The 103,258-nt window shown below is 36.5% G+C and overlaps 4 protein-coding genes and 3 pseudogenes across 4 annotated transcripts; 4 read left to right on the top strand and 3 right to left on the bottom strand.

Annotated features, from left to right (window-relative positions):
• The first annotated feature begins 222 nt into the window (after positions 1 to 222).
• LOC111628658 lies at positions 223 to 3,979 on the top strand. The gene is made up of 2 exons (XM_023372485.1): positions 223 to 298; positions 3,402 to 3,979. Exons 1-2 carry the CDS (start codon positions 223 to 225, stop codon positions 3,977 to 3,979), a joined length of 654 nt encoding a protein of 217 aa, XP_023228253.1.
• Positions 3,980 to 13,229: 9,250 nt separating this feature from the next.
• LOC111628657 lies at positions 13,230 to 13,865 on the top strand. Its single transcript, XM_023372484.1, has one exon. It carries the CDS (start codon positions 13,230 to 13,232, stop codon positions 13,863 to 13,865), a length of 636 nt encoding a protein of 211 aa, XP_023228252.1.
• A 9,707-nt stretch (positions 13,866 to 23,572) lies between these two features.
• LOC111628656 lies at positions 23,573 to 63,654 on the bottom strand. The gene is made up of 5 exons (XM_023372483.1): positions 62,757 to 63,654; positions 29,573 to 29,768; positions 29,385 to 29,473; positions 27,349 to 27,957; positions 23,573 to 23,968 (listed from the first exon to the last, which is right to left on the bottom strand). Exons 1-5 carry the CDS (start codon positions 63,600 to 63,602, stop codon positions 23,609 to 23,611), a joined length of 2,100 nt encoding a protein of 699 aa, XP_023228251.1. The 5' UTR covers positions 63,603 to 63,654; the 3' UTR covers positions 23,573 to 23,608.
• On the bottom strand, positions 26,297 to 28,564 carry LOC111628667 (annotated as a pseudogene).
• Positions 55,056 to 55,802, top strand: LOC111628668. Its single transcript, XM_023372494.1, has one exon. The coding sequence runs from the start codon at positions 55,147 to 55,149 to the stop codon at positions 55,696 to 55,698; it is 552 nt and encodes a 183-aa protein (XP_023228262.1). The 5' UTR covers positions 55,056 to 55,146; the 3' UTR covers positions 55,699 to 55,802.
• A 12,085-nt stretch (positions 63,655 to 75,739) lies between the features above and the next one.
• Positions 75,740 to 82,378, bottom strand: LOC111628655 (annotated as a pseudogene).
• Positions 82,379 to 88,730: 6,352 nt separating this feature from the next.
• LOC111628654 lies at positions 88,731 to 92,044 on the top strand (annotated as a pseudogene).
• Positions 92,045 to 103,258: the final 11,214 nt, after the last annotated feature.

Here is a 103,258-nt window from a genome sequence, read left to right as displayed (position 1 = left end):
AGGAATGCTACATTTATTTCCGAATTTTGTCATTGTCTTAACCTCTAGAACGGAATTATATGAAATCCGAGACAGGAGACCCCAATTAACTATATATGATCTTCCGATTCAAACCGAAAGTCTCGTTTTTTTCAATTCAAAACGTCAGTTAACGGAAAAGTGTGATGTACAGGGGCAAGCCACTACTAGCTTGAGATATTTTGAATTAAATGATTTCAAAATATGATTAAGGAGTACCACAATAGAGACCTCGTTGATAAGGAGTGGGATAATATTGCGACAAGACTTAATATAGGCAGTAAGTAATTTTGTTTATTATTACTTTTTTATACGAATCATGTACAAATTACGTGTTCGGATTTGATGGGTTTGAGATGTAGAACATTATACATAAAATACTGAAAAATATATTTAAAAGGTAGAAATTTCAGTATACATAAACTGTTACAATAAAATAATTTGTGATAACTAGATCATAATTACATAGAAAGCAGAGGCATGCCGTTATTTGACGATAGGGAATCTGCTTATGTAAGAAGCCGACTTCCAGGCGCATCAGTGATGGTCTAGTCCTCTAGAGTCCCTTCGTATTCGTTTGTTCGATAAGCCGGTAAAAACCGTAGACTTCTCTAAATGTATTTTTAATATTACAATTACATTATGAATCGATAGCCATGATATAAGGGCTAAAATTAAAAATAAAATTATGAAAACTTACTTGGTGAAATAAAATATGTGGTAGATATACATACCTGGTACAAAATATTCTTCAATTGTATGAATATAATTTTAAATAAAATTATAATTAAATATAGCTTTGTAAAGAAACGTACATAAAATAACTAAAAATATTCTTTACTTTTTAAATCTTAAAACAATCCACTTAGTCAAATAGCTCCCTACGAGTGGCTAATGAATGGAATCAGAGACGTCCTGGTAGGTGTGCAGTGCGTGTATGCACACAGGCTGCCAAATCCCGAGGGTGCCGGTGCCGGTCAATGTCAAATGCCTCTTTAGTCGCATCTCTAATATACCTCAAAGGACGCGACAGGTTGTTGTAAATTTCAAACTTTTCTCGCCATAGCTGTAAAATCTAAATATGTTAAACTTAATAAATTGTCCATCGTTTGTTTTCTAACTAATTCGTTTTAGGACCAGGTGGTGTCCACGGAAATTTCCAAAATTTACTTTTCAGTCACTCTCATTGAACTGGAAAAATTTCTATCTTTATTACATCTAACATTACCAAGAAATCAGTCCCCACTGTACTCAGCTAAAGATTGGTACGGTTAAGCTTTTGTTTAAATATTCCGGCTCTAGTGGGGACAAAGTTCGGGCCTTTCTTCAGAACCTGCTTGATTTTCTTCCGGCTCTTTTAGCAGGGTTTTATTTATGTCCTTAATTCTCTAATCTCTTAATTATTTAGTAGAAATAAGTTGAAACAAGTTACTTTGTACTTCAATATTTGTAGTCTTGGGAAAGAAGTGGAAAGAGACTTTTATGACAACGATACATAAATCGTAAATTTAAGGAAAATAAACTCTAGAGCTTTTTCTGTACCTCGTGCATCTCTCTCATTCATTAAATTTAGTTGTAAATGACGCTGTCAAAATAACAGTTAATTTTTTAACATTATACAAGAATTGTACACGTTTTTTTCTACATCCTCTTATCGATGGGACATACGAAATCGTAATATCACTGGTTTAACATTGAAATCCGTAAGTAATATAAGATGGGAGAGCGGAATAAATATTGAGTGTTGAACACAAGATTGTGTTATTAATTAAACAGTTGGCTTTTTACCATCTTTATTCAGTTGATACGGGTACTACTACACGTTTCGGACACTTAACCCCTCATCAGTCAACTAAACAAGAAAGAACATATACAATATCGAATTATCATATTTTGCAAAAAGTAAATTATACAAATTTAATCCAAACACATGTATATTTTTTAAAAACATACCATTAAACACGCAATGTATGCAATGACACTTATACACCACAAGTTTTCATTCTCCCAACTAGAAGGATAAGTTGACTGCATCAACGTTATAAAATCTACGTACTGTACTAAGTCTGATCTAGTGCTGTTTCTTACTGTTAAGTAGACGCAATATATTTTCCATCTTCTTATCAAAGTTGATGAATATACTGTACTTGGCTGACTTTTTTCAAACTTCTACTTTGGCGCATCACAGAATCAGAGAAACTTCTCTTAACCTACTATAGTATATTTTATTTCTTGTCGGTTCATCGCACAATATTGAGCTTGGTTGCTGTTTACGTTAATTTGCATTTTCAACCATTCACGACAGTCGGAATTTACATAAGTTTGGAATAGCTAAAAACAGTCAAATAAATTAAAATTCTTTAAAATATCTTTAAAAAAATTCTTTTAAATTATATTTACAATATTTTCAACCAATCTTTGCTTATTTTTACGCTTAAGTTCCTATTTATACAATAATTGAAGTTTATGATAGTCACACTTTCTTTGAATTTTCTATTATATGTATTCTTTTCTTTATATAAGATTTTTACATTAGCTTTATCTATATTACAATTATTTAGTAGACAATGATCATGAAAGACAGAATTTAATCTATGATATTTCATATCTGCAATATGTTCTTTTAATCTTGTACAGTATTTAGCTTACGTTTAGTTTCACCTATATAGATATTGGCATCTTTACAAGTACAGTACTGTACATGGAATCTCGTAAACTACATTCTTGGTTTCTTCTTTCGTCTCTTTATTTTGTTTTGTAAATTTTTTGTTTTTTATCCCAGATTGCAGGTTTTCTTACTTAGGTGCAAGTTTCATGTTTACTTTCCGCATTTCTTTATTAATTTCTTCATATAAATCTTTTATATACGGGAAACTAATGTACAGTCGACCCCCCTATAACACTGTTGATTATTCTGTTTTATACGAATTCCATGTTGTACGAGTCACTTAATTTCACAAATAAGTGAACCGTTCACAGCCCGGCACACGTATTTGTAAAATCTAACCAATTCTCATGGAAAAGACCAGCTGTCTAAAAGAAATTCCTGTTGAAAGATATCTGTAAAAATAAAGAAGAGTAATTATGTAAAATAGTGTTCTTGAGTTTAGTATATTCGTATTTTCATTTAGTATTCTTTGATTTATTTACATACACATACACAGAGAGATATAAATATTCAGTAAGTAAACAAAGTTTAACAATAAGTCTTACATTGAGCATGTAATCACATCAATTTCATTATTTTCCTGTGCAGTTAATGTAATATGGTATCTATGTTAATGTAATATGTTCAAACATTTTACTGTTTGAAGTGAGGTAACTATTACTACAGTAAGGTTCTTATAATTTAATAATAACTTTACGTTTCCTTTCAATTTCAGAGGAGCTGGCAAAATCAAAGTGGAAAAGCCTTCGCGACAATTTCCGAAAGGAGTTGAAAAAAATTCAAAACACTAGATCAGGAGATGCAGCTCCAGCAAAACGAACAAAGTGGATACATTTTAGTTCACTTGAATTTTTGAGAGAATTCATAAAACCCAGATTTACTAGCAGTAATCTGCTAGTAGATCTGGGTCCCTCAACAAGTGATCCAGAAACTACTGTTGATAATGAAGTTACAAATTACATTGAAGAACCTACAATTTGGAACCTACAAAATGATGAGACAGACAGATGTATTGTAGATATAAATGACAAACTGACTTTGTCATCTGGATCATGCCCGTCTATACCAAACAAAAAACAAAAAAGAAAGACAGATAAACTAGATTTACAAAAAGAAATTCTAGAGATAGAAAAGCTGAAAATTGAATGGTTGAGAAAAGCAGAAACGGAAGATGATGATGATTTGAACTTTTTTAAATCTTTACTACCTTACATGAAACTATTACCACCAATTAAAAAACTAACTGTCAGATCAAAAATTCAAAATTTTGTACTTGACCAGTTAAAAGACTAATAAAATTATTAATTAACTTGTGTATATATATATTGTATAAAATTTATCTTGCTTTATTCATTTATATTTAATTCAATATGACATTTTGAAAATAAAACATTTTTTAAAACTTACTCTATGAAGATTCTTTTTATTTACTGTGCATCTAGTTAGTGATATCATCACCTTTCAAATAAAACAATTTCAACACTATGTTTTCAATAACACTTTTTTAAAAACGGTCGTGAAACTGCCAATTGAAGGAAACTCAGCAATTCTTGTGTCACATTACAGTACCTTCAATTTGATAACTTTTTCTAGGGCTCGAGTGATGCTCGAAGTCACGAAAACGAGAACAAAGTCAAAGAGGATAATTAAAAGAAAAGAAACTCAGTACTTTACCTTAGCGTAACAAAAAGCCTCTCTTCAAGTGATATAGGTTTCTGGAAATTCGTAATAGTCTTCACAATGTAGGGCCGAATACTTTGTAGGACGTAATCGAAAGTTGCAGGTAGCATTCTGTCTATACAATATTCAAAAAACTTCGCTGGATCGTCTTTTATTTCACGATACAAATGATGAAATTCTCCGAACTCGTGACGTTTCTTATAAATATCGTGTGTTTTTTGCCCACAAGACATTTCGGAAACACAATAAGAAAGTGTAGAAGAGCATTGAAGAAAACTTTTCCATGACATTTATTCGACGAAATCGTCTCGCCGCCATATTGTAAACAAAACGCGCTACGCTGGACAGAGGCAAGGTCCTAGAATATATTCTAGGACCTTGGGACAAAGGTCGCTCGCAAGTTGAAAGTGCTAGAGTACCCATTATCAGAGTAGCGACACACGAGTAGCGTTGCCAAATTTGGCTATCCTTTTATCAGTTTGGCGTAAAAAATATCATTTGGCGCATTGGCTACTTGTTGGGCTACAGAAATTTGACTCGGCTGCATTTTTGGATACATATTATTTATAAATATATTAGTCGAATAAAAATGCACTTTAAAATGGTGTTTCGTCGTATTTATTAATTAGAGACCCAAATAAAACAAATATTTGTGTTTTTCAAATAAATTTTTGTTTGTCTCCTTTATAATAAATGAATTTATTTATTTCTAAGTAAAAATTGAAATTGTCTGTAGAAGTAATTTTTTAAAATATCCTTTTTTGTGATAAAGTTTTAATACTTATTACTATAATCTAGACATGCTAATCCTTAAATAATAAAAGTAGAAAAGATAATATTAATTTTCCTACAGTTATTTAATTGAAAATTAACTGAGATTTCTTTATTAAACTAATATCAATACCTTTCATCAATTTGCTTATTGTTTTTTCTGTTTTAAAAGTAGCATGTGTAAAATACTCTCACCACCTCTATCTTTTTTATGTAAGTTAATGTTTTCATTCGCAGTGTGTAGCTTTTATTATAAGCTCATTTTACTATATTAACATTCTGTATTTATCATTGGAATGTGTACAGTATTACGTATCAAATTTTCCGTGATTGGTGAACATTTGAGTCAAATTACTGTGTGACTCAAATGTTCACCAATCACGGAAAATTTGCATGCTATCTTGCCAGGTTTACTAGTAGGACTTCGAACGAATGCCCTACATGCCATATTATTGATGGATCGAAACATTATTTGTTCGACTGCGTTATGTTTGAAAGAGTGAGGCTGGAATTAAGATTAACATTAGAGGAGATTGGGGTGGATTGGCCATGCCGTTTTTCTGACATTATGAGAGACAAGAATTTATATAATGTATTCTTACGATTTGCTAAACAAACCAACTTATTTATAATTAGATTAATTGTATTTATTGCTTCTATTTTGATAATGCACTGTATTTAAAAGTGTGATTTTGCATTTGACAGTTAATTCGGAGGGTTAGCAACTATGACTTTGTCTATTTCTTGATATATTTTATTANATAAATAAATAAATAAATAAATAATCAACAAGGTATATATAAACATAACCTAGATAAATAATTAAATATGTTTATAAATATTATTCACTTTCAAAAAGTTCAATAATTTGTCAAGATTTGGCCTCTGCCCCAAAATCTCTCTCAAACTTGCATTTCCAAAATGCTGTCTATGACTTTGATCAAAAGCTGTGCAGTTGCAAAGCATGTGTTTTACACTTAGAAAGNATATATACATAAATGAATAAATAAATAAATAATCAACAAGGTATATATAAACATAACCTAAATAAATAATTAAATATGTTTATAAATATTATTCACTTTCAAAAAGTTCAATAATTTGTCAAGATTTGGCCTCTGACCCAAATTCTCTCTCAAACTTGCATTTCCAAAATGCTGTCTATGACTTTGATCAAAAGCTGTGCAGTTACAAAGCATGTGTTTTACACTTAGAAAGCTGTTGAAATACTCGCATACTGGCTGGTCTTCACCATTCAAAAAATAATGATGAGTCAACCGAGTATGCCCAATTCTCAAACGAGTAAGAATTACTTCAAATCTCCTGTCATACTGTTTATTATGTGTCCAATTTTCTATATTTGGCTTGATCTCATGTAGTTTATTGTGTACTTGTGCATTCCACACGTTTTGCCATCTCTCTGCTAGTCGTTTTTTAACTACTAGCTTCAAATCGACTCCTTCAATACGCATTCTATGCTGTAAAGGAGTAGCTGACTTTGCAGCTGCGTCAGCTTCTTCATTCCCTTTTATACCTACATGGCCTGAGACCCAACAAAATTTTACAAACAAATTACTCGCAGTAAGATGGCAAAAGAGCTTACAAATTTTAATCACTATACAGTGAGAACTAGGTTCACATAAAATCAAAGCCTGAAGTGAACTAACTGAGTCAGTGTAAATAACACAGGAACAATAACCTTTCCTATTTATATACTTTAAAGCTAAATAAATAGCATGGAACTCTGCAGGAAAGATGGAAGAATTCAATGCAATTTGTTCTGCCACGATTTCATCCTAACAGACAAAGGCTGAGCCAACATAACCATCAGATTTACATCCATCTGTATAAATAGAAATTAAATTCCTGTCATAGTGTTGAATTTCTGCAAATGCTGCCTGTAGACATAATCAGGGGTAGATACTTTTAGAAATTGCTTTAAGCTAAGGTCAACATTTATCACAGGAGTTGACCAAGAAGATATATTACAGACCTCTAGCTGTGAAATGTTGCCTGTGTTCAGATCAATTGTGCTGCTCACATTCTCCATTCTTATGGCAAATGAAGAAAAACTGCTCGGGCGAGCTTCAAATAACCTTTTCAGCTAAGTAACTAATACTGTACAATCAACTGAATATTTAGAGTAAGATTTCTGTTTTAAATAGTAAAATAGAGACAACTGTTCTCTCCTGAGAGATAGTGGAGGCTCATAACCATCCACATACAAACTTTGTACAGGGGAAGTTCGAAAAGCACCAGTGCACAAACGTATTGCTTGATAATGGATTGGATCCAGCATCTGAAAAGTAGATTCTCGCACAGAGCCATAAACAATGCAACCATAGTCCAGCTTAGAGTGGACAAGGGCCCTATAAATCCTGAGCATAGAAACTTTGTCTGCTCCCCAGGATGAGCAACATAATACCTTTAAAAGGTTTAGAGATTTTAAACATCTACTCTTCAGGTTGCGCAAGTGTGGCAAAAATGTCAGTTTTGGGTTGAAATAAACACCCATAAACTTAGCCTCATTCACCATTGAAATTTTATCGCATTTTAGGTGAATTTCAGGATCCAGGTGCAAACCATGCCTTCGGCAGAAGTGGATTCACGATGTCTTCGTTGCATTAAGCGTAAACCCATTGGTCTTGGACCAATGATATATGCAATTTAGGAAAGTTTGAAGTTGTCTCTCAATGAAACTCATATTACTAGACTGACAGGAAATCTGAAAGTCATCTACATACAAAGAGTGTTTCACACTGGAAGGAAGACAGTTAGCTATGCTGTTAATTTTAATTAAAAACAGAGTCACACTCAAAATAGATCCTTGAGGAACACCTTCTTCTTGTGTGAAGAGGCTAGATAAAGCGTTGCCCATCCTAACTTGGAATCTTCAATTCTGTAGGAAGTTTTTTATAAAGATTGGCAAATTACCTCGCAATCCGAATTGGTGTAGATCACGAAGTATCCCGTATCGCCAACAGCAATCATAGGTCTTCTCTATGTCAAAAAACACAGACACAAAGTGCTGTCGTCAAACAAACGCTTTGCGTATAGATGTTACAAGGTTTACCAGGTTATCAGTGGTATTTCTGTTTCTACGAAATCCACTCTGATGTGGTGAAAAGTATTCCTTTTTCTCTAAGAGATATATTACACTCCTGTTTACCATTCTCTCGAAAAGTTTACAGAGACAACTTGTCAGAGAAATTGGTCTGTAATTAGAGGGATTCTTGTGATCTTTACCACGTTTGGGAATAAGAATAATGATAGATAACCTCCAGAAGTTGGGAAAAGTATGTTCTGTCCATATTCTGTTAAACAGATGCAAGAGATTAGAAAAAAAATTGTTTGACAGATTTTTAATCATGCTGTAGTGGATTTTATCCAGGCCTACAGTACTATTCCCCGAGCGAGAGATTGCTGTATGTAATTCAATTCTAGTGAATGGCACATTATATTCCTCATTAGATAAAAAATAAAAGTTTAAACACTGTTTTTCTCTTTGGGCTTTATAAGCCTGAAAACTCCTTGAATACACAATATTGCTGGATAAAGCAGAAAATGTTTCACCCAATAAATCAGCAATACCCTGTATATCGCTGATTATTGTGCCATTATTTTCCAGCATGGACAGAGAGTGGGAAGCATACTTCCCATTGATTTTATAAATTTTATCCCAGACTGCTTTTGAGCTAGTGGATGATGTTATGCTAGAAACATACTTCCTCCAAGAATCCCTTTGGCTTTGTTTCCTTATTCTTCTGGCATTTGCCTTTGCTTTTTGAAAAGCAACCAAATTTTGAGCAGTGAAATATCTTCTGAAAATTCCCCATGCTTTCTTTTGTGCTTTAAATGCTGCCTCGCATTTTTGGTCCCACCATGGTTTAGGATGTTTTGGATATCTAATTGATGTTTTACCCATTGTTTTATCAGCTGCCTGAATAATACTGGAAGTGACAACTTCCACTGCATCATTGATATCAGCAATATTGACCATTTCCTCAGTGATGTTAGCCAAAGAGGAAAATGCAGGCCAATCTGCCGTTTCAAGTTTCCAGCGTGGTGGATGGGCTGTTTCACAGCTTTCTCTGCCTCGATATTTTAAAAATATTGAAAAGTGGTCGCTAGAGAGTGGATTAGATCAACCTCCCATATAAATGCTGAAAACAGGTTTGGACTCGCTTATGATAAATCAATGGCAGTGAAAGTTCTTGTTAAGGCATGGAAGTATGTCACATCTCCAGTATTAAATAAATACATTTGCTGATTGCCTATGAGTCGTTCAATGGCTCTGCCTCGACGATTAATGTCGGGACTGCCCCAACTAGGATTGTGACCATTGAAATCACCCAGTAGAAGGAATGGTGTTGGCAGCTGTTCAACTAAGGTATCCAATTCATCTTCCTTGACTCTGACATCTGGTGGCAAGTATATAGAGCAAACTGTGACAGTTACTCCAATAGAAATTCTGACTGCCACAGTTTGTAAATCAGTGGTTATTTGTACCAGCAGAGATGGGATTCGATTGGAAACCAAAATAGCCACACTGCCATTGGCTCGGTTGTGGCTATCATCATCCTTGCGATAAAGATTGAAACCTTTAAAAGAAATATTTTCGCCAGGTTTTAGATGGGTTTCCTGGAGTGCCACACAGAGAGATGAGGTAGATGATGTCAAGTGTTTAATGTCAGAGAAGTTGTTGCAGAAACCACGACAGTTCCATTGGATTATTTTATAACCCATTATGTGTTTGAGGCAGTATTCTTTGCGAGGATATCCCTCTTTAATTTAACAGGCGGTTTTTCTTTTGGAGATGACTTTCGTTTTGAAACCTCCATATAAGGCTCTTCATCAGATATGTCAGAAAACTCACTCATAGATTGAGCTTCTGATTTTTTTGAGACTTTAGAGAGGACTGCTTTAACTCTTTGTTTGTTAAGTGGGTTCTTACTGGCTTTTTTAGAACCCACATTTCTGGTTGTTACTCCCGTTTTAGTTACAGAGGTTTCAGTCTTTGTGTTCTTCTTTTCTTCTGATTGTGCAGATGGGATCAATAAGCATTTTGCATGGCGAGTAAGAGATTTACTTGAAGATACAGAAATATCTGTTTGAACCCCACATGTCTTAGTGGATTTCAACACACTAGCAAATGTTTTCTGCTGCAATAATGCACTTGGAGTGACCATGCGACAGGCCTCTGGGTATGATACATTTTTTACAGTTTTCACCCGTTAAATCTCCTTTTCTCTTTGCCATGCAGGGCATTTCCTGGAATAGGCAGGATGGGCATCTTTACAGTTCACACAGTGTGGTGTACTTTTACATTCAGTACTGTCGTGACCTTCAGTACCACACTGTGCACATAAGCTTTTGCCTTGGCAGGATGTCTGAGAATGTCCAAATTGCTAGCATTTGAAGCAACGCAGCGAATTTGGAACGTATGGACGGGCAGGGCAGCGCAGATATCCTGCCGTAACAAAAAATGGCAATGTTGGATTGTCGAACGTGAGAATTAGATGTTTTGTGGGTATCAACTTACTGTCTCAACGAATCAAAATGCGTTGGACAGAAGTGACACCTTGGTCGAACAGGCCAATCTGAATATCTGATTCGTCTTCAGATATCAAATAAAACTCAGATATCACACCACGTGATGAGTTCAAACTTCTGTGTAGTGTGACTAATATTCCCACGTCTCCAAAAGTCTTCATTGTTGAAAGCTTTGTTGTTTGTTGAGGAGAGGCTGTTTCCACTAGTAGGTTCCTTGACCTCAATTTTTGGATCTTTTTTAAATGCCCAATGGTTGATTCAAAAAGCTTTTGAATCAAAAAAAAAAAAAAACACTTTGCGAGGGTTTTTCTCCAGTTGCGTGCACTATTAAGTAAGCAGGTTGGCTGGAGGTCTTTTCTTTTGTCGTCGATATTGTCGCTTTGTCAAAATGTTTTCAAGTTTTTGGGTCCATGATTGATATTTAATTATTCAACTCCTAGTGACCCCACCCACCATGGGGCCCAACAAGGGGATGCCGTCACATGCGAAACTCCCATAGACCGTCACACCAGGGTTTCCCAGGAGCTATACCCTCACAATGCAGTAAAAAAGAGCACATCTGAACTGACAAGACAAAACTGTCAAGCAGGGACGCGTCCGCCCGGTCTGCATCGATTGGTTGACTCCAAGCCGAGGTCAAGAATGACTCAACGTCCAGCCGATTGACTCAAATGGAGCCTGATTTGAGCCTCTCGTTTATCCAAAGCAGGGGCCAAAGCAGTGTGTTGGGGACAGTATGTTGCTCCTCAACTACCAGGATCCCCCTTTCTGGCATACGGGACACCATGCACGGCAAACACATTGGTGGGCGGTCAGATCCCAGAAATGGTGAAGAGTTACTAAACCATCTCTGGGAGGTCCCCTCACCACAAACAAGAACCCACATCGAGGGGACATTTAAAGCAACGTAGAGGATTTGGAATGTATGGGCGAACTGGGCAACGGAGATATCCTGCCGCAACAGAAGATGGCAATGTTGGTTTGTTGAAAGTCAATATAAGGTGTTTTGTTGGTATCAACTTGCCATCATGACAGATCGAAATTCGTCAAACAGCAGTGACACCTTGGTCTGAAAGACCAATCTGAATATCTAATTCATCCTCAGACATCAAGTCGTTTTCACATATCACACCATGTAATGAGTTCAAACTTGTGTGTGGTGTGATGGTGACCGTTATTTCTACTACAGACTTCATTTTGAGAAGCTTTGCTGACTGTTGAGGGGAGGCTGCTTCTACGAGTAGATCTCCTGACCTCAGTTTTTGAATTTTTTTAAGATTCCCAATGATCGATTCAAACAATTTTTGAATCAAAACAGGAGAACGTTTAGATAGAGGTGTTTCTTCCATAGCACGAACAATAAGATATGCTAATTGATTAGAAGAAATGACATCCCTTGGTGGTAATGCATCAGTACATGTTTTAGGTTTTAGTGAATCCATATTTAATAATAGTTCAGCTCCTGGTGACCCCACCCACCATGGGGCCAAACAAAAGGATGCTGTCACATGGGAGATTCCCATAGACCATCACACCAGGGTTTCCCAGGAGCTATACCCTCACAATGCAGTCAAGAAGAGCACATCTTGTATGACATGTCCGCCCGGTCTGCATCTATCGGTTGACTCCAAGCCGAGGTCAAGAATGACTCAACGACCAGCCGATTGACTCAAACAGAGCCTGATTTGAGCCTCCCATTTATCCAAAGCAGGGGCCAATGTGTTGGAGACGGTATAGTGCCCCTCAACTACCAGGATCTCCCTTTCCGGCATACGGGACACCACGCACGGCAAACACGTGGGTGGGCGTTCAGATCCCAGGGATGGTAAAGAAGAATTACTAAACCATCTCTGGCAGGTCCCCTCATCACGGACAGGAACCCACATCGAAAGGATGGCAATTCAGTGAGCTTTGCTTTAATGCATATTGGACATTGTAAATCATGTTTACAATTATGCAACTTTATTCCCTCTATTAAGTTTTCTCTTTCCATTTGTTTGTTTCATTGTGTCATAATTTCTGTGACCTAGTCTTTGGTGCCATTTAAGTATGCAATTTTTATTTGTACAATTTTCCATTAATTGAGCACTGTTTACTCGTTCTTGCTTATTTGTTGCAGCAATTAACTTGTAAATACTATCTGTGGCAATGCCTGTAGCAATTAACTCATCATCTTTCTCTATGGTGCATACATTATTTTCAAATTTAACTAAGCAGCCTCTATCAGTTATGGCTTTTACTGTGAGTAAAATTTCCATCTAACTCTGGAACATAAAGTACATTTTCTAAGAAAACTTCTTCATTTCCATGAAGTGTTCTGACCTTTACACATCCTTCACCTATGCCATGTGATTTCAGCTTTGCTCCATTGGCAATGGTGATAGAGTTGCTTTTTTGCTTGTTAAGTTTCTTCAAAAATTTTAAGTTTCCTGTCATATGACACACGGTTAAGTATCTGGGCATCGTGCTCGATCAGAAACTCAACTGGACTGATCATGTCCATTTTGTTTATGAGAAGGCTATCAAAGTCACTCAGGTCATGAAATCCATTAGTAGGAATAAATGGGGCTACGGACCTGCTGCCAGCCGTACCCTATATACAGCGGCTATTGAACCAATTATCTCCTATGGTGCCGAAATTTGGGGCTCTGCAGCTACTAGAGTCCACATAAGAAGGAAACTGCTATCCCTTCAAAGGCTTTTCTCCATTAACATTGCAAAAGCATACAAAACTGCACCCACCGATGCTCTACAGATAATAAACCGTACTCTCCCAATTGACCTGAAGATAAGGGAGATGTATATCAGGCATCATCTCACCAAGCTTGCTGAGAACCAATACACTATGGACCATTTCAACAGCATCGCAGATAAGGAGGATTACCCGGAGGACCTCAAGAAAATTGCTAACCTTATTAAGGACAATGACATCGACAAAAGCAGAGCATATCTGCATGTTCATCCCTCCTTTGCCCCTGAGGTCAACATCAACACTGGTACTTGTGTACATCATAACATCAATATCTACACAGACGGTTCAAAGACTACTGATTATGTAGGTTGTGCTTTTGTGGTCTTCACTAAGGGGCGCTGTGTCTTTCAGCTTTGCAGGACCCTCGCTCAACATTGCACAAATAATCAGGCGGAGTCGTGTCAACCTCATCCTGTGTCTTAACAGTAAAAACATAAACATCACCTTTCAGTGGATTAAGGGCCACTCTGGGACCGCGGGGAATGAGAGGGCTGACCTCCTTGCTCGTACTGCCTCTACAAAAAACTCTAGTGTTTGTTACAGCAAATTTAGTAATAAGCACCTCAAGAAGATCCTACACGAAGTCTACACCAACTCCTGGCAGCTAAGATGGGATGATAGTAGCACGGGAAGGCTAACTCACAGCTTTTTCCCCATTGCAACGGACTGCATGACCCATCCCCTCTTCACCACGTTTCAACTTACACAGCTTTTAACGGGACATGGCAATATGAACTCTTATCTGCACAGGTTCCTCAACAAGACTGATGGGCTGTGTGACTGCAGCCTTAACGAGGAAGAAGACACCTACCACCTGATTTTCCATTGTCCCCACTACACCACGCAACGCCACAATCTTATCCAAGCAGTTTACTCAAATGGCTACCACTGGCCTTGTAAGCTAAGTGATTTCACCAATGACAAAAAGAACTTTATCTCACTAAAAGACTTTGCCATGCATATTCGTAAACTGGACTAGTGCTCTTCATCTGCTCTGTTACGCACTGACTTGTTACCTGTATTTCAATTGTTATACCTGCTCTTCGTGTGTATGTAACCATGTTGTATATAAATTTCTTTCATATTTTGTATCACTTCCATATTATATTATGATTATGTATATGCGTATTTTACTCCTGTTTCCTATTGTACTTATCCTCTTGTAATACCTACCTATTTTGTTTGTTCTGATATTTATGTACATTTTATTCTGTTATTGTCATTTTCATTATATACTCCCAAATATTGTACTTCCTTTTATATAATACTTGTCAATTCAGACTTTATATAACTGTATAACTGTATATATCACCATTATGTTTACCAATCATTGCTACATTATGTAATCAACTTTGTAATCCTTTTTATTTTTGTATTCTGTACTGTTTTGTTTTAATAGATGCTGATGCGGGACGCTCATGGGGTCCCATGACCCCTGGTTGACTACTTTCTTTCTTTCCTATTATACTTTAATTCCCCTTCTCTCTCCCACCTCTTCCAAACAAACTTTAACTCTTCCTCCGTTTCTTAACTACCAGGCTATACCTCTGAGTCAGGCCTTGGTCCTTTTAATCGTGTCATATGACACATTGCACCTGAATCAATGACCCAATCATTGTCAACATAATTTGTTTCATACAATTGTACTTTTCTTTCACCTTGTTTATCCTTTACTAACACAAACCGTGGACTTGTGTTGCTTATCATAATTCTTGTAAATATTTTTATTTGTTCTTTGTCTCTTAAAAGCATCTTCACTTGCCTTATTTTTGTTGTTTAAATGCCAACGTTCACTTTTATAATGATTTTATAATGATTATTTTAGTGGCAGTAAGTGCAAAATTTCTTTTCTTTGTAGTTCCACTTTTCAGCATTTTTGCTTTTAAATGCTAAGGCTTGTCCCGATGAACTTTGTTTACTTTGTAAATGCCTTTCACATTCATCTATCAGTTTACTTGTTATATATCCTCGTGTTAGTTCATCTTCATTCTTATTTTCTAGTGCAGTTATTAAAGTAGAATATGACTCCGGTAAACTACATAGCAGTATAGCACATAAGTGTGACTCTTTCATCTGTTCAACAATGCTTTCCAGGCATTCCTTCAATCCAAAAATATCTTCTATGTCATCCTGCATTTGACTGTTCTCATTAAATTTTATAGAATAAAGTTTTCTAAGTAAAAATAATTTGCTTGTTAGGTTAGCTCGTTCGTGGACACTTTTTAACTTTTGCCATGTTTCCAAAGCAGTCGATTCATGTATTCCATAAGTTATTTGAGAATCTGAAATATTTAAGCATATTATTGCTCTAACAGTACAATCACACTTATAGTATGCATCGTCTGGTTTTTCAGGTTTAATGCCGAATACTGCGTCATATAAATTTTCTTTAATTAATAGCATCTCCATTCGAAACTTCCATATTGAATTTTTATTATTTAATTTTTCAATACTATTATTATCTTCTTTTGAAACTGGTTGGTTGGTTGGTTGGTTAACTTTTATTGGCACAAAAGCCATACAGGCTATACTGCGCCACAACACATGGTGAAATTCGAAGTAGAAAATAAATAGGAAGACATATATATACATGAACGATACATCACAGTTTAACCATTAAACAACCAATGGTAATATAAATATAAAATCTAGAATATAATGAATAAATAAGTAACAACAAAAATAAATAAACAAACAACAACAAAATATATATACAATAATTTATATATGCAACTCAACATAAATAAAACTGTACAATAATTAATTCATCAAATTTCCCTATACATATTAATGACTTTTAGAAAGTCCAGTATATTATCCAGATTTGGCCTCTGGCCCAAAATGTCTCTAAGGCTTGCATTTCCGAAATGCTGTCTACGACTCTGATCAGAAGCAACACAGTTGCAAAATATGTTTTTAACACTTACAGCACAGTTGCAGTGCTGACATACTGGTTCGTCATCTCCCTTCAAAAGGTATTGATGAGTCAGTCAAGTGTGTCNGCTGTCTACGACTCTGATCAAAAGCAACACAGTTGCAAAATATGTGTTTAACACTTACAGCACAGTTGCAGTGCTGACATACTGGTTCGTCATCTCCCTTCAAAAGGTATTGATGAGTCAGTCAAGTGTGTCCAATTCTCAGACGAGTAAGGATAACCTCAGATCTCCTATCATATTGCCTATTATGTGTCCAATTTTCTACCAAAGGTTTGATCTCGTGAAGTTTATTGTAGATTTGTGCATTCCACACATTTTGCCATCTCTCTGCTAGTCGTTTTTTAATGACTAACTTCAAATCACCTCCTTCAATACGCATTGTATGCTGTGAGGGACTTGCTGACTTAGCGGCTGTATCAGCTTCTTCATTACCTCTTATACCCACATGGCCTGGTACCCAACAGAACTTCACAAAAAAATTTCTCGTAGTGAGATGACAAATTAGTTTTTGAATTTTAATAACTATGGAGTGCAACTACGTTCATACGAGATCAAAGCCTGAAGTGCACTAACTGAGTCAGTGTAAATCACGCAGCAACGATGACCTTTCCAATTTAAATGCTTTAAGGCTAAGTAAATAGCCTGCAACTCCGCAGTAAAGATGGAAGAATTCAGTGCTATTTGTTCTGCCACAATTTAATCCTGGCAAACAAAGGCTAAGCCGACATAGTTATCCGACTTAGATCCATCGATGTATATAGGAATTAAATTCCTGTTACAATGCTGAATTTCTGCAAAGTGCTGTCTATAGACGTAGTCTGGCGTGGTTTCTTTAGGGAACTGCTTTAAGCTTAAATCAACATCAATCAGTAAAGATGACCAAGGTGAAATACTATTAACCTCAACATGTGAGATGTTGCTTGTGTCTAGGTCAATCGTGCTGCTTACATTCTCCATTCTTATGTCGAATGTGGGGACACAACTCGTCCGAGCGGCAAATAATCTTTTCAGCTAAGTATCTGGACAATCAGCTGTAAGTTTTTTCTGAGATTTTTGTTTAATGTAATAAAAGAGAGACAACTGTTCTCTCCTGAGAGGTAGTGGAGGCTCATAAGCATCCACATACAAACTTTGAACAGGGGAAGTTCGAAATGCACCGGTGCACAAACGCAAAGCTTGATGGTGGATTGGATCCAGCATCCGAAGAGTAGATTCTCGCGCAGAGCCATAAACAATGCACCCATAGTCCAGCTTAGAGCGAACAAGGGCCCTATAAATCCTGAGCATCGAAACTTTGTCTGCTCCCTAGGATGAGCAGCATACGCTTTGCGTATAAAGGTTTCAAGGTTTACTAATTTATCAGTGGTACTTCTATTCCTACGAAAACCACTCTGATGTGGTGAAAAATTGTTCTTTTCCTCCAGGAGGAACATCAGGTGTCTGTTTACCATTCTCTCAAAGAGTTTACACAGACAACTTGTTAGAGAAATTGGTCTGTAATTTGAGGGATTCTTGTGGTCTTTACCAGGCTTCGGAATGGGAATAATGATCGATAGCCTCCAAGAGTCAGGAAAAGTATGTTCTGTCCATATTCTGTTAAACAGACAAAGAAGATTACAAAGGGAATTGCTTGACAGATTTTTAATCATGCTGTAGTGGATTTTATCCGGGCCTACAGCACTATTCCCCGAGCGAGAGATTGCTGTATGTAGTTCTATGTTAGTGAAAAGCACATTATATTCCTCATTAAATGAAGAATGGAAATTTAAATATTGTTTTTCGCTTTGGGCTTTATAAGCCTGAAAATTTCTTGGATACATAATATTACTGGATGAAGACGAAAATGTTTCTCCCAATAAATCGACAATACCCTGTATATCGCTGACTATTGTGCCATTATTTTCTAGCATGGACAGANAATCTCGTATCTCAATATCAAAGACTGAGTCAAAATTTCATATTAACTTTTAAACATTTCCTGAATATGAAGCTTATTTGTCAATATCAACAATTGCACGAAGAAATTATTAGAGAACTTGATAACGTTGTGGATTGGGACCTTATTTCGAAGCATCAAGAATTATCCGAAAAATTTATGGAAGATTACAAACATAAACTTAATTGGTGTATCGTCATTGCGAATCAGAAACATTTACCAAACAAATTTGTATCGAATAATTATCATTTTACTCTGATTTATGTTTTATCGAAAATATGTGAAAAGTTATAAATTTGTTTTCCTAAAAATAATTTTATCATAATCTTTAAATATTCAAGATCATTTAAATTAGCATCAATATTTTGTACATGTATTAATACAGTAGAACCTCCATTATCCGGACCTCTGTTANATATAAATAACAATAATAAATAAATTGAAAAAATGACTATGAAAAAATAGAATAATGATTATAAGATAAAGTATCTATTCCATTACTTAAAATGTATTTCTTATTGTAAAAAGCGGAAAGTGAAATTTCATTTTGAAATTGAGTCGTGATCATATGATTTTTACTAACAATTTAAGTTTAATTATGGCTAAGTTGATGTTTTTTAAATAGAGTAGTTTTATATAGCTCGTGATGAAACTTTTTACATTGATCTTTATTCAATTCGGGTTTTAAATTAATTTTTTACGCACATTTTGCATACATTTACCATAGAAGCTATTGTTCATTAATTTAAAAAAGTTTTTGTCGAATTGACTATTGCTAAGTTTTCGTTTTTCATTATTAAAAAATANTAGCTATGCTATTAATTTTAATTAGGAACAGAGTCACACTCAAAATAGAGCCTTGAGGAACACCTTCTTGTTGCGTGAAAGGCCTAGATAAAGTGTTGCCCATCCTGACTTGGAATCTTCGATTCTCTAAGAAGTTTTTTATGAAAATTGGCAAATTACCCCAAAATCCGAAATGGTCCAGATCACGGAGTATCCCATATCGCCAACAGCGATCATAGGCCTTCTCTATACCAAAAAACACAGACACTAAGTGCTGTCGTCTAACAAACGCTTCGCGTATACATGTTTCAAGGTTTGCTAAGTTATCAGTGGTACTTCTGTTCCTACGAAAACCACTCTGATGTGGTGAAAAATAGTTCTTTTCGTCCAGGAGGAACATCAGGCGTCTGTTTACCATTCTCTCAAAGAGTTTACACAGACAACTTGTCAGAGAAATTGGTCTGTAATTTGAGGGATTCTTGTGGTCTTTACCAGGCTTGGGAATGAGAATAATGATCGATAGCCTCCAAATGTCAGGAAAAGTATGTTCTGTCCATATTCTATTAAACAGATTTAGAAGATTGCAAAGGGAATTGTTTGACAGATTTTTAATCATGTTGTAGTGGATTTTATCCGGGCCTACAGCACTATTCCCCAAGCGAGAGATCGCTGTATGTAGTTCTATGTTAGTGAATGGCACATTATATTCCTCATTAGATGAAGAATGGAAATTTAAATATTGTTTTTCGCTTTGGGCTTTATAAGCCTGAAAATTTCTTAGATACATAATATTACTGGATGAAAACGAAAATGTTTCTCCCAATAAATCGACAATACCCTGTATATCGCTGACTATTGTGCCATNTTGTATATTTTTTGACTGCGAAGATACTCATTTCTTCGTACAGTACGTAATTGATCATTTCTGCAACGCTGGTACAGTTTTCTAATTTTCTTTGTTTTCTTACGCAACTCTTCTAATTCTTGTGACCACCACGGTACCGATTTTCTAACTGTTGTGCATTTTGGAATAAAATTATTACAAGCTTGTTGTAGTAAATCTATATTTTTATCAATTTGACTAGTAGCAATGTCTTGATCTATAGAGTAGTTGGTAATCCAATTTATTTCAAGATAATCCTTCATTGCAATCCAGTTCGCTTGGTTAAGTTTATCTTTTGTGCGCGCATTAAATGTTTGATTGATGCCAGAGTTGTCAATTATAATTTCAAAGGATATTAGAGCGTGATTAGTAAGGCTGTCCTCTTCTTGAACAATCCAGTTAGTAATTTTGGGGGACATGCTTTCGTTGCAGATGGCAATATCTATCCAACTTTCTAATGGGACAGAGTAAACTCCCAAACTTTCAAGGATGGACACAGGATCTCTGTCACTGGACAACAACCTCCTAAGATTTGGCCGTGGAAAAACCGGCAGAAAAAAAGTATGTCGCCTAAATATACGGCAAATGCGGCCGGTGACATGACCACAAAATGGTATCGCGGGCAAGACTATTGTGGATTCTTTCGAAAGAGGTAGTGTAGTAGCAAGAAAGAGCGATCTTTTTACCTTGTTTAAAATGTAGATAAACGTTGCATTATTGTAGCCCGCCTCATTTACCGCACGGCAAATAATATGAAGTTCGGTATCGACAGCCGCTTGGCTGGAAAATAAAAAAAAGGCCCTTCTTATTAAAAGCAAAATTGCCGCTTGATGTAATGTTGTGGTTGGTATGCTGTAGCCGGGATTAGAGGAGGTACACCACTAAATTTGTGGAACACGGAGTACGTAATGCTATTCCGGGATTTAATAATTTTTAGATCCAAGAATGCAATTTCATTTTCTTTTTCTTTTTCCCAGGTAAAATTAATTGTGGGATAAGTAGTGGCGATACAATCTTTGAATGTAAGAAAATTTTCATGGGTGTCCTGCCAAGCTATTAGAATGTCATCAACGTATCTAAGATATAAGAGGATACGTTATCGTAATGGGAAATTTAAAAATCTTGAATTCAATACTCCTGATAACTAACTCCGCCAAAACCGCTGAAAGTGGTGAGCCCATCGGGACTCCCTGCTGCTGTAGATATATTTGGCCCTTGAATTGGAAATAATTATTTTCGAAAATAAAGAGTAGATCTTCGCGTAGCTCTAAAACCTCTTGCGCTGTAAAACCCTTCCTGATTAGCAGCGCATTAGCAAGCATAACAGCTTCATACTGCGGAATCAAGGGGTAAAGGGCAACTACATCCAACTTGTAGTAACTATACTCCTTTTGTGAAATGTGGTCTAGGACAGAAGATATGTGAGCCTTCGCTGCAACAGATGAAGATGTAACCAAACAAGAACCACCCTGCCTTCCATCTTGAAAAGGCCCTAGCCAGACTATTAAGTGGACTTCTACCTCCTTCCTGTTTGGTTACATCTTCATCCATTGCAGCGAAGGCTCACATATCTTGATTTGCCCTGCAATACCCCCACACTTGATTTTCCCCCTTTGTAGATCAATTTGTATAAGTATCTAAAACAACGTATCTAGCTCCACGATTTCGAGGCGTTTAACACATGCGCATCATAATCACGCATGTTTTGTTTAAAAGTCTTATTATGTTCTATCGTTGCTTGTATTCCAAAACGTTAATTCGTTTGGAACGATTTGTTTTTTGTATTCAAAAAAGGATTTTAAATATTTTATCAACCTGACGAAGACGAAAATAATTATCGTCGAAAGCGCTTGTTGATTTCGCGACATTTTCTTGTAATTTAACGCTTATATGTTAAAAGTTTCTTCTAATAAACGATCGGCGTGGTGTCCATCACTGTATTATAGACAACTTTTAAATTTTTTTAAGATGCCCAATGGTCAATTCAAAAAGTTTCTGAATCAAAAAGGGGGAACGTTTAGAAAGATCAGATAAGATGGTTGATTGGAGGAATTAACCTCCTTTGGCGGCAATGCATTGGCACATGTTTTTTTTTTAATGAATCCATATTTAATAATAACTATTCAGCTCCTAGTGACCCTTCCACCATGGGGCCCAACAACAGGATGCCTTCACATGGGTGATTCTCATAGACTGTCACACCAGGGTTTCCCAGAAGCTATACCCTCACAATACAGTCGAGAAGAGCACATCTTGTCTGAGTGTCCACCCAGTCTTCATCAATCAGTTGACTCCAGGCCGAGGTTAAGAATGACTCAACAACCAGCCGATTGACTCAAACAAAGCCTGATTTGAGCCTCCCGTTTATCCAAAGCAGTGTGTTGGGGACGTTATGCAATTGCCCCTCAACTACCAGGATCCCCCTTTCTGGCATACGGGATACCACGCACGGCAAACACGTGGGTAGGCATTCAGATCCCAGGGATGGTAAAGAAAAGTTACTAAACCATCTCTGGGAGGTCCCCTCACCACGGACAGGATCCCACATCAAGGAGATAAGCAAAAACAACATAAATAAAACTCTAAAATAAAAAAATAAATAAATAAGTAGTCAAATTTTTCTATACATATTATTGACTTTCAAAAAGTCCACTATGTTGTCCAGATTTGTCCTCTGGCCCAAAATCTCTCTCAAACTTCCATTTCCGAAATGCTGTCTACGACTTTGATCGAGAGCAACGCAGTGGCAAAGTATGTGTTTTACACTTAGACAGCAGTTGCAATACTCACATACTGGCTGGTCTTCACCCTTCAAAAGGTATTGATAAGTCAACCGAGTATGCCCAATTCTCAAACGACTAAGAATAACTTCAGATCTCCTGTCATAGAATTTCTTATGTGTCCAATTTTCTATCATAGGTTTGATCTTGTGTAGTTTACTGTGGACTTGTGCATTCCTCATATTTTGCCATCTATCCGCTAGTCATTTTTTAACAACTAGCTTCAAATCACCTCCTTCAATAAACATTGTATTCAGAGGAGGTCTTGCTGACTTTGCAGCTGCGTCAGCTTCTTCATTTCCTCTTATACCTACATGGCCTGGGACCGAACAAAATTTTACGAAAATATTACTCGCACAAAGATGGCAAAACAGTTTATGGATTTTAGTTACTTAGTTAGTTAGTTCAAGTTTTTTGGCACAAGAGCCATGAAGGCTATGCTGCGCCATAACAAAAGGTAACATTACACAAAACTACATATATCTCATAAGAAACTAATAAAACACAAAAACATAATTAGACAAAACAACAAAAAAAAAAACTATAAGTATATAATAAATAAATACCATAAAATATTAAGCAGCAGTGGAGTAGTCAAGCAGGTTTCTTCACCAGGTTGTGGGTCTCAAAGGTCAAAAATTTTAAAACTGATTTTTAAATTAATTTTTCTCGTTAGTTTATCGATATAAAATCTCGTGAACTATTACATCTGGTAGTGTAAAGTGTATTTTAATAGCTACAAAATTTATTTTTCTCTACATTTATTTCTTGTTATATTAATGAAACATAAATAACTGAAAATAAAATAACAAAATATGTATAAATATAAATTAAATAAATAATTATATCTCTTTGCATATATTTATAACTTTCAAAAAGTTCAGGATTTTATCAAGATTTGGCCTCTGGCCCAAAATCTCTCTCAAGCTTGCATTTCCAAAATGCTGTTTACGATTTTGATCGAAAGCAATGCAGTTGCAAAGGATGTGTTTTACACTTAGAAAGCAGTTGCAATACTCACATACTGGCTGGTCTGCACCCTTCAAAAGGTATTGATGAGTCAACCGAGTATGCCCAATTCTCAAACGACAAAGAATAACTTCAGATCTCCTGTCGTACTGTTTGTTACGTGTCCAATTTTCTATCGTAGGTTTGATCTCGTGTAGTTTATTGTGGACTTGTGCATTCCACATGTTTTGCCATCTCTCTGCTAGTCGTTTTTTAACTACTAGCTTTAAATCACCTCCTTCAATACGCATTGTATGCTGTGAAGGACTAGCTGACTTTGCAGCTGTGTCAGCTTCTTCATTTCCTTTTTATACCTACATGGCCTGGGACCCAACAAAATTTTACAAAGAAATTACTCGCAATTAGATGGCAAATCAGTTTTTGAATTTTAATCACTATAGAGTAAGAATTAGGTTTGCTCGAGATCAAAGCCTGAAGTGTACTAACTGAGTCAGTGTAAATCACACAACAACGATGACCTTTCCTATTAATATACTTTAAAGCTAGATAAATGGCATGCAACTCTGCAGAAAAGATTGAAGAATATCGTGAAATTTGTTCTGCCACAATTTCATCCTGGCAGAGAAAGGCTGAGCCAACATAATCATCAGATTTAGATCCATCAGTGTATATATGAATTAAATTCTTGTCACAGTGTTGAATTTCTGCAAAGTGCTGTCTGTAGATGTAGTCTGGGGTAAATTCCTTTCAAAATTGCTTTAAGCTAAGGTCAACATTTAGCACAGGAGTTGACCAAGGTGTTATACTACAGACTTCTAGCTGTGGAATGTTGCATGTGTTCAGATCAATCGTGCTGATCACATTCTCCATTCTTATGGGGAATGTAGGGACACTACTAGGACAAGTTTCAAATAACCTTTTCAGCTGAGTATCTAATACTGTACAATCAACTGAAGGTTTAGTAAAAGATTTTTGTTTTATATAATAAAAGAGAGACAACTGCTCTCTCCTAAGAGATAGTGGAGGCTCATAAGCATCCACATATAGACTTTGTACAAGAGAAGTTCGAAAAGCACTAGTGCACAAACGCAATGCTTGATGGTGGATTGGATCCAGCATCCGAAGAGTAGATTCTCGCGCAGAGCCATAAACAATGCAACCGTAATCCAGCTTTCAGCAAACAAGGGCCCTATAAATCTTGAGCATTGAAACTTTGTCTGCTCCCCAGGATGAGCAGCATAGTACCTTTAAAAGGTTTAGAGTTTTTAAACATCTACTCTTCAGGTTGCGCAAGTGTGGCAAAAATGTCAGTTTTTGGTCAAAAGAAACACCCAAAAACTTAGTCTCATTCACCATTGGGATTTTATCCCCGTTTAAGTAAATTTCCGGATCCAGGTGCAAACCACGCCTTCGGCAAAAGTGGATGCACGAGGAGGTCTCTATGTTGAAACTAAAACCATTAATCTTTGACCAATGTTCTCTGTGATTTAGGGAGGTTTGCAGTTGTCTCTCAATGAAACTCATGTTGCTAGACTGGCAGGAGATCTGAAAGACATCCACATACAAAGAGTGTTTTACACTAGTAGGAAAACAGTTAGCTATGCTATTAATTTTAATTACGAACAGAGTCACACTCAAAATACATCCTTGAGGAACACCTTCTTCTTGGACAAAAGACCTAGATAGTGTGTTGCCCATCCTAACTTGGAATCTTCGATTCTCTAAGAAGTTTTTTATAAAAACTGGCAAATTATACCGCAATCCGAATTCATGTAAATCACGAAGTATTCCATAACGCCAGCAGCGATCATAGGTCTTCTGTATATCAAAGAATACAGACACTAAGTGCTGTCGTCTAACAAACACTTCGCGTATGGATGTTTCAAATTTTACTAAATTGTTCGTGGTACTTCTGTTCCTACAAAAAGCACTCTGATGTAGTGAAAAGAATTCATTTTTCTCTAAGAGATACATCAGACGCCTGTTCACCATCCTCTCAAAGAGTTTACACAGGCAACTTGTCAGAGAGATTGGTCTGTAATTAGAGGGATTCTTGTGGTCTTTACCTGGCTTGGGAATGGGAATAATGATAGATAGCCTCCAAGAGTCAGGAAAAGTATGTTCTGTCCATATTCTGTTAAACAGACACAAAAGATTAGATAGAGAATTGTTTGACAAATTTATCATGCTGTAGTGGATTTTATCCATGCCTACAGCACTATTCCCCGAGTGAGACATCGCTGTATGTAGTTCTATGCTGTTAAATGGCACATTATATTCCTAATTAGATGAGGAGTAAAACTTTAAAAACTGTTTTTCACTTTGGGCTTTATAAGCCTGAAAATTTCTTGAATACATAATATTGCTGGATGAAGTAGAAAACGTTTCACCCAACGTATCAGCAATACCCTGTATATCGCTGATTATTGTGCCATTATTCTCCAGCAAGGACAGAGAGTGAGAAGCATATTTCCCATTGATTTTATGAATTTTATCCCAGGCTGCTTTTGAGCTAGTGGAAGATGTTATGCTAGAAACATACTTCCTCCAAGAATCCCATTGGCTTTGCCTCCTTATTCTTCTGGCATTTGCCTTTGCTTTTTTAAAAGCAATCAAATTTTCAGCAGTGGGGTATGTTTTAAAAATCCCCCATGCTTTCTTTTGTGCTTTAAATGCTGCCTCGCAATTCTGGTTCCACCATGGTTTCGGATGCTTTGGGTATCTTGTTGATGTCTTTCCCATTGTTTTCTCAGCTGCCTGAATAATACTAGAAGTGACAACTTCAACTGCATCATTGATATTAGCAGTATTGACCATTTCCTCAGTGATGTTAGCCAAAAAGGAAAATGGAAGCCAATCTGCTGTTTCCAGTTTCCAGCGTGCTGGACGGGCTGTTTCATAGCTTTCTCTTTCTTGGTATTTTAGAAATATTGGAAAGTTGTCACTAGAGAGTAGGTTACATCCAACCTCCCATGTAAATGCTGAAAACAGGTTTGGGCTTGCTAAGGATAGATCAATGGCAGTGAACGTTCTCGTTGGGGCATGAAAGTATGTCACTTCTTCCGTGTTAAATAAATATAGCTGCTGATTGCCTATAAATCTCTCAATGACTCTGCCACGACGATTAATGTCGGGACTACCCTACATAGGATTGTGGCCATTAAAATCACCAAGTATAAGGAATGATGTTGGCAGCTGTTCAACCAAGACATCTAATTCATCCTCATTGACTCTGACATCTGGTGGCATGTAAATAGAACAAACTGTGACAGTTACTCCAATAGAAATTCTGACTGCCACAGCTTGCAAATCAGTGGTTATTTGTACCGGTAAAGATGGGATGCGGCTTGAGACCAGTACAGCCACACCTCCACTGGCACGGTTGTGGCTATCATCCTCCTTTCGGTAGAGATCGAATCCTTTTAAAGTAATTCTCTCTCCAGTTTTAGATGGGTTTCCTGGAGTGCCACACAGAGAGAAGAGGTAGATGACATCAAGTGTTTAATGTCAGAGAAGTTGTTGCGGAAACCACGACAGTTCCATTGGATTATTTTATGATCCATTATGTGTTTGAGGCAGCATTTTTAGCAAGGTTGTCCCTCTTTAATTTCACAGGGGGTTTTTCTTTTGGAGGTGATGTTGGTGGTGTCACCCCCTTATTATTCTCTTCATCAGAGAAGTCAGAGAACTCGCTCATAGACTGAGTCTCTGATTTTTTAGTTTTAGACAGGGCTGCTTTTATTCTTTGTTTATTAAGTGGGTTCTTACTGGCTTTTTTGGAACCCACTTTCCTAGTTGTTACCCCTGTTTTAGGTATGAGTGGTTTTGCTTTGTTATTCTCTTTTTCTGTTGCTTTGGTAGATAGTATCAGCAGACATTTTTCATGGCGAGTCAGAGATTCATCAAGTGAAACAGAAATGTCTGTTTGAACTCCACATGTCTTTGTGGATTTCAGAGCAGCAGCGAATGTCTTTTGTTTCACTGGTGTATTTAAGGTAATCATACGACGTGCCTCCGAGTAGGATATATTATTAATCGTCTTCAATCCCTGAATTTCTTTCTCTCTCTGCCATGAAGGGCATTTCCGAGAATAGGCAGGATGAGCATCTTTGCAGTTCACACAGCATGGAGAACTTGTGCATTCATTACTCTCATGGTCTTCATTTCCACACTGTGCACATGCTTTTTTTCCTCTGCATGATGTTTGGGAGTGTCCAAACCGCTGACATTTAAAGCAACGTAGCGGGTTTGGGATGTATGGGCGAACTGGGCAACGGAGATATCCTGCCGCAACAGAAGATGGCAATGTTGGTTTGTTAAAAGTCAAAATAAGGTGTTTCGTTGGTATCAACTTGCCATCTCGACGGATTGAAATTCGTCGAACAGCAGTGACACCTTGGTCTGAAAGACCAATCTGAATATCCGATTCATCCTCAGACATCAGATCGATTTAAGATATCACACCACGTGATGAGTTCAAATTTGTGTGTGGTGTGATAGTTACAATTATGTCTCCTAGAGACTTCATTTTCAGAAGCTTTGCTGACTGTTGAGGGGAGGCTGCTTCTACAAGTAGATCTCCTGACCTCAATTTTTGAATTTTTTTCAGATTCCCAACGGTCGATTCAAACAATTTTTGAATCAAAAAAGGGGAGCGTTTAGATAGGGGTGTTTCTCCCATGGCATGAACGATAAGGTAGGCTGGTGGTAATGCATCAGTACATGTTTTAGGTTTTAATAAATCCATATTTAGATTTTAAAATTCAGCTCCTAGTGACCCCACCCACCATGGGGCCCAACAAGGGGATGCCGTCACATGGGAGACTCCCATAGACCGTCACACCAGGGTTTCCCAGGAGCTATACCCTCACAATGCAGTCAAGAAGAGCACATCTTGTCTGACATGTCCGCCCGGTCTGCATCGATCAGTTGACTCCAAGCCGAGGTCAAGAATGACTCAACGACCAGCCGATTGACTCAAACAGAGCCTGATTTGAGCCTCCCGTTTATCCGAAGCAGGGGCCAAAGCAGTGTGTTGGGGACGTTATGTTGCCCCTCAACTACCAGGATCCCCCTTTCCGGCATACGGGATACCACGCACGGCAAACACGTGGGTGGGCGTTCAGATCCCAGGGATGGTAAAGAAGACTTACTAAACCATCTCTGGGAGGTTCCCCTCACCACGGACAGGAACCCATATCGAGGGGTTTATGGATTTTAATCACTACAAAGTGAGAACTAGCTTCACACGAGATCAAAGCCTGAAGTACGCTAACTGAGTCAGTGTGAATGACAGTGCTGATGACCTTTCATGATTACATACTTTAAGGCTATATGAATAGCCTGCAGCTCTGCAGTAAATATAGAAGAATTTGATTCAATTTGTTCTGCTACGATTTCATCTTGGCAAACGAAGGCTGAGCCAACATAATCATCCAATTTAGAACCGTCAGTATAAATAGGAATTAAATTCTTGTCACAATGTTGAATTTCTGCAAAGTACTGTGAGTAGTCCGGGGTAAATTCCTTTAAAAATTGAAGCTAAGGTCAACATTTATCGCAGGAGTTGACCAAGTTGATATACTACAGACTGTGATATACTACAAGCTGTGAAATGTTGCCTGTGGTCAGATCAATCGTGCTGCTCACATTCTCCATTCTTATGTTGAATGTAGGGACACTAATTGGGCAAGCTTCAAATAATCGTTTCAACTGAGTATCTAATACTGTACAATCAACTGAAAATTTAGTAAAAGATTTTTGTTTGATATAATAAAAGAGAGACAACTGTTCTCTCCTAAGGGATAGTGGATGCTCATAAGCATCCACATACAAACTTTGGACAGGAGAAGTTCGAAAAGCACCAGTGCACACACATAATGTTTTATGGTGAATTGGATCCAGCATTTGAAGAGTAGATTCTCGTGCAGAGCCATAAACAATACAACCGTAGTCCAGCTTTGAGCGGACAAGGGCCCTGTAAAGCCTGAGCATAGAACTTTTGTCTGCTCCCAAGGATGTGCAGCATAGTACCTTTAAAAAATTCAGAGATTTTAGACATCTACTCTTAAAATTGCGCAAATGCGGTAAAAACGTCACTTTAGGGTCAAATATAATTCCCAAAAACTTCGTCTCGTTGACCATTGGGATTTTAACCCTATTTAGGTGAATTTCAGGGTAAAAGTGCAAATCACGCCTTCAACAGAAGTGCATGCACAAGGTCTTCTGTATGTTGAAACTACAACCATTGTTCTTGGACCAATTGTCTATGCGATTTAGGGAGGTTTGCAGTTGTCTCTCAATGAAACTCATGTTGCTAGACTTGCAGATCTGAAAGTCATCCACATACAAAGAGTGTTTCACACTAGAAGGAAGACAGTTAGCTATGCTGTTAATTTTGATTAGGAACAGAGTCACACAAAAAATACAACCTTCAGGTATGCATTCTTCTTGGATAAAAGGCCTAGATTGTGTGTTGCCCATCTTAACTTGGAATCTTCGATTCTGTAGGAAGTTTTTTATAAAAATCGGCATATTACCTCGTAATCCGAATAAATGCAAATCACGAAGTATCCCATATCTCTAGCATCGATCGTTAGCCTTCTCTATATCAAAGAATACAGACACTAAGTGCTGTTGTCTAACAAACACTTCGCGTATAGATGTTTCTAGTTTTACTAAATTGTCTGTGGTACTTCTGTTCCTACGAAATCCACTCTGATGTGGTAAAAAGTATTCCTTTTTCTCTAAGAGATACATTAGACGTCTGTTTACCATTCTCTCGAAAAGTTTACAGAGACAACTTGTCAGAGAGATTGTTCTGTAATTAGAGGGATTCTTGTGATCTTTACCTGGCTTGGGAATGGGAATAATGATAGATAGCCTCCAAGTCATAAAAAGTATATTCTGTCTATATTCTGTTAAACAGATTCAGGAGATTAGAAAGAGAATTGTTTGACAGATTTTTAATCATGCTGTAGTGGATTTTAACCGAGCCTACAGCACTATTCCCTGAGCAAGAGATCACTGTATGTAGTTCTACACTGCTAACAGGCACATTATATTCCTCATTACATTAAGAGTAAAAGTTTAAATATTGTTTTTCACTTTGAATTTTATAAGCTTGAAAATTCCTAGTATACACTATATTGCTGGATTAAAAGGAAAACATTTCACCCAACGTATCAGCAATACTCTGTATATCACTGACTATTGTGCCATTATTTTCTAGCATGGACAGGGAGTGAGAAGCATATTTCCCATTGATTTTATGGATTTTATCCCACACTGCTTTTGAGCTAGTGGAAGATGTTATGCTAGAAACATACTTCCTCCAAGAATCTCTTTGGCTTTGCCTTCTTATTCTTCAGGCATTTGCCTTCGCTTTTTGAAAAGCTATCGAATTTCTAGCAGTGCTTTCTTTCCCCATTCTTTTTTTTGTGCTTTAAATTCCTCATGCATTCTTTTGTGCTTTAAATTCCCCATGCATTCATTTGTGCTTTAAATGCTGCCTCGCAATTCTTATTCCACCATGGTTTCGGATGCTCTGGATATCTAGTTGATGTTTTCCCCACTGTTTTTTCCGCTGCCTGAATAATAGTAGAAGTGACAACTTCAACTGCATCATCGATATCAGCAGTATTGACCATTTTTTCAGTGATGTCAGCCAAAGAGGAGAATGCAGGCGAATCTGCCGTTTCAAGTTTCCAGCATGGTGGACGGGTTGTTTCACAGCTTTCTCTGCCTTGATATTTTATAAATATTGGGAAGTGGTCACTAGAAAGTGGATTAGATCCAACCTTCCATGTAAACGCTGAATAGATTCGGAATTGCTAGTGATTGATCAATGGCAGTCAATATTCTTGTTGGGGCATGGAAGTATGTCACTTCCTCTGTATTAAATAAATATAGCTGCTGATTGCCTATAAATCTTTCAATGGTCCTGCCTTGACGGTTAATGTCAGGACTGCCCCACATTGGATTGTGACCATTGTAATCACCTAGTAAAAGAAATGGAGTAGGCAACTGTTTAACTAATGCATTCAATTCATCTTCGTTGACTCTGACATCTGATGGCAAGTATATAGAACAAACTGTGACAGTTACTCGAATAGAAATTCTGACTGCCACTGCTTGCAGCTCTGTTGTTATTTGTACCGGCAAGGATGGGATGTGATTGGAAACCAAAATAGCCACACCACCACTTGCACGGTTGTGGCTATCATCATCCTTGCGGTAGAGATCAAATCGTTTTAAAGTAATTCCCTCTCCAGGTTTCAGATGAGTCTCCTGGAGTGCCACGCAGAGAGATGAGGTAGATGATGTCAAGTGTTTAATGTTAGAGAAGTTGTTGTGGAAACCATGACAGTTCCATTGGATTATTTTATAATCCATTATGTGTTTGAGGCAGCATTGTTAGAAAAAGTGTCCCTCTTTAGTTTAACTGATGATTTTCCTTTTAGAGGCAACGTTGGTTGGGCTACCTACATATTATTGTCTTCATCAGAGATATCAGAGAACTCACTCATTGACTGAGCCTCTGACTTTTTAGGTTTAGAGAGATTTACTTTCACTCTGTTTGTTTAGTGGGTTCTTACTAGCCTTTTTAGAACCCAGGTTTCTTGTAATTATCCTTGTTTTAAGCAGGGATGTTTTTCCTTTTGTTATCTCCTTTTCTGTTGTTTGCGTAGACGGGAGTATTAAACATTTTGCATGGCGAGTAAGAGATTCGCTTGGGGAGACAGAGATATCAGTTTGAACCCCACATGTCTTTGTGGATTTCAACACAGAATCAAATGTTTTCTGTTTTTTCACTGCTGTGCTTTAAGTGACCATTCGCCGAGCCTCCGGGTATGGTATGTTGTTAATGGTTTTTACTCGCTGGATCCCTTTCTCTCTATGCCATGCTAAGCATTTTCGAGAGTAGGCAGAATGGGCATCTTTGCAATTCACACAGCATGGAGTATTGGTACACTCAGTACTCTCGTGACCTTCAGTTCCACACTGTGCGCATATGCTTTTCCCTCGGCACGATGTTTGTGAATGTCCAAATTGTTGGCATTTGAAGCAACACAGCGGGTTGGAACATATGGGCAAACTGGGCAGCACAGATATCCTGCTGTAATAACAAATGGCAAAGTCAGTTTATTAAATGTAAAAATAAGATGTTTAGTGGGAATCAACTTGCCATCTTGACGAATGGAAATGCGTCGAACAGCAGTGACTCCTTGATCTGAAAGGCCAATCTGAATATCTGATCGATCTCAGATATTACCCCACGTGATGAGTTTAGTCTCACATGTGGGGTGACAGTGACTTCCATTTCTCCTAGGGTCTTTGTTTCCAGAAGTTTTGCCGATTGTTGTGAGGAAGCTGTTTCCACCAGTAAATCTCCTGATCTTAATTTTTGTATTTTTTTCAACTGTCCAATGGTCGATTCAAACAATTATTGAATCAAGAAAGGAGAAGCTTCAGCCAAGGGTTTCCGGTCGCGTGCACTACTAAGTACGCTGGATTAGTGGAGATTTTTTCGTTTGTTTTTGTTGTTGATGTACAAGAACGTTTTGAATTTTTTTGAATCAGAATTAAAGAAAAAATATTCAGCTCCTAGTGACCCCACCCACCATGGAGCCCAACAAGGGGATGCCATCACATGGAGTACTTCCATAGACCGTCACACCAGGGTTTCCCAGGAGCTATACCCTCACAATGCAGTCAAGAAGAGCACATCTATATTGACGTGTCCACCCGATCTGCATCGATCAGTTGACTCCAAGCCGACGTCAAGAATGACTCAACGACCAGCCAATTGACTCGAACGGAGCCTGATTTGAGCCTCCCGTTTATCCAAAGCAGGGGCCAAAGCAGTGTGTTGGGGACGTTATGTTGCCCCTCAACTACCAGGATCCCCCTTTCCGGCATACGGGGCACCACGCATGGCAAACACGTGGATGGGCGTTCAGATCCCAAGGATGGTAAAGAAGAGTTTCTAAACCATCTCTGGGAGGTCCCCTCACCACGAACAGGAACCCACATCGAGTGGACTACAATAATGAATTTCGTGGAAACTCAACATTCTGACACACTAAGAGACGTCCGTAAGTACGTACGGAACGTGTTTTTCATCGGCAAGGAGAAAAACGGAAAGCAGTCGTGGGTGCTGACCTTCTCTCCAGAGCTAAGGAGAGCGTTTCGCCAGGCGGGCGACGTTATATTCATGGATTGGTCATTGAGTAAAGTGCACGACTTTTTTATTACAAAAGGTGTAACAATTGTTTTGGTTACAATCACCTAAAACCGCAGTGTCAATCTAAACAAGTATGTCCCTTGTGCAGCAGACCACATGCCTTCATGGATTGCAAGGCAGAGAAGTTGGAATTGAAATGCATAAACTGCATTAAATATAACTCTTCCAGGAAGAATGATAGTGAGCACATTAATATAAACCACACTGCCAGGGATCGTAAGTGCCCTGTTTACCTGTACCACTGCGAGATTAGCCGGGCTAATACTCACCAGTAGAGTAGTATGTAAGTTAAACCTAAGTAGATTAAATTAAATTATACTATACTGGTAAAATGGCTATAAAAATTATACAAATTAATCTAAACAGATCGTCCTCAGCGACAGACCATTTACCGAAACATGTTATCGACCTTGGTATTGATATCGCCTTGCTACAAGAACCTTATGCCACGGACAAGGTTTGCGGGTTTCCAGGTTGTTTTGGGTGTCTCCACTCAGGGACCCAGACAACAATTGTAAATTTCAATCAGGAAATCTCCCTCTGCCTAGCTCCACACCTGTCTAACCACTTTTCTACTACAGTAATAGCTCAATATAAAGACCTAAAATTCTTACTAAATTCCACCTATCTAGCTCCCTCCAGTAACATTGAAAAACAACTCTCAGAATTTTCGAAAATAATCAAATCTTTTAACTTACCCGTCATAATTGGAATAGATGCCAACTCAAGATCCCCGATTTTGTACTACAGGCTGGAGAACCCTCGCAGAGAGAGGTTCACCGAATTTCTTTATGCTAACAGTTTAATTTTACATAATGGGCCGGGCATCCCGTCCTTCTCTAGCCACCAAGGAGAAAGTTACATACACTTAACCCTATCAAAGGGGAACATTGGCAATAAAATTGTGTCCGTGGTCTAGTGCTAATCTGTAAAAAGTTTTATAGACTGGCAGGAAATTTTGTTTATATTAAATACAAAATGTTATTTTATATATAATATAAAAAATTTTTATTTGTTACTATTATTCAAATTGTTTAAAGTTGATTCTAAATCAAAATTTCGTCAAAATTATTACATAATACAGTACTATAACTACAATTACTATAAAAACCATTGTCTGTGTGTGAATTCCTTATAACTCCTGCAATTTTTGTCCAATACAGATGAAATTTCAGTTATATTTGTTTCATGTTTCAACGGAAAGTATAGACTACTTATTTTGCAGAAATATTAGCTATAGAATAAATGTTCTTTTTATGTAGCCTCAAATAAAAGGTCAACTCCATCATAAAATTGTTATTCCCTCAAGAATGTTTGAAAGGACTTAAAGGAAAAAAAACACATTTTGTATGTATTGTTACCTAGGAAATTTTTATAAATTTTGTAAAATTGATTCTAACATGGCTTAATAATTACTTCTTACCTTTTACCTATACAGTCAAGATATCAGAGTATTATTTTTGTGAATTTACATCTCTAATAGACATCCCACAGGGTTCTCTTCGTAGAGATTTATTCTTCATTGCATACATCAACGAACTTCATTTTAATATTTCTGACTCTTTCACAAATGCATATGCAGATGTTATTAAAATAGCCAATTTTTGTCATATACATTACAGAAAGATATAAATCAGTGGTTCCCAAAGTGGGTGCTATTGCCCCTCGGAAATGAGTAAATCTAGAGGAAACAGGCCTACCAGTGGCTAAGTTCTTCGTTCCCTGAACACTGGGAGTTCAGTTGTGGGTTTGCGCCTTGCTCAGATGGCCACGTGGAGTTTTCTGGGTTTTCTCCACATCTGTAATGCCTAAATAGGGGCCAGTTTTCCTTTTAAAAAACCTTCCGGAAGGCATTCCCCTAGGCAGATCATCCAAGTGTTGAGTTGCCATAACTAAACAAACAAAACCAGGAGAAACAAAATGAAGCTAGTGGGCAGCAGGGGGAGCTGGAGGCAGAGTACTGAACAGTAACCATAAGTGAAGGGGTTACTGACAACCTTTCCCTTTCCTCTTTTAAAATGGACAATGAGAAACATTGTGTTTAATAGTTTCCAGATGTGGAGAACAATGTATGATAAGAACACAACATGCGAATTTCATAAAAAAGTTTATCTAAGAATATTTCAAAGCCTCTCACATACAAGGTAAAATGGATTTGGAGATATTGGAGTATGGTTGGGGCATTGGGCATAACTTTATGGATCCAAAAAGGTAGTGGCTCAAAGAAGTTTGGGCATCACTGATATAGATGGACTAAAATTATTTAAATTACTTAATCTTACAATAAACTCAAGTAAAACAAAAATCATGATTTTCAAGCTTGTTAGAACCTCAACCTTTAATAATTTTTTCTAAGTAATCAGCCATTAAAAATTGTGAATAACGTTTGCAACCTTGGTGTTATTTTCAATACCTATACAGAAAATTTTAAAAGATTTCCATCAGATACTAATATTTCCAATGTTACACAAATTTGTCATGGATTTTCCAATTTAACTCAACATATTGAATATTTTGATCACATTTATATCTATAAATAATTTTAATAGCTTACTTCCTTTTAACTATAGTTCCATTCAAATCCCAGATCATATTATATTTATACACCATACCACTGCCTTAATGTAACAATTAAATCATTTTTCTATCATCATCAAGAAACTGTTACTAAAATTGAAGATAAACTATTCCTTGATTTCTCCAAACATAAATCTATCTATATAAAATGATTTATTCTAAAAAATATTTATTGTTTTACTTGTTTTTATCTGTCTTGTTATTGGTATTGTTGCAGTGGGGTTAGACATCACTAGATTTGTTGCAAAAAATACATAATAAAAAATAATGAAAGGAAGCATTCCAGAGTTTCAGCATCATGAATGCCTTAAATTGTTTTGTTTATTGTTTTAAATCTATATCCATCAATTAGAAACCATGCTGTATCTCATTCATCCACTGAAAATAGTTCCTTGTTATTTATAAAATCATTAATAAAATACTAGTCACTTAACAATTTAACAAATATGAAAACTTCGTTTATAATCATTGCTATTTTTAATGAATATTTAATGAAGTACGGATAAACAAATAGTGTTAAATTTGTTTAATTCTCTAACCCAAATGAATCCAGAAGTCTATGTGAATGATATAGTGAAAATGGTAGCAAAGACAACAGGAATATCAGAAAGGAGCATTCACAGAATTCGTAAAGGATATTCTAGTAATGGTAAACTAAAAACGCCTTCAAAAACCTGTAAGCATACTCAACTTGTTGACATGTATGATGAATTCACAAAATGTGCCATTACACAATTTTTATATTTTAAATGAATTACCTACTGTAGATAAAGCATTGCAGGCTGATAATGATGATCCAGATTTACCAGACTACTCGATCCATAATATACAATTTGTTAAAATTACGTAATTTTAAATATGCAAAAACAAAACAGAAATAATAGATTAATTGAAAGAGACACTATCATTTTACGGAAAACACAATATCCACAAAAAATAGGAGAAATGCATTCTTTAGGCCATAAGATTTACTATTTGGACAAAACATGGATTAATGTGGGGCATACCAAGAATAAAGTATGGAAAGATCATTCAATTATGTCATAATGCAAAGCTTTTATGTATGGATGATCTACTGGATTGAAAAATCCATCTGGCAAGAGAAAACAAATAGTTCTTGTTCATATAGGCATCAATACAGGTTTTCTTAATGTCAGTCTATGTGAACTTGAATCAAAGTCAACGAAAGATTACTACAAATAAATGGAGGACTGGACAGCAATAATTTCAAAAAATGGTTTGAAAGAATATCAAACTTAGAAAATAATGCTGTTGTTGTCATGGACAATGTTCCATATCACTCAGCTAAAATTCAGAAGACTCCAAATTGTAGTTGTAAGAAAGCTGATATAAATTTCTTGGTTGCAAAAAAAACATTTGTCATAACAACAAAATGTTGAAAATACAATCTTTAGATATTGTTAAAAAAGTAAAGCATAAATATGATAGATATATTGACAAAATGGCCAAAGGAATAGGTGTCGATGTGTTACTTTTACCCCCATATCACTAATTGAAATCCCATTGAACTGATATGGGCAGATATGAAAAGTTACATCTCACGTCACAACATTCAAACTGTAGAATGTGCAAATTTTAATGAATAAAGCTTTTGAACAAATAACTGAAAAATAATGGAGAAAATGTATGTAACATATAGAAAAAAACAACAAATATGGGAACTTGATGAGATTTCAGAAATGGTCATTGAAAAACTGATTATTCAGTATAACATAAGTAGTGACGAAAGCAATATAAATGATTATTTTTGATTCTAGCTGTGGTCTTATCTGAGTCATCTGTGTTAACTATTCAAAGTCACCTTCAGCTTTAACATTAAAGCCATGGTATTATCTGAGTCATATGTGTCAACTATTCAAAGTTGCCTTCAGCTTTACTTACTTACAGGTTATACTTACGAAGCTGTTCATTATACGCATTAGAAGATATTGGTGTAATTTTCGGTAATGGGCGTGATCCGTAAGGTTGGCATGATTTATATTCGTGCTGCATGTTTCGAATTGCATCAAGTGCCATTGCTCTGTCAATTAACTCTTCGACAGTATTAGAGTTCTGTGTAGCTAAGGCAATCTGCCATTTTTCTTTAGTAATGTCACCAATGATCATTGAAATTCAATCTGGCTGTGGGATAGTAAAAAGAGCTTTTTCCAAGAGAGCGTCTTTGGCATATATGTAATCAACCAAGCTTTCGTTCCTTTTTAGTTTCCGATCAGCTTGATAAGCTAAAAATTCTTGCATAGTAATACGTCTTTTAAATCTTGATGTAAGGGCAACTTTCCATTCTATCCAATTATTGTAACGGTTACCTTGAGTTAATTGCCAATTTCTAGCAGATCCAGCGAGACGTAAGATAGTATTAGTCAATTTGAGTTCATCAGTCCAGTTTGCCAATGTTGAAATTCTTTTGACCTCTTTTAGCCACTCGAGCGCATTATCAATCATATCACCACAAAATATTGGAATGGAATTTGCCGTGTTATTAATTGACGTGATTTGAATAGTACTTGGCGAATTTATTTGTCTCTCAATCAACTGTTTTTGGGATTCCATTAGCATGGTCAGTACTGCGGCAATATTAGGATCCAGTTGCGAAGTAGGTGCAGGAATTTGTAGCATATCGTTGCAATTATTTAGGGTTTCGATTTGTTTTTGTAACAGTTGGATTTGTTTTAATAATTCTGCGCTGTCAGGAATTATTTTAGCGTCGTCATCTTTGTCACTCGATCGCATCCTAAGAATAGCGAGTTCTTCTTGTAGTGCTAGGCACGTGTATTATTTTATTTTTTTTTATTATATACTGCGTGTTGTCACACATTTGTTCAGGTTCTTTGTTTGTTCTTTTCAAAGTTTTGTATCGCGCGCCACCTTATGGTGGATTTTGTCGGTGCCTTGATTGGCTCCTTTGGTGACCACGTGGAGGTGAAGGGAGGAGCTTATAGGAAGTTATAAAAAGGGCGACCTGAGAGGAAAGAGGAGAGGGTTTTGGCTTGCTTCTGTGTGATTTCTGGACGGTGGAAGGGAAGACGAGGGACCAAACAGACGAAGGAGGTCAGGACTCAATCCGGATATGGACAAAAAAACCGGCAATTTAAAGCAGATTAAACTAAGTGAAGGAATCGGGTTACATCAAACTCGGTATGCGTCGGGGAATTATCTGACTAAGGTTGAGTAAAAGAACATCATCAGACTGTTTATCGTGGCCCATTATTTCAGTCCAAGGATTTTTCGTTTCCACGTGGTCGCAGCTCCGTTCGGATGTCCACTCACAAAGGAGACTGCCCTATATGAAATGTCGGGGTGGCGGATCTGCTATGTAATTCGTCTGTAACATTCATTGTGAGCGATTTAATATCAGTACTCGCAAACTTCAAAAGTGAGTGCAATATTAAGGAGACGAAAGTCGTGTGCAATTGTTACAAGCCGATAGCTCATGTTCTATAGTACTTATTGTATCAACGCAAAAAGGAATTTGATATATATAAAAGTTTTTTTTTCTCTATATTTCGTTGTACAGTCCTCATTTATTCTTACCCACATCACGTTCTGGATCGCCTTGATAATCCATCAGAACTACAGTCTAAATTTCCCTGCTGTTTTCTTTTTATATTATCATCCACGATGATAGAAATTAAACAGTCTTTGCTTCCAACAAGAGAAAGATTCCGCAAATGTAAATCGGCTTTCAACTGGGCGACAGTAAAGTGTTTTATATCTTCTGACGTTAAAGAGTTCAACTCGTCGTTTATGGTTGTCATAATTCTGAAGCAAAGTTTTCAACTTTCACCGGGAATGCAAATTTATAACAAATGCTCGTGTCGATAGGCAACCGATCTTGGTGAGATCTATTTAGCGTTCTTAGCGAGAAACGACTGAAGAGTGTCAGGCCTATGTAATGGCGAGCAAATTCCAATGTTAAAATTATTCTTTTTCAATTTATAATTTATGATTTTAGTAATAATCTACTTCTTCAAATTTATAACTTCTATGAATTGATATCTTTTGTTTAATACGTTTGAACAATCTTAACTCTTGATTTTTGCTCGTCGTTAATGGCGACGGATGAAACGAAGTTCTAAAAGTTTAATATTAATCAATTTTGTTAATGCAATGTTCTTTCCACTGTCGGCTGCGCCATATAAGGTTTAGATCGGCGTCGAGTGACAACGTTATGAATTAATAAACGAATATAACGCAACTAATTAATGAATAATTTAATATTTGATGATTACCAACTTTAACTTGCGGCAATAAGAACAAACAATAACAAAACAACATGGCGAACTGCGGCAACAACAGTGCCGCCACTCATTTAAACAAAATGAGACCTTACATTACATTATAGCGAATCTTACCCGCTTTCAAAGAATGCAAGAATTAGGTCCCCCGTTTCCAGACTAATTAGGGAATTTTTATGTCCAGTCAAACGAACTATTTTCAACGTTTCTGGAACGTTTACAATCGTTCTATAATCGAACCAATATTCGAATTTTATGTTCGAATTTAATTCGAACATAAAATTCTATAAAGTTCTATAATCGAACCAATATTCGAATTTTATGTTCGAATTAAATTCGAACAAAACATTCGAAATAGAGAGCCACTTTCAACCACTTTCAGCTACATATCTCTCGCACCCTTATAGCTATCAAGACGCAACCACCCCTATGCACAAATGGAGACTTGGAACTACTACCACATACAAACACCATTCACGTGCAATGTGTAGTTTTGGCGGAAAAGTGAAATATGGGGACATACACGTCCATTTTTATATACATAGATATAGATATAGATATAAATTAACATTGCTTTCAGTAAAACAAAGTGCTTGTATATATATGTATACATGCACTTTGTTTTACTGAAAGCAATATTAACTCAAAAATTCTAACATAGGATATCCCATCAGTCACACATTTTACATAAAACACATGTTTACGTATCATGTTCGTTGTGATTGCTACCCTGTCGCAAGCAAAGATTGAGAAGTAACTGAATAGTTCAAACTACTTCTTGCAAGATGTCAGAGGTCAAGACTTGACATGTTTCATGTGGACACTGAGAATACAAGGATAAAAAATAATTAATGTTATAGTTTGACTATGTTGCGTGGCAGAAGGGTTTACAGTTTATGCATAATTGTGGAAATCGATAGTAGACTTAATCAATTATATACTGTGTTTAATTCAAATAAAAATAAATTGTTTTATAAGTTAAATTTAGGTAATAAATAGAATACGGTATGAAAATAGGTATGTAAAAGTTTTCTATTCTAATGATTAGCATTGATGACAACTGTCAATTAATGAAAGCTGGCAAGGGTTCGAAGTTCTTGAAAATTCCTGACACACGACAGGAGGTTAAAAGGCTCATTAGAAATCAATGATATTATTCAATTACACTAAGATATGAAATTTAAGCAAATTTAATAACAAAAGCATAAAAGTAGTAATTTTTAATGAATTATGACAAAAGTATTCTGACACTGGTTCAAAGTTAAAATTGTATTTGATGCCATCTGTTATGTGTTATTATTAATTAAAAAATAACTTTATATTATCTAAATATATAAAATTGAGTGAGTGAGTCAGTCAGTGACTGACTGACTGACTCACTGACTGACTCATCATCGCCCAGAGCAAACCGCTTAACCTAGAGATGTGAAATTTGGTAGACAGTTAGGGTACGTCATAAAAACGCACACTAAAGGCAGCTATACACGTTAAGTTAATCCTTTGAGGCTGCCTGACCTTGAGTAACTTCAGAATTTCCTATTGCCCACAAACGAAGAAAACATCTCAGCAGAGGGTGGAGCAACTTGCCCGGGCGTCACTTGCAGAGGGGAGCCAAAGGGTTTCCAAGAAAAACAAAATTTGTTTCTGGAGGGGGAGGGGGCGCCAATATAGTGTCGCGGCCCGAGTGCCAGTTATGTTTGCTACGCCATTGTGTTTATTATTAGGCCACTGATGTTTATTGGCAACGAATTCTATTAAAACTCGCGGGAAAAAAGTATGCATAGAAGTGTATGGTGTAAATAGTAGTAGTAGTGGTTTGGGTAGCACTGATCACAAAATTAATTTTTCAAGAGAAATCTTGAGCTATAGATTATATTAAAAAGCATGAATTATCAGCGAAAGACAATTGCAAGTCGATTTTACTACAAAAAAAAAACTCATGGATTGAATTTTATAGACAAATATATATTAATAATTCTCAACCACATTAAATATTAATAGAAATTGTAAACATTATTATTGCAAATTAATTTTATAATTTAATAATTAAAAAGAATTTATTAAACTTTGTCTTATTTTAAGTTGTCATGTTTTAATTTACTTAGATATTAAAACAATAAATTTTTGAAAATGTAAAAGAAAATGATAGAGTACAAAGATGTTTTATGAAACTGATGAAATGAATTGAGAAGTTTTCTAAATATTAAAATTATTTATAATTTTAATTTACTCAAGAAATTTTTGATCCGAAAATAATTTATAACCTGAAAAATTAATTTATTAGGTTATAAATAATAAAAGTTAATAAGGTTATAGAAAATAATTCTTCCAAACATTCACGAGACATTGTTCTCACACACGTTTAGGTCGGCCTGCGCAGTCTGACACTGCGCCGGGAAAATCAAATGGTTTTTCAATTCTACTCCGGTAGTCGGTACAGTTCGCCAAAACTGTTAAATTTCCCTCCACATACTACCACAAATTATAAAGGTCAGGCATGCATGGTTAATCCTATGAGAATTAACCTAACGAGTATGGGCGATTCTACTCAGGTGGTAGGTACAGTTCGCCGAAACTGTTAAATTTCCCCCACACACTTCCAGGAATTGCTCAAAATCAGGCATGCATGGTTACTCCTTTGAAAATTAACCCATTGTGTATAGCCGCCTTTAAGAAGGAATTTTTCGAAATTCCCCCACGGAGGGGGAGAGGTAGCACATTAAGGCTTAACCGGAAAACGGCTTCTACTGTACTATTTTAAATGCAATTTTTTCTTTTTATATGCGTTTTAGTAGGGAATGCCATGAGAATTCACATTAAGAAAGGATTTTTCAAAATTTTCCCGCAAGGGGAAGAGGTAGCACATTAAGGCTTAACCGGAAAACGGCTTCTACTGTACTATTTTAGATGCGATTTTTTCTTTTTATATGTGTTTTAGTGGGGAATGCCATGGAAATTCACATTAAGACAGGATTTTTCAAAATTTCTCCACGAGGGGAGAGGTAGAGCATTAAGGCTTAACCGAAAAACAGCTTCTACTGTACTGTTTTAAATACAAATTTTGTTTTCAACTACATTTAGTGTTCATTGAGTACTTAGGTGTATTAAATTGATAACATTTCAGACATTGTTATAAATATTTTTATCTATTTCGATTGTAATGAAAAATGTTCGATCCGTTTTAAATTCAAATTTGTTATTGCATATTGGTTCGATTATAGAACAATTGTAAACGTTCCAGAAAATTGATCAAATTGAAGATAGTTCGTTTGATTCTTGCAATTCTCTTCAGTGGTAGGTGTTATATGACAATTACTATGGTTATTGAAATATTGAATGTAAATGGGGTTTGCTTGCAAAACCTCCGCGGACAAAGTTGCGGATAACAGCTAGTTAGTTAAAAAAAAACAAAGAAAAAGTGTTTAAGTTTGAAAATAGAAATAAATTTTTAAATATATTCTGAAAGTCAATATTCAATAAAACCTTCCTTAAAAAAAAACATAAGTGAGGGACATACACTGGGCTCTTGGTGCTTTCTTTTCGTCTAAGTTTGCTCTTTTCCTAATTCCAAAATGCCCAAACAAAATAAAATTCGTGATTTATTGCTTATTCTATAAATATAAAAGAAACAATGTTTGTCCATTGACCCATGCGATTTCCTTGTATATTCATAAAAACCCCTCTCCTTGCTTTCATGGCGATAATGCATAATGTATGATGCCTTTTCTCATGGCTTTTGCCCTCCTCTTTTTTGTGGTCTTCAGGCGCAGCTGGTCATGAGTCGTATCTCGAATGAGAACTCGAGATGTTGACAAATGACTCCTCCCTATCTCCCTACCCACTTGAGTTCTGTACTCCAAAATCGAATATCATCAATGCCCGTTATTTTTACCCCATCCTGAGATATTAGACGAAATAGACTACAGCACACACATCACAGAAATTTTTTCCCGTGCTTCTGACTGTTTTGGGTTCGAGGGATTTCAAAATTTTCAGATTTGCGAAATATCAAGACAGTCATATTTCAATTTACAATACTTTTTTGTGTTATTTTATAACAAAGTTAAGAAATTTACAGATGCTTTTTGCACCTTGTTCCACTTGTATATAAAGTCCACTTTATCGTTACGTCATAAAAAATCAGCACAAAGTTTAATGATCGATAATTAATCTTGTAATATATGTCGAACCCGTTACTATTTACTACATTTGTTTTAAGAATAAGAATTTCAAATAGATTTGCACTTTTGTAAAATTTGAAAAATAGATCAAGTAATTTACTCCGATATTTATGTAAAGTACATTTAAATTCTTACGCAGTCAATCAGAATATATTTTTAAATCATAATAATTGAATACTTTAAACAACATTATTGTAATAAACATGTTTTTGTATATACAGTACATTATATAACTTGTGTGAGGGCCGAGGAGAGAGAAATAAAAAAACAACTCAATGAACGATAATATGCGATATGTATCGTCATCGTCTCCCTTGCCGTTTGGATTGCCAAGCGGTAACAATCAACGACATATGGAAGCAGTTAAGTCAGAGATAGATGCTTCGCTCTATCATCAGTCGCTTAAACTCGTCGAATTCCTCTACTTCTACTCCTCTACTACTACTTGATTTGACGGTCCTTCCGAACAAATTCCCGGGCTATCCCAGTAAGTTTAAGTTTTGCAACGGCCAACATTTGTGCTTTCGACCATGCCGCTACTTTGGTGACATCCGTTAATGAATCAAAGAAGTCTGTTACTCTGGGACCTCCAGCCTCACCAGAGAATACAGGTAATAAGGGTATAATTTCACTCAATCCTCCAACGTCAAGGGATTCGGCGCTGAATTTGGATTTGGGTTTCCTGCCCTAGCCGCATCAAGAGCTGTTTCCTCCATTACGTCTATTTTCTAAGGTTCCCTTAAGTGTAAATCTTATATCTAAATAAATCTCAAGTCCCAATAAATCTTAGATGTAAACAATTCTTAGGTCTAAATAATCCCTGCTTCAATTTCAATCAAACACTTTCTCGACTAAAGCATCCTTCGCCTTATCGATTTTCCGAAAAAGTCAAACCCCACTCCTGTAAACCAATTTGTTAGCACCGGGGAAGTTGGAATTTCCTCTCCTTCCGCCCACAGGTCGGTGACCTACATTCTTGTCAACGATGGCGTTACGTTCTGATACATGATATGCGAGTAGAAAAGAATTAAAGGAGTCAACGATAAGACGTTGGCAAAGTCGAGTAACGACACCATTTAAAAACAAAACAAGAGTTTATTAAACTAACTAACTAAAGCAAATTTCCACAAAACTCCTTCAACTTCGCAGAAGAGAGAGAGTGTGTACAATAAGATTTCATACCTCTGTGATAATATCGAACGGCTCCTTCTGCCTTAATGGATCCGAAAAGGGTGCAAGGTCTTCCAATTAAGGTCGTACAGTAGACAAAAGGAAAGATATGGTTCGTCTTCGTCGTAGTTCGTTCGATTAGCAACTCTCCCGATTAAAAAAAAGGAAGGCTTTTATACGTTTTGTGGTGGGAAAATTCGTCAGGTGACCATTTGTTATAGCAGGTGTGAGGTTAAAGGTGGCGATAGAATGACAACAACATGGCGAATTTCGCCCTTAATTGTAAACAATACATGGTTTGATAGTGAGAATGTTTATAATTAAATAGAAAAATTTATACTTTTCTCATACGCCTCAAATTTCGTTTCTGCAGGTGTAACTTCCTCTAGTTAAAGGAATTTATCAAAAATTTAAAGGATTAATTTCTTTTATGAAATTATATGAACTCCGAATTTCACATATAAAATGCTAATTATTGCGTTTTATTGTGTAGTAATAAACTGAGCTAACTTTAGGTTTTATGTAATGTTTTAAAACCTTGTAATGAACTAAGATTCATAGAATAAAAAATTATAATGAATTGAATAATATTTATTTGCAATCTAACAAGTTTCCATTAAATTGATACTTGCAATATTTTAAACATTTATACCAAGCACAAATGATAAGAATTATTTCTATAATTTCGACAAAAATAATATGTAATTTGGAATTTTCTTAATGAATCTTCTTATCAGTTTGTCTTTTATTCATTTATGTATAAATTATTGTTCAGCGGTAAGTTTATCCAAATGAAAGGGCTGTTTGTCAGCCAGCATCTAACAACTGCAATCTTTTTTTCCTTACTAATGGAAGCATGTTGGCAGCTCAAATTTTTCCGTTTTCAAAATATCAAAGTTTTCAAAGTAAAATATACGTTTTCAAAGTAAAAAAAATATCATGGAACATAATAAAGATTTTCTATTAATTTTAAATTTTTATAAAATGCAGTAGTAGTATTTTGCTATTCTGTATTAGTTATGTGTATTTTTAGATATTTTTATGATTTATACACGTAAAGATTTTCTATTAATTTTAAATTTTTATAAAATGCAGTAGTAGTATTTTGCTATTCTGTATTAGTTATGTGTATTTTTAGACTTTTTTACGATTCATACACGCAAACTTAAAAAATTCTTGTAAATTTGTCTTAAATCGAATAAAGATAGAGATTTTTTCGTTATACGGACCAATTTTCTTTTCCGTTTCTGCGTTAGATGTTCCGCTATACACAGATTCCGTTATATCGTTCTTTTTAAAAGTATTAATAGTTTCAGAGATATGCACAATTAGGCATACCAAAACAAAACAATCAATTTATTACATTATTTCGGTTTGTTGTTGTCATCTTCTTGTTGCAGTCTTCAAATTTGGACTTTCGATCAGCAATCTAAATTTCACAATTAAATTAAAATAAGTAAAATCACAATGGTAAGTGAAATCTTTTACTTCACCTGTATAACACATTTTTAATTTCGCAAACTGTTTTAGTAAAAATTCACAATATAACATAAACTTTAAATTTTAATTTTATATCCAAGATAAAAGACAGATTGTAAAAATATAAACATAATATTATAATATATAACAATAATTTATATTATCGTGAATAATTTTCATTTTAGTTTGTGACTAATTATTTATTTTTATTCAATGAATCATTTTAAAAGGAGAGAAGACACAAATGCCCCGAATGCAGAAAAAAATTTATTCGAAAAAGTCACTTGAAAAATCATATGAATATTCATAACGACGAAAAACCGTATAAATGTAATTTTTCCGAAAAAAGCTTTTATCAAAAAGGAAATTTAACATCACACAAGAAAGTGCACTCGAACGAACATCAAATCAAGTGCAATTACTGTAAAGAATGCTTCAAACGAAACAACAATTTGGAACAGCACATATTCTCTCGTCATTACAACAAAGTTTTCTCCGACATAAATAATACTAAAAGTTTCTATATTATTATTCTTACATTCCGATATTTGAAACAAAGAAATTGATTAAATTAACAAAGGAAATATCTAATTGTATCGAATAATATAACATATATAATTAATTTTGCAATCAATAATCAGTGAATCTGCACTGATTTACAGAAACCAGCGTTACATAAAAATTATTTATCACTTATTAAATAATAAGTGATAAATAATTTTTATTAATTATTTTATTTATTTATTAACTTTCAGTGAATATTTTGTCTCTTTTTCCGCTTGGGAAGTTTATTCAAGAATTGTAAATTAAACAAGTTTGCTTGCATTTTTGATTAAAATAATTGTCGAGAATTCCAATGGAAAAACAAATAACTTAAAAACCTTTATGAAATCGGAATTAGTAGAATGAATTCATTAGTGTAATTAACAATTAATGCTGCGAATAATAAAAATACTAATTACGATAAGTTTAAATTATTCGCAGAACCTTTTACGACAATTATTATTTTTATAGTTGATATTTGTATTTAAAAACAAAAAGTATATTTTCTTCTCTAATTAATACTTCCATTTTACAAAGTAAAAACACCAGAACCTGGTTATTTGTTACAAACTGTGTTAGTAGCAGATTGAAATTACAAAATACATTATTAACTTTTGATGGTGAATTCGACTTTGATAAACATCTAATAGTTGTTGTACGACTGTTTTAATTGCAAATGTCAATAACAAAAAGATGTAAGCAAATTGTTATTGCAATTTTACAAAATAATTTCTTTGAAGTTAATTTTTTTTTATTAATATCGAAATGTTTTGTTTGAAATTTCTAAACCATAAATTGTAGAAATTAACGATTCACAAACATTTATTTTCATAAATAAAGCATTTAAACTTAACAAATTATATTTTATGCCAATATGTATTGTAAATTTATAAATCAATTTATAATTAGATCGCGTTCAACGACCCAAAAGTAACAAGCCGTAGATGTTCAATCTGCGCTGAACCTTATTCATCTGGCACTTCTGCAATAATGCATATAGAAATTAATACCGAAAAGCAGCCATTTTCTTGTGATATATGCAAAGAAAAATTCAGATACAAATTTAAATTAAAGAGACACAATCAAAAGTTTCATTGGAGACTATTGACTCCAACTTGTTTCCAGGTAAGTGTGCAAGTATTTTTTACGACTGATCTCTTAACGAATATTGTAAAATTTCGATTCACGGACTATTTCTGGCCTTTTCAAGCAGGTTCGTTATGAAATAAAGTATGTTTGCCGAATTAATAAATTAAGAAATGAACAAATTAATTCGTTCACATTATTTACTGACGTAGATATGTTTTGTAATTAAAATTATGCCTAAGAAGATTAATTGTACGGGAATGTTTCAAATTCACAACAAAAAATAGCAGTTGTGCAAATCTTCAAAACTTGTTTAGGACCCTTTTTAAAATGATTCTGAAACATTTTAAATGTTCTTACGAGTGCTTCGTAACACTTTCAGAACACAATACTAATTTCATAAGTTGACCGATACTAAATTTTAAAGTGACTCCTTGAAACTTTGTATATAAGCGATTCCAATTCTAATGTAAAATAATGTCAGTTAAAATTAGATTTGTAAATTTTATATTAAACTTTCATATTGGGGCGTACGTATCCAGCAGACAATTGGCGGTTTGTAAGGAATTTCTCGAAGCTTAATAACTGTTGTAGTATTTTTCAACTGATATGTTTTAAAGCTATTTGTACAGTAATTTTGAAGATTTTTACCTGTTTTACAAAGAAATTTTACAATAAGCAATACTTTACTACCACCCACTGTAAATTCTCTTGCAGCGTAAAAGCGCTGTACTCTCGATTGTTCAATCAGGGGTGCACAACCTGCGGCCCGCGGGCCACATACGGCCCCTTATCAATGTTTATGCGGCCCGCGGACGGTACAGGCCAAATCCCTTCTTTCGAAGTTTCTAAGTGTGGAACTTTTCCCTTTCACAAAGTCATTAGCACCCAACTGTTTTATAAGTTTCCCTGAAGTGAGAAATGGGGGCTTGTTCTATAAATAAGTCTATTTCTAGCTAACACTTTCTGGTTTAGATATCGAATATTCTAAGTCTAATACATAGTATTATAACAATTTTTTTGAAAAATCAAATAAAATAAAATGATGTTAGAACGACATTTCCGATGTTATCAGGAAGTTTCTATTTTGGTGGAAAATTTTCAATTTTATGCTTCGGAAAACTTGCTTATTCGTCTAAATAGCGTCAAATAACAAAAATAAATGAAAATAGCGCTGAAAAACTATGAAAATAGCGATTTTTTATGATTTGTTTACATTCTAGATTCTGATTGGTATTGTCGAATTTGAATCAATCTTTTCTGAAAAGACGCTTATTGTCAACATAATGTCATTCAAACTAGAAAAAACTAACCAGAGTTCAAAAAGAAATGTACAAAAAGCTATAACAACCAATAATTTACAATAATTATCTCTCCATAGACTGAGAATTGAAAAAAAATTTTTCGCATCAAATTTATTATTATTAAGTTGGACCAAGAAAATTAATACTGTAGTTGGAATAGTCATTATGACTAAAAGGAAGCCGTTTGCACTAAAATATTTTGGATTTAATAATTATTACAAACTGCGTCAAGCCATAAACTTGTCAACAAAGAGGGTTGTAAAATGATTCCGTGTAGCTAGAAAGCTGCGGTTTCTTTTGTTTGAAAGAAAACAGATATATTTAGGTTATTTAAGTAGTAAATTAATTGGAACTTTTTATTTACTTTTATTTTTACATTCTTTTTTTCGTAAATTTAAAATTAAATTATTATTTTTAATTTTTATTTTATTTGAAATTTAACAGTCGTAAACTGTGATATATTTGTGACAGAAAACAAAAAACAGATTGATTCTAGCGCCAATTTGAAACGAGATATCGCAATTTTAATAATTATATTTAAAATATTCAGATTTTCCACTGCACTGTGTTAATCACTTTTGATTCATTTCTGAACACGGGGGTAAAACTGACGGGCCATAAATATAATTTAGGTAAGAATGGTAACCACATTTATGATGGATTAGTGTCCTGCACCTGGCATGTTGACGATCTGACTCACAAATTCTGAGAAATGGTGGAGACGCCCGGACAGGGGTCGAACGAATTAAGACCTGCCTGGCCACGTGTGCGTAATAGTCTTCTGTCCCCGCCTCTTTAGTCTTTGGTCAGAGTGGATACAGAACAAAGCACGTGGTAGTCTAGCTTGCCTTATCTCAAACATGATTTGTTGCGGGCCTCAGAATTTTCGGCACAATGAGACATTGTTTTGCAGAGTGAACAGTATGGCGCCGGGCATTAAACGCAAGGTCAATCGCGAGAATCATCAGTTTCAAGAAGTGGAAGTGTGGACTAACAAGTACTGTTTTGTGCAACAGAACAACAGCATTATTTGCCTTTTGTGCAATGGAACAATAGCAGTGCCAAAAGAATTCAACCTGAAGCGACATCATGAAAGCCAACACAAGGATTTCCTTCTGCAAGGTACGGAACGCAAACGGAAAATCGAATCGTTACGACGATCACTAATCAGCCAACAAAATGTGTTCAAGAAACAATCTGGAGAATTGGATGCGGCTGTTGAAGCCAGCCTAGAAATATCTGCTTTAATAGCCAAGAATGGGAAACCTTTCACAGATGGCGATATGATAAAAAAGTGTCTTATCATCGCAAGTGAGATGTGTCCTGAGAAGACAGTGTTTTCAAACAATCAGTCTTAACCACATGACGATACAACAAAGAATCTCGCAAATTGCATCAGACATTTCTGGCCAACTTAATATTTTAGTTGCAAACTGTGCTTATTTTTCTTTGGCTGTGGAAGAATCCACTGACATATCATCAACAGCACAAGTGATTGTGTTTATTAGAAGTGTTTCACTAGATTTTATTGTGAATGAAGAATTTCTTGGCATGGCATCACTTTCTGGACATACAACTGGTGCTGACTTATTTACTAGTTTATTGAGCGTTTGCAACAAATCAGCACTGGACTTTGACAAGCTATCCAGCATTGCCACCGATGGAGCACCATCTATGGTTGGATGTGAGAATGGCATGGTCACCTTGCTGAAAAACCACCTTGGGGACAGGCAAAAGGAGTTAGTCCAGTATCATTGCATAATTCACCAACAGCAACTTTGTGCAAAGAAGCTGGGATTTGAACGTCTGCTGAAAGATGTATATGATACTGTGAACTTAATCCGCCGTCATGGACTCAACCATCGACTCTTCACATCATTTCTTGAAGAAATAGATGCTGATTATGCTGACCTGCCCACGTATACTGAAGTTCGTTGGCTGAGCAAGGCAACAGTCCTCAAGAGATTTGTGGAGCTATTGGGGCCTATTATCACTTTCCTCAAAGAACGGGGGAACACTACAAGGAATTTGGAGGGACAAAGATGGCAGTGTGATTTAGCTTTCCTTGCTGACATTACTGCTTATCTAAACGACCTTAATTTGAGATTGCAGGGAAAGATGCAACTTGTTTCTCAGTTGACAAGTAACATCAATGCATTTATGACCAAACTATCACTTTTCAAGTCCCACATGCAAACAGAGAACTTTACACACTTTCCACATTGCAAGGCCATGAAAGAGAAATACCCACATATGAAGACGGATTACTCTGACCAAGTTAACACCCTCCTTACATCATTCAATGAGAGGTTTGGTGAATTCCAGAAATACAAGATCTACCTGCAACTTTTTTCAACTTCATTTGATGTGAAAGTGGAAGATGTCCCTCCAGATGTCAACTTGAGTTGATAGACATCCAGTGCAGTGATGAATTGAAATCACAGTTCAAAAATTCTAATCTCCTCACATTCTACAAAGAACTGCCAGATAAATCATTTCCAAAACTGAAAGACAAAGCTCGATTTTGTGCAAGCATGTTTGGCAGTACCTATGTATGCGAACAAGTGTTTTCGCTTATGAATTTAAACAAGTGCAAAACACGGAACAGGTTAACCAAAGAGAATTTGGAAAATCTGGTTGTTTCAACATCTGCCATTACACCAGACATCAAGAAGATTGCTGCCAGCATCCAATCTCAGCCATCGCATTAATCGCTTGGAGGTCCGGCCCCCAGTCAGTAAACTTAACCCTAATTTGGCCCTTCTTCACAAAAGGTTGTGCATCCCTGGTTCAATAAAATAAGAATGTAGTATTTTCCAAACGCGACACTTTCCATTTTTTTCTTTTGGTTTCAATCTATAGTAAATAAGTCATTGCAGCTATTTTTGATAACGTGGTTTCCTCGCAAGGAAATAATCTCTTAGTCATCTGATCCAGTACTGACAGAAAAAGCAATTTGTTCTCCTTTACAGTGGGCAAAGTCTATTACTTTCTGTAAAAAAGTTAGACAAAGCTTCGCTACCCTGCAGTTGAAAAATAATAAAACCTTGTGAAATTTAACAAATCTAAGTTAAAATCTGATAAGTTGACAAATTACAGAAAATATAAATATAAATCTGGTGTTTTTTAAACCAACTAGTATATTTTATACTTCTAGATAATAGAAAAAGTGTAGAAATCAAATATATACTTGTATTCAATCATATATATCTGTAAAATATAAAATTTCTATTCATTTGCATTACGTATATTCTGGAATTCTCTCAATTTAAATTACACGCGATATTCAAAATTGAAATATTTTAAATCAAATATAAAATAATATAATCGAGTTGAGCAGTTCATTAAGTGTTCAGCATTTCATATATATGTTTTCAATATTTTGTAGATAGTCGCATCGTTCATTGTAAACTTATTTGAACACTTATAAATGAAGAATATACAGTCGACCCCCTATAAAACTGTTGATTTTTCCGTTTTATATGGAATCCATGTTGTACGAGTCACTTAGATTTTACAAATACGTGTGCCGGNTAGTTTACGATCGTTATTCTGGAATTCTCTCAATTTAAATTACACGCGATATTCAAAATTGAAATATTTTAAATCAAATATAAATTAATATAAATACAACTATTTTTAAAATATTAAGACTTCTTTTTTTACTAAAATTACCAAATAAAAGAAATTCGGAATTATATGGAGTTTATATATTATTTTTCTATAAAATATTCCGAAATACGACAATCCCATTGCTACTTAAGTACAGTCTTCACCATTTATAATGAAAATATTCGTGGATTCTGAATATATTATTTGCCTAACAAAATGCCTATATGGAGCAAAAAGAAAAGAAATGCAATTGTTTGGCTGGAGGAAGGAGGTAATAATACTCACACCACTAAAACGCGTGGGTTAGCGTTTGTTTGTTTCGCAAAATTAGCAGTGCGGTCATGTCGATGAAGACCGAGACAAATTAAAGAAATTCTGAATTATATGGACTTTATATATTATTTTTCTATAAAGTATTCCAGAATACGACAATCCCATTGCTACTTAAGTACAGTCTTCACCATTAATAATGAAAATATTCGTGGATTCTGAATATATAATTTGCCTAACAAAATACCTATATGGAGCAAAAAGAAAAGAAATGCAATTGTTTGGCTGGAGGAAGGAGGTAATAATACTCACACAAGTAAAACGCGTGGGTTAGCGTTTGTTTGTTTCGCAAAATTAGCAGTGCGGTCATGTCGATGAAGACCGAGACAAATTTTTCGCAGGAAAAGTCTACGAAAATCGTAACCAACGATAACCGAGGTATTACTGTATAAGTGTTGTTTTCTAAACATAAACCATTAAAATTTTGAATTTCATTCAGTTATGTTACCAAACAGACAATATACAGGGTGGACCAAAAAGAATATACGTATTTCAAACTGATATATTTATTAAACTATCGATAGTAGCGGTGTGCTGCGGGTATCGCAGGAACGAGTGCATTGTCTAGTTTGTCCCCCTGATGTCACTTGTGCTTGGTTACAATCACGTATTCACAGTTGTTGTAAAATGGCTACGCCACAGCACAAAAGCTTTTGTATTCTTGAGCTTGCGAAGTGTAATTCCGTGATTACAGTGCAAAGACATTTCCGGTTGAGGTACGAAATTGATCCTCCGAATCAATGGAACATTCGCAAATGGTACCATCAGTTTGTTGACACAGGTTGTGTATGTAAAGGAAAGAGTCCTGACCGACCTCGTGTATCTGAAAAAAATGTTGCACGGATTCAAGCTGCTTACCAACGTAGCCCTTCAAAATCAACACGTCGTGCCAGTCGGGAATTGCAGCTGCCTAAAACAACAGTTTGGCGTGTTTTGAGACGCAGGTTAGTTATAAAGCCGTACAGATTACAGCTGTTACAGGCTCTGAATAATGATGACAAACATAAACGTGTGAAATTTAGTGGCCAGATTCAGGATGTTATTGACAACGATAACAATTTCTCAGAATGGATCTTGTTCAGTGATGATGCATGTTTTCACCTTAGTGGGAAGGTGAACAAACAGAATCTTAGAATTTGGAGCCTACAGAACCCACATGCGCAAAACGATCATTTTTGAAATTCACCTAAAGTGAATGTGTTTTGTGCTATATCCTGCTCATCTGTTTACGGCCCTTTTTTTTCTTTGATGGAAACACGGTTAATCGTTTGCAATATCTTCATATGTTGCAAAACTGTTTGTTTCCGAGGCTAAACAAGGACCACCTCATTTTTCAAGAAGGCACCCCCTCACTGGAGTCGTCAAGTTCGTCAATTTCTGAATGAAACTCTTCCGAACCGTTGGATTGGACGTCAAAGTGCTGACGATTTACCACTTTTCAGCTGGCCTCCACGGTCACCGGATTTGACGCCGTGTGATTTCTTCCTGTGGGGTTTCATCAAGGACACCGTCTATGTTCCTCCACTACCACAGAACCTCGATGAGTTGAAGAACCGGATCCGTACTGCCATTACATCAGTGACACCGGACATGCTTAGTCGAGTATGGCAGGAATTTGAGTATCGGTGTGATATTGTTCGTGTCGCTGGTGGAGGACATATTGAACACCTGTAATCTAAACTAGAGAGTTTCATAAATATGTGTCCCAAGTTCCATAGTTGTATGTCTTACAGTTTATTAAATATATCAGTTTGAAATACGTATATTCTTTTTGGTCCACCCTGTATAAGAAAACAGTAATAGACTCAATGAGTATCCTTGCCAGATTCCTTTTTAAGTTGCGAAATTTGACCTTGCTCCCATTTTGACTCTCCAAAATTGTAACTATTCTCAAACTTGACTACCGAATTGTGTCCATTCTAAAATTTTACGCTTCCTGTTTGTGCCCATTTTCATCACATCACTCCTGATCAACATTTTCTTTCGATCTGTGTCAAATGTGGACGTAAATATACTTTGAATTACGTAAAATTGAGAAGATCTAGAACTAAATCTTCAGCATTTTCAAATCTGGAACACTATCTAAATCCATTAAATGTCTAAGGAATACAAGAAATGTTAATACAGAAAAGAAAAGATGGACAAAAGGAATATTTCTGGAATAATTTGCAATTTTAATCCATTCAGAAACCATTCAAGGAGATATTTCCTCGACTGTATTGGCTTTAAGAATTTAAGAACTTAGATCCAGTCTAATTTTATCGTGTTTTCATGTGAATGTGATTATAATCTTTGTCTGTAAACATTTTGGTTGTCTAATAAATGCTTTTGTTTGATTTCTCGTGCGTTTATTTCAAAATCACAAAAAATTCATGACGTGTTTGCTGTTTTTAAAATTCAAACTAACCTTAATTACGATTCAAATCTGTACATTACGTTATTTTGTCGAATAATCCATGCTATGAAAGTTTTAAATAGTGCGAGATTCTAGAGAAGTGTCAGTTATAGAAGTTATAGACAGCGTGATACTTGCAGTCATAGGTATAATTTAACCTATGCCTAAACTCTCCTGAATGATAGGATGAAAGGATTCTGTCTTGGCAGTATTTTATCTGGTAAGATTTTGCAATGGCCCCTGATTTCGCTTAAGCGTAGGGTGTAGCGTTACGATTCTATAACTTAGGGCCCAGTGGAGTGCCGTGACATTTGATAGAGAATTCGTGTTTCTGTAAAAAGCAGACTTCCAGGGGCAATCAATTAATTGCGCGTCAGCGATGGTCTAGGGTCCATTCATATTCGTTTGTTCAATATTGTTATAATGTATTATTGTACATTTCTATCTGGCAACACTTGAAAAATTGTCAGTCGTCTGAGTTTCGTCTGGTTGCATAGTTGTAAATAAGTTGTGTTAGTTATTAAAGTTAAGTATTAAAAGAATAAAGAAAAAGAAAATATATGCTTTATTTTTTGCCTTTGGTAGGAGAGTGTGGTTGAAAAAAAAAACAAGAAGTGAAAAAAATTAAATAATTTAAGAAAATAAAAAAAAAGCACACGTGGTAATGGCGGTGAGAAACAGTGATATATATATATCAATATTTGAAGGAGCAGATTATAGTAACTGGAAATTACGTATGTTTAAGTTTCTACAGTTCAAAAAGTGTAAAAATGTAGTAATGAGGGCTAAAATTAAGACCGATGATGACGAATGGGACAAATGAGATATCCAGGCGAATAATTATATCTATAGCGGAATAACTAACAAACAGCTAGAATACAACCCTGTAGTGCTGCGTCACTATTGTTCTTGGGATAGGCGCTTGTATTTATATACCTTTGTGCAAGGTTCATTTTTCCGTACCTGTTTTTTTTTTTTTTTGTAATTTGTACCTTTCGTTTTTTTTTTTAAGAAAACCACCTTTTACTTGGGNGGATAGGCGCTTGTATTTATATACCCTTGTGCAAGGTTCATTTTTCCGTACTTGTTTTTTTTGTATAATTTGTAACTTTCGTTTTTTTGTGTAAGAAAACCACCTTTTACTTGGGTGGCACAGCCCCGTTGTGTCGATTGGCTGTGCTGTGTTCACGTGTGGTGACGTGTGCAATGGCAGGACTTATAAATTTTGCCATCCCACGTGTACGAGAGTTCTTTAGCTGGTGAGACAAGGACTGAGACGGACGGGCTGAGGTGCGCCGGAGTGGACGAGTAGTACTAGTGGACTGAAACAAAGGAAGACGGGGATTCACCACGTGCGGAATCCATCTGCATCGACAAAGCCACATGGACGATGCCGATTTTTAGACAACCCCGAAATACAACAGGAGTTTATTGAAGAGATGTGCAGATTAGTTCAACGTAGGAATTATTTCTGTGAAGTGTTTGTATAAAAAACAATTATATATATATTTGTTTCTATTTCTGTGTCCGCGAAGACTAGTTAATTATTGACGCGAGCATTTTGATCCTTTTTTTTGTAATTTTGTATTGATGAACCCTAGTTTATCGAATTTGACATTCATTAAATATTTTCCTACTATTGATACATGTCGTTTGTCTCGTGTAAAAATCCTCGTGTAACCGTAGCCTTTTACCCTACTCTTTGTCCAGAGTAACCTCGGTGCTCCTAGGACACTACATTGGCGTCCGCGACAGGATTTTGTCTGTTACGGGTAAAAAGGGAGAGGTTTGTAAGAGGATTATATTATGCTAGTTTGCATAACTTGTAAACATAATGTATATATATTTATTGGATAAGGATTATAGCATGTAGGCCATAAGTTAAGAATCATTACTGTAATTGGTTAATTTTAGTCATAGATTGTAAGAATTTAGTTATTAGCGTCTGTACGAACATTGTTGGGATGGAAGAACAAGTAACGAGCGGAACACAAGCACGTGTAATGGAGGAACCTGAAGGTGTGCCAATAGTGACGGGATTCATGGGGATGATCCCTTGTTTCTCCCACCTACCAGGTGATACCTTGGACATACACCGATTTCTTCTAACGGTCGAGAATGTAACCTCACTTGCGAAATGGGACGAGAAAGTAAAAATATCCGTAATGCAAGCAAGACTGAAAGGTGAGCCTCTATCTATTTTTTTTATCTGAGAGAGCAAGGCGTAGTTAGCTATAGTGAAATAAAGGAGGCCCTCATAAAGTGTTTTGGCCATAAGGAAAAGGGGCAAAGTCAATTTAGTTTAGTCCTTAAGGTTAGCCAGAAAAGAGGTGAAAGTGTATATGAATATGGAAGCCGCATTAAGACATTGTTTTCCAGAGCCATGACACGAAATCCTAGTCTGGCAACGTTGCGGAATAATTGCGTGAAAGAGTGTTTTATGAAAGGATTAGTCCCGGAGATTCAAAAACGGGTTATGCAAGGACGGCCGGCTACCTTGGACGAAGCTATCTCGAAGGCTGAGGGTGAAGAAGAGATAGAGAACGCTTGCGAAAAAAGGGTAGCCTTAAGCGAGATACGCACGAATTTTGAACAAGGGAGTGAACTAAAGAACGAAAACCCGAAAGTCCATGAGCTAGAGATGCAGATGAAACAATTAACGGAATCCATGAAAGAATTGGGTGATTTCGTCAGAGGGATTAGAACCCCGGTCAATGTTAGGGGTGAGAGACGGAGGTGCTACACATGTGGTAAAATTGGGCACATGGCCAGGAGCTGCGAGCAGTGAAAGGATTTAAACTAAAGAACGGTCATCTGAAGGGTCAGGCTGATGACCGGTTCACACAACTTACTCTTACCAAGGGTATATACTTAACCGAGCATGGTCTACCGATTATTAAAGGGAATTTTTTTGATTGTGAAGTGCAAGGCCTAATTGATACAGGTGCAGAGAGGACCGTGGTAAGAAACGAGATTATGGAACGGATTAATATGAGGAATAGGAAATGCATGGTACGCAATGATTCATATATAAGTGGGATGTCCGGTGCTATCATTCAAAGCGATGAGGCTGTAGCAACTAGATGCATCTTATCCGAGAGCAATGAGATTGAGATCAACATTCCGATCATAAAATTTCCGAGTAGTGCGCCTTATGACTTAATTATTGATATGGATATCATTAGTCACAGCCCCGAACTCCTGGCGGGTTTGCTCCCTGCGATAAGGGGTAGTAAGGTGAAGGGTACCCTTAATTTATCCACAAATATTAATAAGATCGTTGACAATGACCTGTCTGTATGGAAATTGGACCACTTAGATGGCGAGGTCAAGGAGAGGGTATTAAATATATTGGGCGCTCATCATGACGCCATTGCCAGAAAGGTCACTGAGATATCTGGATCCAAGAATTATGTGCACCATGTTAAATTAACTTCCGATCACCCAATCAATACTAAGCAGTATCGCATTCCTTATAGCTATCTACCGCCGTTGAAGGAGAAGATCAGAGAACTGGTAGAGGCGGGTATTTGCGAGGAAAGCTCTTCAGTGTGGAACTCTCCGTTGCACGTTGTTCCGAAAGAGACCGGGGAAATTAGGCTAACATTAGATCTTCGCAAGATAAACGATATCACAGAACCGCAAATATTTCCAATGACCAGGATTGATGACATTCTCTCTCAGCTGGAAGGAAATATCTTCTTCTCCGTTCTGGACCTAAAAGCTGGGTACTTTCAAATCCCCCTTGCCCATGAGATAAGACATGTGTTCGCTTTCTCCACACCGTGGGGAAAGTACCAGTTGTGTAGGATGCCGCAAGGAGGAAAGAATAGCGGGAGGTATTTCCAGTTTGTGATGACGAAGGTCCTGGCTAGATTTATTGGAAACTGTTGCTTCGTTTTTCAGGACGATGTCGTTTTATTTTCAAAAACTTTAGACGATCATTTGGACCTACTTGATAAAGTCATTAATACCCTAAAAGAGGAAGGCCTTAAACTGAATCCTGATAAGTGCCAGATCTTAGCACGACAAGTGAAATATTTGGGGCATGTGATTAGCAAGGGAGGGATAATGCCCGACCCCGTGAATATTGAATCCATGAAAAACATCAAGACCCCTAATAGTGTCAAGGAGGTGCGGAGCTTTTTGGGAGTAGTGGGGTTTTTCCGGAGCTTCATTCCATCCTTTTCTGAGCTTGCTGCACCTTTGACTGAGTTGACAAAAAGAAATAAAAGGTTTAGCTGGAGTGAGAAATGCCAGAATAGTTTCGAGCATTTGAAGAAGGTTATCTCCCGCCCACCAATTCTTGCACATCCTGATTTTAATAAAGACTTTTACTTACATACCGATGCATCAGACCATGCTGCAGCTGCTGTCTTGGAGCAAAGGAATGGCGATAACCTTGTTCCTCTTGGTTATTATAGTAGGAGGTTCCAAGGTGCAGAGCTCCACTACTCCACCATAGAAAAGGAATGTTTAGCTATAGTCATGGCCTTAAGACATTTTAGACACCTGATACTGGGACAGAAGACCATCATATTATCTGATCACAAACCTCTCGTCTTTCTGAGCAACATACAAAATGGGAACCGACGCTTAATAAGATGGGTGATGGAACTAATGGATCATGATATAGAGGTAAATCACGTGAAAGGTGTGGACAATAAGGTAGCTGACTTCCTTTCCCGTAATATAAACGGTATTAACCATATGGATGTCAGGACGATAGATAAGGGGATTCCCAGCAGAGATGAGATAAGCAAGTCGCAAGATAGTGATAGCATTTTTGGTCCAATAAAGAGAGATATGATGAGGAGCAACGACTCAAATGAAAGTTTTAACGAGTATCGGGTTTTTAACGATTGTTTGTATAAAAGATTATTTCAGAGGGGGCGGAACCAGCACGCAGATAAGATGTGTGTAGGAAACGAACTTGCTATGGAACTGGTTACAGCCATTCACGAACAGCAATTGTATGGCCACTGGGGTGTGTTGAAAACAATGAGGAATGTGGAGAAGAATTATTTTGTAAGAGATTTACAGAAAGTGACCGAGGAGGTGGTGAAACAATGCCATAAATGTCAAAGATACAACTTGCATAGAGGCAAGGCTCCAATACAAGAAAATGAAAAGGCAGATGTTCCCTTCCAGAAAATAGCGATTGATATAATTGGTCCCGTAAAGGTGACAAGACGAGAACATAGTTTCATCTTAGTTGTAATCGACGTGTGCACACGTTTTCTCGAAGCCTTTCCACTTAATGACCAGACCGCTTGGAGTGTTAGCAACGTTATCTTTGATGAAGTAACAAGGTCTGTATAAGAAGGTCAGGACACGTGTGACCTACTTATTGAACCACCATTTTGGGGTATTTTGCGTCGCATGTTTTAAGCAAACTTGTACGAGCAGTCTGTTTTATACGACATTAATTAAACGAAAATTGCATAAATCCAGTGATTTTCAGTCGAAAATATAATAATAATTTTGGATGATTACGCAACCCCAATTTTATGTAACTTTTCGATCAAATAGTTTAAAAGAAACAATCATCTATATCATTTTCTGTCGCGATTGAAACTAATTAAATAGGTGCTAAAACTGATGCAATTACGTATATAGACACTTCGTAAAGTGATGCAATAACATCAAAAAAAATTTAAAGTATAATAAAGAATATAATAATATAACAAATTTATAATTATTTTTTAAAAGCANTTTTAATAGGTTTCCCAAATAGTGTGTAAGACATTGTTTGTGATATATCTATATGACCCAAGACACAATAAGCATATATATTAGTCAAAAAGAACCAACAAAGCAAAGACGAACAGGGTTAGTTATTAATAATTTGACTATTGATAGTATTGATGCTATTTGCAAGTTTGGTAAATGCTTTATAAATGTTTTCATCAGTCCAAATATCGGATAGGTTACCTGGCCATATTATGCCTCGTTCCTCCATAAGAAGTCTCAATTCTAATCTTTCTCTAGTAAACATAACACAGTGATAGAGGTAATGTTCCGATCCATCAGTTATGGAACATGTGGGGCATAAGTCATTCCCTCTATTAGTAAATCGTGTCAAATAAGAAGCAAATTTGCCATGATTAGTGAGCACTTGTGTCGTATTGTAGTTTGGGGAGAACCACTTTAAATTATAAAATTGTTTTAAGTTCGGAATAAATTTGTACGTTATATGGGAGTTATTTTCATTCCAATCGTTTTGCCACTTCATAAAAGTTTCCTCCCATATCAAGCGCTTTAGTGTCTTCATACTAAGTTTGTTATATTCAATTGATAGATTCGTGTTTTCCGCAGCTTGCTTCGCTAAGATATCCGCCCTTTCATTACCGGTGACTCCTTGATGTGCTTTAACCCAAAGGATTTTAATAGTACACGTAGAGATTCGTAGTAAGTTTCTAATCTCTTCAACTAAGGGATGTAGTTTGGAGCTAAAAATTATATTATAAGCTGAATAGGAGTCAGTGTACAAATGTATGTAAGCATTATTTTGGGTTTCTTTTATCCATGTAATAGCCATCTTGATTGCATATAGTTCCGCTTGGAATATAGTACAATTTTCATGTAGTCTAAAAACTTTATTATACGCTTCAATGTTATTGATATATACAACATACGAAGATCCTACCATTCCATCATGCTTTGAGCCGTCTGTGAAGATATCCATATCCGTATTGTGAGTTTGTATGTTATTACATTACAGAGGAATGATAGTTGTTTGTTTCTCGAAAACAAAAAGGCCATTCAATGTCATCATGTTAAATATTTATGGAGTCAACTTGAATATTTGTTCCCCATTTAATTTGTTGTAGTTTCCGTTTTTGTCTAATATGTTAGTCTAGGGGAGGTTTCTTGGCAATTACTTGGAGGCAGACGTTACTTACGGTGCGGAATGCTTTGGTTATTATTAATAAAGCCCTTCTTTGCGATGATATTAACCTTCTTTTAGAATGTACTTTTTCCGTGGCCCAACCCCAAGTTCCGCATGCATATGATATTATTGGGAGATATAAACTGTCGTATATGGTAGACATGGCTCCAGTCGAAAGTCCCCAATCTCGTTTGGCTACTTGAGAAAATGAGTTGAGGATAAGGCCCGTTCGATTAGTTATATGTTCAATATGTTTATCCCAATTTAGACGATAGTCTAAAATTACTCCGAGATATTTTAGAGTTTTGTTGACTTTTACAGTATTACCATTCATTTTGATGCTGGGTGGTCGTAGATAAAGATTCGCTCCACCTGGTCTATTAAATACAATTGCCTGGGTCTTTTTCGGATTAAATTCTAACTTATAATTCTGTCCCCATTCAAAAACTTTGCTTAGCATATTATTACTTTTATTTTCCAAATCTGCTCTGGATTGACCACCTGTAAGTAGTATTACGTCATCTGCATACGCAATACAACCCATATAATCAAAGTTTTCTTGTAAAAATGCATCGAACATGATGTTCCATAATATTAAGCAACATACCGATCCTTGTGGACAACCTTTAGTTATGTTCTTAAAGACCTGATGTTGTCCATATTGGAGAATGGCTGTTCGGTTCCTTAGGTAGTCTTGTAGTAGTTTATATATATTATTGGGACATTTTATCTTGCGTAATTGAAACAGTAATAGAGGCCACCAGGCACTATCGAATGCCTTAGAAATGTCAATGATGACCCCTATTACATATTTATATTCATTCAGTAGCTGTTTAACTTTACTAACTGTAGATTCTATAGCGTCTTCTGCAGACATTTGAGGTCGGAAACAGTATTGTTTATTGTTCAGACTATTATTATGTTCCACGTACCAGGAAAGCCTATTGGTTATGATTTTTTCCAGTATTTTCCCCATAACTGATATTAAAGAGATTGGTCTTTCACTGTTAGGTGCAACGAATTTTGGAACTGGTATTATTTTAGCTGTTTTCCATGCTTTTGGAAAGATGGCATTTCTTAAACAGACATTATATAAATTAGTAAGAAGCCGTGAAATAAGAAACCATAGCTTCTTGGCTAATTCTGGTGTTATCTCGTCCATTCCTGGGGCCGTCCCTACTTTTAGATTACTGAATGCTAGCCTGATCTCCATGTCGGCAATGGGAGGCATGTCTTCTGCTTCATATTTATCATTTATTGTTATTCGAATAGCTTTTTGCAATTCATTGTCTGTACTAGGGTCATCTTCAGGGCAATATGTGTCTAGCTGTGAAGACAGTTCTTCTATAAGTGTCCGTGGTTCAGTTCGATTTTCCAATGAGGTAGTCATTATTGTAGTTTTCCGTAACTTATTGCTGCATAATTTTGTAATATATCCCCATGGGTTCTTTGAGGTGATGGTGCAAAAATTCTGCCAACTGTGTGTTTTCTCTTTTTTAATTAGTTCCTTGTATATTTTTTGACTGCGAAGATACTCATTTCTTCGTACAGTACGTAATTGATCATTTCTGCAACGCTGGTACAGTTTTCTAATTTTCCTTGTTTTCTTACGCAACTCTTCTAATTCTTGTGACCACCATGGTACCGATTTCCTAACTGTTGTGCATTTTGGAATAAAATTATTACAAGCTTGTTGTAGTAAATCTATATTTTTATCAATTTGACTAGTAGCAATGTCTTGATCTATAGAGTAGTTGGTAATCCAATTTATTTCAAGGTAATCCTTCATTGCAATCCAGTCCNTTCTTAAAGACCTGATGTTGTCCATATTGGAGAATGGCTGTTCGGTTCCTTAGGTAGTCTTGTAATAGTTTATATATATTATTGGGACATTTTATCTTGCGTAATTGAAACAGTAATAGGGGCCACCAGGCACTATCGAATGCCTTAGAAATGTCAAGGCTGACCCCTATTACGTATTTATATTCATTCAGTAGCTGTTTAACTTTACTAACTGTAGATTCTATAGCGTCTTCTGCAGACATTTGAGGTCGGAAACCGTATTGTTTATTGTTCAGACTATTATTATGTTCCACGTACCAGGAAAGCCTATTGGTTATGATTTTTTCCAGTATTTTCCCCATAACTGATATTAATGAGATTGGTCTTGCACTGTTAGGTGCACCGGGTTTTGGAACTGGTATTATTTTAGCTGTTTTCCATGCTTTTGGAAAGATGGCATTTCTTAAACAGACATTATATAAATTAGTAAGGAGCCGTGGGATAAGAAACCATAGCTTCTTGGCTAATTCCGGTGTTATCTCGTCCATTCCTGGGGCCGTCCCTACTTTTAGATTACTGAATGCTAGCCTGATCTCCATGTCGGCAATGGGAGGCATGTCTTCTGCTTCATATTTATCATTTATTGTTATTCGAATAGCTTTTTGCAATTCATTGTCTGTACTAGGGTCATCTTCAGGGCAATATGTGTCTAGCTGTGAAGACAGTTCTTCTATAAGTGTCCGTGGTTCAGTTCGATTTTCCAATGAGGTAGTCATTATTGTAGTTTTCCGTAACTTATTGCTGCATAATTTTGTAATATATCCCCATGGGTTCTTTGAGGTGATGGTGCAAAAATTCTGCCAACTGTGTGTTTTCTCTTTTTTAATTAGTTCCTTGTATATTTTTTGACTGCGAAGATACTCATTTCTTCGTACAGTACGTAATTGATCATTTCTGCAACGCTGGTACAGTTTTCTAATTTTCTTTGTTTTCTTACGCAACTCTTCTAATTCTTGTGACCACCATGGTACCGATTTTCTAACTGTTGTGCATTTTGGAATAAAATTATTACAAGCTTGTTGTAGTAAATCTATATTTTTATCAATTTGACTAGTAGCAATGTCTTGATCTATAGAGTAGTTGGTAATCCAATTTATTTCAAGGTAATCCTTCATTGCAATCCAGTTTGCTTGGTTAAGTTTATCTTTTGTGCGCGCATTAAATGTTTGATTGATGCCAGAGTTGTCAATTATAATTTCAAAGGATATTAGAGCGTGATTAGTAAGGCTGTCCTCTTCTTGAACAATCCAGTTAGTAATTTTGGGGGACATGCTTTCGTTGCAGATGGCAATATCTATCCAACTTTCTAATGGGACAGAGTAAACTCCCAATCTTTCAAAAATAAACACAGGATCTCTGTCACTGGACAACAACCTCCTTAGATTTGGCCGTGGAGAAACCGGCAGAAAAAAAGGTATGTCGCCTAAATATATGGAAAATGCGGCCAGTGACATGACCACAAAATGGTATCGCGGGCAAGACTATTGTGAATTCTTTCGGAAGATGTAGTGTAGTAGCAAGAAAGAGCGATCTTTTTACCTTGTTTAAAATGTATATAAACGTTGCATTACTGTAGACCGCCTCATTTACCGCACGGCAAATAATATGAAGTTCGGTATCGACAGCCGCTTGGCTGGAAGATAAAAAGAAGGCCCTTCTTATTAAAAGCGAAATTGCCGCTTGATATAATGTTGTGGTTGGTATGCTGTAGCCGGGATTAGTGGAGGTACACCACTAAATTTGTGGAACACAGAGTACGTAATGCTATTCCGGGATTTAATAATTTTTAGATCCAAGAATGCAATTTCATTTTCTTTTTCTTTTTCCCAGGTAAAATTAATTGTGGGNCTTATCTGCAGGAAATCTGAACAATCGAACGTCGGTAGACTTACTTTTACAATTAGGTGCAACAAAATAACCCATTGCTTAACGTTTTAAGTACGTATATAAGTAATAATAGTCGACTCATGCAAGAACCACGTATGGTAAGTTCTATCGATGAGTCCCAAAATGGCCGCTGCCGCATAGAATCACAGGAGCGTGTCCTGACCTTCTTATACAGACCTTGTGAAGTAATATGCAGGTATGGTGTCCCTGAGGTGATAATATCAGACCGTGGGACAAACTTTCTATCATCCTTATTCAGCGACTGTTGTAAGTGGTTAGGAATCAGACGCAATATAACAACTGCTTACCGTCCATGTGCTAACGGCATGTGTGAGCAAGCCAATAAGTCCCTCATTGACATCATTGCCAAGGCATCAAATGAGAAAGATGTCGAATGGGATGACCTCATCCCATCTGTGTGTTTCGCCTACAACAATGCACACCATTCCTCTGTTAATGACTCGCCCGCCTTCCTATTATTTGGTATGGACCCACGCACACCCGACCTTGGTGTCGCACCAACTGCTATGACCTCAGATGAACGTAAATCTTACATTATCACGAAGTTACGCAATCTACGTGAATTGGCTGGTATGCAAGCGGAGTACCGTCACAAAAAAAAATTGTGACTATTATAATAAGGGAAGGAAACTGTTAAAATTCAGCAAAGGGCAAAAGGTTTGGGTAAGGAGAAAGGGAACGAAGAGAGATAAGTTTGCTCCTAACTACTTAGGTCCTTTTCAAATTACTAAGATTGTGAACCCCACTACCTATCGAGTCGAAGGGTGTAGCAAGAGAGATGTTGACACCGTGCATGTGGATCGACTCAAATTATGTTACGGGTGGATAAGGCCCGAAGGTAGGAGAAAACCTCGTGTGAGGAAGGTGAGAGATGCTGAATTGGAGGACGATGAAGAATGTCCTGACCTACATATATTTGGGAAACAAGGTGTTGGGGAGGGGAGTAGAAAAGATAATGATATACCTCATAATCCATCTAACGAAGATATTAGGGTTTCTCATTTCCCGGTCTTTTGCTTGTTCCAGGATCCCGGGATAAAAGTGAACTGTTTCCCGGGATAGAATTAATTCTTTTTAAGGTATACATAATATCTTGAAATCAAATGATATAATTATTTTCCATTTTGTAAAGTAATTTTAAAGTTCTGTAACTTCCAAAATCATATTAATAATGCTGTGTAAGGTCTATAGGCCTATAATAAAAATTACCTTTAAATAACGTAGAAATTTTCACAAATAGAAAAAAATTAATTAAAGTTTGCTGGAAACTGCATACAACAACAACAAAAAAAAATGTTTTGAATTGAGTTAAAAATTAAAAAAAATGAACTTCTAATTTAGAAGGTAATTTTCGTTTTTTAAATAAAATATAATACAAAATAATGCAAACTTTTATAAGATTTTTAAAAGCAAAGATGGCCAATACTCCGATAACTCACTCTAATTCTTATTTTAGTAATGAAAAGTCTTGCCATCAGGAATGCCCTTTCCGATTCAATTGATGTGATTGGAATAGTGTTTAATGCATTTAAGAGAAGACAGATATGTTTTTTTTCACCTGTAGCCTGAAAGATTTCGAGTTCGTTTTCGAGATTGTAGTACTTCTTTCGCTCTCTAGTATTCTTGATTTATCTACCTTGGCTGCTTNGCAACAAATAGTCTGTTATAGCAATGTAAGTAAAAATGTTAAAAAGTTAAAATTTTATAAAATGTTATTATATTCTTCATTAAATTTTACAAAATTTTATTAATATTCCAGAAACAAAGAGGAAACAACGAAGAAAACAATTACAATGTAAGTGAAAATGACCCTTCCTAAAGCGCGTAACTTAGCGACCACACTTGTTTCACGCGGCGTCTCACAGAATCCATTTTTTTTTCTAAAATTGTAAAATTATTGGCTTCGCTTCAAAAATTATTATTACATCTTTGTTTTCGCAATTTTCTCTACTTTCGAACAGTGTAAAATATTTTTATATTGGCACAAATGCTTTATTTGCATCGAATTTAATGTANAGATTTGGCCGTGGAAAAACCGGCAGAAAAAAAGTATGTCGCCTAAATATACGGCAAATGCGGCCGGTGACATGACCACAAAATGGTATCGCGGGCAAGACTATTGTGGATTCTTTCGAAAGAGGTAGTGTAGTAGCAAGAAAGAGCGATCTTTTTACCTTGTTTAAAATGTAGATAAACGTTGCATTATTGTAGCCCGCCTCATTTACCGCACGGCAAATAATATGAAGTTCGGTATCGACAGCCGCTTGGCTGGAAAATAAAAAAAAGGCCCTTCTTATTAAAAGCAAAATTGCCGCTTGATGTAATGTTGTGGTTGGTATGCTGTAGCCGGGATTAGAGGAGGTACACCACTAAATTTGTGGAACACGGAGTACGTAATGCTATTCCGGGATTTAATAATTTTTAGATCCAAGAATGCAATTTCATTTTCTTTTTCTTTTTCCCAGGTAAAATTAATTGTGGGATAAGTAGTGGCGATACAATCTTTGAATGTAAGAAAATTTTCATGGGTGTCCTGCCAAGCTATTAGAATGTCATCAACGTATCTAAGATATAAGAGGATACGTTATCGTAATGGGAAATTTAAAAATCTTGAATTCAATACTCCTGATAACTAACTCCGCCAAAACCGCTGAAAGTGGTGAGCCCATCGGGACTCCCTGCTGCTGTAGATATATTTAGCCCTTGAATTGGAAATAATTATTTTCGAAAATAAAGAGTAGATCTTCGCGTAGCTCTAAAACCTCTTGCGCTGTAAAACCCTTCCTGATTAGCAGCGCATTAGCAAGCATAACAGCTTCAAACTGCGGAATCAAGGGGTAAAGGGCAACTACATCCAACTTGTAGTAACTATACTCCTTTTGTGAAATGTGGTCTAGGACAGAAGATATGTGAGCCTTCGCTGCAACAGATGAAGATGTAACCAAACAAGAACCACCCTGCCTTCCATCTTGAAAAGGCCCTAGCCAGACTATTAAGTGGACTTCTACCTCCTTCCTGTTTGGTTACATCTTCATCCATTGCAGCGAAGGCTCACATATCTTGATTTGCCCTGCAATACCCCCACACTTGATTTTCCCCCTTTGTAGATCAATTTGTATAAGTATCTAAAACAACGTATCTAGCTCCACGATTTCGAGGCGTTTAACACATGCGCATCATAATCACGCATGTTTTGTTTAAAAGTCTTATTAATGTTCTATCGTTGCTTGTATTCCAAAACGTTAATTCGTTTGGAACGATTTGTTTTTTGTATTCAAAAAAGGATTTTAAATATTTTATCAACCTGACGAAGACGAAAATAATTATCGCCGAAAGCGCTTGTTGATTTAGCAACATTTTCTTGTAATTTAACGCTTATATGTTAAAAGTTTCTTCTAATAAACGATCGGCGTGGTGTCCATCACCGTATTATAGACAACTTTTAAATTTTTTTAAGATGCCCAATGGTCGATTCAAAAAGTTTCTGAATCAAAAAGGGGGAACGTTTAGAAATAGGTGTTTCTCCCATAGCATGGACAATGAGATAAGATGGTTGATTGGAGGAATTAACCTCCTTTGGCGGCAATGCATTGGCACATGTTTTTTTTTTAATGAATCCATATTTAATAATAACTATTCAGCTCCTAGTGACCCCCCCACCATGGGGCCCAACAACAGGATGCCTTCACATGGGTGATTCTCATAGACTGTCACACCAGGGTTTCCCAGAAGCTATACCCTCACAATACAGTCGAGAAGAGCACATCTTGTCTGAGTGTCCACCCAGTCTTCATCAATCAGTTGACTCCAGGCCGAGGTTAAGAATGACTCAACAACCAGCCGATTGACTCAAACAAAGCCTGATTTGAGCCTCCCGTTTATCCAAAGCAGTGTGTTGGGGACGTTATGCAATTGCCCCTCAACTACCAGGATCCCCCTTTCTGGCATACGGGATACCACGCACGGCAAACACGTGGGTAGGCATTCAGATCCCAGGGATGATAAAGAAAAGTTACTAAACCATCTCTGGGAGGTCCCCTCACCACGGACAGGAACCCACATCAAGGGGATAAGCAAAAACAACATAAATAAAACTCTAAAATAAAAAAATAAATAAATAAGTAGTCAAATATTTCTATACATATTATTGACTTTCAAAAAGTCCACTATGTTGTCCAGATTTGTCCTCTGGCCCGAAATCACTCTCAAACTTCCATTTCCGAAATGCTGTCTACGACTTTGATCGAGAGCAACGCAGTAGTAAAGTATGTGTTTTACACTTAGAAAGCAGTTGCAATACTCACATACTGCTGGTCTTCACCCTTCAAAAGGTATTGATAAGTCAACCGAGTATGCCCAATTCTTAAACGACTAAGAATAACTTCAGATCTCCTGTCATAGAATTTCTTGTGTCCAATTTTCTATCATAGGTTTGATCTTGTGTAGTTTACTGTGGACTTGTGCATTCCTCATATTTTGCCATCTTTCCGCTAGTCATTTTTTAACAACTAGCTTCAAATCACCTCCTTCAATAAACATTGTATTCAGAGGAGGTCTTGCAGACTTTGCAGCTGCGCAGCTTCTTCATTTCCTCTTATACCTACATGGCCTGGGACCGAACAAAATTTTACGAAAATATTACTCGCACAAAGATGGCAAAACGGTTTATGGATTTTAGTTAGTTAGTTAGTTAGTTCAAGTTTTTTGGCACAAGAGCCATGAAGGCTATGCTGCGCCATAACAAAAGTTAACATTACACAAAACTACATATATCTCATAAGAAACTAATAAAACACAAAAACATAATTAAACAAAACAACAAAAAAATAACTATAAGTATATAATAAATAAATACCATCGACCCCCCTATAACATGCGTTCCTATAACGACAATTCCTATAANTCAAAAAGTTCAGGATTTTATCAAGATTTGACCTCTGGCCCAAAATCTCTCTCAAGCTTGCATTTCCAAAATGCTGTTTACGATTTTGATCGAAAGCAATGCAGTTGCAAAGTATGTGTTTTACACTTAGAAAGCAGTTGCAATACTCACATACTGGCTGGTCTTCACCCTTCAAAAGGTATTGATGAGTCAACCGAGTATGCCCAATTCTCAAACGAGTAAGAATAACTTCAGATCTCCTGTCGTACTGTTTGTTACGTGTCCAATTTTCTATCGTAGGTTTGATCTCGTGTAGTTTATTCTGGACTTGTGCATTCCACATGTTTTGCCATCTCTCTGCTAGTCGTTTTTTAACTACTAGCTTTAAATCACCTCCTTCAATACACATTGTATGCTGTGAAGGACTAGCTGACTTTGCAGCTGTTTCAGCTTCATTTCCTTTTTATACCTACATGGCCTGGGACCCAACAAAATTTTACAAACAAATTACTCGCAATTATATGGCAAATCAGTTTTTGAATTTTAATCACTATAGAGTAAGAATTAGGTTTGCTCGAGATCAAAGCCTGAAGTGCACGAACTGAGTCAGTGTAAATCACACAGCAACGATGACCTTTCCTATTAATATACTTTAAAGCTAGATAAATGGCATGCAACTCTGCAGAAAAGATTGAAGAATATCGTGAAATTTGTTCTGCCACAATTTCATCCTGGCAGAGAAAGGCTGAGCCAACATAATCATCAGATTTAGATCCATCAGTGTATATATGAATTAAATTCTTGTCACGGTGTTGAATTTCTGCAAAGTGCTGTCTGTAGATGTAGTCTGGGTTAAATTCCTTAGGAAATTGCTTTAAGCTAAGGTCAACATTTATCACAGGAGTTGACCAAGGTGTTATACTACAGACTTCTAGCTGTGGAATGTTGCATGTGTTCAGATCAATCGTGCTGATCACATTCTCCATTCTTATGGGGAATGTAGGGACACTACTAGGACGAGTTTCAAATAACCTTTTCAGCTGAGTATCTAATACTGTACAATCAACTGAAGGTTTAGTAAAAGATTTTTGTTTTATATAATAAAAGAGAGACAACTGCTCTCTCCTAAGAGATAGTGGAGGCTCATAAGCATCCACATACAAACTTTGTACAGGAGAAGTTCGAAAAGCACCAGTGCACAAACGCAATGCTTGATGGTGGATTGGATCCAGCATCCGAAGAGTAGATTCTCGTGCAGAGCCATAAACAATGCAACCGTAATCCAGCTTTGAGCAAACAAGAACCCTATAAATCCTGAGCATTGAAACTTTGTCTGCTCCCCAGGATGAGCAGCATAGTACCTTTAATAAGTTTAGAGTTTTTAAACATCTACTCTTCAGGTTGCGCAAGTGTGGCAAAAATGTCAGTTTTTGGTCAAAAGAAACACCCAAAAACTTAGTCTCATTCACCATTGGGATTTTATCCCCGTTTAAGTAAATTTCCGGATCCAGGTGCAAACCACGCCTTCGGCAAAAGTAAATGCACGACAATTTCTCTATGTTGAAACTAAAACCATTAATCTTTGACCAATGTTCTATGTAATTTAAGGAAATTTGCAGTTGTCTCTCGATAAAACTCATGTTGCTAGACTGGCAGAAAATCTGAAAGTCATCCACATACAAAGAGTGTTTCACACTAGAAGGAAGACAGTTAGCTATGCTATTAATTTTAATTAGGAACAGAGTCACACTCAAAATACATCCTTGAGGAACACCTTCTTCTTGGACAAAAGACCTAGATAGTGTGTTGCCCATCCTAACTTGGAATCTTCGATTCTCTAAGAAGTTTTTTATAAAAACTGGCAAATTACCCCGCAATAGATCAATGGCAGTAAACGTTCTCGTTGGGGCATAAAAGTATGTCACTTCTTCCGTGTTAAATAAATATAGCTGCTGATTGCCTATAAATCTCTGAATGACTCTGCCACGACGATTAATGTCGGGACTACCCCACATAGGATTGTGGCCATTAAAATCACCAAGTAAAAGGAATGATGTTGGCAGCTGTTCAACCAAGACATCTAATTCATCCTCATTGACTCTGACATCTGGTGGCATGTAAATAGAACAAACTGTGACAGTTACTCCAATAGAAATTCTGACTGCCACAGCTTGCAAATCAGTGGTTATTTGTATCGGTAAAAATGGGATGTGGTTTGAAACCAGGATAGCCGCAACCCCACTGGCACAGTTGTGGCTATCATCATCCTTGCGATAGAGATTGCATCCTTTTATAAAAATATTTTCTCCAGGTTTTAAATGGGTTTCCTGAAGTGCCACGCAGAGAGATGAAGTAGATGATGTCAAGTGTTTAATGTCAGAGTAGTTGTTGCAGAAACCACGACAGTTCCATTGGATTATTTTATAATCCATTATGTGTTTGAGGCAGCATTCTTTGTGAAGGTATCCCTCTTTAGTTTTACGGCTGATTTGCCTTTTGGAGGTGAAGTTGGTGGAGTCACCTCCTTATTAATCTCCTCATCAGAGAAGTCAGAGAACTCACTCATAGACTGAGCCTCTGATCTCTTAGATTTGGAGATGGCTGCTTTTAATTTTTGATTGTTGAGCAGGTTCTTAGCAGCCTTCTTAAAACCCACGTTTCTTGTTATTACCCCTGTTTTAGGTAGGGGTGTTTTGTTCTTCTNCTTAATACTTATTAATTTTCTTCAAACTTGGTTATTTCTTATTAGTATTAAACACTTTTGGTTAGTTCAGATAATAAAATTTGAAAAATACACTAAATTCTAGATTCACGTCGAGGTGTAGAAAAAAAAAACCAATGTGACAAAATATTATTATATCGATTATTACTTTTTTATGTGTCTGCACTATAAACAGATTATTAATATTATCCAGCATTATGAATTATCAAGTGCTAGATTAATTGACTTTTACTGTATTATATTCTTACTTATTTAATAGGAATCTAATAATAGATACAATTTTTGCTGTGAAATGTGTGATAAAAAATCTCTCTATAAATCAAGATACAAGGAGCATTTACTTACTCATTCTGATGAAAGAAAATTTCAATGTGAATTTTGTAACAAAACCTTTAAACAGTCTAGCAGTTTAAATCGACATATAAAATACGACCATATGGAATTAGTAAGAAATACTGTTAGATAATTAAAATACAGTAGAACCTCAAAAACTTGGTTTTCGATAACCCGGCACTCCGGATAACTCGGTCACACCCTGGCAGGGCAAAAAAATCATTAGTTAAGCTAGGAATGGGGCCCTTACTTGAGTCGCATGGGTCTTACAGACCCAGTGTTTTTAATATGAGATAATTCAATTTTATCTATCGCGTAAAGAAACNTCACGCGCTGAATCTCTTTCTCTCTCTGCCATGCAGGGCATTTTCGGGAGTAGGAAGGATGGGCCTCTTTGCAGTTAACACAGCATGGGGTACAGGTACACTCGGTACTCTCGTGACCTTCCACCCCACACTGTGCACATACATTCTTGCCACGGCAACATGCCTGTGAATGTCCAAACCGCTGGCATTTAAAGCAGCGCAGCGAGTTTGGAATGTATGGTCGAACTGGGCAACGCAGATATCCTGCTGTAATTACAGATGGATTTATCAATAATGGAACCCAGGATAGTCTTAACGCCTATTGAAGAGGAGATGGAGGAAAAACAGATGGAAATAAGTCAAGCAGCAACAAGCGCCTCAGAAGAGACCGAATGCATCTTACTTAACGATGCAAATAGAATATTAGGAATTATTTTAGAGCTTTGTCCGGAGCATACAAATTCTGGAATAAAACAAGAGAAAAGAGTGAAGATTAGAGAAAATATCACTAAGTTATACGGGTATATGCATGAAATGTATGCAATTGTTAAGGAGGTCAGAAAAAACAAAATGCAGCAGACGAATGACTCACAAATCACCAGGCCAACCTATAGCGAAATAACAAAGAGGAATATTAAACCTAGTGTGACAACAAAATCTATATCAAAGTCATTAACAGCAAAAATACAAAATGAGGGCATGGGGGAAATCATGCAGTTTTGATATACCCAAACACAGAGCAAACTGATAAGGATGGTGAACGATTGACAGGAGACGAAATAGCAGCAACAATCATGGAAAGTGTTAAACCCCAGGAGCTGGGGATTAGAGTAAAACACATCAGGAAAATCAAAAACGATGGTATATGCATTCGTGTCCATAACAACAACGACGGGGAAGTTCTTCACAAGGCAATAAAAGAGATTAACGATATAAAGAACAAAATTAAATGTCATGTAAGTGAGGGCCGTAGGCCAAGAATAATTTTGCTTAACGTACCAATCTCAGTGACAGAAAATAACTTAATAGAGACAATATACAGGCAAAATGAAATATTTCACAATATAACTTTAGAGCAATTCCAAAGAGAATGTCGAATAAGCACTATCTTAAATAGAGGAAAAGTGAAAGAAAATTGTCGTAATATAGTCCTTTCTGTCACATCACAAATACGGAACACAACTATTAAATTCAAATATATTTCTATGAACTGGGCCAACGTCCGAGTAGATGATTTTATTCCCATAACACGCTGTTTCAAATGTTGTGGGTTCCATCATATGGCCAAAGATTGCAAAGAAGAAACCAGATGCAGTCATTGCCAAGGGGCACATAAATTCAAAGAATGTGAAAACAGACATAAAATCGCATGCTGTATAAACTGTGATAAATTTAATAGAGGCCAACCAGCTGAAAAACGAATACCAACTAATCATAACGCCTTCCACCAAAATTGTTCTACCTTAAAGAGGATCAAGGTACAAACGATTAAACAAACGGACTATGGCCTGTAACAGTAATGGGAATAATACACAGGGTACAGCAAACACACAGGCCTCCAACTGCCCCATGTCCACGGCTCCAGCAAATGGTAATCAATTCACTCTTAATATCCTCACAATCAACGTACAAAGATCAAAAGCTGCATCTTCTTTTGTCCAAAAGATGGCTGATGACCACGGAGCTGACATTATTCTTTTGCAGGAGTCGTACTTGGTGCATAATACAATAGTAAGGTACGGTAGGTGGAGGATATTCTCTCATTCAGAAAATAATGATACAGTTAAAACTGGAATATTAATATGCAACAAGGAAATCAAGGCTTATTTTTATCCACGGCTCAGCACCAACCATGCGACGACGGTTCAAATCCAATTCTCGGACAATCAGCTTTACATTTCATCCGTATACTGTTCTCCAAATGAAGAAATTCAAGAGCTTCTAGATGACCTTCAAACAATAGGTGGAAATATGGGAAATCAACCGTGGATAATTAGCGGAGATTTCAACTCAAAGTCACCAGTATGGTTCGCGCCGGAGGAAGATCCTCGTGGCTTTAAGGTGGTGGAATTTATGGCAAAGAAGGGGTTAGCCTCTTGCAACAGCAGCCCCCTTCCAACTTATTTCTGCCCAAGGGGCGAGAGTTGGGTAGATCTCTGTCTCGCAAACTACAAAGCACACAAAAACATCTTAAGTTGTATGACAATGGATGAAAATAGCGCAAGTGACCACAGGTACCTAAAGACAATTCTGGAATTCACAAGCCTAAATAATCATGACAAGCATAAATTGGTAAACAAAACTGACTGGAACCATTATCAAGACTTGTTTAAGCACTATTGGGCAGCACCAGATCAGAAAGAACTTCACAATATAACAAATGGAGAGGAACTAGCTGAACACCTGACAACAGCCATTCTAAGATCTTATCAAAACTCTACAAAAACAAGAAAGGTCAAACACATCAACGCACCATGGTGGACACCCGCACTGAACAAGCAAAGGAGGAACGTGAAAAGGCTTTATAAAGAATTCAGGAGGGAAACGGATCAAAACATAAAAGAGATTAAAAAACAGGAGTACATAAAAGAATTTAATGCATATAAAACACAGATAAACAAGGCCAGGACAAGTGCATGGAAGAAGTTTTGCTCAGATATTGGAAATAGGAAGAATTGGAGTGATCCATACCACATAGTGTTGAAACAAAGGAAAGCTATTGTCATACCAGCAAACATCACAAAAGAAGATGGGACATTTACTAGGAATGTGGAAGACACCTATAATTATCTATTAGACGTTAATTTCCCAGAGGATGACCCTCATTTAGACACGGAAAAACAGAAGGAAATAAGGAACAGCACGATTTCTCCTCCAGACACAGCGGACGATATTCCGTTCACATATTATGAAATTCAGGATGCCATCAGAACCTTAAGAAACAAGAAGGCACCAGGGTTTGAGGGTATAAGCCCTAAAATGGTTAAAAAAGCGTTCGAGGCGGTTCCAACGGCTTTTGTGATAGTTTACAACAAATGTCTGGAACAAACTTGTTTCCCAAAATGCTGGAAAAAAGCCGTAATCAAGTTCATTCCTAAACCAGGAACCAATAAAACCAAAAAAGCATCAGACTTTCGACCCATTAGCCTCCTGCCTGTGTTGGGGAAGGTATATGATGGCCTCTTAATTAACAGAATAAACTTTCATATCTATAACAACCAGTTAATGCATAATAACCAATACGGATTTGTCCCAAAAAGGTCGACTTACCATATACTATACAAAACTGCTCAATTCATAAGGAACGCTTGGGACAAGGGGCAGCACGCCCTAATGATATCCATAGATTACAGACGAGCATTTAACTCGCTATGGTGGCCGGCGCTGTTCAGTCGGCTTAAACAGTTCCAGTGCCCATCAAACCTATATAAGACATTGAAGGACTATCTAAATGAAAGAGAGGCTATAGTAGACGACACGGATTATTCAAGAGCTAGAAAGGTAAATCGCGGCTGTCCACAGGGGTCCCGATCGGGACCCGGTCTGTGGAATATAATGTATGATGACTTACTCTGCATCGCTCCCACAGGAATTGGTGTTCAGTGGACACTCCAGGGATTCGCAGATGACACCTTGGCCCTCCTGGCAGGGGTGAACAGCGAGAAATTACAAATGGAGGCGAATAAACTTTTAGACATAATATATAAATGGAGTAGCGAAAACAAACTGGCTATTAATATCGACAAATCAGCATGTATGTTATTGTCAAAAGGTAAACAATTGCAAAAACCCCCATCTGTTAAAATAGATAACAAAAGAATACCTTACACTACTAGCTTAAAATACCTGGGCATAGTATTCGATCAAGGCTTGAAATGGAACAATCAAATAGACTACGCTGGTGAGAAAGCTGCCAAAATGGCGAATCTTCTATGTTATCTAACGGGTAAAAAATGGGGGATGAATAAAGACACCTTGTCGAATATATACAAGCAAGTCATAGAACCCATTCTGCTGTACGGGGCCCCAATATGGGGAGAGGCAGCCACGAAAGCACATAACAAGAGGACACTACAAAAAATTCAGAGGATATGTTTACTGCGGATGACAGGGGCTTACTGCACGGCACCGACATCGGCCCTTCAGGTACTATCTGAACAACCGCCAATACATCTCAGAGCAAAGGAAATTATGGCAACTTGGAGATTAAATAATCTAGAAGTTCATAAAGAAAAAGAAAAGGAGTTAAGAAATTACATAAATATAGGCTTGCTTCCAAACATGGATACACATGACTTCATTCCTAAAAACTCAGGGATAGCGCACAAATGCTTCTTTCATCCGCAGTTACACCCAGCCAAACTGCCCAATATCATAACGGACGGGCAGGTAAGGGGGAGCAGAACGGCACACATACTATACACGGACGGGTCAAAGCAAAACAAAGGAGTGGGTGCAAGCATCGTCCACCTAAATGATAATAGGAATATTTTCATTTGGAAAGAGGGTTTTAGGCTGGAAGACACCAGGACTATATTTGAAGCGGAGCTTTTTGCCATATACAGGGCAATACAGTACGTGAATAATATTAACTATTTAAGAAACAAACATGTGACAATATGCTCGGATAGCAGAGCAGCTTTATTAAGCATAATCAAAAAGAACTCGGACAGCGAAGTACATCGTAAAATTAACAAAGAACTGAGCAATAACAAAGGCAGCATTACGTTAATGTGGACACGTGCCCATGTGGGGGAAAGTGGCAATGAGGAAGCCTACAGGACAGCTAAGGAAGCAGCAACAAGTGATAGTGAGACAATAAATCTGGACATATCATCCAACCAAATTAAAAGGTTGACACATAACACTATGCTTCACATGTGGCAGAGGCAATGGGAGGAGGAAAGGACTGGGAGAGTGACCTTCAGTTTTTTCCCCAGTGTCTTAACAAGAATTCAACTCAAACACATCACCATCAACTACATAAGCACTCAATTACTAACCAACCATGGAAATTTCAGATCGTACCTTTACAGGTTTGGCCACAGCGACACGGAAACATGCGACTGTGATGGTACTTCAACACAAGATACCAATCACCTAATATATGAGTGCGATCAGTTTCAACTACAAAGACACAAATTAATACAAGTGGTAATCCAACAAGGACTAAACTGGCCATGTGACAATAAGGATTTAGTAGAAAATAAGGGTGTCTTTGAAGAGCTGCTAAACTTTGTTAATTCAACTAAGACATTAGAAATTAAAAGCAGCGAGGGAGATTGCAGTAACTAGGACTTTAGGAAGCTCTACAGGAATCAATCATCATCAACTATTACTGGAGAGATAGTATCCAGGGAGGACAGTTCTCCTCCCTTCTCTCATTTATCCACGTGCCAGGTCTAGTCAGGTCTGGCGGGTTGCGTTCTTCGGGCAAGTCTCTATAATGGACTACAAGCTGTAGTACTACTCTTAGCAACCCCCATCGCGCAGGATTCACTTCATTGTAAGCACAAGCGGGTGCATCATTATTTAATGTAAATCAACTTTCAATTTTATTTGTAATTTTATCTCTCTGTATATATTTTTTGGATATAATAAAGTCCCGATGCGAGGCGCCCTGAGATCCCTCCTTCCTCTTCTTACTTCTTTTCCTGTCTATCTTCATCCACTGTCGGCCACTGCCAAAGTTCTATCTCTAATGTCTAACTCTTCTCACTTCTTTTCCGTTCTAGAGGATATACCTATGAGTAATGCCTCCTATCCCAATCAATAGTATGTCTATAGTATGTAATTACAGATGGCAATGTCGGCTTGTTAAATGTCAGAATTAGGTGTTTAGTAGGTATCACCCTTCCATCTCGACGAATAGAGATGCGTCAGACATTAGTGACACCTTGATCCGAAAGGCCCGTCAATAGATCTGATTCGTCTTCTGACATCAAGTCTGACTCAGATATCACACCACGTGAGGAGTTTAGACTTCCATGTGGTGTGACCAGAACTCCCATTTCTCCGAGACTTTTTGTTGCCAAAAGCCTTGCTGATTGTTGAGGTGACGCTGTCTCTATAAGTAAATCCCCAGACCTCAACTTTTGTATTTTTTTCAGGTGCCCAATGGTAGATTCAAATAGCTTTTGAATCAAAAAAGGAGAGCATTTGGACAGTGGTTTATCTCCCGTAGCATGTATTATCAAGTATGCAGGCTCGCTGAAAAGTTTTCCGCCATTTGTTATTTGTTGTTCTGTACTATGTTGGAGTTTTAGATTTTTAGAATCCATATTGTTCAAAAAAGTTCAGCTCCTAGTGACCCCACCCACCATGGGGCCCAACAAGGGAATGCCGTCACATGGGAGACTCCCATAGACTGTCACACCAGGGTTTCCCAGGAGCTATACCCTCACAATGCAGTCAAGAAGAGCACATCTTGTCTGACGTGTCCGCCCGATCTGCATCAATCAGTTGACTCCAAGCCGAGGTCAAGAATGACTCAACGACCAGCCGATTGACTCAAACAGAGCCTGATTTGAGCCTCCCGTTTATCCGAAGCAGGGGCCAAAGCAGTGTGTTGGGGACGTTATGTTGCCCCTCAACTACCAGGATCCCCCTTTCCGGCATACGGGATACCACGCACGGCAAACACGTGGGTGGGCATTCAGATCCCAGGGATGGTAAAGATAAGTTACTAAACCATCTATGGGAGGTCCCCTCACCACGGACAGGAACCCACATCGAGGGGAAATTATCCACAGTCCAAACTTATATAAGTCCTGGAAAGTGAAGCAATCACAATAATTCTCAGATCAACGATCATCACCAGAAGCACGGTGAAGATGAAATCACCATCCATCTTAGAGAAGTCCTGGGTAGTGAAAGCTGTAACATCATCTCTTCGGGGAAGCGATCCAACGTTTGGAAGAGCCGCATTAGTGCCAATATACATAGCACAGAAGCATATAACAAACGATGTAGCACACAGAAGGAAAAAACGGTCTGGTAGTCAGGCTGACAATCCTTTCATAGCACAAGTGTAGTAAGCAAAATACAATACACAAAACGATGCCATGTACATTACGTGGTGTTCACACAAACAAACCATTTTGAAGCATTCGAAGTACATCCAGGTAGTTAACAAAGATAAGTAGACCATGTCGATGCCATAAACAGAACATAGGCACAATAAGTTAAAGTGAACGTTCTCCTATTACCAAAAGGAAGATCCGCAGATAAAGTGAAAATATCATACGATCAGTGAAAGTCTGTGAAATGGGGAATACACAGCGTATATCACAACACAAAATAACAGAAGTATGGAGATGGTAGAAACATACGAAACACTACGACATGTTGATGCCATTAGCAACAACTCCAAAAGGTGACATTAAAATAAAAGTGGATACCCGAATGAACCGAAAAAGAAGAGCCATGTCCTTATTCATAAATGTAAGAGAGTGCACAGCAGTATGTCAAATAAAATCCTACAGAAAATAAGTTTCACCAGACAACAACTCAAAAAAAAAGATGATTCAAGAAATAAAAGTAACATTGAAGAATTTTTCAATTGACAGAAAAAATAAATCATAAGTCTCTTTATCCACTGTGAGGTCAGAAAGTGCACAAGGCCAAGAAATGTTTCTACCATTTAGAAAGGTACGAAGAAAATGCCTTTCAAGCTCAGTAATAAAACATTCATAGATATAGTGAAGACTACCATCAACGATGTTACATACCAGAGAAACATTGTTAGTATGAGAAGTAAAGCGCAATAAATACGAATTAAAGCATCCATGACCAGTGAAAAATTGGACAGAACGGTGAGTGACATCAAGCCAGGTATTCTGCATAAATTTCCTAATGTCAGGGAAGAATTGCTGAGTGATAGAAGAATTGGTACTCCAACCTGTTGCCACTCTGATAACATCTCGTCCCAGAAAACCGACTTAAATGTTTTAGTAGAAATCCAATTATAACTGATGGAAATGTTCAGATCATTAACAGCCTGTTTAGTGAGAAAGTCAGCCCGTTGATTGCCCGCAACCTCGCAATGAGAGCGAGTCCATCTGAAATAATACTTGTTGTCAGAGTCTACAAGTAGACGTTGTATATTAAAACCCAAATGATGAACCGCCTTCCTTCTAAGAGAGTTAAAAGAGGAAGAGAATCCTTGATAATAGCAATTTTTGCATAATTAGCACCACTTTCACACAACTCGATTGCACAAGAAATTGCATATAATTCCATCTGAAAACTACCGCAATGACGTACAATACAAAATAAACAAGAAAAAATTTCAATATTATAGCAATAAGCAACAAAGCTAGCACCAACATGATCATCATATTTCGAGCCGTCAGTAAATATAGTGATCGCACATTCACTAACAGATGATTCAAGAAATCTAATGGAGGCATATGGACTAAGAGAATAGCTAAAAGGAATGGTCTCCTCCCAAGACTCATCAGTAAATAAATTAAATAGTGATACAGGACAATAACTGCACCTGATTTTCCATATTTTCCATAAATGAGATATGCATTTATCAATAGGCGGCATTCTAAAGAGAATCTGCAAACTAGCATTAGGAGTAGTATTATAATCCTTTGTTATCAGCAAAAGAGCTCTACATTGTGCAGATACAAGTATACGTTTTTGGTGGACCTTTACAGCAGCATGACCCGAAATGCCACAGCCATATGTAAGAACTGGAAGAAAAATACTATCATAAATTGATCCCATAGCCGAGCTGAAGACCTCAAGTTGATCTGGCTATCTTGGCAAATGCATGCATAATATGACCAGTGCGATTAGTAATGTAGTGAATATGATTATTCGAGGATAACCGATGATCCAAAATTACACCAAGATATTTTAGTTCCTAAACCACTTTAATACTTTTTCCATTCATTCTAAGAGTCGGGACGCAGGTATAAAGATTTTGTTGTCCAGGCCTATTGAAAACAATAGCCTTGCTTTTGTTAGCATTAAAACATAGCCTATTAAGAGTCACCCATTCGAGTATCATATTAACTGCACGGTTAACCTTAGATTCCAATTCGGCACATGATTTCCCGCCGAAAAGAATGAAAGCATCATCTGCATAGGCCACCAAAGCATCCTGCTCAAAATCCTGACAAAGAAAATCATCAAATAAAATGATCCAAAGTAAGGGTCCTCAGGGCAACCCCTCAGAACGTTTTGATGAAAAGAAAGATGGCCAACAGAGATGGCAGATCTGTTATCTAAATAATCTTTGAAAAGCTGGTACAGATTACCAGCTACGGAAATTTGATTGTCCTGGCAGAGAACCAAAGGCCACCACGCAGAGTCAAAAGCCTTGCTTATATCTAAGCTAATGCCAAGAATATAGGTATTATTCACGAGTGAAGAGTGGATTTCTGATGCCTAAAGCCATATTGAAATTCATTAAGTTTACCTGATGTTTCCAGATGCCAGGAGAGTCAATTAGACATCAGTTTTTCAAGAACTTTACCAAGGATTGGTGAAAGAGAAATTGGTCTAACCTCATAAGAAGAGGGCAATTTGGGAGAGGGACAAGTTGTGCAACCTTACACTGCTCAGGAAAAATGCCAAAGTGTAAACACATATTATAGAGTTTAAATATAATATTAAAAATAATATTCCATAACTTTTAATGATATGAAGCCATGCTTTGCAATTTGTTTCTGCTTCTAACACAATAAAGTGCTATAAATTAAGACACTTGGCGAGTTTTCACATCTTTATTTAGTTTAACCTTGTATTCTCTCCCTGTATGCGCTGTAGTATCTGGTGTAGTTCTACCTTCGTCTTCTTCCAATTTGATGATTTCCGCCGTTTCAATATTATAACTTTTTAACAATATCTACTGTCAGGCCATCTAAAACAGCCGCCCTGCCTTTATTTAAATCACAAAATGCTGAATCCACCTCTTGGTATGTGAAATAAAGTGAGATCTCAGAGAAGAAAAAAACAAATCTGACAATCCGCAAAGATTTATGCCAAGCAGTGTCCTCATCATGAGAATCCTTCACGTAAAAAGTATCAAGTATATTATTAACAGTATCAGATAAAGTAATAGTATTAGATACATCAGTATGCAGAGTCGTGAGGACAGAATGCTTTTTTAATTTTCCAGTGCACAGTTTTGTTAGGTAACCCCAAGGGTTATTAGAAGCACGTGAGCAAAAATCTCTCCAGGATTGCAATTTCGTTTTGAGAATCAGATCTTTGTACTTTCGTTGATGACGTAGGTAATCCTCAGGTAACCCTGCTTGTAATATAAGATTGTGACAGCACTTATACTTGAGTCGCAATTGGACATTAATTTTGCGAGTGGCAGATACCTCATTGTTTCACCAGGGAACCAGCCTGCACCTAGGAGTTGACTTAGGAATATAATTATTACAGGCCCAGTAAATATGTCGAATACATTGGTCAATGACAATACAGGCATCCTCCCTTGAGTGACAATCTGGTATATTAATTACAAAATACAGATGATCGGAAATTTTTGTCCAATTAGCTTTTAAGGGATTAAATCGTGCTCCCCAAGCCAGAGACAGAGTAGAAGCACTTTCCCAAATCTTAAAAGTTATATATGGATGGTCAGAAATGTGAGGCCAGGACCACACACTCCCCCTCGGACAGAAACCGGCTGTCGAGCTAAAGTCAATATATCGGTGACTTATTACGTAAATAGGACCGGTGTGACCAAGGAACAAGGTGCAAGACGATTTAATTGTCGCATTCCAGCCCTAATTGACAGATTCACGGTCGTCAATCGTGAGAACGATCGAGGGATCGACCGTCGGGGAAACTTCGGACAGTCACCTTAAATCGAGTTCAAAGCAGGTCCTGCTGACACTCCTGTGGAGGGGGCGGCGGCTGAGACAGCTTCCACCTCTCCGGGACCGAAAAATAGACATTAGGTGACAATTTACGAGACCGTCATCCGGGAGAGGGCTTGACCCGACTCCGGAGGAGAACGGCCCGGACGGGGGTCAACTCGGCGACCCCTCAGCCCAAATCGCGTCCCTGGCAACAGACCCGGGACCAATAGAAGCGCAGAGGGACCAACATTTGGACCAACCAAAACTTCGGGATTTCGGGAGGAAAAAGTTTATAAAAGCCCGAAGTCCCAAGGACACGAGGAAGTTGGGAGTGAACTGTCGTGCGGATCACCAGACTCAGAAACACGTGAATCGGTACTAAGGATAGAAGATCGTGGGGACCGACCTTCCCAAGATCGAACTTTCTGTCCGAAGGTGCTTCAAGGTATTCTGCCCATCAACGTGGTCTGGAACCAGGAAAATCGTGTGCAGGGTGAGCCCAGCTTCCACTTCCTCCTCCCAGGGATCGTCTCCTGAGCGACGGACGAACTTCAGCTAGTCCTCCATCGAGTGGGATCTACTTCGAGTCAGCCGGATAGTGTACTTCCCGCATCTGTAAGCATGTTTTGTGTACAATAAACGCATTGGCTGTGGCTATATGGTCTCTGTGTGAGTCTTTGCGTCCAGCAAACCGCGACCCCCATACGGAAAAGGCTTTCTCGTGTCATCCTGACAGATCACGGGTAAAGCGAGGGTCATAACCTCTCACCCCAAGGGCTCCCTCCAGCAAGCCTTACAGAAAAATTGTGCTTATTAAGCACCTGCCAGTCGGCAATAGAGGTAAAACAACCACTAGAACAAGTAGTGACATCAATCCAAGAAAAATGTCTGCCATTGTCAAACGTAGGAGGTTAATGAGGATCATTTATAATAAGTAAATTATTTTGTGCCAAGAATTCCTCGAAAGCCTCGCCCCTATCATGCAGCAAGTCTCTACCCCAAGTCGGAGAGTGAGAATTAATACCTCCTGCAATTATAAAATTGGAAAAAGGGTATGACTCAAGTCTGCTTCACAATCATTTTAAATTAGTGGAGAAGGATTAGTTAAGGAATTAGAAAAATTAACTGATAAGCTGTTAGGAGGAAATAAAAAAGTATATAACAAAATTGTCAAAATTCTTGATCTATTATTAAATTCCGGAGAAATAACAGCTGATACAGCAAAAGAATATTATTCAAAATTTTTAACTAAATAAATGAGTAATTATATTAAGGTCAGAATCTATCTAACCAAATCTCAAAAAATAAATTGAAATCAGCCTTTAAGAATGATGAAGAAATATATTTACAAATAGATAAATCTAAACCTCCTAATCACGATATGTTTTTAACAAAAACTCAAATAAAAAATATTAATGAAGGAAAGAGAATAAAAATAAATAGAACACAATTAAAAAAGAATGGAGGCTTCTTACCATTTTTAATTCCTATTCTAACCACTTTGGCTACGGGAGCTTTATCAGGTGCTGCAAGATGGGGAGCTAGAAAAGCTTTAGATAAAGTAACTGGATCCGGATGTAATAAAAAAAAACTGGTGGACTCTTTCTTACCAAAGCCCCTTTAAGTCCAATATGGCCAAATTTCAAATTAGGAAAAAAAGGAGTGATTCAGAATTGGGAATATCCAACAAAATGATAAATCTATATCTATATCTATACTACTATATAGAGACAACATATTTTTCGTTTGCAACCACTAACCGTGAAAAGTACTAAACTAATCGTTACCAAATTTTAACTGCAGCATTTTTATGATCCCCAGAATGTTTACCACTAATCAAACCTACAGATTTTTTATTAATTAAATAAAACTGCAACGGATTTTTTCTGTCCATTTCTCTCTCTCTTCACTAGATGTACAAAATATTCTTCACATGAATTGTACAAAATATTCGAAATTTTACATAATTTAACAACACTTTCCATAATGCCGAGAACTGCGAAAGCACAAATAGGAAGAAAAAGTTCTAGAGCTGTTATTGTTCATAATTATAGACAACGTGAATCTACAGCAGAGCGGTCTGGAAGACTGGAAGAGCAACGATTTCGTTCGGCTGAGAATCAAATGCTTATAGTGGGGAATTTTTTAGGTTTCAAATCAGCTTTTGATTATCATCCTAAAAATGACTACTTGGATATGAAAGAGGTTCAAATAGGTAAAATGATCAAAATATGTGACCATTGTTTTGCCAAAAAATGGTATGATGAAACTCCTGGACTTTGCTGTGCTGCAGGTAAAATCGTCCTTGAACAACTTGAAGATTACATTAAAAATTTGATTATAGGGACAGATCCTCTTTCCATACATTTCTTAGACAATTCTAGACAATACAAAATTCTATTACAAATGACATCATTTGGAGCCAAAGTAATAAGAGAAGGGAATTTCATGCCTAGTTTTAAAATCCAGGGTCAAGTTTATCATTTGATTGGCAGTTTACTTCCTGATCCAGAAGACACGCCTAAATTTTTACAGATCTACTTCGTGTCTGAATCTGACCAGATATTAGCCTGATTGAATATAAACCCAACTTTGAAAACGGAACTCATTGAAAGATTGCAGAAAATCTTGCAAGATAACCATAATCTTATTCGAAGTTTCAAATATAATCTTGAGTCAAGACCTTTTCATGAATTGCACAATTTAAAATTAATCATCCATGCTGACAAAATTCCCGCAGGTAAACACAGAGGCCGATATAATGCACCTACACTTAATGAAGTAGCTGTATTATTAGTTGACGAAGACAAAGGTCCAAGAGACATTGTGTTACATGGTCGCGATTGTTGATTACAACGGGTTTCTGAGCTTCATCTATCGTACGATCCACTGCATTATCCTCTGATGTTTACTAGAGGAGAAGATGGATATCATATCAATATTAAACAGCATAATAACCAGGTAAAAACTGTTTCTTGCATGCAATTCTATGCCTACCGCTTCATGGTCAGACAAAATAGCCTTAACCATCTGCATCTTTATAGACAATTATTTAATCAATATTGTGTTGATATGATGGCCAAAACAATTTCTGAAAGGTTGAATTTTATACGCGTTAATCAAAAAAAGTTGCGCGCCGAACATTACATACATCTGCGAGATGCAGTTAATGCCAACGGTAATGTGACAGCTGCAAATTTAGGTCAACAAGTTATTCTTCCTGCAACATTCAAAGGCTCACCACGTTATATGCACGAAAAAACTCAAGATGCTCTTACATATGTTCGTATAAAAAGTCGTTCTGATTTGTTTTATTACATTCACCTGTAACTCCGCTTGGCCTGAGATAAAATGTGAATTAACAGGGAATCGGAAGTCATTCGATCAACATGACATAATTTCCAGTTTAGTTTTTCATCTCAAACTCAAAAAATTCATAGATCTGTTGATAAAACATGCAATCTTTGGTAAAGTTGCATGTTACATGTACAGTGTCAAGTGGCAGAAACGAGGTTTGCCACACAGTCACATTCTCTTATGGTTAGAAGTAAAAATTCAACCAGATGAAATTGATACAATTATTTCTGCTGAATTGCCAAACAAAAATTCCAATCCTTTGCTTTTTGACATTGTGTGCAAAAATATGATTCATGGCCCTTGCGGAGAGTTCAATATGGCATCACCCTGCATGAACAATGGTAGGTGTACAAAAAAATATCAACACAATTTCGTAAAAGAAACACAAACTGGGAATGATAGTTATCCAACTTATCGTCATAGATCTCCTGAAGATGGGGGATACACCACTTCTTTGAATATTCATGGTAAAACAGTACAATTAGATAATCATTGGATTGTATCATATTGCCCTTCATTATCAAGATGTTTTGGTGCACACATAAATGTCGAATACTGCCATTCGATTCAAGCAATCAAGTATATCTGCAAATATGTGAATAAAGGCTCTGATCAAGCCACTTTTTCTGTTCAAAATGAGAATGATAAAATAAGCAGCTATATCAACGGTCGTTACATATCTTCTTCAGAAGCATTTTGGAGATTCTTTGATTTTTCTATTCATGAACGATTTCCAGCTGTGATCCATTTAGCTGTATATCTTAAAAATAATCAAAGAGTTTACTTCACTGAGGATAATATTCACCAAGTAATCGATAATCCACGGAAAACAACAATGACCGCTTTTTTCAATTTATGTTCATCAGACTATTTTGCTAGAACACTTTTATATCACGAAGTTCCAGGGTATTATACTTGGTCAAATAATAAATTTTCTCAAAGGAAACGAGGACTAGATGTTGAACGCTATCCTGGAATCAAAAAAGATACAGCACTTGGTAGAGTTTCATCCTAATCAAGGCAAATGTTTTCATCTGAGGATGTTATTACATCACATTCGAGGTCCAACTTCATTCGAGAGTTTAAAGACCGTCAATCCTACTTTCAAAGCCGCATGTAATGCACTGGGCCTGTTAGAGAATGATAATCATTGGAAAGACTCTCTTTGATGCCTCCATATCAAAAAGTGTTTCGAAAATGAGAAATTTACTTGCTATTATTTTAGTTTTCTGTCAACCATCTGAACCTTTAATTCTATGGGAAACATTTCGAATGAATTTCTGCCAAGATATTCTTCATCGAGAACAAAATCAATTAAACAACTATGAATTGACGTTCTATGAAGAAATTTTTATTCAAGGTTTGATTGAAATAGAGGATAAGGTGGTCTTTTTTTCCCCAAAAAATATTTACATGATTTTAGTTTGGCTTCTCCTATCAAGAATAATCAAAATTATAATGATCCTTACAACTCTCTTTTCAGGCGTCCTTATGACATACACGAATCACATAATTTTGTAGCAGTTAATCTACCAAAATTAGTCGATGATCAGAGATACGCATTCAATGTTATTATTGACAGTGTGATCAATAATTGAGGCAAAGTATTTTTTGTGGATGCTCCCGATGGAACTGAGAAAACCTTTTTGATTAATTTACTGTTGGTTTAAGTGAGATCAGCCGAAGGTACAGCACTGGCTGTAGCATCCTCAGGAATCGCAGCGACACTTCTCAATGGAGGTAGGACTGCTCACTCGCCTTTCAAATTACCATTAAATGTATTTTGTGATGGAGAGTCCGTTTGTCCGATCCGTAGAAACAGTCCACTTGGAAAAATTCTCCAAGAAACATTATTTATAGTCTGAGATGAGTATACGATGAGTCATAGGGCTCATATTGAAGCTGTTGATCGATCTTTACAAGATCTTAGATCGAATAATAAACTAATGGGCAGTATAACCTTTGTTTTTGCCGGAGATTTTCGACAGACTTTACCTGTGATTCAAAAAGGTGCGAGAGCTGATACAATAAAAGCATGCTTAAAGTCTTCACGTATTTGAAACAGTATCGAAAAACTCTATTTTCGTACAAATATGAGAGCTCATCTTGTAAGAGGTGACCCTGCATTTCCAAAACAGTTACTGAAAATTGGTGATGGAACAGTAGACAACAAAAATGGCTACATCACTGTCAGTGAAAACATAGGTGAGATAGTGAATACACTCAATGATTTGATTTCTGAAATTTATCCCAATATTTCAGATTTATTGAATAAACCGTAACTTTGGTTGTGTGAAAGGGCCATAATTTCACCTAGAAATATAACAGCAGAAGAAATAAATACCATTATTTTTGAAAAAGTCAATGGTAACAGCCAAAAATACCTATCCATTGATACAGTTTTAAGCACTGATGATGCAGTCCATTATGTAATTTGTATTGTATTAAAATGTTAAAATGTAAAATATTAGTGAGTCCGCCAGGTGGCGATCGTTGCTGATGCATCACGGGAACAGTACCTGAGCGCTCACTTTGGTTGTAACCTCGAGACAATAAACATAACACATTATCCACAGAAGTTTCTTAATGGTCTCAGCCCATCTGGATTCCCACCACATAGATTAAAATTAAAAACTGGTTCTCCAATTATGTTGTTACGCAGTGTTCAACCTCCCAATCTCTGTAATAGTACCAGGTTACAAATTACAGCTATGCGTGACAATATCATTGAAGCTATAATTCCCACTAGACCAGCGACTAGGGGAAATTGCATTTATTCCTAGAATCCCAATGATTCCTACCGGTCTACCATTTCAATTTAAACATTTACAATTTCCAATTAAACTTTCTTTTGCTATTACAATTAACAAATTGAAGGCCAAACATTCCAACACGTTGGAGTGGATTTTCGTACGAACAGTTTCTCCCATGGCCAATTGTATGTAGGGCTTTCCAGAACTGGAAATCATAACAATGAAATAATTTTGATACCAACAAATGACAAAACTCGAAATATAACTTATTCAGAAGTTTTGTGACTTTATCTTTTATATTTTGAGATACTCGAATGCAATACTACACATTGATCACCCAAAAATAATGAATGAACAATTAGTTCAACTTTTCAAACTTCTATATGGATATAAGAGCAGACAAGGCTGCCACCGAGCATGCTAGTGATAATATAAAAAATGGAAAAGGTTTTAGGTGTGTGTTTACGGTTGATCTATTACCGAAAACAATTCGAAAATTTGAAAATGGTATAATTAATTTAGATATTTCAACTAGAGATGGCACACACTGGGTTTGTTATTATAATGACCCTAAATATCCCTTTGTTGAATTCATTGATCCTTTTGGTGAATATAAGTTAAAAAATGTAAGATTGAAATGAGAGATCATTCCAAAAGAAATCATAAAATATTTAAGAACATCTAAAAAAAAAATAAGATATAACTCTAGTTTTCTTCAGAATCCTACATTTGTTACATGTGGTTACTATTGCATGAAATACATAGTAGAAAGAAATAAAGGTAAATCTCCCATTAAAGTTTTATACTCATTTATACAAGAACCGAGCGAGTTTAATGAGAATTTTGTTTTATATAGATGAAACTAATAGTCTTAGATTCGAAAAATGCTGATAAATCACAAGACTTTACAATCGAGTTTAAAAATCCAATACCCGTAAATAATTCAAAATTAGCTCTGGAATCAATGTCTTCATGGGTTTCTTGGCATAATATCAATGAAAAATTTAATAATAATATCTTTAGATTTTTTGATAAAACAAAGTGGTATGACGTAACAATAGAAAATAGAAATTGCACTCTTTAAAAACTAAATAACTTTTTAGTAAAATTCTTTGGAATACCTCCTATAAAGTTTGGAATCTCTTGAAACTGAAGAAAAAATGAAGACCCTTTTAAAAGGATTAAAGAAAAATGCAAATTATAACGAAACATTTACAGAAAGATGGATATTAACCAAAAACAGTAACAAGATCAAACTGTGCATACCAATTAAACAGATGTTTGAATTTTTCAACGACTTTAGGAAAATAATATCAAACATTAATGTAAGACTTGTCTTCTGGAGAAATTCAAATAATAATATAATCTATACCTACGTTAACAATCCGAATTATAAAGTTATAATATCTGATATTTCACTTTGGTTACCACATATTAAGCTATATCCAGAACCACAAGTTAATTTTAATAGTGTATCTCTAAATCCCTCACCTGATATAAAAATTAATTGGTTTTCTGTCAGATTAATTAGAAGTAACATTCGAAATGGTTCTAGCGGTACAATAATTGTAAATACAACCACAGATGAAATCAGAAATATTTTTGTAATCCCTCAATATCAAGAAAAGGAAAACAATCAGAATCAAAATTATATGATATTCGATAACTCAGATATGATGAGATGTTGGTTAAGAATTAATAATGATAAATATCCAACGGAAGATTATAAAATTAGCTTTAAACCCGGAGAATTAGATTATTCGAGATATTAGAGAGTTTGAGGTACACGTATCAGCGCAAAATGTGTACGGCTGACGGTCCAAGTGCCGCCATCTGGCAATTCTACACGGTCGATAACAACATTCGCTTCGTGTAGAATGGCGAGTACAAGATCGGTTAAACTTCTTCATTTTTTTTCTCTTTGGGGTTAAAATTATGAACTATTTAATTAAGATAATGATTATTTAAGCATTTACGAATAGCATTGTGAAGAAACAGACGATTTTAAGTTCAGAAAATTTTAATTATTAAATTTTTTTTAGCGAGTGATGTAAAGTGTCGATAACATTTTTATAGCTGTGTTCATAAAATCTCTTATCGTAGTTTTCTTTTCAGAAGCAAGACTGAACCAAGATAGAGAAGAAAAATGAGTGTTTTTATAAAAATTTGATTTAGAGAGAAAAGAAAGAAAAGCGTTATTAGAAACACTTTTGAAAACTGAATAAAAATTGAATAAAAATTTTTATAAAATTGAAAAAATTATTTATTTATTTATTGATTACAATCTAACTATTTGTCCAATTTGGAGGGTAAACAATTAAAATAATCTGATGTTGCACTACCGTATAAGCATGTGTGACAGTTTGTAAGTAGTGCACCAACAATATACAGTTTATCAACAAGCTAAAGATACAATTTCAATTTTTTTTTTTTAATCTAGAAAAGCAAATATCTGAATTATTTTCCCAAATACCCATTCCACACACTCTCTTACTGAACTCATCCTGGAATTAAATACTTGTTGCTCGGGTGTTAAGCTAGCACCTCGGAATGGTGTAATGAGGTATTGATTGACGCAAAGGATAACCAGAATCTCCATATAAAACAAATTCGGTCCTGTTCTCAGAACAAGGAATCGCAGCCAAATGCTGTAACACAGTGTTTTTCAACCTTCATGAATATGCGACCGCTTTGCACGTTAAAAACTTCTGGCGATCCCCCCAGGGCCATATTAAAACTATATCAGTGATTTTAAAAACTACATATTTAATTTTTTTTCTGTTGAGACCTAAATATCGATCGAAAAACCAATTATACTGTAAAATAAACAGGTATAGTCTTCTTACTAAAATTCTAGTTTTTTTTTTCATTGTAGTGTAGGACCTACAAGCACTTGTCTTTTTCTTTTACCCCGACTCCCAGTGTAAGGCTTTGCGACTCCGCTGGGTGTCACAACCCACAGGTTGAAAAGCACTGCTGTAACAAATTAGATTCTCTTAACATTCCATTGTCATGACATCTTCCTTCTATTGGTCCAGAAAGATTAGCAATCATACCATTGGGTGTAACCACTGATTGAAATTTCAAACAATTTATACGTTTATGGCCACCGAATACCACCCTTTGATGTATAATGACAAATAGGACATGTCGTTCCATCTACGAACCCCCAATAATTTGTCAAAGGAGCACCTTTTGCTGTTATTACTTGGCTAAATAAATTTAATTCTTCTCTCGTTAGTTTCATCTCGTTGATATTCAATAACAATTTGGAATGGCTATTGTATATGATATTTACTGCTTCATGCACAAATCATAAAAGTTCATTTTTTGTGAAGAAATGCCTTAGAAAGTTCATTTTTTGTGAAAGTGCCTTAGGAAAAAAGATGTGCTGCTTCAGTACATTGAGACAATTGAAGATATGTACTATAGAGACAGCACGCAGGTTAGAACGGCAGCCAGATTGACGGACATGTTTGAGATAAGAGTGGGCTTACATCAGGGGTCAGCACTTAGCCCATACCTCTTCCTATTAGTATGGATGCAATAACATCTGCTGTACAAAAGCACATACCCTGGTGTGTGCTGTTTGCAGATGACATAGTCCTCATTGATGAGGATAGGAAAGAACTACAGAGATAGCTAAATAAATGGCAACATGTGCTGGAAAATGAGGGCCTAAAAATCAGCCAAACCAAGACGTAGTATATGCTTTGTAATTTTGACAATCTCCCTGGTACTGGTTCGTTAAAACTAAATGAAATACCATTGCCAAAAAGTGCTGAATTCCGTTATTTGAGATCTCTGCTGCAAAAATATGGCAACATTAATAGGGAGATTACTAGGAGGATCAATGCAGGGTGGTTTAAAGTGGTTGGTTGGTTGGTTTTTGTTGGCACAGAGCCATGCAGGCTATACTGCGCCATGACACATGGTACAATTTGTAATATAAAATAAATAGGAAATTACATATATACGAAATATAACAGTTTAATGATTACAGAGCTAATGGTAATATAATAAATAAATAAGTAAATAAATAAATAAATAAACAACAACAAAAGAATATATACAATAATTTAAATAAGCAACACAAAGTAAATCAAACTGTACAATATATAAATAATAAAATTTCTCTATACATATTAATGACTTTCAGAAAGTCCAGTATATTGTCCAGATTTGGTCCCTGGCCCAAAATCTCTCTATAGCTTGCATTTCCGAAATGCTGTCTACAACTCTGATCAAAAGCAATGCAGTTGCAAAGTATGTGCTTAACACTTACAGTACAATTGCAATACTGACATATAGGTTGATCATCACCCTTCAAAAGGTATTGTAATGAGTGATTTGAGTGTATCCAATTCTCAAACAAGTAAGGACAACCTCAGATCTATCATACTGCCTACTGTGTCCAATTTTCTACCAAAGGTTTGATCTCATGTAGTTTATTGTGGATTTGTGCATTCCACATAATTTCCACATAATTCTGTTAGTCGCTTTTTAACTACAAGCTTCAAATCACCTCCTTCGATAGTCATTTCATACAGTGACTTGCTGACTTGGAAACTGTGTCAGCTTCTTCATTACCTCTTATACCCACGTGGTGTGGAACTCAATAAAACTTTACAAAAAATTTTTCGTAGTGAGATAACAAATTAGTTTCTGAATTTTAATCACTATAAAGTAAAAACTAGGTTCATATGAGATCAAAGTCTGAAGTGCACTGAGTCAGTGTAAATCACGCAGCAACAATGACCTTTTCTGATTACATAATCTAACGCTACATAAATAGCCTGCAGCTCTTCAGTGAAGATGGAAGAATTCAACGCTATTGGTTCTGCCACGATTTCCACCTGGCAGACAAAAGATGAGCCAACATAGTCAACTGAGTTATAACCATCAGTGTAAATAAAAATTAAATTCCTATCATTGTGTTGAATTTCTGCAAAGTGCTGTCTGTAGATGTAGTCTGGGATGAATACCTTAGGAAACTGCTTTAAGCAAAAGTCAACATTTATCATAGGAGTTGACCAAGGTGGTAAACTCTCAATCTTGGCCTGTGAAATGTTGCTTGTGTTCAGGTCAATCGTGCTGCTTACATTCTCCATTCTTATGACAAATGTAAAAACACTATTTGGGCGAGCTTCAAATCACCATTTCAGCTGACTATCTTATACTGTACAATGAACTGAAGGTTTAATATGAGATTTCTGTTTTATATAATAAAAAAAAAGACAACTGTTTTTTCCTAAGAGATAGTGGAGGCTCATAAGCATCCACATATAAACTTTGGACAGGAGAAGTTTGAAATTCACCAGTGCACAAACATAATGCTTGATGGTGGATTGGATCCAGCATTCGAACAGTAGATTCTCACGCAAAGCCGTAAACAATGCATCCATACTCCTGCTTTGAGCAAACAAGGACCCTATAAATCCTGAGCATAGAACATTTGTCTGCTCCCCAGGATGAGCAGCATAATACCTTTAAAAAGTTCAAAGATTTTAAACATCTACTCTTCAAATTGTGCAAGTGCGGTATAAACATCAGTTTGGAATCAAATATAACTCCCAAAAACTTTGTGTCATTCACCATTGGAATTTTATCCCCATTTAAATAAATTTCAGGATCTAAATACAGTCCACACCTTTGGCAAAACTGGATGCATGAGGTCTTCACTGCGTTAAATGTATAGCCATTGGTCTTGGACCCAAACATATATGCGATTTAGGGAGGTTTGCAGTTGTCTCTCAATGAAATTCATGTTACTAGACTGGCAGGAGATCTGAAAGTCATCCACATACAAAGAGTGTTTCACACTGGGAGGAAGACAGTTAGCTATGCTGTTGATTTTGATTAGGAACAGAGTCACACTCAAAATACAACCTAAAAAAACATCTTGTGTGAAGAGCCTAAATAAAGTGGTGCCAATCCTGACTTGGAATCTTCGATTCTGTAAGAAGTTTTTTTTATAAAAATTGGTAAATTATCCCTCAATCCAAATTGGTGCAGATCACGAAGTATGCCATATCGCCAACAGCGATCATAGGCCTTCTCTATATCGAAAAACCCAGACACTAAGTGCCGTCATCTAATAAATGCTTTGCGTATAGGTGTTTCGAGGTTTACTAAGTTGTTCATGGTACTTGTGTTCCTACGAAATCCACTCTGATATGGTGAAAAGTAGTTCTTTTCCTCTAGGAAGAACATCAGGCGTCTGTTTACCATTCTCTCAAAGAGTTTACAAAGACAACTTGTCAGAGAAATTGGTCTGTAATTAGAGGGATTCTTGCAATCTTTACCTGGCTTGGGAATGGGAATAATGATAGATAGTCCGAGAGTCGGGAAAAGTATGTTCTGTCCATATTCTGTTAAACAGATTCAGAAGATTAGAAAGGAAATTATTTGACAGATTTTTAATCATGCTATAGTGGATTTTATCCAGGCCTACAGCAGTATTCCCTGAGTAAGATAGAGCTGTATGTACTTTTATGCTGGTGGGCACATTATATTCCTCATTAGATGAGGAATGAACATTTAAACACTGTTTTTCAATTTAGGCTTTATAAACCTGAAAATTCCTTAAATATATAATATTGCTGGATGAAAATGAAAATGTTTCACCAAACAAATCAGCAATATCAACAAATATCAAATACTGATTATTGTGCCGTAATTTTCTGGCATCAACAGAGAATGAGAAGCATATTTCCCATTAATTTTATGGATTTTATCCCAGACTGCTTTTGAGCTGGTAGAAGATGTTATGCTAAAAACATACTTTCTCCTTCTGGCATTTGCCGTTGATTTTTGAAAAAAAATCAGATTATTAGCAATGAGGTATCTTCTGAAAATTTCCCATGCTTTCTTTTGCAGTTTGTATACTGCCTCACAATTCTGATTCCACCATGGTTTCAAATGTTTCCAGTATCTGGTTGATGTTTTCCCCATTGATTTTTCCTCTGCCTAAATAATACTGGAGGTGACAACTTCTACTGCATCATTGATATCAGCAGTATTGACCATCTCCTCAGTGATGTTAGCCAAAGGGGAGAATGCAGGCCAATCTGCCATTTCAACTTTCCAGCCTGGTGGATGGGCTGTTTCACAGCTTTCTCTGCCTCGGTATTTTAAAGATATTAAAAGTGGTCACTAGAGAGTGGATTAGATCCAACCTCCCATGCTGAAAACAGGTTTGAACTTGCTAAGCATAGATCAATGGCAGTGAATGTCCTTGTTGAGACATGGAAGTATGTCACTTCTACAGTATTAAATAAAGTTTCTGATTCCCTATTAATCTTTTGATGGCTCTGCCTTGATGATTAATATTGTGACTGCCCCACATTGAATTATGACCATTGAGATCACAGAGTAACAGGAACAAAGTTGGCAGCTGTTCAACCAGAGCAACCAATTCATCCTCATTGACTCTGACAAGTGGTGGCAAGTATATAGAACAAACCGTGACAGTTACTCCAATAGACATTCTGACTGCCACAGCTTGCAGCTCTGTTGTTATTTGTACTGGTAAGGACAAGATGCAGTTTGATACCAGTATAGCCACACCTCCACTGGCGCGGGTGTGGCTATCATCATCATCATTGCAGTCAAAATCAAATGCTTTGATAGAAATTCTTTTTCCAGATTTTAGATAGGTTTCCTGGGGTGCCATACTGAGAGAAGGCGTGTATGATGTCAAGTGTTTATTGTCAGAGAAGTGGTTGCGGAAACCACGACATTTTGATTAGGTTATTTGAGGCAGCATTCTTCACAAAAATGTCTCTCTTCAATTTCACTGAAGATTTTTCTTTTGGACATGAGGTTCACCTCCATATTATTTTCTTTGTCAAAAATATCAGAAAACTCACTCATGGATTGAGTCTCTAATCTCTTTGATTTAGAGAAGGCTACTTTCAATTTTTGTTTGTTGGGTGGGTTCTTATTAGCCTTTTTAAAACCCACATTTCTAGTTATTACTCCTGTTTTAGATAGGAGTGATTTTGTTTTTATGTTCTGCTTTTCTTCTGTCTCTTTAAATTGAATTAGTAAACATTTAGCATGGCGAGTGAGAGATTCCTTTGGAGAAACAGAAATATCTGTTTGAACTCTGCATGTCTTTGTGGATTTTCAATCTGCACCATATGTCTTCTGGTTAAGTGGGGCACTTGATGTGACCATGCGCCAAGCCTCTGGTAAAGATAAATACTTGACAGTTTTCACCTGCTGAATCTCTCTCTCTGCCATGCAGGGCATTTCTGGGAGTAGGCAGGATGTGCATTTTTACAGTTTACACTGCATGAAGTACTAGTAAACTCATTACTCTGGTGGCTTTCAATTCCACACTGTGCAAATAAGCTTTTGCCTCAGCAGGATGTTTGGGAATGTCCAACCCACTGGCATTTCAAGCAGTGCAGTAGATTTGGAATATATGTGTGAACCGGACAGTGCAAATATTGTACTGTAAGAAAAGATGGTAATGTCGGTTTATTAAATGTCACGATTAGATGTTTTGTAGGAATTAACCTTTCATCACGATGAATAGAAATGCGTCAGACAGCAGTAACTCCTGCTGAATATCTGATTCATCCTCAGATATCAGATCGATTTCAGATATCACACTACGTGAAGAGTTCAAACTTGTGTGGTGTGATGGTGACTTGTATGTCTCCTACGGATTTCATTTTCAAAAGCTTTTCTGACTGTTGAGGGGAGGCTGATTCTACGAGTAGACCTCCTGACCTGAATTTTTTGATTTTTTTTTAAGTTGCCCAATAGTCAATTCAAAGAGTTTCTGAATCAAAACAGGAGAATGTTTAGAAAGAGGTGTTTCTGCTGTAGCATGAACGATGAGGTAAGATGATGGCAATGCATTGGACATAATGTTTTATATTTTAGAAAATCCATATTTAAAAATAAGTATTCAGCTCCTAGTGACCCTACCCACCATGAGTCCCAACAAGGGGATGTCGTCACATGAAGTATTTCCATAGACCGTCACACCAGGGTTTCCCCGGAGCTATAAACTCACAATGCAGTCAAGAAGAACACATTTTGTCTGATGTGACAAAACAGTTAAGTAGAGAAATGTCTGCCTGGTCGGCATCAATCAGTTGACTCCAGACTGAGGTCATGAATGACAACTACCAGCCGACTGACTCAAATGGAGCCTGATTTGAGCCTCCCATTTATCCGAAGCGGGAACCAAATAGTGTGTTGGAAACATTATGTTGTCCCTCAACTACCAGGTTCCCCCTTTCTGGCATATGAAATACCATGCATGGCAAACATGTGGGTGAGCATTCAGATCCCATAGATGGTAAAAAAAAAGTTACTAAACCATCTCTGTGAGGTCCCCTCACCATGGACAGGAACCAACATCGACTAGAAAAAATAAAAAGATGTCACAATCCATTGTCAACTGTAGAAATGAAATCAAAACTAGCTGGTGCTAAATATTTTTCAACTGCAAATGCACAGTCTGGATTCTGGATGATAAAACCAGTTTGATGTTAACTACATTTAATACGCCTTTTTATAAATTTAGATTTAAGCCTCTTCCTTATGGAGTGTCAAATGTGCCAGAAATTTTTCATAAAATTTTGATTGGTTCTCAGACATAAAAGGAATCATGGTATACAGTAGAGCATTGTTTATCCAAAAGTCGGTTATACAAAACGTCAGTTATCCGCAGGGCTGTGGAGTCAGAGTCGTGGAGTTTTGATGTTTTAGCCGGAGTCGGAGTCGTCAAAAAACCCGCCGACTTCAACTCTGTTTTACTTACCAACTTGTTATGTATATAAAACAGAAAAGTATTGGAATTGTGTCAAATTTTACCCTCCAAGTTTGTTTTTTGCAAATCTACAAGTTTGGAGACCTCCAAAACCACCTCAAAAAAGTCAATAAAAGGGAAAAATTTGCGTGCGCGTGTGTGTTGGCATCTAATTTGTTTAATTTATTTATTTTCTGTTTTAAGATATTAAACAATATCTCAGAACGAGTAAAGTTTAAGAAACGAAATGTGGCACTGTAGCTTGCGTATAAAAGGGCATTAATACAGTCGACCCCCCCATAAGACAGTAGATACGTTCCATTCTTTAGGAATCCAATTTCTTACGAGTCCTTCCAATCACAGCCCGACATGTGTAAAGTTTACTGACTATGGCTGTTTGAAAGGTTTTCTTCCATTAAATTAATCGATTCTAGACTAATCCGACTCAACATTTCCAAAATCGTATATTTTTTTTTGGAAATAATCCATATAAACTACGCTATAAACAAAAAATTGTAGGATTACTTACCGAGTGTGCACCATTTGACATCGCCGTTGCTCAAGCTTGTTTTCGTCTCAGAACAGCTCAGCAAACTGCGGCCGCAATTTCTGATGTTATTTTTCTGCAAAAATATGTTTAAAATTTAATGTTTATGTACAAATTAATTATAATTATTAAATAATAATTATTTAATAATGCTTTTATCCATTTTAAGTTGATATTGTAAAAATTAAGCTATGTAATTTGT

The sequence above is a fragment of the Centruroides sculpturatus genome, unplaced genomic scaffold (genome assembly GCF_000671375.1).
Source record: "Centruroides sculpturatus isolate CEXI.00-Female unplaced genomic scaffold, Cexi_2.0 scaffold406, whole genome shotgun sequence".
Taxonomy (NCBI): Eukaryota; Metazoa; Arthropoda; class Arachnida; order Scorpiones; family Buthidae; genus Centruroides; species Centruroides sculpturatus.
Note: the sequence above shows the minus strand (reverse complement) of the source record. Positions and strands in the feature narration are given on the sequence as shown.

Coding starts and splice junctions, on each gene's coding strand:
- LOC111628656 (XM_023372483.1), bottom strand. CDS start 63,602: ATGGATATCTTCACAGACGGCTCAAAGCATGATGGAATGGTAGGATCT. Junction 29,474..29,572: donor TCGAACTTCTCCTGTCCAAA/GTTTGTATGTGG, acceptor CTAAATTTTCAG/TTGATTGTACAGTATTAGAT. Junction 27,958..29,384: donor TCAACATAAGAATGGAGAAT/GTGAGCAGCACG, acceptor TTTAAATGTCAG/CGGTTTGGACACTCCCAAAC.
- LOC111628658 (XM_023372485.1), top strand. CDS start 223: ATGATTAAGGAGTACCACAATAGAGACCTCGTTGATAAGGAGTGGGAT. Junction 299..3,401: donor GACAAGACTTAATATAGGCA/GTAAGTAATTTT, acceptor TTTCAATTTCAG/AGGAGCTGGCAAAATCAAAG.
- LOC111628657 (XM_023372484.1), top strand. CDS start 13,230: ATGAAATCCATTAGTAGGAATAAATGGGGCTACGGACCTGCTGCCAGC.
- LOC111628668 (XM_023372494.1), top strand. CDS start 55,147: ATGGCTACGCCACAGCACAAAAGCTTTTGTATTCTTGAGCTTGCGAAG.